Source organism: Dipodomys spectabilis, unplaced genomic scaffold (genome assembly GCF_019054845.1).
Source record: "Dipodomys spectabilis isolate Male_0828 unplaced genomic scaffold, ASM1905484v1 ptg000297l, whole genome shotgun sequence".
NCBI lineage: Eukaryota > Metazoa > Chordata > Mammalia > Rodentia > Heteromyidae > Dipodomys > Dipodomys spectabilis.
This window is the reverse complement of record NW_024870974.1, coordinates 19,466,598-19,610,776: the sequence shown is the minus strand read 5'-3', so window position 1 is coordinate 19,610,776 and position 144,179 is coordinate 19,466,598. Positions and strand designations below refer to the sequence as shown.

General features: G+C 38.6%; 3 protein-coding genes across 7 annotated transcripts; 1 reads left to right on the top strand and 2 right to left on the bottom strand.

The window, feature by feature from the left end:
- Positions 1 to 37,427: 37,427 nt before the first annotated feature.
- On the bottom strand, positions 37,428 to 74,185 carry Anapc10 (anaphase promoting complex subunit 10). 2 transcript variants are annotated; one of them, XM_042701715.1, is made up of 5 exons: positions 74,081 to 74,185; positions 73,040 to 73,166; positions 69,559 to 69,649; positions 61,756 to 61,876; positions 37,428 to 37,813 (listed from the first exon to the last, which is right to left on the bottom strand). In XM_042701715.1, the coding sequence occupies exons 2-5, from the start codon at positions 73,152 to 73,154 to the stop codon at positions 37,583 to 37,585; spliced, it is 558 nt and encodes a 185-aa protein (XP_042557649.1). In that variant the 5' UTR covers positions 73,155 to 73,166; positions 74,081 to 74,185; the 3' UTR covers positions 37,428 to 37,582. The 2 variants fall into 2 exon arrangements, with proteins under 2 accessions (XP_042557649.1, XP_042557650.1); XM_042701716.1 differs by having other exon boundaries at positions 74,089 to 74,173.
- Positions 74,186 to 74,314: 129 nt separating this feature from the next.
- Abce1 (ATP binding cassette subfamily E member 1) lies at positions 74,315 to 96,689 on the top strand. The gene is made up of 18 exons (XM_042701667.1): positions 74,315 to 74,433; positions 78,110 to 78,243; positions 78,800 to 78,885; positions 80,720 to 80,817; positions 81,833 to 81,950; positions 82,285 to 82,422; positions 82,765 to 82,834; positions 83,154 to 83,250; positions 83,576 to 83,665; positions 86,447 to 86,568; positions 88,552 to 88,773; positions 89,888 to 89,947; positions 90,040 to 90,098; positions 91,722 to 91,832; positions 91,927 to 92,069; positions 92,192 to 92,314; positions 94,122 to 94,233; positions 95,411 to 96,689. The coding sequence occupies exons 2-18, from the start codon at positions 78,141 to 78,143 to the stop codon at positions 95,456 to 95,458; spliced, it is 1,800 nt and encodes a 599-aa protein (XP_042557601.1). The 5' UTR covers positions 74,315 to 74,433; positions 78,110 to 78,140; the 3' UTR covers positions 95,459 to 96,689.
- Positions 96,690 to 102,128: 5,439 nt separating this feature from the next.
- On the bottom strand, positions 102,129 to 132,727 carry Otud4 (OTU deubiquitinase 4). 4 transcript variants are annotated; one of them, XM_042701777.1, is made up of 21 exons: positions 132,556 to 132,727; positions 128,223 to 128,306; positions 126,194 to 126,244; positions 122,748 to 122,794; positions 121,596 to 121,668; positions 120,006 to 120,087; positions 118,101 to 118,233; positions 117,520 to 117,577; positions 116,957 to 117,074; positions 116,795 to 116,859; positions 114,013 to 114,110; positions 112,947 to 113,050; positions 112,654 to 112,840; positions 111,871 to 112,033; positions 109,605 to 109,728; positions 108,701 to 108,756; positions 108,164 to 108,244; positions 106,691 to 106,829; positions 105,632 to 105,892; positions 104,879 to 104,919; positions 102,129 to 103,728 (listed from the first exon to the last, which is right to left on the bottom strand). In XM_042701777.1, the coding sequence occupies exons 1-21, from the start codon at positions 132,712 to 132,714 to the stop codon at positions 102,511 to 102,513; spliced, it is 3,342 nt and encodes a 1,113-aa protein (XP_042557711.1). In that variant the 5' UTR covers positions 132,715 to 132,727; the 3' UTR covers positions 102,129 to 102,510. The 4 variants fall into 4 exon arrangements, with proteins under 4 accessions (XP_042557711.1, XP_042557713.1, XP_042557712.1 ...); XM_042701779.1 differs by having other exon boundaries at positions 106,691 to 106,826; XM_042701778.1 differs by having other exon boundaries at positions 114,013 to 114,107.
- Between the last annotated feature and the right edge of the window lie 11,452 nt (positions 132,728 to 144,179).

The following is a 144,179-nucleotide window of genomic DNA, read 5'->3' as shown; positions in this document are numbered from 1 at the left end:
CCATATCCTCTTCTAAAATTCCTGATGAGACAAACATTAGAACTCCTGTTTTATACATTGGGATTTTTTCCCCACTTGTGCTACATCTGTCTCTTCAGACTCAGATCTCTGCTTCAGTTCACTCTTTCTTCCCCAGCAGTTATCCTTCAAATCAACAGAGATGGGGCTGGGAAGGTGGCTCAGTGGTAGAGCACTTGCCTTGCATGCATGAGGCCCTGGGTTCAATTCCTCAGTACCACATAACCAGAAAAAAAAAAAGCCGGAAGTGGCACTGTGGTTCAAGTGGTAGAGTGCTAGCCTTGAGCTGAAGAGCTGAGGGATAGCACCCAGGCCCAGAGTTCAGGCCCATGACTGGACCCAAATAAAATAAAATAAAATAAAATCAACAGAGACTAAAGATAAGCACAAAGTGAAGCAATTCATAAACAGTAGGCCAGCACTCAGAAGACACAGCAAGGAAACCTCCATATGAATGAGGAAGAAAGGTGGACAAACAACTCAGAAGAATATAAACTAAACACAAGAGTTCAAAACAAGCCAAACACGTTCACTTCAATAAACAAACTCTAAGATGAATGAGGGAGAAAGAAGGAAACAAATAGTATTCAAATCAACCACAAAAACAACAATAACAAAATCACAGAATCAGAAAATAGCTCTCAATAATAACCCCTAACTGTTGATCAAGACCTAAACGTCCTTGAGCTGGAGAGATGCTTACGTGGTCCACAAACAAGAAGCTCTGGGTTAAATCCCCAGTACCATACACTCATACATATACACGTGCACACAGTCACACATACACACTCATTCACACACTGTTCCACACACACACACACACACACACACACACACACAAGATTTGGCGGATTGGATAAAAAGGTAAGATCAGGGCTGGAAAGGTGGCTCAGTGGTAGAGTGCTTGCCTTGCATGCATGAGGCCCTGGGTTCGATTCCTCAGCACCACATAAGCCAAAAAAGCCAGAAATGGCGCTGTGACTCAAGTGGTGAGGGTGCTAGCCTTGAGCTGAAGAGCTGAGGGACAGGGCCCAGGCCCAGAGTTCAGCCCCTACAACCACCACCACCACCACCACCACCACCACCACCAACAACAACAACAACTAAAGTAAGATCCAGCCAGGTACTGGTAACTCAAACCTACAATCCTAACTATTCAGGAAGCCAAGACCTAGAAGACTGGAAAATCTAGAAGCAACTCATAAATTTCTAGACACATATGACTTACAGAAGTTGAACTAAAAGGATGTAGAAAAGAATACAGATCTAAAATGAACAATTAGATTAACACAGTACTGAACGGTCACTCAACAGAAAATACTGAACTAGCAAGATTCACCACTGAATTCTAACACCCATGCTTCTCACATTATTCTGAGGGAAAAGGGAGAGGAGGAGAGGGAAAGGGACAGGAAAGGAGGTGTGGAGAGGAAAGTGGGGGAGTAGAGAGGGAAGAAGAGGGAGGGGACCCTCAACATTCAGAGGACAGGGTCCTCATTATACACCCTGTCTCTCACAAACTGTATACAAGCTGTTCAAGGACTGCATGCAAGGTGTTTAATCATGGAACTGTGGTGGGTAGTGGAATATGGTACTGAACTAAGAGCCAATATCTGCTGAAACGAACTGCAATTTGCCATCCAAGTATTCTTCAGGACGTTCCCAGCCTTCTCGAGACTCCAATGGTGATTTCACACACAGGTTGCCAGTGGGGTGGGATTGGGTAAGCAAGAAGATGGAGCTCCAGTACCTCCTGCTCTCTGACCCCTCCCTGTGGCTAAACATGGCAAAGGAATATGGCCCCAAATTCCAACACCTCTGTGAACTAAGGGGTTTTCTTTCTTTCTTTCAAAATGAGGAAAAAAAGGATTAACATTACCACCTGTTTCTACTTGGAAGAAATTCCAGCGTATGGAATATTGCTTCATGACATCACCAGAAAATACTGGTTGACCTTACATCATAACCGTGTCACACAAATATTATTCCTAATGAGGCCAAGATCGTGTGATTCAAGCTGTGGGGGAGAGGGAAAGGACGTGATCCTGAAGTAGAAGGAAGTTCAATGCACGAGAAGTCTGCATTCCCACAGACTGGGAGCCCCTATTAACCCAAGCAATGCAAATGGGATATAATTACTACTCCATCCCTCATCCATCCATTCAGCCCATAAACATTCATTGTGTGTGCCACTGTGTGCCAAGCACTGTCCTAGACAAGGAATATGCACTGAGAAGAGAAAGACAATGTCTTTCTAATGAAGGTTACATGCAGGTAGACATATATATATATATATATATATATATATATGACAGAACAAATAAACTTTAGTCAAAGGTTTATACTAGAAGAAAATATAAAGCAAGGAAATACAATCATGAGTGATTGGACGGGGAACATGCTATTTCTTTGTTTTAGTGTAATTTTATTGTTGTTATTAAGACATTGTACAGAGGGATTACCATTTTTTAAGTCAGGTATGACTACATTTCTTTTCTTGGACGATGTTCCCTTACTTTGCTTCCCCCAGTTTCTCCATCTCATCCCCGCCATCAAGTTGGAAAGGGCTACTTCTTATTGTGATCAGGAAAGACCAATCTTACTGACATAAAAGGTATATATTTCAATCGGAGTGGATTCATTCAGTAGTCCAGCCTTCTATCAGTAAATGTGCAAAACTTAAATTAGCCTAGCTTTCTTCACCTAGAGATTCTTTTGATCGTTTTTTTCTCATTAAATTAAAATGTGCTCCCCAAATCCCATGTCTGTTGCATAGTGGATCAGCTACTCCAATGTACAAAAATCTGAATAAATTCCCCCCTCAACACTTCCCTCAAAGCTGAATGTAATTATTAGACTGATTCTTTAAAGGACTTGTTAAAATGCCAAAACAGTGCCACAGAAAACACGTCAAATAAAGATTTGAGTTTTCTTTGTGAAAAAAAAAAGTGTTTAATGAGGGTTTATGGGGTTTTATAAAAACACCTTAACACCTTACAGACCTAAGGGAGAAAAGGCTCCATTTAAGTCTCATGCACCCAAAGCAGACCACCCAATACTAGTGACTGGAAGCCTCAAACAGCCCCATCCTTAGGAGCCTATGTGGAGACCCTTAATTTTATGGGCATTTTAATTGTATTTGGGTTATTACCTCATGCCCCAGCAAACACCTACAGTATTTCATAAAAAATGACTGCAGAACACTGCTCCAGTTCAAGTATGTATTAACCAAAATCATAAATTAAGTATGTTTCACCATAAATTAACTGGGTGTTTAGTGTTTTGCCTTTAAGTTATATTTATTTTCTTATAGCATGGTATGCTTTGGTATGTATCAAATCAAAGTCAATTAGCTTAGACTCTACTATCTCTAGCTCAGACACTCAAATACACCTGTCCTGCCTGTTATAAAGTGTTAAGTCAGCTAATCAACTCTACTGATACTCAGAATTACCAAAGATCAATGCAGTGGAAAGGCAAGCAAGTCTTAAAAAAAAATTTTAAAGTTGGGGGTGTGGCTTAGGTGGTAGAACACCTGCCTAGCAAACACAAGGCCCTTGCTCAGTTCAAACTTCAGTAGAAAATAAAGAAAAGAAAAGAAAGGGAAGGAAAAAAAAAACTTTGCAATCAATTTTACAATCACTTAGAATCCAGGGCTGGGAATGTGGCTTATTGGTAGAATGCTTGCCTAGCACGTATAAAGCCCTGGGTTGTATTCCTCACTACCACATAACCAGAAAAAGTCAGAAGTGCCGCTGTGGCTCAAGTGGTAGAGTGCTAGCCTTGAGCAAGAAAGAAGTTTAGGAACAGTGCCAGGCCCTGAGTTCAAGCCCCAGGATTGGCAAAAAAAAAAAAATCACTTAGGATCAACTTAAGTGCTTGTACTTACACTAATGCTGGTTTCCTCACAAAAGTCTGTCTTGTGTAGCAAACAAAAAGAAAATGTTTGAATAAATCCTCTTTCATTCTGTATTTGTCCCTAGATTCTAAACAATGGAGTCTTCATTTTTTGCTTCAGTGTTCTGCTGAAAAAAATAATAGCTAAGGGCAACATATGGAATTCAGAATTGATATTTGCTGTCTCCATTCTCTGCTGGGAGTTTCTGTCACAACTCCCTTAATTTCCAGACTTGGAGCTGCTTCTATTGCCTTGTTATGCCATTCAATTTCACACCCAAACATCTCCTCTCCCAGTCACTTTACACCAAAATAGTTTTTGTTTAGATCTTCCAAAAATCTTCTAATTGCCAAATGGCTGACATTTCTCCAGTTCTCAATGAATCTCAACTTTCTGTAACTTCTGCATTGTCCAATCCCCCATTGTCTAGGACTCTCTCACCGCCCAGGCGTCTGTGCCAGCCCGGGCCGGTTTCCCTCCCACCCAGTTGGCACCCCTTCTCATTCTCCTCTTAATGACCGATGACCTTGTATCATCCTACACAGACTTCTCTTCACGCTCTGAAGACACTGAGTGATCCTACAAATCTTCATCCACCAGTTTAAACTGGATGTGTAATGCTCTTCTGCTCTGAGACAAATCTTTTCTTCTGCCAGGCTTTTCTATCTCAGTAAAGAGATCTAACACACAAGGTCAATTTCACCAGTGATCCTTCCCTTCCTTTACCTCCTTGTAGGCTTGCCACACCAAATAGACAGGACACTCACTGAATTTCACATACTTTGGTATTTGTGAAATATTTCAGTGTAACTTAGTATATTGCATTTTAGTTAATATCCAGTTCCTGAAATATTTCTCGTCTTTATCACATTGTTTTATTTCCTGTTGCTTCTATCCTATAATGGCCTGGATCGCTACACCAGCCTCCCACCCAGACTTGGGAAGCTCCATGGCTGCCCTCGGCCCTCCACAAGGCAAGCAGAACAATCCTGCTCTGGCTATGGATGGGATCCTATTATTTCCTCTGCTTGCTTCCTCCAACATTACCTACAATCAACACCTCGATTCTGGCCCCAGTCTATCTTTCCAGACTAATTTTTGAGTGACGTTATTGAGTTTGTTATGTTGTAGCCACAATGACCATACTTCTATTCTTCAAACCCATTAATCTGCCTGCTTACTGCCACAAACTTGGTACATAACTTAAAACAGAATGTTTCAAGTCATTTACTATGGTAAAAAAAAATACATAAAATGAAATTAACCTTAGGGCTGGGAAAGTGGCTCAGTGGTAGAGCGCTTGCCTTGCATGCCTGAGGCCCTGGGTTCGATTCCTCAGCACCACATAAGCAAAAAGAAAAAAGCCGGAAGTGGCGCTGTGGCTCAAGTGGTAGAGCGCTATCCTTGAGCTAAAGAGCTGAGGGACAGCGCCCAGGTCCAGAGTTCAGGCCCCACGACCGAACCCCCCCCCCCAAAAAAAGAAACTAACCATTCAATGTGAACAATTACTAGTATTATACTTATGCACAATATTGTGCAACAACTGCCTTTGTAATGACCCAGAACATCTGCACAACTCACAGGGCGGTCTCTCCCCGTTCAGCCCTTGCATCTATCAAAGCCCCTGCTCACATGCTTGCTTATTTTAGATATTCCTTTCGCAGGGGAATCACACACCCATGCAGCCATTTATGGCTGGCTGCTCTCACTCATAGCACACTGGTTTGGGTTCATTTCGTGGATGCATAGTACTCCACTGCAAGCTGCTGTCATGGTTTGTTCAGCCATGCAGGTTTGATGGCTGACGGGGCTGTTTCCTGTTGTGCTAGACTACTGTGCACAGTGCTCCTGTGGACATGCCTGTGTGCGTATACTTGTTCCAAAGCTTCTCTCCGTGAGGGGAAATGAAACACAAGTAGTTCTACATTGAACGTTTTGAGGAACCACAAACTTTTTTGCACAGTAACAGCTTTTTTACATTCCCATTGCAAGACATGGAGAACCTTCCTCTCCACATTCTCCCTGGTGCTCAGCTATCAGGCATGGTAGAACACACCTGCAGCCCCAGCTCCTCAGGAGGCATAGTGGGAAGATGAGAGTCTGAGGCTGGCCCAGGGAAAGTGTGAAGAACAAACTAAAAACAAAAGGACTGGTGGAACAGCTCAAGTGAGAGGTTGCCTAGCAAAGTACAAACCCTGAGTTCAACCTCCAGTACAACACACACACACACACACACACACACACACGCAGAGCTAACATGTGACTCCAGAGTAATATATATATATATACATATATGTATATATATATATAACATATACATACACAATACACATATTTCCTATACTGAAACTATTAGACACAGGATACTCTGGTAGCAATGAGCATGCCTAGCACCCAAATGTTGGTTTCTAAATGCTATTTCTCTCAAGAAATGTATCAGAATGCAGGAGAAGTATGTTACTCCATTTTTCATTACTATAACAAAATACCTGAGATAATCAATCAAGGAAGGGTTTATTGGCTCCCAGTTTGGAAGGTGTCAGTACAGAAATTATTGCTCTGAACTTGTAATAAGGTGACTACCATGGTAGGAAACACATGACAAACAAAACTCCTTCCTTCATGGCTAGCAAAAAGTCAAAGAGGAAGAGACCTGAGACAGAAATCTCCCTCAAAGGCATGGCTCCAGTAACCAACCTCCCCGACCCTAGCCCAGCCCTTTCAAAGCTCTCCCACCTCCCAACAGTGCCAGCCTGGCAGTCATACCTGTCACACGAGCACTCCGGGAAAAGTCCAGATTCAGGCCATAAGAAGCAGGTCCCAAAGACTTCAGTAGGGCAGATGGTACAATTTCAAAAGGTCTGTGGATTTTTATCAATGTTAATTCACTAATTTTCATTATTATACTATGAGTACGATGAACTATATTTGAGAACTACTATTTGGAAATGTTTTTTAAAAACCCAAATTTATTCCAAAATAAATTCTGGATTAAATTGAATTAAAATGTTAATAGGTTAATGGTTATACTATTATATATCACCATCTGTGCCGCCTAACTTCTTCTTTCTGTCAAGATGCTCTATCTCAGATGATAGCTAAGCATCTGTGGCTCCTTTCTTTATGAAAACACATGCTAACAGATTTGGACAGTTATATCATAAAATATTTATAGGAAAAAATTCAATACCTTTTAAGTTCATCATTGACAACGGAGATCCCTGAATTACCAGTGTTATGTTAGCATATCAACCTCAGCTATCTATCTAGCTAGCTAGCTAGCTAGATACATACATACAGATACATACACACATACATACATACATACGTACGTACGTATATAGCTATACATACATACATAGGTAGACAGATATATACATGCATAGATATAAATGTTCTGCAATGTCGTGGAATATTTTCTGAGATGGGCCAAGGGATGATAGAATTGGTATAAAGGAAGCCCTGGCAAGCAATGATATGACAGGAGGTTTGGAGGGCAGAGGGTCATGGCCAGGCAACAGCCCATGGACATCTAAATGGGAGAAGATGGAGAAATAGAGACTTGAACTCTGGCAGGCAGTTAGGAGCGACAGGAGATATTAAAGAAAATTTCCATTTTAAAGTTCGGAACTTGGTGTTTGCATTTGAAATGGAGTCGCAGATGCTTAGCTATCATTGGAGACAGGAGCATCTCCACAGAAATGCACAAGTTGGGAGGGACAGATGATGAACCCAATTTTGGCCAAGCTGAACTTTAAGTAATGACTGAACATTTGGAGATATGAGGCAGGAACTCAGAAAAGAGATTCAAGCTGGAAGTACATGTGTCACCAGCAAAATGTTAAATTGCTAAAATCATTAGCATGGATGAACTCTTGGATGAAAAAAAAAAACTGCAACAAAGAAAATCACAGGCACCAGGCTGCAGAAGAAAGAGGCACTGAAGCTTTCTATGCCCATTTATTAACATAAGCTAAGATCATTTTAGTTTAAAATCTATCAGGCAACTTTTAGGATGGTACCCACCTAAAGATGATTTGGGACTGCCTTAAGCCTAGACATGAAGCTGGAGCGCCCATGTCTGTTATGCGACCCTGAACTTGACTCTGGGTGGTTACAGGGATGAGAGCTAACCAAAGCTAGATCTCTGTGTCTGTCTCTGTCTTTGTCTGTGACTGCCTCTCTTTCTCTCTCCCCCTCCTTCAAATAGTTTAACAGGGTATCACATGGATGGCCAATCTTTATAGAAAAATCCAACTAAAATGAATTTCTATTATCACTGAAGCTTAATCCTGAAGTTTCGGTAATCAGTTCAACCTAGTACACCTGAACCCAGGTCCAGGACACACAGTCTGGAGACCCTGAGACTGGCAAGGCAACAGCCCAGGTCCCTTGAGTCTCCACCTCAGTGCAGAACTCAGTGTCTTTGCTTCCCTAGCTCTTCGATGCACTGGAAAGACACGCCTCAGCTTGGATGTTTGTTGCCCCCGAGGTGTCTTAGGGGATGTGAGAACTACAAAGCTCATTGGGGCCAGCAATGGTTCCTAGGTATGTTTAAAAAAAAAAAAGTAAGTTTCTAAACCAAGCATGTTGGCAGATGCCTGTAACCCTAGGACTCAAGTGGCTGAGACAGGAAGACTGAGAATTCCAGGCCGGTCCAGTTTACATAGGGAATTTCAGGCCAGCCTGGGCTAGGGCTACATATCAAGACTCGGCTTCAAAACTAACTAAATAAATAAATAAAAAGGGAGCTTCTAAAATGAATGCAAGCCATGCCTGTAATTCTAGCTACCTGGAGACTGTGCTACAAAGACCATGTTTTGGAGCCAGCCTGGTCTGAAAAGTCCATCAGACTTTCATCTTCAGTTAATTTTTTTCATTAAAAATTTTTGCAAGTTTATTGCTATTTTATGGTGATAAAAGAGCAAAATATTTTTGCATGCTAAATAAATATGTAATACATATAATATTACATGTACAACATATATAAGCCTTGAAAAAATAGGAATAGAAGAAATCATACCTCAACATTGTATTAGATACAGGAAAACTGAAACTGTTTGCTTAAAATTCAGGAACAAGACAAGGATGCCCACTCTCCTCAATATAGTAGTTGAAATCTAAGCCAGAGCAGTAAGACAAAAGAAATAAATAAAAGGAAAAGCAATAGGAGAGGAAGAAGTCAAGTTATTCCTATTTGTAGACCATGTGAGCCTATATACAAAATACCCTAAAGAAAACTTAGATCTAATAAACTTTTTAGGAAAGTAGTAGGAGACAAAATCAACGTACAAAAACCAGTACCCTTTTTGTGTACCAATAAAGACATGCTGAGAAAGAAATTGGGAAATGATTTTTACTCACTAGTAAAAATCCATGGAAGACTCCCAGGATTGGTCAACAGTGGCTCGGTTTCAACCTTCATTTGGTCAGATGTGCATTACTGCAGCCAGCTGAACCTCAGCTCCTTCATTTGTTAAATGGCATTTGGCAGGATGACTTATCAAGTCTCCCACAACTCCTAAGTTCTGTCTGTAAGGATGATTAGAATTAATGGTATAAATCGGGTGAGAACTACTTGGACAATCACTTACATATTAAGTAATTATTACCAATAAAATGTACATTTGAATAAGATTTTTGGGTGCACATACGGCTGGGCACCGGTGGCTCACGCCTGTAATCCTAGCTACTCAGGAGGCTGAAATCGAAGGATCACAGTTCAAAGCCAGCTCAGGTAGGAAAGTCTGTGAGACTCTTATCTCCAATTAATCACCAGAAAACCAGAAGTGGTGCTGTGGGACTGAAGTGGTAGAGTGCTCACATTGAGTTGAAGAGCTCAGGGGCAGTACCCAGGTCCAGCATTCAAGCCCCACAACCAACCAAAACCAAACAAACAAAAAGTACATATGAACAGTTTAAGACCACATTTCAAAAGTATTTTAACTTAAAACTTAAAATACTTAAAACACTTTAACTTAAACACATACAGAGAGCCAGAAGCCAGGGATTCACACCTGCAATCCTAGCTACTCAGGAGGCTGAGATTTGAGGATTATGTTTCAAAGCCAGTCAGGGTAGGAAAGCCCAAAGATTCTCATTTCCAATAAACCACCAAAAAGCCAGAAATGGAACTCTGGCTCAAGTGGTATAGCACTAACCCTGAGCACAAAAACTCAGAGACAGTGACCAGGCCCTGAGTTCAAACCCTAGAACTGGCACAAAATAAAATAAAAAAAAAAAATATATATATATATATATAACAAAACACAGAGAAAGAAAGCTTGACCATCTTTGAATTTATAATCACAGTATTTCCTCTATCCTTTCCTGTATTGACTACTACCAACAAGTATATTGTTCTAAAGAAATCCAAACCTCAAAAGGATAGTATCCATCCTCTGCTGACTCCCTGAATCTTACCAACTGCTCCCTCCTGGGAAACTTATCTATGATGGATGTATTTCCTTCTCATGTGTAAGCAAAACCCAGTAGTTGGTCCAGGGTTCCCTCAGGTAAATTGAACCCCCTGGGAATGGAGCTGTCACTGGCCTTCTGCCCAGCTTTCTGGTTTTCATCCTAGCTCCTGGCTGGGATAGGAGCCCAGTTATAAACCCAAGCCAAAAAAACTGTAGACCTTGTACCACTTAATTCTTGCCAGTCCAAGGCATAAACTCCAAAGTGATACCAGCACCGCTACCATCCTGCACACCCATACCACCACCCAGATGCCTATCTACCAGCCCAAGGAGAGCCCTGAGACCACGTCTGATCGGTGGAGTAACCCGCCACATTGAGGGGCATCTTCCCAGGCATGGCATCAGCTGCCAAAGGCCATTGGCAGGTAGGTGCCTTTTCATTCACTACTTAACCAGGAACGTGGCAGCATATGGTGAAGGAAATTTCCTGTACTAAAAAATAGCAGCCGTAAGTTTAGGAAGTGAGATGAATCTGTTTCCCAATCGCTGTGCAACCACACACACAGACATGCTCACATGCATACATTAAGGATGGATGGTGTTCACAAAACATCTTTACGATCAACTTTCCTCACCTGGAAAGGGATGAGACAACTGTCAATGAAATTGCAGGTAAACTTCCTCACCAAGGAACAGCTCACTTTTGGGACCCACCACCAGGGCTTGCTCCTGCCAGGTGTACCACAGCTAGAGAAGGCTAGGACCGCATTTGATTTTATGATCAGCTGTCATCTGAGCTTTTCTCTAGTTCTTTGAAGACAAAATTGTGTTCCTCCTGATATCTATAAGCACTGACTGAACTGCAGACATTCATGGCAAACGTACAACACAAATTTCTAGAGTACTTCACTTGCTATGTGAGTTTTGTTATAGTTCTTAACTATTCTAGACATCCTGAAAAGGTCATTTTTAGATAGAAATCAGGTATAGTTGAATTCACTGGAACCTTGAGCTCTTTTGGCTATGTGATGATAGGAAAAAATTATTTCATAGAATAATAAAGTCCACCTTCTAAAGAAGGGAAGGCCATTCTGCAGCATACCAGGGGTGAGAACTATTCTCTTTTTTGCCACTACTTCTCCGGGGTGGGAGGGCGAAAGAGAATGAGGTGGGGGAGGAAGAAGGGGAGGAGGAGAAGGAGGTGAGTGAAAGAAGAGGAGGTGAAGGAGAAGAAAAATAACAACAATAATTTGGGCAAAAGCAGAGGCAGCAGAGAAAACATCAGAAGCCCAAGGAAAGGAAGGGTGTCGGGCTGGTGGTAGAACTTGAGCTAAAGTGGAATCATTCTTTGTCCTGAAAATTTTACTTCACAGGTTCCTTGGATCTTCTGAAGATGATTTTGTACACTGTAGAAATAATTTTAGTTTCTTTTGTTAACCCAGGAGAAAAAGAATGCTTGAGAGCCCACAAGAAGAGAGAATTGTTGAAAAGACATTTAGACAAAGGCAAATTCATGCTTCTGTTCAAGTACAAAAAGCAACACATGCTGAAGATTTATTTCTCACATAGGCCTATGGCATAACCAGTTCCAGAAAAAAAAGTGAAAACTGTATAAATTTATAAAAGAATGTCTTCGTGAGTTGTCTACAAGGAGAGAAGCCATTTTTCCCATGTGGGGGAAGAGGTAAACAAAAAGCACAGCTCAGTCAGAATGTACATATCTGTCAGTCACCTACAGATGAGAGTCCACACGTTGCTCAGAGACACTGCACAGGCGAGGATCTGGCCCATCAGCAAATGCTGGAGGATGCAGTGTTTGCTATGGAGCCCACAATCTCTTTCTACAGTTTACCGGACCCTCCGTCCCACCAGACCCAGTCCTGCCAGCCTGCAGGCTCCAGCCACCCTTGGGCAAGAAAACTGGTATTAGTTCATACGTGAGTTCTGGCCTCTGAGATGCCAATATTCTACGCTGCCCATTAAAAACACCCACAGTTTTGACACTTGAGAGCTGTGTGTGGCAGAGTTGAGCTAATGCGTTAAAAATGCCTAGGCACCTGATATTTCTTGACTTAGGTTCAGAATGAGGAGCCAGGTGCGTGACGTACAAAGCAAGGCCAGATTATTTTCACATACAGTGATGCTGACTATGTCAAATGCTCAGGTGAGTACTGTGATAAGGCTCCTGGGTTGAGTGTCCTTCCGTGGAAAGGCTCACTTGGGCCCGAACCTGGAAATGTGATCCAAAGCAGTAGGGCCTGCTGGCAGGACCCGTGCTTCTGTTGCTTCAGAACCACTCTTGGTGGGCTCTTCTATTCCTCCAAAAAGGAGAGCAAAGTCTGCCTCTGCGTGAGAAGGCCTGCATGCAGGTGCACAAAGGAGGGCGAGCAGCTGCACCCTTCTCGCCGGCGTCACCCTCAACCACACACCGTGACCCTGTCCCTTGGCCACTCTCCTCAGGCACCACTGTGGTGGTCTTGCCAGGCCCTAAGGAGGCTTTGTTCACCCATCTGAACTCGCTTTGTGGGTGCATCTATTCTTCCTGCTCTCTCCAGGAGCTCCACTCCACACCCTGCTACCCCAGCCACTCCCTCTCTTTTCCTGTTCGCGGCAGCTGACAGCTTTATTCAGAATCTAAAGAATCCTGAAATCGTGCACAAGCAGACTGGGGGAAGGGATGGACCAGGAGGAGGGGTGGGTTCTGAAAGCCAAGTACTCGAAAAACGACCAATTGGCTGACTACACCATAAAAGCTGTGCAGTCTGGCCTTTGGTAAATGTCTGATTTTTTTTTAATAGAATTGCATACTCATGGACCCACAAAGTAAGTTAGATGCAAACTATACATTCAAATAGCTGAATGAGTTGACCTGCTGTATGGGGTTACTTAGTATTGTTCATTTAAATACTAGAGAATGTCTGTCAAATACAATGGTTTTCGTTGTAGCTTGGTTGATGTTAAACTGTTCTGACAGTAAGTAGGCAACAGGTTCAGTAGCTTTGAAAAGAAAATCCTGGTTTGTGTTAATAAAACCATGTCATCAGCACAGAGAAAGGCACATACTCTACTATTCGTTACGTCTTAAATCATTCTCTCTGTTGCTTGAACATCATCATCACGATATATATGAGTAAGCTATGATGACAAATTAGGACACTATCCTGTTTTTCCATTTAGAATTAGTATTTTATCATCTCTGTAAGAAGCTGACAATGTACTTCAGGAGTGTAGAACTTTATTTATACATCAAAGATATTACAGATACTCATCATTGCTGAATGGACTAGAGAAACAAGCGAGTAAGAGATGGTTTCTGTTCTGGAAGAATATAAGATCTGGGGAACAAGATGTCACAAACAAGTGTTACAGCCTTTTCCAAAAATAACACATGATTGATTGCCAATCACTGCTGCATTCCTGGTGCCTAAGAGTTCTGGACTTTTATTAACTTGAACTTGAAGAGAAACATTATACATGGTTTATGCGCATATTAACCAAGGGATAAGTTCACACAATACTATCAATATAAAAGGTTATATGATTTTGTTTTCACTCTTGATATTTCTTAATTGAAATGAAAAGCAACACTTGCTTACTGTAAAAAAGAAAAAAAAAATCACCCACAAGCTGATGACTTCATTACCCTTAACTAGATTTTTCCTAAAGAAAATAATCATTAGGTTAGATCTGCCTTACAGATAATTTAATTTGGTACTGTTTGTTTTAAGCTGTAAGCTGTAAGAAGTTAGCAGGTCCCATTTTAGTACAAGCCTTGCACCCTTTGGACACAGAGCTGCCCACGGGAGCCTGGCCGCGTGACTCCAGTATGTGAGCAGTGTCTCTCTTCCTTCCCAGGTGTCCTCCTCGAGAAGCCTGCCACAGGCTGCATGTTTCCTGTGTTCATCCTGAACATCCAACCCACTGCCTTGCACTGTATTGTTATAATCATCCCCTTGACCAAAAATGGTATGTATATTATGAAATGATTCAAACTGAATACATCCATGTGTCTAGCCAGGCAAACCATTTGAAGGGTTGTTCTACAAAACAGTATTTGATTTCTTTGAAATCCTTGGACATGAAAAAATACGTAACATCTGTGAAAAATTCTGACTTTAATTGTTCTTTTCTTCAATATCAAAAGAAACAATTGAAATTCATTTTCCTTTTCCTTTTTTAAAAGAGTTTTTCCTTGGAACTCATACATCAAAGTTCAAATGAGATTTGCCTTCCTTTACCTCCATCTCTGCCTTTGGGTAAGTCATCTCTTCATATCTAAGTTTTCTCACACAAAATATCCTATCAATTACACTTAATTATGAAATAGCAAAGTGGAAATAGCAGCAGGCATTACTCTAGGCCACTCATATCTCCTAGGGTGGTGAAAGGCCCTCAACTTCCAGGACATTTGAGGTACATATTAAGGGCTTAGTACAGCAAAGTCTCTAAATGGCATCTTTACTGAAGCACTTAATCTACTTTTGAGGGGGTGAAGAGATCAAGTGTATCCCTGCTGAAGCTCAGGCTGGCTGCAGACAGTACACGGCTGCCATGTGGCAGCGTTCATATACTCAACTGTCTCTCAGATAACTTCAACATGTCAAATGAGAATTTATCACCAGGCAGTCTGAATTGGAAGCTTAGACATTTCATCAATACCTGTCAATCTATACCTGACAAAGAAAGCAACACAGTGTTAAGCAAAAGATTAAAGTCAAAAAGCTGTCCATAAAACTACCATGAGTTTTTTTCTTGGCTTCTCTCTCTCACCATTTTTCAAGTCAAATCCAGTCAAATACACAGGGATCAACCAAGTCACTCTGACTTGAGACAGATCTCGATTCCCCTACCACTCATATCTGTGTGATCTGCTAGATCCTGGCTGCCTAACAGGGCTTCTGTTTACTTGTTTGTTAAATAGAGAGATTGACCTGAATAGTTTTCTGAGCTAATATGTGTCATTTTTCCCCCTTTGCATAAACAGAATTTGAAGAACATCAAATTAAGCTAAGTTGCCAATTTGGGCCCCAAATTAATTTTGTGTTTTAAACCTCCTCCACTCTCCTCTCCCACCAAAAAAAAAAGTATCTATGGCATAACAAAAGCTGCAGTTATACATTTTAGCATTACTTAGGATGGAATTTAAAGACTGAAACCCAGAGTGTCTGCTACCTAGAGACAGTCATAAAGAAAAGGTAAAATCAGAATTTAGAATGGAATTGCTCTTCAAGGAAATAATGTCACATATAAGTGCAGCTTCTTTTAATCCATCTGTACAGATATAAATATCATGCAGGCTCCTAGGCTCCTTTAAATGAGCTGTTTTGGTTGCAGTTAGCACAATGGGAAAAAGAAAAGGACCTATTATCTTAGTAAAAATGTATAAAAAATAAGAACTTTTATAAGCATTACTTTCAACATGGCAGAGTTGGAGATATAAACCTTTCTTTCATCATGTGCCTACGTATGTGTACACACACACACACACACACACACACACACACACACACACACACACATACAGTACATACATATATTTGGGAAGAGAGAGAGAGAGAGAGAGAGACGGGTAAGGGAAGAAAAATCACAGCTTTGGGACAGGCTCATTTAAGAACCTGCTGCAACATAGAAAAACAAGGGAGCAGAAAATAACTGTATAGAAAGGACCACTGGAGAGATGAAGATGCCTAAGCTATTTGGAGGTGGCCAGGAACAAAGAAGAAAAGCAGGCAATCATTAGCTACCATGTGGCAGGTGCTACTGTGTTTCTCAGAAGCCCACTCCACAGAGCACACTAGCAATTTTCTGCAAGGAGCTAATCAGTATCCATCTCCTTGCAGAAGCTCTGAAGAGGACCATGTGCATGACACCACTGACCAAAGACCCATGACCACCACGGCCCCAACTACAAATGTATCCCCAATTCCCGACTGGACCTCAGGTCACACCACACGTATTTATGGTTACATTAAACATCTCCACTCTTGTTAGGATGGATAGCATCAGAAGTACAAAAGATAATACAGGTTGGCAAAGACATGGAGAAAAATGAATCCTTTTACTTTTGTAATGCAATGGACCATTTTGGAAAACAGTATGGAGGTTCCCAGAAACCTCAAAATAGAACTGCTATATGACCCAGTAATCCTTACTTCTGGATATATATGCAAAGGAAATAAAATTAGTATGTCAAAGAACCAAGATATCAAATCAATCTAAGTTTTCATTGTGAGATACATAGATAAAGTGTAATAAATACTTAAATACTTGAAAATTACAGACAGTAGATTTTCAGTTGTCTCACCAGAAGGAAATGGTAAGGATGTAAAGTGATGCTAATTAATTTTATCATTGCACAGTAATATGCATATGCTAAACATGACATTGTAAACAACTGTAAATAGTTGCAACAAAATTGACAATTTTGTTAATGAAAACCCTTCAAAAACTGAAAAAGTAATCTATATTTAACCTACGATACAAATAGCAAACATGTAATTAGGATTTTTTGGTGTAAACAACTGAAAGTAAATTTCTGGGATTTTTTAAAAGAAAAATTAGAAATTAAGTTTCTTAAATGCTGGTATATGAAGCTATGATAAAATACAACACAAAATCCAAATGTTCAATCTGGCTTTTTTAACATTAATACTACAAAGGACAATATATTCAGTCAATAATTTCTGAGTCAGGCAAAGCAAAGTATACAAAGAAATTCGGGGTCTAATGGAGAATGACTGGTTGATCTGCAAAGATCAAATAGTTTCAGTTATACATCTCCATCATGTGGGCTGCTCTTACACTGAAGGAGAGATTTAACTAGCTGTTTTTATTTATTCTTTTGGCTGTGGGGCTGGAACTCAGGGCCTGGGCGCTGTCCCTGAGCTCTTTTGCTCAAGGCTAACGCTTTACCACTTTGAGCCACAGGACCACTTCTGGTTTTTGAGCGGTCAGTAGAGATAAGATTGTCTCAGGGACTTTGCTACCTGGGCCAGCTTTGAACTGTGATCCTCAGATCTCAGCCTCCTGAGCAGCTAGGATTACAGGCATGAGCCACCGGTGCCCAGCATAATTAGCTATTTCTAAGTTCTTTCAAGTCCCTCCTTTTGATTCCTGGAGTTTTCAAGGATTTATCCAAATGAAACACATGCCGGGTTTGACAGCACACCCACTCCAGGTTCCACTGAAGCCAAAGGAGCCAAATCCAGGCTCCATTCCTGCTGAGTTCCATCTAGCCTTCCTCAGTTTATCCAAGATTCTGGCCCCTCTAGGCTCCTGAACCCATACTTTCATTTCAAATACTTCATCATTTAGGAGTACCTAATGGACTATTAAAAAATTGGCAGGCAAAGAATAAAAGAAATATTTCATAAGTAGTATTTTTTATTTTGGTGAAAAAAAAATTCCCAGCATATTTCACCTCACCACCGTGGTTCTCAGCATACTTTGGAACAGCAGTTGGAGCTGGAATTTTTGTTGTTGTTTAGCTTTTCTCTGGGCTACCTGCAAGTCATTAAAAATGTGTCCCCAGTTGGGCTCAGATTAATTAACTGTTCTTTGCAAAATGCACCTGAAAGGGCTAAGTATAAAACACCTTTTATTTGCCATTCAGTTTGTCATCTTAAGTTATTTGGTGCTTGCGCTTAAGGCTAATCCTGACCTAATTCTCATAAAAATAAACACAGTGGTGTTAGGGTTCCCAACCTTTAGGTACCACAATTGCCCATGTGGTGCTAACAGGGCCCTTGAGCCACAGCAAGTAGAGTGCACCAAAGTCCTAAGAGGAAGTGACTTGTGTGTGTAGCCCCATAGGTTCCCATTAGTGAAAAGGGTGTTTAATTAAATCTTGTAAGCCCAAATTACCACTCTTAATTCCATATCATGTTGGAATGTTCTCTGAGGCTGCTATTTATTGTATGCTTACTATCTGCACCAGCAAGTGAGATAAGGGCGTGACTTTTACCATTCACACTTGAATTTGCACTCTGAGACCCAGAACAAACACAGGAAGTTAACATAGGCAGACAGTGAACCAACTATCAATTGTGGTCTCCCCTCCTGTGAACTTCACAGTCTTAATGAATCTACAAGGTTTCAAAAAGGCAATGTCAGGAGGGAGAGTTCTCAAGATGGCGACGGGGCAGTAGGGAAACGCCACAGCTCTCTCCAACCAAAAAGAGAGTTCGAGTTCCAACCTTTAATCTCCCCAAGAGACCGACAACAACAAAAAGACGAACACTCAGAGAAAAACCAGAGGTGGAAAATAACAAAAAAAGAAAGAGAGGAAAAGAAGAATTTCAGAACAGAGAAGAGCGAAGACCCCTCCCCCAACCTTTACTGGCCGCGCGGCAGTGCGCCAAGCCGCCGGCCAGCCGGCCCGGCGGGGGCTGCCGGAGCCACAGAGACACAGGGGGCTGCTTGCAGATCACCAGGTACCGGATTGCAGAACAGCGGATCGCCAGGAACAGAGAAACCTACCAGCCGGGAGTCTCCAGGAGGATCCCACCCCACCCATCACTCTCCACCGGAGCGGAGAGGCTCCATCCCGCCAAAGCCGCCCCGGCACCAGCAGCGCCACAAAGGGACCTGTCGCGATAGCAACGACCCGGCGGGGGGCCGCCCAACCCAGCCCGCAACCACCCCAACTGAACTCGGACTGCAACAACAACTGACGGACTGCAACAACAACTGACGACCTACAGGGTGAGTACCCATCAGGGGACAGGGAATCCATCAAGGGAGACCAGAGCTGGAGGGAATCCCCAGACCCTGACCTAGACTCCCTACCCCAACACCCGGACCACAGGACCCACTAAAACTGGGAACTGTTCGAGAGCCCCACCAGCCGGTGGAGCACACTCTGCTGGCCAGGCCAGAGCAAGAGCGCCCCGGGAAGGGAGCTTAAATGCTCAAGCCAGGAACAGTGCCCCTGGGTCAAGACTACCAACAGTAGAAGAAATTTGAACTGTGTCCTCCAGGCTGCATAACCAAGGTGGTATACACATTAGCACAGGCCTAACGAGCGCGCTCCAGGCTGGGGCCGGAACCAGGCCAGGGGACCGGCGCCTGAACAAAGCAAAAAGGGTCAGAAGTGGGGCTGTGGCTCAAATGGTAGGGTGCCAGCCCTGAGCTGAAGAGCTGAGGGACAGCACCCAAACCTAGAGTTCAAGCCCACAACCAGCCCAAAACAAACAAAAACACATCAGGAGCCCATAGCAGACTCCAGTATTTGGGAGAGTGCATCCAGAGCATCTGATCTTCCCAAGAGCACCCGCAGGAGCAAACACAAGCAGTCTAGGCTGCTCAACCCTTCCAAAGGCGGGAATTGCTACAGCAGAGAGCTGAGAATCCTAAGTGAATAGCAGCTGGAAATAGGCTCCCAACAGAATCCAGATCAGACACAGACTCTCTCTACCAATAGAGAATCAGCAACCAAGCAAAGACAGACACACCAAAACAAGATTGAAGAGCAGTCTCCTGAACCCCCATGCGAAAATCACAGAGAAAAATCACAAGGTTTACCACTACCCAGGACAGCAAGCTCACCTCAAAAGCCAGCAGCCACGCAGGGGAGAGCCCCAGTGGGAGCAAAGCAGGAATGGAAGACAAAAACTACATCCAAGGGTTGCTGGAGGCAATGACTCAAGAAATAAAGCGAGAAATGGATCAGAAATTGAAAGAGCACAAGGATGAACTATCAAAAGATATACAGGATATCAAACAAAAATTGGATGCAAAAATAGAAGCTGCACAAACCTCAGTAAGAAGTGAGATAAACGCCAAATTAGAGGTAATGCATACTGATATCACCTCATTGAGAGGTGAGATCAGTACTCTGAGAACCAACATTGAATCCATAAAGGGATCCATTTCCATCATGCAAACCACAATAGAAGCCACGGTCAACAGAGTGAATGAAATGGAAGGTAGAGTGTCAGATACAGAAGACAGAATACACCAACTGGACCAAAAAGTGACAGATATGGAAAAATCACTCAAATTAAACCAAAGGGAAATTCAAGAGCAAGCAGATAATGCTAAAAAATTTAACCTTCGCATAATCGGAGTGGACGAAGGTGAGGAATTCCAGAGCAAGGGAATGCAACACCTATTTAACAAGATAGTCAATGAAAATTTTCCCCACCTCAAAAACGACCATCTTAACTACATCACAAAAGCTTATCGAACACCCAACAAGCAAGATCCCAGGAGAAACACTTCTAGGCACATAATAGTAACAATGATGGATCTGAATAATAAGGAAACAATCCTGCATGCAGCAAAAATGAAGAAGGAGCTATACTACAACGGGAAAAAAATTAGAATCACTGCAGATCTCTCCACACAAACAATGAATGCAAGAAAAGCCTGGGAAAGCACCATACGAGCCCTGAGAGCCAATAACTGCCAACCCAGACTGATATACCCGGCAAAGCTAGCATTCACATTCGATGGAGAACTGAAAACTTTTAATAGCAAAGAAAAACTAAATGAATACATAAACATTAAGCCAGCATTACAAAGAATTCTAAGAGGGGGGACACAACCTGAAGAAAGCAACCAGGAACTGGGACCTGCCCCAAACAGGCATTACTCAAAGTCTAACTGAGCAAGCACAGGAGGAAAGGAAAGAAGAAAAACTTAGGAAAACGGAATGGCAGGGACAACAATGCATCTCTCTATACTTTCTCTTAATATAAATGGGCTGAATTCGCCAATTAAAAGAAAACGAACTGAGGACTGGATCAGAAAACAAGACCCATCCATCTGTTGCCTTCAGGAGACCCACCTCTCAGCCAAACATACAAACAAACTCAGAGTGAAGGGGTGGAAAAGGATCTACCAATCAAATTCCCCCAATAAGAAAGCAGGTGTAGCTATCCTGATATCTGACAAAATAAACTTTTCATTAAAATCAGTACAGAAAGACAAGGACGGACATTACATATTAATAAAGGGAACAATCCAAGAGGAGGATATAACCATCATCAACTTATATGCCCCAAATATCGGTGCACCCAGATATGTTAAACAAATGCTCTCAAACTTACAGAATAAAATAGATCCCAATACGATAATACTAGGAGACTTTAACACGCCACTCTCACCAAAGGACAGGTCTACCAACCAGAGGATTGGCAAAGAAGCTACCGAATTAAGTGAGGCCATACTTCAAGCGGAATTAACTGACATCTACCGAGTATTTCACCCTAAAACAACACAGTACACATTCTTCTCAGCAGCTCATGGAACTTTCTCCAAAATAGACCATATCATAGTTCATTCAAGGAACTTAAGCAAATACAAAGGGATCGACATAATCCCCTGTATCCTATCTGACCACAGTGGAATCAAGCTAGCTCTCAATAACAAAGCATACCGCAGAAATTTCTCTAATACATGGAAATTGAACAGCACACTCCTTAACAAGGCCTGGGTAACAGAAGAGATCAGAGAAGAAATAAAGCATTTCCTAGAACTCAATGAAAATGAAAACACCTCACAAAGAAACTTGTGGGACACAGCAAAAGCAGTCCTGAGGGGCAAATTTATTGCCCTCAGTGCCCACATCAAGAGAATGGAGACAGACCAAGTAAATAATCTCATGTTGCAACTAAAACAGCTAGAAAAACAAGAAAAAATGGGACCTAAAGCTACTAGACGAAGCCAGATAACCAAATTGAGAGCAGAGATTAACCAATTAGAAAATCAGAAAACCATAACCAAAATAAACCAAACAAAAAGCTGGTTCTTTGAAAAAATAAACAAAATTGATGGCCCGTTGGCAAGATTAATTAAAAAAAGAAGAGAGGAAACCCATATTAATAGGATTAGGGATGCCACGGGAAACATCACAACACGTACCCAAGATATCCAAACAATTCTAACAGACTACTTTCAAAAGCTATACTCTCTAAAGGAAGAAAATCTGGCGGAAATGGATGCATTTTTAGAGAAATACAAGCTACCCAAACTGAGCAAAGAAGAAGTTAACCAATTAAATAAGCCAATATCCTATAATGAGATACAGGAAGCTATCAAAAGTCTTCCAACAAAAAAAAGCCCAGGACCAGATGGATTCACAGCAGAATTCTATAAGACCTTTAAAGAAGAACTAATACCCATACTCCTCAAGCTCTTCAGAGAAACAGAGAAGGAGGGAGCTATCCCAAACTCATTCTACGAAGCCAATATCACACTCATCCCCAAACCAGGCAAAGACCCAACCAAAAAGGAGAATTACAGGCCAATCTCCTTGATGAACACAGATGCAAAGATCCTTAACAAGATTCTAGCTAACAGAATCCAGAAACACATAAAAAAAATAATACACTATGATCAGGTAGGCTTCATCCCAGAGACACAGGGATGGTTTAACATACGTAAGTCAATAAATGTAATCCAGCATATCAACAGAGCCAAGGTCAAGAATCACATGATTATCGCCACAGATGCAGAAAAGGCCTTTGATAAAATTCAACATTCATTCATGCTAAAAGCTCTGGAGAAAATAGGAATAGAAGGAACATTTCTAAAAACAATAAAAGCCATTTATGACAGACCAATAGCCAATATTATACTTAATGGGGAAAAGCTACAACCAATCCTCCTAAAAACAGGAACAAGGCAAGGATGTCCACTGTCTCCACTCCTCTTCAACATAGTCCTAGAACCCTTAGCCAGGGCAATAAGGCAAGAAAAAGACATTAAAGGGATCCGCATAGGGAAAGAAGAAGTGAAACTATCCCTTTTTGCAGACGACATGATACTATACCTCCACGATCCCAAAAACTCCATCCCCAAACTTTTAGAAATCATAAGTCACTTCGGCAAAATAGCAGGATACAAAATAAACCCACAAAAATCAGTTGCCTTCCTATACACTGATAACGCACAGGAAGAGAGGGAAATAAAGGGAGCAACCCCATTCACAATAACCTCCCAAAAAATAAAATATTTAGGAATTAACCTAACCAAAGATGTAAAAGAACTATTTAATGAGAACTATAAAAAGTTAAAGAAAGAAATTGCAGAAGACACTAGGAAATGGAAAGACCTCCCATGCTCCTGGATAGGCCGACTTAATATAGTAAAGATGGTGATACTTCCAAAATTAATATACAAATTCAATGCAATTCCTATTAAAATCCCAATGACGTACATCACTGAAATACAGAAAACAGTCCAAAAATTTATATGGAACAACAAAAGACCTAGAATAGCCAAAACAATTCTAGGGGATAAAGACAATATGGGAGGGCTATCCATGCCGAACTTCAAACTCTACTACAGAGCTATAATCACAAAGACAGCATGGTACTGGCACAAAAACAGACCCGAAGACCAATGGAACAGAATAGAAGATCCAGATATAAATCCACAGGCCTACAGCCAGCTGATATTCGACAAAGGAGCCAAAGACATACAATGGAAGAAACACAGCCTCTTCAACCGCTGGTGCTGGGAAAACTGGGCAGCCACATGCAGAAAACTAAAAGTGGACCCCAGCCTATCACCATGCACCAACATCAACTCAAAATGGATTAAAGACCTTAACATTAAACCTGAATCTCTGAAACTACTGCAGGACAGAGTAGGAGAGACACTTGAACTAATAGGCACAGGAAGGAACTTCCTGAACAGAGTCCCAGGGTCACAACAAGTTGGAGAGAGACTCGACAAATGGGACTACCTTAAAATAAAAAGCTTCTGCACAGCTAAATCTATCGCAACTAAGCTAGAAAGACAACCAACTAATTGGGAAAAAATATTTACCAGCAATATATCAGACAAGGGGTTAACATCCTGTATATACAGGGAACTCAAGAAACTAATCCCTCCCAAACCTAACAAACCAATTACTAAATGGGCAAGGGAACTAAAGAGGGACTTCTCAAATGAAGAAATAAAAATGGCAAAGAAACACATGAGGAAATGTTCATCATCCCTGGTGGTGAAGGAAATGCAAATAAAGACAACCCTGAGATACCACCTTACCCCAGTCAGAATGTCCCACATCCACAAATCAGCCAACGACAAATGCTGGAGGGGATGTGGAGAAAGAGGAACCCTATTACACTGCTGGTGGGAATGTACACTTATACAACCACTTTGGAAAGCAGTCTGGAGGGTCCTTAGAAAGCTAAAGATTGACCTCCCTTACGACCCAGTCATACCACTTCTAGGCATCTACCCTGAACAACAGGAACCAATATACAAGGACACGTGCACCTCCATGTTTATTGCAGCACTGTTCGCAATAGCTAGGATATGGAAACAACCTAGGTGCCCCACCACAGATGAATGGATCCAAAAATTGTGGTATCTATACACAATGGAATATTATGCAGCCATTAGAAATGACAAAATAATGGCATTTGCAGGGAAATGGATGGAGCTAGAAGGAATCATGTTGAGCGAGGTAAGCCAAGAACGAAGAGACAAACGGTACATGGTCTCCCTCATAAGTGGATGCTAAATCCAAAAGGTTAGTGATACGACAAAACTAACAGGACTTAAGAAACAAAGAACTCCCGCTCATCTGGTTGAACCACTACTAAATATCCTCATGCTGCTGATCACAAATATGGTATATAACATGTGAACACTGTTATATATTACAGACTGTGGTAGACAATTTGCTCCAGGGAAGTTAGAATGAACTTGTGACTTTGAAATTATGTAATCATTTAATCACAATCAAAAAAAAAAAAAAAAAAAAAAAGAACCTCGGGGAAGGGGAGGGAGGGAGGGGATGGTAGGGGGAAAACAATGGAGGGGGTAACAATGTTCAAGAGGAAGTGTACTCATAACCTCACTCATGTAACTGTGACCCTCTGTATAGTAGCTTTACAATAAAAAAAAAAAAAAAAAAAAAAAAAAAAAGGCAATGTCAGGAAAGCCAAAAATGCAAAATAAAATCAAAGCCTTTTCCTACCAGACTTGGGACAAGGTGACACATGGGAAGAACACTAGGAGTCAAAATACCTGGGTCACAAATTACTTGTAGACTCAGTATCATGGAGATGAAACCTGCTTTATCTGCCTGGGGTGGTTGACTGATGAATCAATCAGACAATAGACATGAACATTCTTCATAAACAATAAAGTTCTTCACAAAATATTTATATCATTTAAATAATTCACTTTCCCCTTGTGTGTATATGGAAAATGGAATTTATTCTGAAGAAAATGTCAGTAAAACTTCCAACCAACTCCTGACAGCAGCTGCCTCAAGAAGAAGAAAACAGAAAAATCAATGTCTGACACCAAGGGACAGCAAGAAATCCTTGAGTCTTTCCAAGTTTGCAAACAAGGTAATTCCCAGTGTTCCACATGACTTGATTTAAATTTAATTACTGATTTTTAAACTACAAAGCAGCAAAATCTTCACGCGCAAGCATAAGTATTTATGGGCCACCCCAGAGCACGTGTCCTTCCACTGGCCCCGTCTTGCATCTTTACAATGTTTATGGACACCTGTGAAATTCTGATGGCAAAAGAAAACATCTGCTCACATTCATGCCTCTGGGTCTTATGAGCTAGTTTTCTTATTAAAGGTGTTACCATAGCAGGACTGGGACCAGACCACATATAGATAGCAATAGTAAATTGGAGAGATGGAAGTATTACTTTAAATGATATTATGTGAATTCACATATCGTTTTTACCATGAAGAATCAATCCCTAAATGTCTAAATGTCTTAGGCCCCAAATTGCTTAGAAGAAGGCGGAGTATGTAAGTTAGAGTACAAAGAAGAAACGACAGTTCAAGAAAGTCTGGAGACATGAATTTCTCTAAGACTGAGAGAGCTACATCTGTTTAGAAGGCTCAGGTTAAATTATGTCCAATTGGCTTAATTTAAATCAAAACGATGGCAAATAAAGTTACAAAACTGTGAAATAGTCATGTATCTAATTTACTTAAGACAACACAAAACAAAATTTTTCTGTATTGTTTCAGTCATTCCTCCCTTAGGCTCTTACTCTATCTTTTTCTTCCTGAGAAGCACCTAGCTTCTCTACACATAAAGAGAACACAAGTTTTCATATTTCTGTCCCTATCCTGCACCAACCCCTTCCCTCACAGTAGAGATGTGGGGAATAAAGTTTTTATTTGATTGGGTCAAAGGTGAGGATCCCAGGAGAAAATTCTTTTACTAGTCTTTGGTATGACAGAAAACATAAAACCAGAGGCCACATACCTAACTTATCCACACATGCCATCGCAGCAATAGTGTTCCACACAGCTGCCTGGGGCTGCTGCTTCTCACACACATCGTGCAGTCTAGCCACCCAAGTCCTCACATCCCTGGGTTGGTGTTTGGTTTTGGTATGGGGGGAGAGAGAGAGAGAGAGAGAGAGAGAGAGAGAGAGAGAGAGCGAGAGAGCGAGAGAGAGAGAGAGTGTGTTGGCTGCTAATCCATTCCTCTTAGTTTTGTCTTACCTCCAATTGTAAATAGAAATCAGCTAAAATCTTACATCTCCTCAGAGATGTAAGATTTAAATCTTTTTTATGTCCAGAAGTATACAGAAAATTATAGGGAGAAGACAATTGTGTATAAATATAATGTATATGTAGAAAGGTGGAGAAAGTCAGATTTACTTAGAAGTGAATGCTCTATAGGTTAGCAATTTACTAGCTACATGGTCCAATCTGATTACTCAAATCTATATTTCCTCCATTCTAGAAAGGAATGTTGTAGGGAGTAAGTAAGATAGTACAGGAGGAATAATTTTTTGTATGGCTGGTACAAAGAAAGCAGTTGATAAATGTGAACTACTTCTGCTGTGCAGGGATGAGATGGTCTACGAAAGGATGCAAGGACTCCAACAGATACCTACCAGGCCCCAGCACCCAGGTCTCTCTAAATGCCATCATCCTTCCCCACTCATCATCATAAGTGAATGAGATCACTAAAGAGCAACTTTTAATTTCCAAAGAAAAACAAAAGAGAACTTTGTGGTTTAAACACTTAGGAGATTTTTTGGTTTTGCTTTTAATTGTGAAGATACTGTACAGAGGGGTTACAATTACATGGGTAAGATAATGAGTACATTTCTTATCAAGCATTGTAGCTTCCTCCTTTGTTTCCCCTTCCCATCCCTTCTCATCCTCCCACCCCCCGCCCCCCCATCCAATCCTCCTCCCCTCCCCTGCCACCAAAGTTGTCATTTTCGACATAACGACTTGTACATCTCATTGTTGCAATGGGTCAACCTGTATCCCTATTTAAATGATTTGTTTTTTCCCTTCCCCTCCACAAATTATACCAACATCAAATACAGTGAAAGCAGGGGTTATACCATGGGGGAGGGACATACAAAGCAACAAAGAAATCATCTTATAAATGTGTTAGAACAATCGCATGAAAGAAAAAACATTTGAATACATATCTTAGGGTTCATTTCCCTAACATCACCTTATCTGACCTTTTCTGCTTGACTCAGACATATACTAGTTATTGCAAATAAGGGAAACCATGGGACCTATGTTTCTTTGGGCCTGGCTTACTTCATTTGTTTTTGTGTTTGTTTTTTTGCCATAGAAGCTGGCTCAGAATCAACTCATTGCTGGATACAATGCTGGACTTTCTCCCCATGTGTGAAAGCATACTCTTGGTCAGTGGTTTAATATTTTCAACCATGGAAAAAGTAAATTCTAAGCTGGAATAAAACTAAATCCCTATAGTAGCCTCACTTTGAGATAGAAAAGTACTCTTACACTTGTCAAAGATACATGACATGCAAGCAATACACTGCGCATCCTGTTATAGGAAATTAAAGATCTAGTACTATTTGCATTGTAGTGATCATTTAGTACTTGTTTTCATTATAAAGTATTTTTCACTTTTTAAAATGTAGATCATATAATGAACCCATGGTGTACACTATTAGCTGAAGAAATAAAGCATTACAAATATAATCAGAGTTTCACTAATGATCTCATTTCTTCATTCCCTTTTCCCCTTGACCTGGCATTTCATGTTATTTATTTACATGGGATGCATTCTTCAAGGTTACCTTCTTAAGCCAAGTTAAAAGGGCTAAGCTTCTATCAATCTTTGGAGTTAATTATTCCCTTTGTGCTATGAGTAGAATTTGTGATGTGATAAAGCTTCATGATATCAAAATTAGGTACTTTTATTTAATCAAAAGAAGAAGAAAATGCCATTCTTAAAATGTAAAATCAACAGATTGTAAAACCAAATTTTAAATGTCTTTTAAAGAAGCACATTTTTAAAAAAGGATATTTAGATGAAAAATAAATAAAAGTTTTTTTATAGATGTGGGAAGAATTTGAGAATTACCTTTCAGCAATATGAAGAATTATACATAAAAAATGAAATGGGTGACATGGATCAAGATGCACTGTACTCATAAACTGACTTGTTGAATTATAAACTTTTTGCACAACTACCTAAAGATAATAAAATTGTAATGCAAATTCATAAAAACCTTCCCATCAGAGCAACTTGAAATACTGGGGAGGGGGACAATGTAGAACCTGAAAACGAGGAGGCAAGTGAGTTGACCTCCTTTAAACCAAGAATTTGGTTTTAAAGAAAAAACAAAGTTGAGGTGAACTTGGTTCTCAGATCAGAAAAGCTGACCTTAACTAGCAGAGAAAATCTGCTAAGCAATCAAAGAGGATAATAGACAGTAGGGAAACTGGTTGTCTCTACCTTTGGTGGGGAAAAGGAATTCCTTAAGAATCTATAGCATGTGTGTAGACAACATGTAGGACTGAATTTATGTCATGTGTGGTCTCGGAAGGCACAGGTAAAGAAATGACAAAGGAACAAATCCCCTCAAAGGCATGTATAGTTTTACAAACAGCCTTACTGAATATAATCACAATCCAAGGTTAAACAAGAAGAAGAAAACATACAAGGAGGATTCAGATGGAAACATCTAAAGAATTCACATAATAAAAATAATTATGACTAAGGAAATCACCACACATTTTAACAAAGTAGTCTAAAATCTTCTAAGATTTTAGTAAGTACTATAAATTTGCATTTCTTAATACATATAAACATTGACAATTGATGAACAGCTATTAAGATAGCATACAAAGGGCTGGGAAGGTGGCTCAGTGGTAGAGCACTTGCCTTGCATGCTTGAGGTCCTGGGTTCGATTCCTCAGCACCACATAAGCAGAAAAAAAAAGCCAGAAGTGGCGCTGTGGCTCAAGTGGTAGAGCGCTAGCCTTGAGCTGAAGAGCTGAGGGACAGTGCCCAGGTCCAGAGTTCAGGCCCACGACCGGACCGGACCCCCCTCCAAAAAAAAGGAATGTATACAAAAATACTGATAGAACAAGTTACTACTTATATAGGATCTAGAGGGTGTTGGTATTACTCACCAAAGAAAACATGGTAGCAGGGTGCTGTAGCTCATACCTATCTATAATCCTAGCTTCTTGGGAGGTAGAAAGCACTATAAAAACAAGGATACATACTTCAAAATAAATCCAATTCAGAAGTACACCTCATAAACACATTTTATAATTTCTATTCTGATTCTAAACGTAGATATAACTAACAATGTCTCAAAATACATAAAGAGATCGTTGATAGACTTACCCAGGAACCAGCTAAGTCCATAATAATATGCAAGATTTCTCACACAACTTAAGCACAGACAATGAAAATCAGTATTGGATGATACCCTTAATAAACAAATACCTAGTTGACATACATATAAAAAATTGTACCTCAATTCAATGGGGTAAACACTAATTTGATTAGTTTTCTTCAAACTACCTAAATAAACATTATATATAATGGTTAAATCTTAAGAAGTGTTCTCATAGAGATAAAAAAAACAAGAATGACTGCTCTCAGAGTTCTATTATCATATCTCAGGCATCTATACCTATGGAAGGGCCTACCTAGTACAATAAGGAAATAAAATAGACAAATGACATGAGAAGGAACAAAATAGCTATTATGCATAGATTTCAAAAATAAAAAAGAATCTGAAATAAAATCTGCAAAGATAAAAAACTAATTGTCTTTCAACTTACTAAACCAAATATTTTTTAAAGTGTTATGTATAATATCACTGCAAATACCTAATTCCTACTGGAGATATAATCTCAGAAAACCATAAAACACACTGAACCTATTAATGATCCAAATACAGAATTTTCTGTGAATTAAAGGCTCAATATTGTATCAGTTCTACTCAAATTCAATACTGAATTAGTGTAAACCCAATGAAAATTCTATCAGCATGTGTGTGTAAAACTTGTTAAGCTGAACTTAAATACATATAGTCATGAAAAAGGTAAAAGAAAAATCACATTGCCAATCACAGTAATTAACACAAAATATTTTGTACATCTGTGTGTAGACACACACACACACACACACACACACACACACACACACACACACACACACACACACACACACACAAATAGCCAAGGATTATGGTAGAAAGGACTCCAGTTCTCACATAATTCCTATAGCACTAAGTTGCATCCTTTCATGTTGCAAATAAATTATAAATAGAAAATTATTCAATATAAAACATTTCCAATATTATATTACCTTTTTTCTTTTTTGGGGGGGGAGAGGGGCTCTGAACTCAGGCCTAGGTGCTGTCTTTGAGCTTCTTTTGCTCAAGGCTAGCACTCTACCACTTGTGCCACAGCATTTCTGGCCTTTTCGAGTAGTTTATTGGAAATAAGTCTCACAGATTTTCCTGCCTGGGCTGGCTTTGAATCGTGATCCTCAAATCTCAGCTACCCAAGTAGTTAGGATTATAGGAGTGAAGCACCAGGTGCCCAGATAATGTTATCTTCTTATCACATTTACTAGCCAAACTATGTTTCAGATGTAAATGATTACTATTTCTTAAAATAAGAAACTATTTTCACTATATTTTTGTTTCTCTCATGTCACTGGTTTATTTCATGCTTTTAGTTGATGTACCATGAAAAAGGAGTATGGTACAAATCACACTGTTTCAAAGACTTCAGTTTTAAAAGAATACTTTCTTACTTGGAATCCAAAAAACTCAACTTGAGAGATGCACAAATTGTATTCAAAGGACCAAGTTGTATTCCTACCACTGCTGACAATATACAATGTGCCATATTCTTTTTTTGGGGGGTCCGGTCGTGGGGCCTGAACTCTGGGCCTGGGCGCTGTCCCTCAGCTCTTCAGCTCAAGGCTAGTGCTCTTCCACTTGAGCCACGGTGCCACTTCCGGCTTTTTTCTTTTTGCTTATGTGGTGCTGAGGAATCGAACCCAGGGCCTCAGGCATGCAAGGCAAGCGCTCTACCACTGAGCCACCTTCCCAGCCCCAACAATGTGCCATATTCTAAGGAGTCAAATATTCTGTGATAATCACTAGAGGGCTTTAGTTGGAGCTCTAGAGGGCTTCTGATGATGCTCCTCACAGGTGAATTCTTCAAAAAAAATCCCATTTATTATCTACACCTTTGGGGTAGAAAGAGAAAACCTGAAACAATGGGTCAGAGCTCAGTGGGCAGCCCTAACAGTACCTGGTCTTGACTGCTACCTACCATTTCTCAGGCCCAGCACTAAGTGCCTGCGTGTATTATGCCACTCGGAGGACAGCAGGCTGCAGAGACATGTGCCAAGAGATTTTCCCTTTTCTATCTGATCCCCATGCCTCTTCCTCTTCCTCTGCATGACAGATACTTATGTGATTTTTCAGAGAGGCAATGCATCCAGTGCTGTAAAGAGTGATTTGCCTATGTCAACAATGTCAATGAGTGACCTCTGCTGTTCATGACACACTTCCCTGGTGAGGGTGGGTGTGTAAACCCCAGGAAGTTATGCTGGATTTCTGGTGTGGAACTTTTTCCTTCCTATCAAGACTGATGTGACCGCAGACCCTCCTCTTTGTGATTGCTGAACTTGGAAAAAAAATTAAAAAGCTATCTTTTCATCATGAGAGAATGATATAAAAGTTCTAAGAAAACTCCTGTGTTAGGCATCAGGGGTAATGAAGTGACCATGGACAGTCCAACTTCAATACACAAGAAATACAAACAATTATTTATGTTTCTACAATAGGGATTTCTGTTATTCACAGTCAGATATAATCCTGACACAGCAACATTGTAAGAATGAAATAAAAGATGTGAAATATTTTTAAGTACTCATTTTTATCAGCAATAAGTATATACAACATACCTATGAGATGCTGAGAATTGTAAGAAAACAGACATAAAAGATAAATAGGGCTGCTTCCTTGCCTTCAGGAGTTAGTATTGTACATAGGGAAATGTTCATCAATTAATAGAGTACTGTCATATACAAATATTGAATAAAAGAATGAACTAAAGTTGGAGGTATGGTTCAGTTGGTAGAATGCTAGCCAATGAGCGAAAGCATCAGGTACTGAATCTGAGTCCTGATCTCAGATCAAAACAAAAATATACAGCCTCAAAATCAGACAAGTAAAGCCTTGTTAGGACTGGCTTCTAAGTAATATAAATTGGTAAAAGAGAGACAACATTACAGGCTGTTCGATGTTACATATTAAAATAGTACAAGTGTGAACAAGGGAGCGATATGCTTAACACAGACTAGTGCATTTATTTATTTGCTTGGCTAGAACAGTCTGACAATAATTTTTAAACAGTTAGAAAAGGGTCAGGGAAGAGGGAAGCAGAGCCTTCTTAAAGGGACACTAGAGGACTTTGGTTTATTTATATAGATAAATGTGGAGTTACTGTATTTATTTTAACATATTTTTTAACATAAGTTAAAACTAATGAATGGCCTAGCTGGGAGCTTCCTACAGTTGACATAGAAGGTTGAAACAATTTATTGCTAAGAGAACAAGTTATCACTAAAAGTGATCATGTGAAGAAAGAATCTGCAGGACTCAGGCTTACTGAATATAGAAAAAAAAATAAAAGATAACATCCAATTACCTCATAACTGAAAATTTCAAGAAAGAGATGAATTTTGTACTAAGCTGGCTGGTGGCTAAGGAAAAGAAGACAAAGAAAATGTCTGAAGAATAGATGACTGGAATCTGTTCATGCCTGAGTGCCACCCTACAAAATAGGCACTACTTTTTAAATAATCTGAAGTCCCTGCTGTCCTTCGTATAAACACTTGACTCCCTTACAACTTACTCCCTGAATGGTTTATTATCCTCTTTTACCAAGACTACTCTCATTTCATCTTCAAGTCCATTTAACATGTGATTCTTACAAATTTTCACAGTTGAAAAACAAACAGCTGGCTGAACTCTCTGCTTCAGTCTTTTGGATATTTCATTCTTGGTAAGTGATCAGTATTTTGATACTGCTATAATAACAGGAAATGATCTGTTAAAATCTGGATCTACTGCTACCAGTGAGTGCCAGTGTAAAGAGGAGAGCTACTCTGAGAACAGTCTATTAAAAAACAGTTTGCATAATTATTCCTAGGACCACAGGGAGGGAACAGTAATTTGCTTTTCAACACTGGAAAAGTGAACATCATAAAAAAGGGTATCTTATGGGGTAGACTGAAAGCTAATGAGTAGAAAGCAATGGTCACCCTCACAGTAATGTTGACTAAGTAAATGCTAGAAATTCCATTATAATAGTGCTCAATAGCATTTCCTGGAATAACAGTTGGCTCAGAAAGGCTACTTACAGGTAGAATAATTCTAAGTTAAGACATTTAAGTTTGCTGCTTTGCAAAATAACAAGCTGGTTCTAGTCACCAGAACAGGCAGAAGACAAAGCAAGATCATAAAGACAGTTGTGGAGTACGGCAAGGGTGCTTTTACACAAAACTGAAAAATAGACTGGTTAATAGTATTAAAAATAACACTGACTTATATAAATACAAAGTCATCATGAATGGCAAGTATTGTCTTAGAAATATAACGTTAAGTTTTCCAATTAAATTAGGCTAAAGATTTCTCCTGTTAGAACAAAATATTACCATAGACAATAAACTAATCCCCTGTTATAAACTCTTTCCTATCTTCCTCTGCCCAGGGCTTTCTGGATAAAACTGAACATAGATCCAGCTACATGGCAGATCATGAAATGCAGTTTTCTTGAAGCCTTACACAGCAAAAAATTCCCAAAGTCATTCCAGAGAGTCAGATGTCAGGACAGCCAAAACAATGCAGATAGACCTTGGTCTACAAGATCTACAAAGTAACAATGTCCAATACAACCATAGCTACATCAACTATATTTCCTAAAACATTGATGCACTTTGAAAATTATTTTAAAGGCTAATTGATCAATTAAAACAAATAACTGACAATTCAACTAAAAATAATTAAAATATTACTTAAGTTAGGAATATGTTAGGCAGCAATAACTTTCTGAAACACTAGGTGCATAACTTATCAAACAAAACATGTCTGTGTGCATAATTCTGTATTAGGGAGGCATAGTATCTAAATTACTTTTCAAGATTGGACACTTCTAGCAAATGTATAAAACATCACTTGGTTCTGAATGCAAAAATCACCTGTTTCCAATTAATTGCTGATGCCAGTACAAAAAAAAGGCTAGTCTAGATTCAAGAATGGGATTAAAAGTGTAAATCTAGCTACTATTACAAATCATGTTTCTTTCCAAAAGTCTACCTCCTCTGAAATGTCTTCCTCAGCTTCACCTCATTTCCTGAACAGAATGTAAACTCCACTTTCTGTTTTACAGCTCATGCACCAATCAGATCTTACCACCTGCTAGTTTCTGATTTGGCTGGTTAGGCTTAATAGTTCCCTAACAGACTATAAACAGTCAGACAGCATTAGACTTCTCTTGGTTTCCTTATGTCTAATTCAACACCCAAAATCTTACAGTGGAATGACTTAATTCCTTTTAGAGTTGTGCACTTATTAATATTTTGTGACATATGTGAAACTCTGCAACTTTTATAGTTTTTTGTGAAAATATTTCCTTAAATGATTTTCAAAGTGTCATACCTTAGTTACATATGAGATTATATTAATCCTGTAATCATATTTCATCCAATACTAAAAGTATTTAATTACAAATGAATCAGTGGATTTTCTGCCACTGCTATAACTGTTAGAATATGGCTTTTCCAATCTCAGTTTTCTATAGAAGCTGTATCTACTGAAGATATTCTTAAGCTAGGTGCCAGTAGCTCATGCCTGTAATCCTAGTTACTCAAGAGGCTGAGATCTGAGGATTGCAGTGCAAAGCCAACCCAGGCAGGAAAGTCCAAGAGATGCTAACCTCCCATTAAACCACCAGAAAACCAGAAGTAGGGACTGTGGCTTAAAGTGGTAGAGAGCTAGCTTTGAGCAGACACCCAGGCCCCAAGTTAAAACCCCATGATAGACACCACACACACACACACACACACACACACACACACACACACACACACACACACACACACACACACACACACACACACACACACGATTATTCCAATACTAGCATCTTTTAGGTGATTCCTATTGAAACAGAGTAAGTGATTTTTACTATTTTTATTGAGATATTATTCACATGCAGTAAATGCACAAATTTCAAGTATGTAATTTGAAGAATTTGGACATAAGAACATACTTGTATAACCAGTTTTACACACAAAATATGAATATTGTCTTACTTGCCTTCCCTGTCCTACAGAACAACTTCCATACTTCCTGTTACTTTAGATGTTTGCATTTCCTATCATTTATATGTTCTCTTTTGTACAGCTCTCTTGCTCTCCAGCTCTCTCTTTTTCTCTCTCTCCTAGAGGTATTGGGGTTTGAACTCAGTACTTTGTGCTTCCTAGGGGGTCACTCTACCACCTGAGCCAAGCTCCTTTGAATTACTTTTCAGAGACTTGAGTTTATGACCAAAACAGCCTGAAAAACAGTATTCCTGTTAACGCTTCACATGTTTATGCGATGACAGGCACGCTCCACCACTCTCAGCTCCTTTTTTAATTGGTTGAGATGGAGTCTCACGAACTTTTGCCAAGGCTGGCCTCTATTCATGATCTGATTGCTGCCTCTTGAATAGATAGTACTATGCCTATGAGCTATCATGTTCAGTTCAGCTTCTTTCCCTTTAGAGGTTTACCAATGTTATTTCATATGTAAATAGTTCATTCATGTTTAATACTGAATAATATTTCATTATATAGCATATCACAATTTCTCTACATTTTCCTGTTGATCGGATTTGGGTTGTTTCCAGAATCTTTTGAAGTATAGATTGACCAACTCTATTCCAAAAATCCAAAATCCAAAAAACTCCAAAACCTGAACCTCTTGAGTGCTAACATGACCTCACAAGCAGACAATTCCACATCTGATTTCACATCACAAGTCATGGTCAAAATGCAGGTACACTATAAACATAGCATAAAAACTACACCCCCTGCCCCGCCCCATAGATACAGTGCAAAAACAAGTATATGGAATCTAGTATTCATTTTAAACACATTCTTAGTAAGACTAATTTCTTATGTTTTCACAGGACATATTAACCTCGGGGAATGCTCCAACATTACATGCAAATTTGAAAGTCTACTATTAAGTATATTATCAGAAGTTATTGCTAGAAATAGCAGTAAGTTATCATGGCAATCTTCTACATAACATTGGGATATAAACAACACTGGGGTTTTAAGTATTTGATGGAAGTAAATGTGAGACAACCTGCGTATCCTTTGCATCTCTTGAATTATCTCCTTACTTTTCAAATTTACTTTCTTTGAAACAGTGTTATTATGTAGTTCAGGTTGGCCTGGAATTTGTGCTCTTCCTGCCACACCCTTCCAAGTGCTGTGTTACAGGAGTGCCCCACCACTCTTGGCCACATTGGTTTTTATCAGACATCTAATAATAAGTCCATTCTGATATTAAAAAAAGAAAAAAGATACAGTAATTAAAAAGTAAAATTCTAATATGTAAAGAAAATTAACCGTGTCATATTAAAGATGATATACATTGGTGGAACGTAGTTTTGCTCCTAAGTATTCAACAACGTGCCTGATGAAAACATGTGTACATCTTGAAACTTTCAAGATGTTCTACTAGTTTCCCTTCAATATAAGAGAAAATATAATGATTAAGTAAAAGATGTGAGCTTTCTTAGATGTGAAAGAAAACAGAAACCATTCATACAAAAGTTATTTATTCAAATTCAAATACTCTTAAATGTATACAAAACTACAAAATAACTGATACCTTTTTCCCACAAAGTTATTTGATACGATATGTAAAGTAAGGATAAAACAAAGACCTGCTTACTCTCATTTCTTCTTTTTCACAGTCACCTTATTGAACGATACATCATGAAATCAATAGTTGTGCACCTAGGAAATTTACCAATTGAACTTTCTTCCACTGGTGTGTATATTTTAATCTGTCTCATGTGGGTGTCTCTTCCATTTTGGTGATTGGCTAGGACAGCAATCTGTATCATGAATGTTCGAGTTGGCTTCTTAAGATTGTCAGTTAGGGGAACATGAATCCAGCCACTTGGTTCCACCAATTCAAGTTGCTGACAAGAAAAAAATACATGGGATTATGCTTTCATCCAGTGAATAGAACTTACAGTGGTGAACCTATCTGAAATTAAGTTATAAGTAACACTTTGCTCACTGAGAAAATGACAATATGTTAACAGCCATTACCAGTTATGGGCAACTTTACCTGGTTTACTTTCACAATTGCTAATCACTTAATTTAGACAAAAGAAGAACAGACACATCAAGTCTTGGTGTGTACAAAAACCTATGTAATTTATACAACATTAGAAAGCACATATCTCAGTAGTCTTGACAAACAGGTGACACATTTTGTATAGGTCAAAATATAATTTTATAAATAACACACTCATATAGATTGTTTATACATCAAAAGTAGCCAGTGCAGAAAATAACAGTGAATACTGCTCTTACAACTGACAAAAGCATCATCTATTTCTCAACTTTCTATGTTCAAAAATACAAAATGTGAATCTGAGTATAGTAGCACACATTTGTAATCCCAGCTATACATGAGGTATAGGCAGGAAAATTGCAGTCCAAGACTGAACATATTTAAGAACATAAGGCTCTATCTGAAAAATAACCGAAGCTACAAAAGGATGGGGGCGTGGCTCAAAAAGTGCCTACCTAAAAAAAATAAAATGGCATTAAAAAAAAAACAGTACCTTCCTAGCTAGAGGGTGAATCTTAGTTCAAACCCAATTAATATAAAAAAGTCATTGTTAAAAATGCTATTAGCTGGATGCTGGCAGCTCATACCTGTAATCCTAGCTACTCAGGAGGCTGAGATCTGAAGATCATAAACCGGGCAGGCAAGTCTGTGAGAATCTTATTTCCAATTAACCACTAAAAAGCCAGAATTGAAGCTGGGGCTTAAGTGGTAGAGCACCAGCCTGGAATGAAAAACCTAATGGGCAATGCCCAGGCCATAAGTTCAAGCCCCAGTTCACTTTCTAAAATAATTTACAACCTCAAAGGACCATGATAAAAGGAAACCACGGACTGGATCACATGAACAGCAATAATCTTGAAAGGTCTGTCGTTCTTCAAACAGTACTTCTCCATTTTGCTGGGGTGGCTGTCCAGGAAGTCATCTTGAGGGAGGAGCTGGGTCAAGCCTCATGCTCACTGATCCTACAGGACACTGGTGTATACTAAGTGCTATGCTTGAGAGCTCTGGGCTCTTTCACTGTGGCAGATCCTTTCACAGCCTGGGATGATGCCCCAACCAAGTTTGTTATCCTGTCCAAAGTCTTAAAGCCCAGCACTGACTTGGCCTCCTTATAGAAGACAGTCCTTTCAGCTGTTTTCAAAAGAGGTGGTTTCATTGAAGACTGCATTGAAGATTTGCTCTACAAGCAATCTCACACACACGCACGCGCACATGCGCACGCACACACTTCTCCCAATCAGCTTATCTAGTTTCTAATAAATTCTTCATCTGCCTCATACCAGCACCTAGGGACTCACTAATTACACTAAACTACTAGAAGAAATAAATTCAGTGCCACCGTAGGCTCCAGTCTTTGCTTTCAATCACAAGCAAATTTTGCTTTGGCTGTGATCATTGTGGTGCTGAGGATATGGTTCTATGCTCAGTCTTCAATGCAGGTCACCAAAGCTCCTTCATGTCTCATATCAGACCTCACTTGCAGAATTTTTGTTAACGTTCCTAAAGAAGATCCTTTAAAGCCTTCTTTTGCTCTTGTTCTTCAAAGCCACAGTGTATAGTATATGCCTAATGAACAGTAACCATCACTGATTTCCCCACCAACTTAATCCATATGGCCTCTATAGGCAATGTCAACAGTAAATTTTGTGTGCTTAGGAGCAATGGTAAACAAAACAAGTCAAAGGTAAATTAAGGACAAGAGAAAAACAATACAATGCAGAGACATGGTAAATGGGCTGGGACTGTAGCCAAGTGGTAGATTGCTTGCCTAGCATCAAGTTCAATCCTCAGCACTGGAGAAAGAGAGGAAAGGGATGGAGGGAGGGAAAACAAGGAGGGAGGGACACAAAAAGAGAGAGAACAAGTATTATTAATATCCTCAGTGACCTGATATATTGTATCCATGAAACAAGAATAGAATCTACCTTTTAAAGACCAAGGAATAAAAAGGTCTTAGAAATTTAAAAACACACCAATAAAAATTGCTTAGTGTAATAGAAGCTAAATTAATGTCGTACCCCCCCAAAAAAGAGAAAAACAATCACAAAATTAATGGCTCAATATAAGAGGTGAGCTAACAATGTCAATTCAGAAGGAGCAAACGGAAGAAACAGGAAAAGTATCAAATCTAAGTGTCTTCCCAGAACAGAGGTGGTGCTGCCAAACTGAGGAAGCACAAAGCCAACATAAAGAAAGAACAGATATAAGGTATAGCACCAGGAAACTTCAGTGTTGAGGACTGAGAGATTATCAAAGCTACTAGAGATAAAATCAGATCACAGGCAAAACATGTGATATGAAAAGTAGCGTATATTTTTCAACATTTACTAAAACAATGAGGCAACAGAGAATGTGTTTAAAATTGTGAGGGAAAATGATTTCCAAACTAGAATTCCATACCCAGCCAAATCATGCCTCCAGGGCGAGATTAAAATAGTTTTCGGTCATACAAGTTTTCAACTATTTACCTCCCATGTGGAGGATGAATTCCACCCAAAAAGACAGAATGAACAAGAAAGATGAGCTGGGATTCAGAAACCAGGGTTCTACCAAACCAAGAGATAATTCCCTGGATGATGCGGAAAGATAGCTTAAAAAAGAAGATAGCTATGCCAGTCTGAGAAACAGACACCAAGAAAAGCTTAGAAACAGAAGCAATGTATGGAGAGGTCTGAGAGAGAAGACAAGGAGGGAGGTTGAGGAGGCTAAAGAGCTCCCAGTAGATGACAAAGGTCTAACCCTAGGGGAAGGAGGCAGGGAAGAAAGGAGGGCTGGCTGAGTGGATACATGGTAGACTGTCATGCATGATGGCCTAGCCAAAGTTGGACAATGCTACTTACTGGCAGATTCAGAAAAGAGACGCCTTTTGGTGTCCCTGTTGTGCTCAGTCAGTGGCTAGAAGCAAAATGGGGGAGGCATGGCCCTTAGAACAAATATGTTGATGGCAGCATTATTCACCATAGCTAAGATATGGAACCAACCCAGACACCCCATAGTAGATGAATGGATCAAGAAAATGTGGTATATATACACAATGGAATTTTATGCTTCCATCAGAAAGAAATCCATCACCCCATTCGTAAGGAAATGGAAAAAATCATATTAAGTGAAGTAAGCCAGACCCAAAGAAACATAGGCTCCATGGTTTCCCTCATTTGTAATAATTAGTATATATCTAAGATAGTCCTAGAAGAGGATCACAATAGCTCAATAGCTATGTACATATGGCCATATAAGACGATGCTAAGCGAAATGAACTCCAAGATGTGGAAACAAGAGATTTTTCTTTGTTGTTTTTAATGTACTGTGGGAAGTTACTTCTTTATCTTTTGTGGGTTTTTTTCCACCTTTGGTTTAGCCCCTATTACTACTGTGTTTGATTCTGGCCCACTTGGTATTATATGTATGTTTATCTGAATTGGGGAAGGGAAGGGAAACAACAAAATGGTGAGACAGGGCTGGGAAGGTGGCTCAGTGGTAGAGCGCTTGCCTTGTATGCATGAGGCCCTGGGTTCGATTCCTCAGTACCACATATGCAGAAAAAGCCAGAAGTGGCACTGTGGCTCAAGTGGTAGAGTGGCAGCTTTGAGCTGAAGAGCTTAGGGACAGCACCTAGGCTGAGTTCAGGCCCCATGACTGACAAAAAAAAAAATGGTGAGACAAAGGACAAAGCGTGAGCCAATGCACTTAGCAATGTGATACAAGACATTATGTTGGAAATGAACTTGACAACTGAGGGAGGTAGCTGGGGGTGGGGAAGGAAAGTAGGAGAAAAAGTGGGAGAAAAATGAGGGAGGGGGGTAACACTGTTCAACAAGAAATATACTCACTACCTTACTTATTAAACTATAACCCTTCTGTACATCACCTTTACAATAAAATCAAATTTAAAATAATAAATTTTTAAAAGGAGGAGGAAGAATGCTGTCAACATTTTGAGAACTGTACCAGACACATGCTCTAGAGAAAAGCTAGCCTCTTCAACAAATGATGTTAGAAAAACTGGATTTCATACACATACAAGACGGAAATTAGATCTCTATCACTTGACTTATACAAAAATCAATTCCGAATGAGTCAAAGACCACAACATAATACTTGAAACTTTGAAATAACTAGAGGAAAACATAAGGAAAATAGTTGAAGATATATACATAAGCAACCACTTTCTATATAGATGTCCAATTAGCTCAGGAAATAAAAGCAAGAACCTGACACATGAAATTACAGCAAACAAAAAAGCTTATGCACATTAAGGCAATCAATTACCAAAATGAAGAGAACCTACAGGCAGAGAATCTTTGATGAGTATTCACCAGATAAGGGATTCATATCCAGAATACATAAAAAGAAAAAAGAAAGAGAAAAAAAAGAAAAAAAAAGAAAAAGCACCAAATAGATGATCCAATCAACAAGTGGAACAGATGAACTGAATAGACAGTTCTCAGAAGATGTACAAATGACTAATAAAGAAATATTCAATATCCATAGCAATCAAGGAAATACAAATTAAAAATACACAAGATTCTATTCCCCACCTCACCCAGTCAGAATGGCAATCATCAAGAAAACAACAGATGCTGGCAAAGATGCAAGAGAAAATGGAACTCTTACAAACTGTTGGTGATAATGTAAATTGGTTCATCCAGTGTAGAAATCAGTATAGAACTTCTTCAAAAAGCTAAAAACAGGGCTACTATACATGGTCTGGCTATTCTCCTATGTATATACCCAAAGGAGTCAAAGTCAGCATACAGTAGAGTACTCGCACATCCATCGTTACTGAATCACTATTCACAACAGTCATTGAATCGGCCTACATGATCCTCAATGCATGAATGGATAAGTAAAATACTCATATATAATAACTGAATAGTAATATGAAATTATGTCACTTGCTGGAAATTGCATGGAAGTTGAGATCATCATACTAAGTCAAATAAACCAGATTGAAGGAGACAGATATGCCTCTCTCATGAGAGAAAACCAGATCACATGTGAGCATCAGAACATTAAAACAGGTATTGTATTTCTCAACATTTACAGAATGTGTTTAAAATTATGAGAAAAAATTATTTCCAAACTAGAATTCCAAACTCAGCCATGTAAGAGGCTCTTAGTGCAAGGTATCAGAAACCCTCTGAAATAATGGCTAAGAAGCCAATTGCTAATTTGGCACTTCGTGGAAATGCAGATCTCTCCAAGGTAGGGATAAAGGTAGCCAGCATTGTTTAGGATTGGATGAAAAGACATCCATTCATGAAGACTGACTCCACTAATGTTTTCTTGCCTTATGATATTTCCTTTTCTATGGAATATTAATAGTTAACAGTAGCTAAAGCATCACTGGAGCACTTAGGTCTTACCAGGCATTGTTTTAAGCATTTACATATATAGTTTTATCTCAGTCTTGCAAAAGCCCTAGAGAAGTACACTATTTTAACCTTCATTTTAAATGTAAGAAATATAAGGCACAGAGAGGCTGACTGTGCAAGGGTCACGTTATGTAGCACAACTGGAATTCAAACCCCAGAGGGATGACTCCAAAACTGGTGCTCTTAGATCCTTATCAACTTAAAGAAACATTTGTATGTCCAACCATTTTACCTAATTAAAACTGTCAATTTCCTGAGATTAGATAGCAAGGCATACTACTACATGTTATAATAACATAATCAGTTTTCTAGGCTTGGTTTCCCTTGACTACCATGTGCCATGTTCTTACCAGACATGGATTCCAACATCTTAACACCACATCTCTAATTTGCAGCAGAGGTTCACAGAGGTTATATAATTAGCCTATGGGCCACCTAGCTGGTAGCCCATGTCTAGTATCTCTGACTGATTATCTCTGATTATCACAAAGGTAATAAAGTAGTCTTCAAATAAATCTATCTGGAGTAAGTATAAGATAATAACATATTCGGAATGAGCACAAGTGAATATACACTATCAAACTCAAAAAGCCATAATCCTCTAAAGTAAACCTTAGAGGCAGAACAATGTTGTAGAAGACCGGGAAGAAAAGAAATTATTTCAATTACTATACATAGGCTAAAGCAAGCATGACAAAGAAAACAAAAATTCTTACAGATCTAGGCAGAGATGAAAAACTGATACACATCTTCAGTTTTAAATATGTGAATGTAAACAAAACAGTCCCAATAGGTTTTCAAAACAAGTAAAGTAACTCCTAAGACATACAAACTCATTTTGTTTAAAAATTCTATGATCTGCACTAGTTCCATAATTCATATGTAACAGGTCTTGATTATAAAATACAAAAGGCCAAAACAATTCACTTCATAATTTACTTTCACAAGTTTTCAGCCAAATCCAGATTTAAGAATAATGTGAAAGTATACAAAATAAATATTTTGGAGTGAGACATAACTCATTTATTAGATGGAATATTAAAAACATTAAATTAACTCTACTACTTCTGGCATATATAACATGAAGTTCAACTATATCTTGATGTGAATACTATCATTTTGAGGGGAAAAAAAGTTAACTTCTTCCTAAAACTGCAATCAGTAACAAGTAAGTAGAAAAAGCAAAGGCATTTTTTTTTTTTTGTTCTATTCCATAGTACCAACAAACAGCCCAGTGGAGACATGGCAGTGTGCCAGGTTGCCCTGTGAGCAATTAGGCTTCCTGGCAATCAAGAAGCAGGTCTCCTCAGAACACCCCTCCCCCACCCTTTAGAAAACTAACATGTTAAGGGCTTGACGGTTTCATTTCCCCTTCCAAAAGCCATATGTGAGATACATTTTGTTTAAATGGCAATCTTTCTATCCTCTAGACTGAAAAAAGGGTACAACAACAAATAAGAATTATATCAAGCAGAATAAATGAAGGACTAGTAAGCATCATTGTCTATCAGACTACTAACTAGAACTTAATAACTGCCCCCCATATACAGTAATCTCACTGGAATAATCAGAAGAATCAAAGATTCATAAAACAACTATGAAATATAAAGGTATGCTTTAATTGATCAAGAAACTCAAAAGCAAACTGAAATAGTAAAATGCTGGTTTCAGTGAAGATGTCTAAATTTACTCTATTACATCTAAGGGGAAAAAAAAAAAAAACCAGCATTGAGTGATCCCAACAAATCTTTATGGGAGATTAAAGGTAATTAATTTCACACTTAAATGTTTCATGGATCTAAATGGAAGGTAAGACCATCAACACATTGGACTACATTTTGCAAGTGCCTGCAACCAATTTGAAACTCTAAGTTAATACTTTTTTTTTTTTAAAGCAGATGATTTTTTTAAAAAGGAAAACCTCTGAGGGCCATACTTCCTAATATATTTCCTTATTAGGAGGTTAGTTGAAAAAAATATGACTCAAAAACAGTATTACCAAAGGCCAAGATATTTATGAATCTCAATTTTAAAAGTGAAACCCATGACACATGACATTTCTGTGTGCAAGAAGCTAAGACATACTTCACCTACAAATAAAACAGATTTTGGAATAGATTTTAAAATTAATATTGTATTATCTATTATTATACATATCCTCAACAAATGCTCATTATTTCTTTTAACGTTTTTCATTTAAATGTTTCATTATTTATAGTGTGTACATGCAAACCATTCTTCTAGTTTTTGATGTGCCAATGACAAGAGTACAATAATGTAATCCCATGACACCTTATCCTATATACAGAAATCTTCACAGATTGAAAATATCAGTATCAATAAACATTTCCCTACAGTCAGAAAACGGTCTTTAACCAGGAAAAACTAAGTCTATGAACAGCAGACACTGATGGTTTCATAAGACACTGCAGACAGTACAGCAGGCGATTTTCTGGGTGTTTTGGATTATGCTCTAGAGGTGCTGGCACAATGGAATTTCAATATCCAACTGCTTATTTCTGTGTGTATCTTTAAAATAACAGGTAGAGAAAGAAAAATTAAGTACAAAATAGCAAAATAAAGTGCTTTTAATTCTTCTTTCCAAACGATGTAATTTATAACCATTACACAAATAGAGAAGAAGCACAAAGGGGAGGGGGTAAAGTAATGTTCCAAAGGTTCAGTTTACAAGGACCTCACACAAAGTTTTTTTTTCTCTGTAATTCTTACTAGAAACAGTATTATTTGCTAAAAATGCACTAGCTGCCAAGAGCTATGGTCCATCTAAAGCAAAATGCTTAGGACAGAAATAGAGTGTTAACACACAAAAAAGGGCAGGGTTTAGTATACAAATTTCTGTAAAACCTATTAAAAATAAGATGAAAATTTGATTTTGATCTCTTTATCACTAAAAGCGATAATAAAGAAAATGCTAAAATACGCAGTACTGTCTTAAAACAATAAGAAGTAATGAAATTTCAAACTTCTAATTAAGCCTCTTCCTTCTTTCTTTCTTTCTTTTTTTTTTTTTTGTTAAGTTATTGGGAATTCAACACTAGTCTCGGTTCACATGATAGAACAATGGGAAAATTTTCCGAATGGTTGAACACTAACCCTGACAAGTGTGGAGAGCCAACTACAATACATTACATGGTAGCATAACCTGCCACCCACGTTGCTGAGAACGGCTTTCAAGCACACGCACTGCACTGGAAAACCACAAAATCCCTCACTACACATTGTCTTTCTTATTCTAGGTGAAATACACCATCAATTCTTTCCTTTATAAATCATGTTTTATCACTATTTTTGAAGCTCATTTACAACTTGCCATTTTCTGACAATGCAAAAGATGTCTTTTTTAAAAAAAGAAAATGAAACAGGAAAGTTATCTACCTCCTGGAAGATTACAATTTCTCATAAATTATTAGAGGGCAGGGAGAGAGTCCAGATGATCTAAAACAAGTTTTAAAATAAAATTTTAATTTCTTTCTTACTTTTCAGAAAATATTCATTGCAATAATAATTTCCAATGACTACCAACTACAAAAGGCTGAGTGACACAAAATAAGGGTAGAAAATACAAATTGAACATCTTTTTCAGACATTCAAAGATACTAATTTTGAAGATCAAGATGGTTTAAATCATTTCCCTGTAGCATTTTGTCAGATAAATCCTTCTGCACACTCTTCTAGCCTTCATATTTCCTTCCCTCCAATGCCAGCCCACCATGACCCACCTCCATCCACAGCTGGCTAACCGATTCATAGAACCCCAAAAGAGAAACAGGATAAAACAGTTTCCTCTGAAGTTTTCATTTGCAATGTTATTTGTAAAGAGAATTTTATTTCTAAGTGTTTCTACTGAAAGCACCAGGTCAATTAATTCTATGAACTATTGGTCTTCGTGCCTGACAGTTCGGTGGATTTCCAAAGTTGGACCTCTTATAATGGATAACTGAATGCAATCAGTTATCCCCAAAATTATAATTCCACTTGTCATCCAATGAAATTTTAAGGTTCTTTTAATAACTTACTAGTTTACATAATTTTCCCCAAATCAGTAGTATTTTATGATAGAAAGCCTATATTTATCCCAAATTGATTTATAAATTAAGATACATAAATTTCATAGAGTAATATTTATTTCATACAAGTTTATTACAAAAATAAAGCTTTCTGAAAGTAATTATCAGCTATTAGGCCTTTATTTTCTTACATGTTTACACAACTAAATAAGCCACATATTACATAGTACCCAGTGGTCTATACAGATTTCTCCTCATGGTGTAGAAAGCACAAGTAGTTTCCTGGAAGCTAATAGAAAAACAAATTTGTATTTTACCTCAAATATTGAAAAAAACTTTAATCTGTAATACTATTTATTTTTGCTGGGCGCTGGTGGCTCACACCTGTAATCCTAGCTACTCAGGAGGCTGAGATCTGAGGATCGCGGTTCAAAGCCAACCCAGGCAGGAAAGTCCTTGAGACTCTTATCTCCAATAAACCACTAGAAAACTGGAAGTGGCACTGTGGCTCAAGCAGTAGAGCGCTCGCCTTGAGCTGAAGAGCACAGGGACAGCGCCCAAGCCCAGAGTTCAAGCCCCACGACCGACCAAAAAAAATAAATACTATTTATTTTTTAAAAGCATATAAGAAATCCAGGTACCGGTGGCTCATACCTGTTATCTTAGGCTGAGATACGAGACTTGAGGTTCAAAGCCAGCCTGGGCAGGAAAGCCCATGAGACTATTTCCAATTAAACAGCAAAAAGCCGGAAGTAGAGTGCCAGCCTTGAGCAAAGAAGCCTGGCATTCAAGCTTCAGTACCAGTAAGCACATGCATGCTCGCAACATTTACACACGCATGCACATACACACGCATATAAAAAAAGAAAATTTGTATTAATTGAATGTTTATTGTGACAGGCAATACGGACAAGTCTTTCTACTTTTACTTTACTTAATCATCTCAGGAATCCAGCAAGATCAAATATGAGAACAGTGAGGCTTCAGAGGACCCACAGCTAACCTAACTAGATCTGTCTAGTTCACCAAACAGAGTGAACTTGGTCGGTTCACCTCTTACCACATAACTTGGTCATCTCTCAGTGTCACTGTACATCAGTAGGTATGAGGGTGTCAATTGCTTTGTGAAATATGACATTTCATGTCCATAATTTTTAACTGATTTTAATAAGCTAAGCCAACATATATCCTAGCAAAAATTTTATTATGCTTACCTCTGCCTTTGTTTATAAAATTTTAATTTGTTCATTTGCTATGCCACACTGACACCTAAAACCAAATTACTACCATAGGGGCACACTGAGCATTTCCAGAAACTGTTACTACTTCCCCACCCTGACTTGACTTCACTCACTGCTTTGTATGACATCTGGAAAAATACTTGTGCAATTAGGATTGATAGGCAGACCTTTTTTTAAACTACTGGCTTGGCTAAAAGTCTTGGCAGTGAATTTTAATGTGAATAAGAACTTTTTTAAATGCTCAATTATACCCCCTTAGTCTATAAATTTGTTACTGTAGATATTTACTTTAAAATAATGCATTCTTCAGAAAAAAGGCTTAGAAGTGAAATCCAAAGTTATCTATATTGTCAGCTTTGCTTGTTTCTAAAATAAGTCAAATGAAAATAAATTGCATAGCATAAAACATTTCAAGTACAAAGTATCCAAAAGGGGTAAACAATCACCTTAGTAAAGATCTGACATTCTGATGAGCCAGACATGAGTCAGAATATGCTCTAGTATATTTTATACATTAGATTATAACAGAATGTTTAAAATTGCCAAATTACCCCTTTATGCAAAACAATGCTGCAAAACAATAATGCCATTAACACTAAAGAGTCAAAAGATTAGATCTATATTATCTAATCCAACACCTATGAAAAATTCATTAACTTAAAAAGAAACATACAAGCCATAGATGTAGTATTCTCTGTTCAACTGTGGACACTTCATCTTGAAACACCAAATATCCACATTAAGAAAGGTCAGTGACAGCAACATTTCATAGTTAGATCTACTAGTAAGGAACTGAATCCTACGCTCCTTCACTAAAGCATTCTTGAATATACACAGGGCACATGTACTCTAACAGTGGTCACCTTGCATAGTCATGTACTAGTAGAAAGCATTCAATACCAAGAAAAGGAGAAAGTGTGAAAATCTACTCTGTATTGCTATATGGAGATAGTTTTACACAGCTTATTTCATTTAATCATTGAAACTACCCTAACAAGATAGGAAATATGATACTCTTAGGGGTGGGGGGGGGGAGGAGGGTACCAGTCCTGGGACTTAAACTCAAGGCCTGGGTGCTGTTCCTGAGCAATTCTGGCTCAAGGCTAGTGCTCTGTCACTTGATCCACAACTTCACTTCAGCTTTTTTTAGTGGTTAACTGGAGATAACAGTTCCATGGACTTTCTTTCCCCAGCTGGTTTTGAACTCGGATCCTCCTGAGTAGCTTAGGCGTGAACCACCGGCACCTGGCTTGTGATACTCCATTTAAAGTAAATAGAGGCTTGGAAAAGACAGAAATTATCATGTATCACAAAATACGAAGGGATAATACCAATATCTTAACTCTGACAGAGTTTGACAGAGTCCAAACCCCTTGATTAAAGCTGCATGTGGCAAAGACAGTCTAGAAACACAGGGTCCCTTCTTGAGCTTGGGTCTAATCCTTCACTCCTACTCTACAAACAGTATTTAAAACCCAGATTGCTGATTATGAAACAGACAAGGTTTTCCCCCAGTAAGCCAAGGCTAGGGAACTTTGTGTTCAATGGTGAGTACAAATAAGACTCCTGGGGAATATCAGCAAGTTTTAGATGACTACAAGCTCAGGTTAAATGGAGTTCAGTGAGTGATGGCAATTCCATGCTACTGATAATCCTGATTTTAGTCAACAGAAAACTCTTCAATTGGAATTCCATATTTGTCATAGGCAATTTCCTCTCAACATAACTCTAAAAAACAAGAAGTACTTAAAAGCCAGGAGCACCTCTCAATGCCTTCTACTGATCTTCCTTAGCAAAATAAAATGGTAATTTTAAATTTACAAAGCTAACATTTAACAACTAGACATTACAAACTCAGTAATTTTGATTTGCTTTTCACTCTTTCATGATTTTAAGTGTGATGTAGCACCTAAGTACTAGGGCACAGAGTGAAGGTAAAGAGAGCTATCTTCTTATTTCTCATCTTGTATTTATCCCCTAAATTGTCTTTCTTAACCTGCTGAGCCCGTTTACTACCTGAGGGCTATAAGAGGCAAATTAAGAAGCTACTCAATTCTCCAATCCACTGCATTGCCTTTAGTCTTTATCTTCTCTAAGATCATAAGTATATCATAAAGTAGTGCCAAGAGAGGAGAATCATTTAAGACTAATCAGTCTTGCATCCTTTTCTTCAGTTAATCCAAAACAAATGCCACTCCATGACTTCCCCACTTTTAAGGTAACTACCATGGGTCACTTCAGGAGAGAATAATTGCACATGATATTAACTAAACACCATGTGCCAGCTACTTAGCCTTGAGTATGATCAAAAGAGATATCTTGATACTAATGGAAGCTATCGAAGATCTCTCTGTCTCTCCCCCCCCCCACCGTCTTTCATACACAGACACACACACACACACACACACACATACACACACACACACACACAAAATTTGTTATTAGGCAGGACACAAATTTGGCTCCAGGGATGCTGACAGTTGAAGCAAAATAGGTAACATTCATTATTGGTTTTGACACAGAACAGAGACCCTTTGGCTTATAAACAGATTAGCTTCCAAAGGGCCATCATTAAGTCTACTTAATCATATGTGTAAATTTAAACTACAGAAGTAACTACTAATATCATTGGCTGATGGCTGGCAGAGTTAAAATACTTAACCCTCTCATGCACATTCTTGTAGGCATATGGATTAACACTAACAAGAAATTTTACAAAGCCCAGACATCCCTGGCTCACGCCTGTAATCCTAGCTACTCAGAAGGTTGAGATCTGAGGATTATGGTTCAAAGCCAGCCTGGGCAGGAAAGTCTGTGAGACTCTTATCTCCAATAAACCACCAGAAAACCAGAAGTAGTGCTGTGGCTCAAGTGGCAGAGTACTAGCCTTGAGCTGAAGAGCTCAGGGGCAGTGCCCAGGCCTAGAGTTCAAGCCTACGACCAACAAAAAAAGAAAAAAAAAGAAAAAGAAAAAAAATATATTTTTACGAACTGATGTAGCCAATGAACTGTATTATAGCTAAAGAATATGTATGTTTTTCAAGCAATTCTTAATTATTGAAAAAGAATAGAAAACTCAACTTTTGAGGGAACATTCTAAAGATCTAAGAATAAGCTTTAAGACTGTTAGCATTACTGTACTTCCTTGAAGTAATTTATAAAACAAGTAAAATAAAGCTCTGTGATCATTCTTTAAATCTTAGCAGTTATTTCCAAAATAAGTATAAGAGTAGATAATGGAAAATGGATGTCATATAATTAAAAGAATATTCATTCTTCTCATCAAAGAAGTTATAATTAGAGGAAGAAGTCAAGAGTTAATATTGTATATGATTATTATTTTAAAAGATATAACTTTAAGTGTACAATATATGTTATTTGGCCAAGTTCACTATAATTGAGAAAAAAAGCAAAATAGGAAATATATTCTTCTCTCCCTGAAACAGTGTAAAGACATTCTGCTACTAAATATCATTGATCACTTTCCCTCCATTTCAGAGGCATCTACCCAGCCGGAATACTGGGGTAAATTCATATAAAACTGAACAATTGTTCAAGAATGTAAGATTACTTTAACAGGGACTTTAAAAAGTTAAAAGTGATATAATACCACATGATCTCAAATGTGGATGGAATCTAAGAGTCAAATGTGTAACAGCAGATGAGTTGTCTTAATTCCTATGAGGGAGAAAAACGGCCACAAAAAACTCTCCACTCCCCTGTATTCCTAGTTTCTACTCCAATATTCTCACTTCATCACTCTCAGGATGCTTCAATGGTTCTTCCATTTATCACATGTAAAATACAAAGATGAGAAAAAATGGAGTTCCTGAGTGAGCTCACTTTCATTACATAAACTTCCAATGCTTCAACAAGGTAGGTTTCAGCAATAATTCTGATAGCACTTTCTGATACTACTAGCCTAATCAGAAATAAGTTTGTTGCTAGAATTAGGGACTCTGTTACCACAAGATAAAAAAGCTAGTCTACTTTGGATCTGGAATGCTCCACAAGGCCCTTAAGTTAAAAGCTTAATCCCTAGTGTGGTACTATTGGAAAGTGGGAGACACTTTTAAGTAGGGTCTAGTGGGAAATTTTCTAGACAATGAGAGTATCAGAATCTTTCTTTCTCTTTCTCTTTCCAGCCATGAGATAAGGAGTTCTGTTCCACCACATTCTAGTTAGTGCTCTTGTGGCTCAAGTAGTAGAGGGCTCACCTCGAGCTAAAGAGCTCAGGGACAGTACACAGGCCCAGAGCTTAAGCCCCAAGACTGACCAAAAAAAAAGGAAGGAAATTCATCATACTGAAGCATCGATAGGATATAATCTTAAGGACATGGGTTAAGTGAAATGAGTCAGTCTCTAAACACAAATATTGTATTACTCCACTAATATGAGGTATTTAGATAGGCAAAGCTATAGAAACATGAAGTAGGATGGTAGTCACCAGAGGCTGGAGGTAGAGAAAGGGAAAGCTTTAAATTTAATGCATAGAGAATTTCACTTTTTTTTCATTCATTTTTGTTGTTTTGTTTTGTTAATTGTGGGGCTTGGATTCAGGGCCTGAGCACTGTCCCTGAACTCTTTCTGCTCAAAGCTAGTGCTCTACCACTTTGAACCAAAGTACCACTTCTGGTTTTCTGGTGGTTAACTGGAGATAAGAGTCTCGTGGACTTTCCTGCCCAGGCTGGCTTTGAACCATGATTCTCATATCTGAGCCTCCTAAGTAGCTAAGATTACAGGTGTGAGCCACCAGCAACTAGCAAAAATTTCACTTTTGAAAGATAAAAAAGTTCTGGAGATGTGTTGTACAGCCATGTATATAGACGACTGAACTGAATGGTTAAAAACAAGGACGATCATAAATTTTGAGATTTTTTTTTCAATTTAAAAGCAAAATTTCTGAGAAAGGTAATATGATTTGCCCAGAAAATCTTCTTATAGCAAACTAAGCAAGCATGGATCACCTGGCTCCTGGTAGATTTATGTGGTAACTTTTTGTCCTACGTTCTCAGCCACATTATCTTTTATGTTCTCCTTAGAAGAGGATTTGGTGATCTGTAGCTCAAAATCCACATCATTTTCACTTTTATAAGTAAGACAGAAATTTCTGCTGAAATATACAGAGCCAGAGGTTAAAGTAAAGAGCTTTTTAGTTTTGTAATCTGCTCCTGACTATGACTATTGCTACTTTGCCTAAAAGCAACAAAGCAGTTCTATTAATTACTGCAAAACAACTGACTACAAAAAATGGCCTTGTGGCACTCTTGCTACATCTATGTTTGCCTGAAGTATGTATGCCCTGGCATGTTATGAAACAAGACTCTCCTTCAGAATCATCTTACAAATACAGGCTGAGAATTTCTAATCTGAAAACCTGAAATCCAAACTACTCCAAAACTGGCAACTTTTTGAGTACCAACACAATCTTACAAGAAAAGTACACAATGACACTGATTCATGAGCATTATTACTAATAACTACATAAAATTACCTTCAGACTGTGTAACTGATAAATATCAAACAAATCAGTGTCATGCTTTGACTTACGTATCATCTCCAAGGTCTCTTATTACCTACATGTAAATATTTCAACATTTTCTTTAAAAAACAGCAATGAATTCTGTGTACTTCTGGCCCCAAGAATTTTGAATAAGAATTTGAATAATCTGTACTGGCAGTCCCATGGTTCCTGCTCTAGCACACTTCTTACCTGCTATACACACCTCCTATGTGAATTAACATGCCACCTAAGGTTCTACTTACACACTGATGATTCTCAAAGCTATACCTCTAACCTAGTCCTCTTTCTTAGATTCAGACCCACATACCTGACTATTTTAAAGACACACAAGCAACCAAAGCTCCTGTCATCTCGTCACGTACCTCTCCCACCCCCAGAGGATGCTCTGCGTACTATATTTGGCAAATAGCAACCTTCAAACCAGCTGCCTAAGCCTAAGAAGAATTGCAGATACTCCTGCCTGTTCACACTTCAATCGCCTCACTCAGGTTCCCAACATATCCCAGGTGTCAAGCAGTCCTAAGTCTACTGCAGATTCATCCATCCCTTCCTCATGTGCTGAGCCAATCAAGCCTCAGCTAAATCCTAATAATGCTCACCTGGATACTACACAGCGGCTCGTCATGTTGCCTTGGCCCCATCACTTCCACGATTAAGCTTAGCAGTTCTTCATTTAAAATCTAACCTCCTAGGAAGCTCAACTGTAACCAAACCTGACTTTCGCCTACACATTCTCACAGAACATTTATACACTGTATTTATTTCCCTGTAAGAACATAAACTCACAGGAACCCTGTAACATCACGATAAATGTACTGAATAATGAATGAGTATTACTTACTCCCTCACGCCCACCCAGCGTGCAGGCACTGTCACTACACTATACCTTCCCAGACCCTTCCTAGCAGCCTGCCTTTACTGTGCACCTCAGTAGGCTGCCATTTGTCCTTCAGAGTTAGCAAAACCAATATCTACTGTAGAAACCTTTCTAGGCCATTGCCCGTAATAGCCCCTTGTGCCCCCATAGCACTTCATGTGTTTACTTTCAAAATTCATTCTGATTCTTAAAAACACAACAATTATTCATATTGATGGGGTAGCACATGCTTTCTCACTCCCACATGCACTGTGAAGTGATTAATCAGTTAAACATGGTCTATCCTCTTCAACACTTACTGTTTGTTCCCTTGTCATCAAAATCCATCCTAGTTTTTTGAGATATAAGATATGCAACCGTTATCTTCTGTCATCCTTCCGTGCAACATTTTGCTCCTATCTAACTGTAACTTAGCACCCACTGATCAAACTTTCTCGAATTACCACCTCCCCCTCCTCTCTCTGGCCTATGATAACCATTCTACCCTTAACCTCTATGAAATCAGTCCTTTCAGACCCCACGTGAGTGAGATCACATGGTACTTGTGTTCCTGGGCCTGGCTAGCTTCACTCAGTATAAACAAGTACAAGGCTGAGTTCAAACCCCAGTACTATCTCACTCACATTCACTCACTCACACACTCACACACACACACACACACACACACACACACACAGAGTTTCTCTATTAAAAATATATATGGGGCTCTACTGTACAACATATCTGACTTTCAAAAAGAAATATATCCTAAATACAAAATGACATTTGGGAAATAACACATATAACATCATGAATAGAAAAATTTTAAACTTTTAAACTGTTGCTTTGAGAGAGAAATAAGACAATATTTCTGAACTAAAAATTACATATAGTCCACCAAAATGTTATATTCCAACTTAATTTTTTTTGGAGGGTTGGTTATTTGGTTCTCCATTGAGACACAAACATGCTTTGTAGCCCCAACTGGCCCTGAACTCACTCTGTAACACTGCTAGCCTTGAATTATGATCCTCCTGCTTCTAACTCCCAAGTGCTGGTAATACACAAGTGTGTTTCCACACTCAGCCTCTACTTCTCACTGTGTACAGAAATAGTAGTCTCTTCTGTAGAAACTATAATACTCTGCCAACAGCAATAGTGGGGCGTGAACCCAAAGCCTTCTGTTTGCTAGGCAGATACTCTTATCAAATGATCCGTATTGCCAGCCCTTTCTTGCTTTAGTTATTTTTTGGGTAAGGTCTCAGCTGGCATCAAGACTGGGCAATTCTGGTACCTACAAATACTCAAGATTACCAGTAACATGCCACCATACCCAGCTTTTTTGTTGAGATGGAACTTTGCTAACTTTTTGCTGGTGCAAATTGCAATTCTATCTATCTGTCTCCTGAGATTATGAGCATGAGCCAAAGCACCTAGCCCCTAAATGTTTTAAAATCTCAATTTGTATGGCATGAAAATTTTGTAATATCAGAAACTAGAATGACTGGCATACATACAATCAGTTTGAGGAACAAAAATATTCTCTTTGGTTGGGTAACTACAGTTTTATATCTTCAAATCATTTGACAGAAAGTCCATTTTAAGTCCCTGTTCAGATACAGATATTAAAATTCACTCCAGCCAGGTGCCAGTGGCTCACAAGTGTAATCCAAGCTACTCAGGAGGCTGAGACCTGAGGGTCACATTTCAAAGCCACCCCAATCAACCACCAAAAAGCCAGACATGGAGCCATGACTTGGATGGTAGAGCCTTGGCCTTGAGCAAAAAGCTCAGGGACAGCACCCAGGCCTTGAGTTCAAGTCCTAGGACTGGTGCATGCACATACATGCACGCACATACACATAAAATACACTCCACACTATTAAAGAAAGGGCCCGACGCCTTTACAGAGATTTTAATACAGGCAACAAAGATCTAGAAACAATATGTAAGTAAACAATATGAAGTAAAAGGAATATGAAAAAGAAATCACAATTTTAAGATAAATAACCTAGCATTCACTTTTCAAACCTTTAACCTTTTTAAGATACTTCAAAACAAAAATAAAATTATAGAAAATAAACATTTAGAATATTTAAAGCAAACAAACTCAAAATTTTTAACACAAAGAAAAACTGTTAAAATTTCAATGCATACTCTCCTTTCAGTGAGCAACAATCTGTGGAAAATGTAAAAAGATCTAGGTGCATTTCCCTCTCAATCAATTCTGTAACTACTGAAATAACTGCTCCAAAATCTCAGAAAAGTCCACAGTATTTTAATCACTTGACTTAGTATCTGAATTAGACAAAGAAATAATGCTGATTTTATGGTAGATTAAGGCTAAAAAAAGTCCTGATCTGCTTCATCTTTTCCTTTAAAAATACTACCTGTTATTTATTTAACTTACAAAAAAAGAATAAATTACATACACAGATCTATAATAATCCTTCATGTTATTAACAACAAAGGGTAAGGCACCATTATTTTAAAACAACGTTCAAAACAGATGGTTCCTCAATGAAAACAGAAAATCAGTATGCTCATCAAGTTCTTCACAAAAACAATCCACATTATCACCAGATAATATACAGGATTACTGGTCTCATCAGGCCATGTGGTCACTATACAGAAATATAAATATTCTAAGAACTATAACTACCAATAAGATCCCTTTTCCAACCAGTTAATGATTCAACATTTACATGATATTATAGAAGCAAAGACTAGATTAAAGGTATTTCCTATGGGGCAGTGGTAGCTCATGGCTGTAGTACTAGCTACTCAGGATGCTTAGATCACAGGATTGCAGTTCGAAGTCAGCTAGGGAAAGAAAGTATGTGAGACTCATCTCTAATTAGTCACCTGAAAAGCTCCATAGCTCTGTAGAAGTAGAACTGTGGCTCAACATGGTAGAGTGCTAGCTTTGAGGGAAAACAACAACAACAACAACAAAAAACCTTCAAGGACAGTGGCCAGGCCTGGAGTTCAAGCCCCATGACTGAACAAAAAAAAGTGTTCAAATATCAGTTTGTCATAACCTCTCAAAACTCTTTTGTAGTGTAAGTAAGACTTAGAATGTAAAACATTTTAATACATAAATATAGAAATCTTACTGGAAGACATAGATTTCCCAGAATGTATCAAATTTTTCTAAATATATGTACTCCAGGAAAAACTAATACAAGAGTATTTGAAGCACTGAAAGTTCTAACTGGAAAGTGAGAATAGAAAGTTAAAGCCAATAGTGACCTCTAGTGGGTATTTTAATATACCATACATATAAAACCAAGGACAGAAGCACCAAAGGGAAAAAGTAAACCAACAATATCTGACCCTAAAGAAATGGAGATCTATGAACTATGTAAAAAAGAGTTCAAAAACCTTTTTATGAAAAATCAAAGAGCATTATAAAAATATCGAGAAACCATTGACACAATCAGAAAAACAATTTGGGAACCAATGATTCATTCTTACAATCCTGCTACTCAGGATCCAAAGGATCACAATTCAAGGGCAGAAAAGTCCAAGAGACTCCACCTCAAAATAACCAGCAAAAAGCTGGTTTGGAGTCATAGTTCTAGTGGTACAGTGCCATTCTAGCAAGCCAGCTGAGCAAGCACAATGTCCTTAGTTCAAGACCCAGGATGACCAGAAAAAGAGAAAAAATTAAAAAACAATAAATAAGATTTTCAGAGGTTGAAATTATTTTTCAAAAAGAAATTCTACAACTGAAAAATACACTTAAAATTTTTAAATCTACACAGCAGATCACCAACATCAGAATTGATCAAGCAGAAGAATCTGTGAACTCAATGACAGGCTATTCAAAAACATATAGCAGAGAAAAAAAATAAAGATAAAATATCAACAGAGTGAAGACACAACCTACGGAATCAGAAAGAAAGTATTTGCAACTCTGGTAAGAAGTTAATATCCAAGATAAACAAGGAATTAAAACTACTCAAAGGCAAAAACACAAACAACACGATTCAGAAAGAAGCAAAGTACCTGAATAGGGAGTCTTCAAAAGAAGATTAAAAAGTATCTAACAGGCATAGGAAAAATATTTAATATCATTAATCAAGTTAAAACCCCAAGGAGCTGTATCATATTTCGCATTTGTCAGAAGGGCTGTGATCAAAAAAAGATGAGAGATAAGTAAGGGTGTGGAGAAAAGAGACCCTCACACATTGTGAGGGAGAATATATAAGTAGGTCAGCCATTAAAGAAAACAGGATAAGCCAGGCACTGGCGGCCAAATACCAAATGTTTTCACTTGTTTTTGGAATCTAGACTTAAATCTAGACTTTGGGAATCTAGAATTAAAGATATATATATATACATTCATACATACATAAAACCTGATTGTTAACTATGGTATTGTTTGATTGGCTAAACAGGAGGGCAGAGCAGGAAAGAGAATGAGTGGTTAATACCAAAATACATTTCATGCATGTAGGAAGATGGACTAAGAAATCTCACTGATTACAGAATGAATTATGGGCAGTACTCTATGTACATGTCTGAAAACGGAACAACCTGTTGAAATTGTTTTAAAAGGGAGAAAAGGATTGAGGAAAACTATAGGCACGTATGGAAGTGTCACATCGGAATTCCCCCTCCCCCTTGTACAACTAATGTATGTTAACTAAGGCTTTTAAAAGACTTTAAAAGTCTTTAAAAAGACCTGTGGAGGGCTGGGAAGGTGGCTCAGTGGTAGAGCACTTGCCTTGCATACATGAGGCCCTGGGTTCGATTTCTTAGTACCACATAAGCAAAAAGAAAAAAGCCGGAAGTGGCGCTGTGGCTCAAGTGGTAGAGTGCCAGCCTCGAGCTGAAGAACTGAGGGACAGCGCCCAGGCCCAGAGTTCAGGCCCCACGACCGGACCCAAAAAAATAAAAAAGACCTGTGGATAATGTCCTTACTCTATCAATATATAAGCCAATTTCAGAACAAAACACTTCATTTAATTTAAAAAAAAGGGAAATATTGTTGTTTTTTTTTTGTCAGTCGTGGGGCTTGAACTCTGGGCCTGGGCGCTGTCCCTCAGCTCTTCAGCTCAAGGCGAGCGCTCTACCACTTGAGCTATAGCGCCACTTCCGGTTTTCTGGTGGTTTATTGGAGATAAGAGTCTCACAGTCTCTCCTGCCAGGGCTGGCTTTGAACCGTGATCCTCAGATCTCAGCCTCCTGAGTAGCTAGGATTACAGGCGTGAGCCACCAGCGCCCGGCTAAATATTGTGTTTTTAATGAGGATGAATTTCAAAAAAATTCACACTGAAAGATGCCTTAAAAACATAAGGCTACTTATCTGAGGATAAGACAGAGATGGAAACTGACTGGAAAGAATTTAAGGGAATTTTCTAGGGTGAGAGAAATGTTCTCTATCTTAAAAGAGTTAAGAGTTACACAGATGTATGCATTTGTCAAACTTACCAAATAATCTAAGATTTGAGCAAAACTGTAATAAATTTTACCTCAAAAATGAGCAGTAGGTAAACACTGGTAACACTAACACATTATGTGCAAGTATTGGGATAAAATACAGAGACATCTGTTAACTGTAAGGTCCGCCCCTGGACGGCGAGCAGACTCCACCTTCCTCACAGCAAAGTCTCCACCCAGTACCTGTGCTACCTAGGCAACTGGGACACCTGGAAGAGGTCACATCTGCATCTGCTGAGGTCACATCCGAATTTGATGTGGCCACACCTTTCCCCGCCCATACCCTAGATAAGGGCTAGCCCAGGCCCAGATTCTCTCTTTTCTCTCTCTGTTCCTCTCTGTCTCTCTTGCTGCTCTTTTCTAGCTCTCTCTGCTCCCTCTCTCTTTCCTCTTTCCCAGCTCTTTCTCTTTCCTCTCTCTTTCCCAGCCACGTGGAGTGCCAACCTTGCCTGGTCCCAGCAGGTCTACTGAATAAACCTACCCCTTACCTGAATACCACGTGAGTGCTACTGTTCTCACCCCTCTCTCTGCTCTTTTCTAGCTCTTTCCTCTCTTTCCCAGCTCTCTCTCATTCCCAGGCCTTTCCCAGCCACGTGGAGTGCCAACCTTGCCTGGTCCCAGCAGGTCTACTGAATAAACCTACCCCTTACCTGAATACCACGTGCGTACTGGTGCTGTTCTTACTCGGCTACCTGTTTAAAAACCTAACATTAACTTATTTTGAAATGTATAATATTAGAATGCTAAGATGGAGGAGATGGCTCAATCCTGCAGCCCTAGATATGGATTGTGGACGGGGGCCAGTCCAAGCACGAAAGGTCATGAGAGTCCATCTGAACCAAAGGCTGGTGTAGTGGCATATGCTTGTCATCTCAACAACAAGGGGAAGCACAAGTCCAGATGGGCCCATGCATAAAGCAAGACCCAGGGCAAACAGGGCTGGAGGCATAGCTCAATTAGTAGAGTACTTGCCTGGCAAGCATGAGACCTTGAGTACTCGAGACCCCAGTACTGTCAAAAAAAACTGAGAGGCAGATTTCAATATAAATATAGCAAAATATTAACAATTAATCTAGAAGTTAGGCATATTGAGGTTCACTATCAAATTATTTCTCCTTTTCTACAGACTGAAAATTCCCATAATACTGAAGAAAGATGACAATAAGAATCCAAAAGAATACAAAAAACATTATCCCCAAACGTTGGCTTCAATATTAGCAATTTTCCTTTGACATGTTAACATTTATAACTATGATCATTCCAACAAGAATTAAAGGAAGACACATTTTTAAAAATCTGAATGACATACCCGAATTTCTTGAAGGTTGTGAAAATTATTTCCTACTCTGACTGAGATTTTGCTTGGAGTGTAGCTTTCATCAGATTTATAGTCTGCATAAATACATAACGTCTTCACTGTTGTTTTTCTTCTAAAACAAAAAGTAAAAACAAGTACTTTATCATGCTAAAAGATTAATGCCAAAACATCTTCTTCTCTTTATCATAGGATAAATATGGAAAGCAAATAATTTTAATTTTCTTTCATTTCAACCATGAAATAAAATAAAGGTATACATATAACATTTTATTTATACACATCTCTTATGTAAAACATGGCTAGAACTAAATAGAAATTTAGATCTCTTAATAGGGAAACAATATTGATTACCATCCCTTTTATTTGTACATTAGATAAGGAAAGTTTTCTAGTAAGTGTTCTACCGAAATTCGGTGACCCCCAGAAGACCACCAGAGAACACGATCAATGTAAGCAACAAAGAGCCAGTTTATTGCAAGCTCGAGCTTGGTCCTCCACGCACACAGTAACCGGTGATGCTAAGAGGCCCTGAGCATAGAAACAGCGCAGTTTTTATAGTACTGAACAAACAACTTTAAGGAACTTTTACGTAAGGAATTAAATGATTGGTTAACATTTACCTTTAAAGCAAGCTAAACTGGGCAAATAATGATTGGTTGACCTTTACAGAAAAATGTCCTTGGTCCATAGCTTGACTGAAAAAGGTTAGGAGTCACACCCAAGGTTACCAGTCACACCCAAGGTTACCAGTCACACCTGGACCAACAGAATGCATGGCATGTCTCGCCCCGGGCTCTGAAGAACTGGTTGGTTAGAAACTCTTAACCAGTCCTAGGTGGCTAAGGGGGACTATCACCTGCCTTAAACAAACACCATCTAAGGCTCCAAGAATTGTGCATGGCTTTCTGTCATAAATTCCTAGCACTGGGGGCTAAAGTGGATCACGAGTCAAGTCGCAGAACTGAGATGGAGTGTTAAACAAAAATGGAGTTGCTTAGGTTTCTTAAAACATTATATTTCTTCCCTAGGGCCTTACTGCCCCAGCCTCTGGGAAGGGCATTGCAGCTTTGGGGATGATTCTGAGGACTTTGCGCCCTTGGTCAAGGCTGTAAAGCCTTTGAAGTCTTTTACTAAGCAACTCTAGGCTCCCAGGCTGACATTCCACTACTGAGTAACTAAAACCAGTCACAGTCAAAATCATACAAAAACCATACAATCATCTAACACAAAGCAATTCGCACAGAAGCAAAAATGGCTGTTAGGTGCTGTCATATATTTATATATATATATATATATATATATATATATATATATATATATACACACACACACACATATATATGATTATTTTTTTACATTCTTCAGAAGTTTGTTTTTTCTTTACTAGATGATTTATTCTCTACATAAATACATTAAAATAAATAGCTAAGTGATAAACTGAGCCCAGCAAAGAATGAACGTTTTTTAAAAAATAGCAAGCATAACCTGTTATTTAATACAAGAAGTAAAATGTTGCCTATTTTATATAAATATACTAGGGAATAATCAGAAAAACATACAATAAAAAATTAACCTCAGGGAGGCTGAAAATCATGAAAAAATGTTCAATTTATAATAAAGAAAAAAATTAAACCGAATTAGTTTTAGCATATTGAAATAATTAGAGTTACAGATAATAGCCAAATTTGATTAGAAAAAGACACTTTCAAAGTCAGTTCACAGGTATACAACTTTTGACCCACTAATTCAACTCTAAGTACACTAAAAATTACTACCACAATTACTGAAAAATAAATGTCCAGTGATTACTAAAAATTTTAAAACAACATAAATATCCATCACAATAGGGAATCAGCTGACTTTCCATTCGATGTAATAATACATCTAACACTACACAAAGTAAAGAAAAATCTTGACTTAGAATGGTTAGAAACATGTTCAATTTAACATTGGTGTGAGAGCCATGCACACTGAGTAGCAACTATGCTTCAAATTTGAAGTCCTCCGCCCAAAAGTCAGCCTATTAAAACAGTAGGGAGTCTATAGCTCTTCTTAAGGAAACCAAATCTGATCTCCTGCCTTAGCCCCTCTGGCCTTAAATGATGCCATGGGTCTCTCTCAATGTTAAGAGGAAGCAGCTCCCAGCTGGCCATGAAACCAGGAGGGGACACAACTATACAGTACAGTGTACTACATTGCTAAGCTAGGAGGAGATAGAGTAGGTTAATTGTATTCAATACATTCCTATTTAAAATAATTTCAATTTGTAATGTGCTTATCAGTACAGAACCACAATGTGAAGCCACGTAACTACATAGAAAAGCAGCAAAATACAAAACAGCAGTACTTCATTCCAGGGGGGAAAAAATTAAAGGCATATAAATCTATATTTGAGAAAAAGGCCTTGATGAAACTATACAAAAGTAGGAGCCAGTCGCCAGTGGCTCACATCTATAATCCTAACAACTCAGGAGGCTGAGATCTTAGGATTATGGTTTGAAGCCAGACCCAACAGAAAAGTCCATGAGACTCTAAACTCAAAAAAAAACACCAAAAAGCACAAAGTGAAGCTGTGGCTCAACTGGCAGAGTTGTAGTCCTGAGCAAAAATAAGCTCAGGACAGTACCCAACTCCTCAGTTCAAGCCCCAACACTGGTTAAAAAAAAACAAAAAAACTAAAATGACTACTTCAGTGGATGAAACCAAGGGAGCTCTTTATTTTCTTTTTTATGAGTTCTATATTTATTAAATAATTCTAAAAGATGATCATGTGCCATTTTGCCTTCAAAAAAAATAAGTAATTTTTAAAACTGGGAAAATCATTTGATTTCTACTGAAATGTGCTTTAAAAAAAATAAGTTCTAATGTAAACTTGGCACTGGCTCAATAACAATGAACTCCTTCAACAGAAGTAATCTGTGTCAAAAGTCAGCCTTAAAAACAGTAGGGGGTCTATAGTTCTTCTTAAGTAAAACCAAATTTGCTAGATTGGGCTACTCATCAGAAAGGAAGGAGAAAAGTTAAGGACTTTTCCTGGGATCAAGATGTGAAACATTAAATATGCCAGAACTGCTGACAGGACAAATACCATTAAGGGGTTTTCAAAAGAGGCCACAAATATCAGACTAGCTTCTCTCTTTTTGCTGGGTCAGCCAGAAGACAAGAAAGGAAGTAAGGGAGAAAGACAAAAATTTTAAGAGCATACTGAAGACTTTCTCCTTGATGAGCCATAAGCAGAAAGGAAAAGAGATCAAAGGTGTCTCTGTTAATATTTTTAAAAAATAGCAATTTCAAAGAATCAAGCTTTTGATCAGAATAACTTTACTTCTAAGCTACAAAAATTCAAGAAACATAATCACAGAAACCTACAAGATGATATCAATTTAGAAAGGCAAAGAATAATGACAATTAAAAAAAAGAAAAACAGCAGAAACCGGGCACTGGTGGCTCACACCTGTAATCCTAGCTACTCAGGAGACTGAGATCTGAGGATCACTGTTCAAAGCCAGCCCGGGCAGAAAAGTCTGTGAGTTTTCTCTCCAGTAAACCACTCAGAAAACTGGAAGTGGCACTATGGCTCAAGAGGTAGAGCGCTAGCCTTGAGCTGAAGAACTCAAGGACAGTGCCCAGGCCCAGAGTTCAAGCCCCAGGACCAACAAAAACAAAACAAAATAAACAAAAAACCACAGTAGTACATAGCTAGTGAATGATTACTTTATATCTGGCCTCCAGGTAATGCTCTGTATGTATTATCTCATTGATTCCTCAATCTTGTGATATAGGAGCTACTACTACCATTTAAAAACATAACAGACAGTAATAACTGGCTTAAGTCAAAACACTAAGCAGGTGAGCACAATCAGAGTTCAAAAATGTGTTTGCTTCACATGATCTTAACCATTATTACCTCCTTTTAACTAACTGAACTTGTTTAAATTATTGATTCCAGTTTACAGTAATATTTATTTCAATTTTATCTAAACCAGAGATTTTTTCCCCATTATGGTTCATGCATCCCCAGAAATTATATACAAAATTTATGCTACATAGTTATATTAGATTTACAAAAGAAAATGTGATTTCATGAAGTTTAAAACTGCTATTAAAGATATCATAAAATCTTTTAATTTTTTGTCAACTTTATTTCTCAATGAGTCAATAAGTCATAGCATATAGAAAATCATACTTTCTCAAAAAGCAGCTACATGGGAAGATTAAATATGAGTCATCGTGAAATCTATTCAAATTTCTCAAGTCATCTTTCTAACAATAGTCACTATATTTAATGCTTACTACATACAAAACATCTTGTTAAACACAGGTATTTCAGGAAGGAAGAAGGAAGAAGGTAGTACTTCTATTTCTGATAACATAAGAAACACTCCTGATCTCCCCTTTCTTCCCTCACCCACTATACCCTTTTCTCCAGACAAAGAGTTGCTGGCAGGCAACAAACATTTACTTTTGTTTCTTCATGCCACATATTTAATAAAGGCAGGCATACCTGATCTAGCAGTTTCACAACTGGATGAGTAAGTGTCTAATTCTAGGGTCTGATATTACAAGACACGCTTGACTAAAGAGGTAGTGCAGCTATGATGCTGTCAGCATAAGCTTCTCAGTTTTACAAAGGTGACATGTCATCTTCTACCTGCTGACTTGAATAATTTCTCTTCTGGTTGGGACCCACTACATTCCAACAGAATCATCAGTGGCAGGGATTTTTAGGTTGCCTACCACAATCCACTTATCCCTTCCTTCCTCACAGCATCCAGCTAAAGATGCAACTTTACTTAAAGCTAAGTATGACCATGTGGCTAAGTTATAGCCAGGAAAATTTAAATAAAATGATTGCATGTTATAATACAGCTTTGTTATCCTGCATCTTAACACATATCCCTTTCAACTTTCCCACCGACTCCTTTCTGTTGCCAGGAGTACGGATGTGAAGTAGAGATGCCACTAGGCATGAAAGGATGAAAGAGCAGAAAGAGAATGAATGTTGGGTCCACAAATACACTATGGAGCTACCATATCACTTCTGAACTGCCAAGTTTTTCTTTACATTGAGAGAAGTGTCCACCTTGTGGCAAGCATAGTTATAAAATCTGTGTACTACAATTCCATATTCCTGATAAAAACAGCATTTTTATACTGTTTAAAGAGTAGTCTTTAAAGAGTAGTCCTTAAGCAGTCCTTATTTCTACATCTAATAAAGCCTAAAACCAGACTTTAACAGAGGGCTATATAACTGCACTCCATAAAAGTAGTAAATCTTTTTAAGCACTGAGACTGAGACATAAAAGAAACATATTCTAGATACTTGTCTTTAAGCAGCAAACAAAAGATTCACATTCTTTGTTCCTGACATAATGGCTGAGAAGGGTAAGCTGACAGACAAGTGAACAGAAGCAGAGAGAGGGAAATGGGCACAGCACAAGAAGTTCAGCACCTTAGTAGAGCAGGGAGGAATCTGCATGAGAGGAAACCAAAAGAATACACAAGGGTATTAATAAAATAATATATTAAGGATAAGAGAACTGGATTTTCACTAGAAGTCAGCACTTACAAAAACACAATGGAAGAAAAGTAGAGCAAATCCTGTTTATTTTGGATTAGATTTGTAACTGGATGTGTCCATATAAATTTATGGTTTTCAATATATTGGTACATAGATAAATGTAGATATAGGTATGCATTTATATGTGTATTTTTGTGTATATTGCATAAATATATCCCCTCTGCACACTGAGAAGCTCAAAAACAGTAAGGAGTACACCCAATACCAGATCTCTCTGTGTTAAAAAAAAAAAAAAGCCAGATCTTCTTGGGGCAAAGGCTGATTTCTAGGAACCGGCACAAAATCTTTTGCTAGATAGTTACTCCAATACTCAAAGTACCTCCTCACAAAATACTCAACAAGCACAAAGACTTGAATTCAAACACCAATACCACAGGGAAGGAAGAAAAGAGAAGAAAATTGAGTATTAAATTCAACATTTGATTCAACTTAACTTGGTGTAAACTTGGAACCAGTAGTAATGTATCCCTTGTGAGACAAGCACTCTGCCATACTACCTCTAGTTACTTTTTTGCACTATTTATTTTTGAGGTTTAGAGCTTACTTTATGCAAATCAGACCTGGATGTTAATAGTATATATGCTTCATCTTATCGCTGGGGATGACAGGAACTCCCCAGCCATTAACTGAGAGTTGATCTCCCATCTCTACTCCTAAGTAGCTAGGATTATAGGATTGAGCCAACATGTCCAGCTTAAAATCTTTCATGAGTTTGCAGCTACTTGTTTAAAAATGTTTTCCTCAAAGCCTTGAGCTTTCTAATGAGAAAAAGGACTGAGTTAAGCGAGAACTTCGAGATTTTGGAGAGACTAACTACATCTTCATTGAGAAGCAGCTCACTCTGGGTATTCATTCCAGCCAGCCTTTTAAGTCAGCTCCACTGAAATCAAATCCAACCTCCATAACGCATACTGTAGGATCTGAGTAAATTATTTAATCTAAATTTCACTTTCTTCACATATAAAACAAGAAAAAAATTGTGGAACCTGTATCTTAGAAGGTTGTCTTGTGAATTATAAAATATGCTATGTTTATAACTCTATTACATATTAAATTTAAGCCTTAAAAGAGATATCTGATAATAAATACAATAAATCTGAACTATTTTATTAATTGTCCAGTATTATTTGTTCAGTACATTGTCATTCTACACAGAATTTTATTTACAAAGAAAAATATCCACTGCTATTATACTATTAAATCAGTATGAGTATTCAACTTTTAAGCTATAGCTTTTGCCTTCATGCAGTAGCAATTTACCTTAGGTTTACATTATCAGGGCTAAAAGCTGTGAAATCAGAGAGCTTGGGTTCAAACTAGTTATACCACTGACTTGCTGTGTGACTAGGCAAGTTAATTTGTCTAAGTCTCTGCTTCTGAGAAAATTAATTAACTAATTAATTTAAAAGTAAGATATTAAGGATAAAGTTTATGTGAGATAAATGGGTCTTTTAGAACCAAGCATTGTCATATCATGTGGATCAAGTCTTGCCTACTATCTGCTTTTTTAAGGAAGAGTTTAACTAGGAGAGCTAATATCAGTCATTTATACATTGAATATGGCTGCTTCAGTACTGTAATAGCAGAACTACATAGGTGCAACAAAAACTACATGGCCACAAGTTTAACACAGTTATTATCCGGCTGCTTCAAAAGAAGTTTGCTGATTTCTACCCTAGAATAACAATAACAAACAACTAAAAACGCAATGCTATCCAAAGCTTAAACAGATATTAATGAAACAAGATAATCAAGTTAACTGGTTTCCATTTATGTCAATAAACTCAAAGCCTGAAAATGGCCTTCGAGTTTCTTAGTTAATACAATTTTCTATCCGAGATGGAAGTTCAAATGTGAGTAGTTATATAAATACTCCATATTAAATGCACTTAGTATCATCACTTTGGGTTTCCTTAGTACAAAAATGAGGGCATTTTGGGTCACAAGCAAAATGTACAAATCCAAAATATTTTCTGAAATGAAATCATGTTGAAAAGTATATTTGAGAAACCTGTTCATACAAGTACCATAAGGTCATAAAGGATAAAGCAGAGTAAACTCAAGTTGCTTGCAATCAAGTTGAACAGAAAAATAGCCTCTAACACGTAAAGAATTTGAAAGTATATTTATATTTCTTTAAGCTTTCTGTAAATAAAGTAGATTTCCTTAGCAACTTATAACCTACGCTTATCGAAACATTCAAAATGCATTACCTGAATTGGATGTTCACTAAATGTGGCTGGGAGCCATCAGATTGCCAGTACGTTTCTAGATTGTCGTCTCGTAATTGATCCACTCCAAAACCTATAATCAAAAAATTCCCATGAGAAAGAGAACTGTATATTTAAAACATAAAGTCACCATATACATTTATCCAGAAATTTTGATTATAAAGATGACTAGAAATGTGAAAATTGACCAAAATTCTTCTACTCTTGTGTCCAGATTTTGACTGTTAAGAAATAGAAGATGCATGCAAAGCTTATAATATGACAAATTGGAGGGTTGGGGGTTGTTGGTTTTTAAAAAAAACATCCTCTGGTACTTACTATGTATGTATTCACATTCAGTTTCTTACACTTTTTACAAGTGATAACAAGAATGATCCCTATGTCCTACAAAATCCTGGAAGACAAGCAGATTCTAGTATACTGCATATGTCTTACTATGACACGAAAAAGGACAAATCAGAAATATTTCCATAAGAAATACACATTTTGGGGCTGGGAAGGTGGCTCAGTGGTAGAATGCTTACCTTGCATGCATGAGACCCTGAGTTTGATTCCTCAATACCACATCAACAGAAAAAGCCAGAAGTGGAGCTGTGGCTCAAGTGGTAGAGCCCTAGCCTTGAGCTCAAGAGCTGAGGGACAATGCCCAGGCCCCACCACCAAAAAAAAAAAAAAATATATATATATATATATATATATATAAGCATATATATATATATATATATACACATAATAAAGAAATACACATTTTGAACCAAGTGCTTCTATTAACTAAAATTAAATTTATCCAGAATTCTATATCCTCGAGCCATTCTACAAAACTAAAATTGAGTTATATATTGTGTCTTTTCCTGATTAAAGCCACAATAATTCATACACATAGAGCATAATATAATGGTAAATCAAATTTTTTATAGTTAAAAACAATTTACAGGGCTGGGAAGGTGGCTCAGTGGTAGAGCGCTTGCCTTGCATGCCTGAGGCTCTGGGTTCGATTCCCCAGCACCACATAAGCAAGAAGAAAAAAGCCGGAAGTGGCGCTATGGCTCAAGTGGTAGAGCGCTAGCCTTGAGCTGAAGAGCTGAGGGACAGCTCCCAGGCCCAGAGTTCAGGCCCCACGACCGGACCTCCAAAAAAAAAAAACCAAAAAAACAATCTACATTTACATTTCATTTTTTAATTAGTAATGTTTTCACTGTGGATCAAATAAAGAGGTTCATAAATGGTAAAAAGTCACTTCATCCACTTGTTCTCTGCACCAAATATCACCCATGTTAATTTCTTGCCTCATCTTTCAAAGACGCCACATGTACATTTGAAGAAGCACATGCATTTTCTTTCTCTCCTCTCTAGCACAAATGATGGCATACTACATATTTATGTATTTTAATGGACTTTTTTCCATTAGACATATCTGGGAGTTTATTCCATAATACTGAAATTACATTCTGTTTTATATATGTTAACCCATCTAATATTCATCAATTCATATACTATCTCAACATAAACAACCTCTACTTTTTTTTTTTTAGTCAGTTGTGGAGCCTGGACTTTGGGCCTGGGCACTGTCCCTCAGCTCTTCAGCTCAAGGCTAGTGCTCTACCACTTGAGCCACAGTGCCACTTCCAACTTTTTCTGCTTATGTGGTGTTGAGGAATGGAACCCAGGGCCTCATGCATGCAAGGCAAGCACTCTACCACAGAGCCACCTTCCCCGCCTAGATTTTTAAAGTCTATAATATATCTCTGTCTGGAAATATCAGTATTACATCACTAAACCTCTAATTGGCATGTAGTTCGTTTTCAATGTTTTGCTTTTATAAAAATGTTGTTTTACCTATAATAATAAATGCCTATTTACCTATAATCTTTAAGTCCATGTTCCTATTTCTGGAAGATGAATTCGTAGGTATAGAATTCAGTTACTATAATTTTTGATATTCTAATTTTCCTCCAAAATACTTGCTCACCAATAACATACAAGAACACATATCTGCATCCCAGTAGTAAAGCTGTTAATGTTCTGAAATTTATGCAACAGATTTTGAAAGGCTGAGTATGAAAAAAATCAAATCACTTCTTAATAACTTTTCACATTGGTTATAAGATACTTGAACTTTTTTCAATGGCTTTTTTTCCTATAAAATACAATATGAACTGTTTAAGAAATCATGCTATGCTCAAGTCTCTAGCTATCTAGTTTCACTTTGCCATTTCCCTAGATTCTGGTCTTACTGACTAGTTCTTGCGGTTCTTAAAATAAGCCATGTTTTTCTAAGCTGCAAACCTTTGCAAACATTGTGTATAGGAATAGCAGCAGGAAAAGAATGAACAAAATGAAGAAAATTTGAAGTAAAAATGGCTGGAAACTTTTCAAAATTGATGACATCAACCACAGATATAGAGACCACCAAGCAAGTTAAATAGCTAAATATTTACATCTAGACACATTATGACAAACTGCAGAAAATGAAAAAACAAAGAAAAAAATTTGAAGGAAAAAGCAACAGTACATAAATATGGCTACATGCTGTACAATTATGTTTATAATGAAATTCTTGGAAAGGTAAAACCATTTGTAAGACCCAAAACAGATGAGACTTGGTGAGGAACTTAGAGAAAGTAGAATAATGATTACAAGGAGCATGAGAATGCTTTTCTTTTACTTGCAGGACAGAGCAATGACCCCAGGACAACATATACACTACAAAATCATTCTACCACTGAACTACATCCCCAGCCCAATGAGGCAAGTTTCTGGAATAACAGAGAACACAGTACACACATGTCCTGCCCTGCCATGTTCTAGCAAAATTCTTGAAGTCCAGGAATAAAAGAGTCTTAGATGCTCTCAAAAAGAATAATTAGAAGAGACATAATGTGTGTGTGTGTGTGGGGGGGGGGGGGGGGGGGAGGGGGGTGGAATTGGTAATGAAATAGCCTTGACATGATTTTGAGAAAAATGAACTACACTGCTACCCAAATCAAAAATAAAGGAATTATTATGGGATACATATCACCAATACAAAATGCTGATCATTTAACAATTGAATCACAGCAGACATAATGGAGGATCAAGAAGAGACCTCATGCCGGGCGCTGGTGGCTCACGCCTGTAATCCTAGCAACTCAGGAGGCTGAGGTCTGAGGATCATGGTTCAAAGCCAGCCCGGGCAGGAGAGACCGTGAGACTCCTATCTCCAATAAACCACCAGAAAACCGGAAGTGGCGCTGTAGCTCAAGTGGTAGAGCGCTCGCTTTGAGCTGAAGAGCTGAGGGACAGTGCCCAGGCCCAGAGTTCAAGCCTCACGACCGACAAAAAAAAGACCTCATGAGATAAGTAATTAAGTCTTAGGGAGCTATTAGTGAAACAGTTGGTCAGATACATGCACTAACTGAAAATAAATGAAGTTATGTCAGTGTACAAGGAAACTGTATTAGCAGCAGGTTTGGTTTTGCTTTACCTGGTTTGCAAGATGAGAGTGACCAAACAGCTTGTGACCCAATTTCCCTTACTGTTCCAGTCCTTTCCAACTGCTTAGGATCAGCTCCAGGAGGAGTCTTGTTTGGTGTGGTCATTTTTTAATTGTTCTATGTAGAAAGAACACACACATTATGTCAGGATCTCAAAATCTTTCCCCAAAAGGTAAAAACAAAACTTTCAGAGAAACATAAATCACAAATATCCCCTTCATCATTCTTGTATTAATCTTAGTAAATTGACACGAACATGAAGAAATACTTATCCAGCAGCGAAGAGTGCATTAAACTGATTCAGTTGCGCAGTTACTACTGTTGAATATTATCACAAATACTAAACATAGCGGTGCACCGGTGGCTGACGCCTGTAACCCCAGCTACTCAGGAGGCTGAGGTCTGAGGACCGAGCTTCAAAGCCAGCCCGGATAGAAAGTCCATGACACTCTTACCTCCAATGAGCAACCAGCGCCCGGCTCCTCTGTACAACATCAACCATAAAAGCTGTGGCTTAAGTGGTACAGAGCTACAGTCTTGAGCGACTGGTAAAGCTAGTGGGTAGCGCAAGGGCCCTGCGTTCAAGTCTCACTACCGGCACAAAAATAACTACTACACGAGTCCATCCCCTTGACGCCTCCGGTTGGATCCCAAGGTGTTCCCAAGGCCGCCGCACAAATACTTACTACCCACGAAATACCGGCACGGGCAGCGTACCGTAGGCTTGCGGGAAGGTCCGAACGGCCTGGCCCCTCAAAACCCCTCTCTACGTGGGGCAGAAGTCAACCGCCGGACCTGGGACCGGATGCCACCAAGTACATATAAAACAAGGGGCGAGGGGAAGGAGGACTCGAGTTCACGGACCCCACAGACGGAGGGAGCGGAGGCCGCCGGGACCCCGGCCGGGGCCACAGTTGGCCCCGCTGGACGCGCGGCGAACCCGAATGACCGAGGCAGCGACGCCTGACGCTCCGAACGCTGAGGAGGCCGCGAATGGGAAGCGAAGAATGAGACCGAGGAGGAGAGCGCACCCGCTTACGTCGGCCCGTTCTCTGGGTCGAGGAAGAACCCACGGCTCACAGCTCAGGTTCTCGGCACCAGCGGAAGCGCGACACTCCCACTCGGCTGGCTGGGGACTGCCAGGCTTCCCCGATGACGTCGAAGTGTGGTCGCCGAGCAATGACGTCAACACACGCCGCTCACCTTACCTACCGCTAGAGCTCCGCCCCGCGCTCCGTCCGCGCAGGCGCGCTGCGCCCGTGTGGCTCGCGCGAGACGGCGGCTGGGCACCGCCATTTTGGCCGGTGGCTGTAAGAACACGCCGTGTGGTTGAGGGACGCGCCGGCCTTCCCCGTCCCCGCCGCGGGGGGATTGTTTACTCCAGGTACGTGGATGGCTGGGAACGGGGGTCGGCCCCTGGCTGAGGACCTGGTCCCGGAGCCCGTGGCTCGGCCGCTGGGGGTGGCGGCGGCGGCGCGTGGCAGCCGGCTCCGGCCGCACAGCTGGAAGCGCCGGGGCGCCTCGCGCGGGGCCGCTGCGGCCCGGCCCCCCCCGCGGCCCGGCCCCCCCCGCGGCCCGGCCGCCGCCGCAGCGGTGCTGGGAGCCATCACCCAGCCCGCGGGCGCGGGCGCCGGCGTCCCCGCTCCCCCCGGGGCACCCGCGGGCTTCCGACACGCTCGCGGTGGCCCCGCGGCCACGCACGCCGATCCGAGGACGGGCATTCCTGGCTTTTCTTCGGCCCTCGTGGTGACTGCGGGGTGAATCATAGCCTCTTGCCGCCATCAACACCCCAAGTCCGCCGCCAGACTTGACGGGGAACGGTGGACTAACGCCCTGCTGCTCTGGCGGAGCTTCGTCCGCCCCCCCGCCCCCGAGGCATTTCCCAGCGGAAGGGCCCCACGTCTGGGTTACATCTTAAACCCACCCCCCCACCCCCGAGATCAAGGATGATGCCTTGATCGGAAACAGCTTTAGATGTGCTTTGCAGGGCTTCATATTGCCACAGCTGGGTTCCCACATCCCATGTAGCACGTAAATGGCTTCTCTTTTCTGATGGTAAAATCGATGACTAAGGAGTAACAGTCAAAACAACTTGGTTTATCCTGTTTATTCTTTCTTCCACGAGACTGCTAACTAGGATCAGGGAATAAGGGATAGTGTTTTCCCTGTCACCCAAGTCTCTTTAACTGTGTTTAAACAAAGTTTGATCTGCTTAGTTTTCATTACAAACCTTGTCCTTCCGCACCTAAAAACTTGAGAACATTTACCAGTTGTTCAAGGGAAGGGACCCATTGAAGTCAGAGGTGTGCGTGTCTCCCACCTTGCTTGGGTACAGTAATCTACGGTAAGCATAAATTACAATGTTGGTGTAATACCAGACCTCATCGGGTAACAGCAATCTTATACGTTCTTTTATACTGCTTTATAAATATGATTTTAATCTTAGGCCATGAATGCTGTCCTTGTAGGAATCTATATTCATGTTTCTTGAATGATTGTCACTGTTGTGTAAATCAGCTAATTTGCCACCTCTGGTACAGTTGTATACTAAGGCAATCTTTTTTAAGACAGTTGAAAAATTAGATGAAACGTAATTCCCAGTTTAATAGTTACCTAAATTAACTTCTTGTCTTTTTCTTGCTGATTTTTATTTGTTGGTATTGTTTTGTTTTTGATAATGAAGGTTCTTTAGGGTTATAATTCAAGTCATTTAAATTTTAAATCTTCCAGATACCTAGATCAGTTTTTAAAGAATTGATTTTGTTTGTCAGCCTGACTCAGTTTATTATAGAACTGTTTGGTTCATTGTGGATGACTTTTTTCCCCCAGTTGATAATTTAGTGAATATTTGTATCACATTGGTAATGTGCAAGATCTGGAGTTAATGTAACTTATGAAAAAATTATTTACCATTTAAATCTGCTTTCTCAATTCAGCAGGTATGTTGGAGCTCCCAGTGTGTTAGGGACTGGGCAAGCCTCCTGAAGGAACACAAATCCTCTTGTATCATACAAATGGAGTACATTCTACTTGGGAAGAGAAAAAATTATGTAGAGTGCATGCATATATATATATATATATATATATATATATATATATACATATAAACACACCCATAAATCTATACACGTAAAGCATGAACATATGAAAAATGTATATAACTGGGGCTGGGAAGATGGCTCAGTGGTAGAGCGCTTGCCTTGCATGCATGAGGCCCTGGGTTTGATTCCTTAGCACCACATAAGCAAAAAGGAAAAAAGCCGGAAGTGGTGCTGTGGCTCCAGTGGTAGAGCGCCAGCCTTGAGCTGAAGAGCTGAGGGACAGCGCCCAGGCCCAGCGTTCAGGCCCCATGACCGGACCCAAAAACAAACAAAGAAAATATATATAACTATAGAAGTTTCCCTAAGGAATAGTTTTAAAAAGAAAAAGAAAAACTGAGCCATGTAATTATGAATAGCACCACCAGCAGTAGGAGCAAAAAGTGTCAAACCTTGAAAGGAGAACCTAATGTGTACTATACTAGGAACAACAAAGAGCAGATGGAGTTAAACAAGAGTCAGAATAGTTGGAGATCAAATCAGAAAGTTAACAGATGTTGACTGGTAACTTATGGTTAGTCTTAATGCTGGCTTTTACTTAGAAGGAAATAAATGACTAGCAGTAGCTAGTGAAGAGTGAGAGGAACCAAAAGTTTATTATTGCATTCTCATGTACTAGACAAGTAATCTTGAAGGGGTAGTGGTTGGAGAAAGTGCTATTCAAAATTGGAGTTAAGGAAGGATTGCAATTTTTGGAAGTAACAAGATCAATGAATATGAGGCTGTGGTAGAGTACATAAGGCTGGAAGAGAGTAATTAATGAACTGAGAGGGCAAGCTGCTAATATACTGATCATCTATGAGCACATTGGAATATCAAAATGTCAGGAGTAATAAAAGGATATTAGTAAACTACCAAATAAATGACTGAAGCAATTGGATGGTCTGAGAGGCATAACTTCAAGGAGGAAGGAAAGGTAATCATCTGAGGCAAAATAAAGAGAAAAGATTTGTCCTAGTCTGGCACTGGTGGCTCAAGCCTATAATACTAGCTACTCCAGATGCTGAGATCTGCAGATCATGGTTTAAAGCCATCTCAGACTGAAATGCTCGAGACACCTCTTTCTCTCCAATAAAACTACTCAGAAAAGGCCAGAGTGGCATTGTGGCTCAAGTGGTAGACCCCTAGCCTTGAGCGTAAAGAGGCTCAGGGAAAACACCCAGGCCCCAGAAATAGCTTTAAAAAAGAAAAAAAAATTGTCCTGTTCCATTGATGGCTTTGGAAAAAGACTTTGAGAGGTCACAGGAAAGTAGTCTATCAAAATAGATGAGAGTTGAGGATCACAGGAAAAGCAAATGGGAAGTGAGGTCTGTAAATTAATAGTCATTTGGCTTCAGATTGGCTCGTTGTATATGAGGGTAAATTGGCGTGGAAGGCACTTTGTAGTATTACTTAACCACCATTCTAATGAAATTAACATCTGCACCAGTGTCAGTATTACAGAAGAGTATTAAGTCTGCTTTGATCTGCATGCCATGACACTATTTATATCAAGACTTATAAAACTTTGAAATTGAGCACAGTCAAATTCTTGTTTTGCTGGTTCTCAACTATTCTTTATGGTAAATACCTGAAGTATCATACCATTTAATTTGTTAGATCTTTTTTTGTCACTGTTTAGAAAGTTTCCTGTGTATATATGTATTGTTTTAGATCTTTTTTTGTCACTGTTTAGAAAGTTTCCTGTGTATATATGTATTGCTAAATATATTCCTACGTGTTTTCTGTTGTTATTATTTTAAGTGACAAGGTTGTCTTTCCTACATCTTAAGATTATATTAAGTTTTGTTTCTCTATCCTTACTACATTATTTTAACTATTTTTTAAAAAAGCTCTTGTTTTTTACTAATCATAACATCTCCATATGAGGAATACTTACATCATCCATTGTAACTTTTATGGATTATTTTTCTGAAGTAATTGCATTGAATTTACCATAATCTTTAAATTTTTCTTTAATAGAAGAACTGGATATTCTTACTTTCTTGCAATTATGGCAGACAAATTAACAAGAATTGCTATTGTCAACCATGACAAATGTAAACCTAAGAAATGTCGACAGGAATGCAAAAAGAGTTGCCCTGTGGTTCGAATGGGTAAGTTATTCTGTGGATTATCTAAGGATAAAAGAAGGTTTGAAGCTAGGTGCTGGTGGCTCATACCTATAATCCTAGCTACTCAGCAAAATGAAATATGAGGATCGTGGTTTGAAGCAGCCCAGACAGAAAAACCTGTGAGACTCTTATCTCCTATTAGTGATCAGAAAAACTGAATTAGAACTGTGGCTCAAGTGGTGGAGATTTGACCACAAAAGCTCAGGAACAGTGCCCAGGCCCTGTGTTTTCAAGCATCAGGACCAGCAGAAAAAATGTGTGCATGTGTCTGTGTTTTAAGCTTTGTTGTGTTTTTACTAAACTATGTTCTTCCCCATTAGTAAGTTAAACAAAGCAATATTCATCTGCCTATAGCTATCAGGATTTTTATTTCTATAAACTCAAAAATTTAAGTCAGAAGTTTACCCCCACATAGCACAAATTAAGGCATTGTCTCAGATGTATTTTTGTTGTACTCTATTTTGTAGATCTATTCTGTGCAATGTTTAGAAAATCCTAAAAGATCAAGGGAAATTAAATTGTATCTTTTCTTTACCAGGAAAACTATGCATAGAGGTTACACCTCAGAGCAAAATAGCATGGATTTCTGAAACTCTATGTATTGGTTGTGGTATTTGTATTAAGGTGAGTGAAAATATTTCATTTAGGATCAAATATGTAATCCAAAAGTCAAATCTTAAAATTTTGAATACTTATTTTTAAAGTTAACAAAGTATAGGGCAGATGTGTTACATATATTTAGGAAAGTGGCATTTTTATGGCAATGCTGTTGCTTTTTTAATTCAGTAAGCCATGCTTTTAGGAATTTATTCTTGTCATAGTTATCTTTTAATATGCTTCAGCATGGCTTTGCCAAAATGTTTTAGATATGTATATATATATGTACATAAGCATGAATACCATATTTCATGTTTTTCATGTCTTTAAACTACTTTTAAGCAGAAATGAACACATAATCAAAATTTTAAAATTTAATTCTTAAGTGCCACTTCTGCTCTACCAAGGCATGCTTCTGCACATTTATCCCAATAAGGAAATTTTTAAAGAGCTTAGTTCATTTCTGATTCACTAAATATTTTGACTTATGACTGCTTAAATTTCCATCTTTAGTTCATAAGAAAAATAGAGGAAACATTGTATAAAATTCTTAATTTAGATATTTTTATTTGTAGGTAATATAAAAAGGAACTTCACCAGAGTATGGATACCATCCTATAAATTGTTCAAATAAACCATAGGTATATTCTACTTCAGTTTCTGAATCCTTGGTTAAGTATCCAGAAAAAATTACATGGATACCTGAGAGTATTTTCTTCCTTTGTTTTGAAAATAAACTGGAAATACTTCTTAAGTGAATATTTGCTAATCTATTATTACATATGCCTGCATATACCCTAAGTGCTGGCTTGAACTGTAGAGTGTCATCTGTGTGGTATTTTTTTTCTTACTATGAAAAAAATGATATTCCAAATATTTGGATATGCCTTTTTGTAACTAAACACATACTGATGTTGTGAATCCTATTTGAAGATAGGAAGGTAACATGAATAATTTCTGGGCATTAAGGTAATTCACCTTATTTATAAGCAGTGTGAGTATATTTTTTTCAATGTGGAATTAGAGAAGTTTAAAATCAGTTTATAGCCTGTAAGTGTTTTATGTACAATGATGAAAAAGAAATTGTAGCTATTTTAGTTCTTTATATTAGAAAGGGGAATATGGGGTTTAAGCTCACACTTCCCAAGTTGATGATCTACCTGAGCCACCTCAACCCTAGGAATATAAATTGTAGCAAAATTAATTACTGTTTTGGTTAGAAGGTGGTGAATATTAGAAGACAAAAGAGGTTTTGTTTCAGTTCTTTATTCTTACAGTTTATAAATAGATCAGTCTTTTGAGTTCAGTGGACATGTTCACTAACAAATCTAGAATACAAGATTATACTTTTTGGATGTGCCTATATCATTATTATTGTCTATACTTCTGAGATATTTCTCTACCTACAATACCACTTTAGTGACTTTGGTTCCGTGGACATTCGTCTGATGATTAAATGTTTTGGATATGATTTTCTATGAATGTTTTCTTTTCAAATATGAATTAACGTTGAAACTTGTAAGTCACACACGAAGGCATTGATCTTGGCCTCTACATAAACTCTAATTATTGGTAAGATGGAAACAAACCCATAACAATCTAGAATGTAAGAGATTTTACCTAAGGTAGGAAAGGAAGCATACCGGGACAGGAATAATTAAAGGAAGTAAAAAAGTACCTGCTACAGACATGAGTATTAAACTTATTTAAATCATTTAAACTCATTAAATGAGTTTACACTAAATGAGTATTTTATATCTCTTCATGAAACTCCCATGTTTGGAAGATTGCATATAAAAATCTTAATCCTTTTTAGTAATGTATGCTTCTAAAAATTAATACAGTATTCTTTACATAACAGAAATGCCCCTTTGGCGCTTTATCAATTGTCAATTTACCAAGCAACTTGGAAAAGGAAACAACACATCGATATTGTGCCAATGCCTTCAAACTTCACAGGTATGTTTTCCAGTCAGTGTCCTTCTATTCAGTATTAGGTCAAGTTAAATACACTTGGAATTTTCAGAGAAATGAAAAGAACAAATTAACATTGGCCATATACCAAAGGTAAATTGAATGTTAGGGCATCATGCAGAGTTACAGATATATGCTGTGTACATTTTATATGTGTGTATACTATCTGTGTATAGATATGTATATGCTAGTGATTCATTCTGTTCTTTTTAGTCCTGGTCTTTTAAACAACTATGAATGCCGTGTTTTAGTCCATTTTAATTACAACTTCTGGGTTTAGGAACTCAGTTTAAGCAGGTGGAAAGTTACAAGCTCTTTTCAGACTGAAAATCAATATTGTTCACAGAACCCTATGACCCTCTGCCCCCTCCTAAGTAGCTTTTAAGGCAATTTACCTTTGATTCTTTTTTTTAATCCATTAATCTTATGACCTACAAAGAATAGCATTCTGAATTTGGACATATTAAATCACAAAGTCCTTAGTTCTTTGAGGTTTTTATCTGCTGATTAGTAGTATTTTGAATCTGGGAATCTAGACTTTACTAATGAAAAGGTATTTTTCAACCTGCCAGCTTTAAGGGCCAACTGCATCAGAAAGAAAAAAAATGATATTTCTGGTTGATGTGGCACTTCTCTCCTTGTAAGTAAAAGGCAGGCTAGGAATTTTTTTAAATGTAAGTGTGAGGTTGCACCTGCTATGAAGTTTTTTACCAAAGCATTTTGTTGAGCATTAAAATGAACCTTAAATATAAAGAAGAAATGTTAATGTTTTAAATAAGAATTAGGTAAACAAAATTTGAAGTAATGGATGCATTTCTAACACTTAACAGTTTTATCGTGGCTGTTTATTTCCTAATAGGCAATAATATCTGGCATATTTTTTAGCTTATTAATGGATGTGTGTGATGTGCAAATGCATCATTTTATTGTTGGGTAGGTTGTTGTTGTTTTGCTATCTATATAAGTCTGAGTTGTGTTTTGTTTTTGTATATTTTAACAGGTTGCCAATCCCTCGTCCAGGTGAAGTTTTGGGATTAGTTGGAACTAACGGTATTGGAAAGTCTACTGCATTAAAGATTTTAGCAGGAAAGCAAAAGCCAAACCTTGGCAAATATGATGTATGTATTAACAGAAATTTTATGTTTTGGGATGCTTTTATTAGAGTATGAAGAAAGAAATACTGGGTTCTTATTTTGAAGATAAATTGTGACTTTAATTCTGAGGAACTATTAACAATGCTCTTTCATTTTTTAACTGAAATACTTTACTACCAGTTAATTGAAAATATTTTATTTCCTCAAATTTCCTTGAAATTAAATCTTTCCCCCACCTCTTCGTAAAATTAACTTGGAAGCCTCAAGTATTGTATATGTTTTGTTTTACATAGTACTCATCCTTGTTTTCGGTTGTAGTATTAATGTAAATTTAGGTCACTGTTATCTATATTTTTAGGATCCTCCTGACTGGCAGGAAATTCTGACTTACTTCCGTGGATCAGAATTACAAAATTACTTTACCAAGATTCTAGAAGATGATCTAAAAGCCATTATCAAACCTCAATATGTAGACCAGATTCCCAAAGCTGCTAAGGTCAGTTACTTGTTAAAAACAATGGATACAGGGCTGGGAACGTGGCTCAGTTGTAGAGTGCTTGCCTTGCATGCTTGAGGCCTTGGGTTCGATCACTCAGCACCACAAAAGCAGAAAAAGCTGGAAGTGGTACTTTGGCTCAAGTGGTAGAGTGCTAGCCTTGAGCTGAAGGGCTAAGGGACAGCGCCCAGGCCAAGAGTTCATGCCCCACGACCGGCAAAAAAATAAAAGAATTGGATACATTATAGAATTTATATCAAAGGACACTGACTAGTTTTGCTTTGTTCCTTTTACTACTAGTGAAGGAAAATAACAGCAGTTATATCTTATATATTATGACAGGGAACGGTAGGGTCTATTTTAGACCGAAAGGATGAAACAAAAACACAAGCAATTGTATGTCAACAGCTTGGTAAGTGCTTATTTTGTATGTGTTGTGTTTTCTGGGTTTTTTGTTTGTTTTCAAGATGTACAAAAAGGCATTTCAGTTCAACAAGTTAGATTATAAGTACGGTGTGTCTTGAACAATGTACATATGTTTTAATAGACTATACTTAGGAACCACAAAGCATACATCTTTGTATATACATTATAAGTGGGCAATTCCTATTGTTATATATTGTTGTTGTACACAACTTCTAAGTAAAACTCGGTGATGACATTCAGTCTACATTTTGCCAGAAGAGGTAAAGTGGAGTTTGAATGCAATGCCTCTTACTTGTTTTTTCTAGATTTAACGCACTTAAAAGAGCGAAATGTTGAAGATCTCTCAGGAGGAGAGTTGCAGAGATTTGCTTGTGCTGTTGTTTGCATACAGAAAGCTGATATGTAGGTTACTTTTCAAGTCTTATACATTGTAAGAGAAATGCTCTTTGAACTACTTGAGATAAAGAATTTTTTAAGTCAATTTATAAGTAACCCTTATCTGAGAGGTTCTCAAACTGTCTATCCATTTCCCTTTTTGTAATTGTTTTCTTCTACTTCTGAACAAAATGTAGAAAATTCTACCACTAAAGATAGCCTCTCTTCATTAGTATTTGAGGAGATCTTTGTTAACTCAGAAGCTATTGGTGCTACACTGCTTTAAAACACCACGTAAGACACAATTATATCAGATGTGTCTCAATGTAGTAATTGCTGTTTGTTTTCTTAGTTTCATGTTCGATGAGCCTTCTAGTTATCTAGATGTCAAGCAACGTTTAAAGGCTGCCATTACCATCCGATCACTAATAAATCCAGACAGGTAAGTATAGCTCTGGAGTATTTCTGTATTAAAATTTTCTTTTTTTCTTTTTTTTTTTTTAGATTTAGATGTTGTGAACATATATATGTTGTTCATCTCTGTTACTTAGAGCTATTACCAGAATTTATTTTTCTCTACACTGGGCTACTTGGGAAGCAGAGATCAGAGTGTGGCAGCCGAGCCCAGTCCAAGCATAAAGGAAAGCAATTTGTAGACAGCTGACTTTTATTTCCTTTTGCACATGTTTAGGCAGCTCATGAGAAAATAAGACATCATGTACTTTTAGTGAATAAATTTAAAACTAAACAAGACTTTCAGAAGAATTAGTGGGGGGGGAGATGTATGGAACAACCTCAGAATGAATGCAATAGTGAGAGAAAGTCATACCATAAAAGAGATGACAGTAGCTCTCTTTAGAGAGTTGTAATAGGGCAAGACAAATTAGATTCTCAGATACATAAGAATATGTTACATGTTTGTCCCATTTTCCGACATGAGCTGATCGTATAGATTAATCCATATATAGTGATACATTGGTGAAAAAGAGCCACAGGATTTTGGAGATGATTAGATAAACATCTCAGCAGGTAGAGAAGTAGAAAAAGGAAATACGATAGGGTTTTAGAGTTCAAATTGAACCTTACAAGGTTTCCTGATGTTAATAGTAGAGGGTAAATTGTTTACAATACAGATTTCTTACTATGCTATAGAATTGTGTTCCACATTCTCACAAAATAGTGGCAGACTGCAATCAAACTTTGGACTTCTGTCTTTATGAATATTTGTCAGGGATAGAAAGAGAAGGATTGACAAGTATCCTTTCACATATTTACAAAAGAGGTCCAAGAGTAAGAAACTATTTGCATAACAACAAAAGTATTAAAGTGGATAGCGTGTGAGATGGGCCTTGAATAAAACTTGAGTATAAATACACAGCTTAAGATCTTGGCAGGAAGTAGCCAGAGAGAATCCGCGCCCTATTTCAGGATTATTAAAAGGCTGGAATGTTAGGTCTGCTCCTGGATGGTGAGCGGACTCCACCCTCCTCGCAGCAAAGTCTCCACCCAGTATCTGCATTACCTAGGCAACTGGGACACCTGGAAGAGGTCACATCTGCATCTGCCGCGGTCACATCTGAATTTGATGTAGCCACACCTTTCTCCGCCCATGCCCTAGATAAGGCCTAGCCCAGGCCCAGATGCTCTCTCTGCTCTCTCTGCTCTTTTCTAGCTCTTTCCTTTTCTTCTCTTTCCCAGCTCTTCTCTTTTCTAGCTCTCTCTCTGCTCTCTTCTTGCTCTTTCTCAGCTCTTTCCTTCTCTTCTCTTTACCAGCTCCCTTATCTTTCTAGCTCTCTCTCTCTCTCTCTCTGCTCCCTGCTCTCTTCTTGCTCTTTCTCAGCTCTTTCCTTCTCTTCTCTTTACCAGCTCTTTTTCCCAGGCCTTTCCCCACCACGTAGAGGACCAAGATGGCCTGGTGCCAGCTGGAACAATGAATAAACCTACTCCTTACCTGAAAAAAAAAAAAAAAGATCTTGGCACGAGACTGTTTAGGAAGAAGAGTAGCCCATACAGCATATGAAACATGAAAAACAAGAGGGAAAAAAATCTAGTTATTGTAAGTTGGTAGAATACATCCTCAAGGCCCTCGGTTTGATACTCAGCACTGCTGGAGGGAAAGTTTAAAAAAGCTCGTATTCCCTATATATAAACAAAGTAATAGCTAAATTTAAGGAAAGTCTTGGAAGGCCATGTTTCTTGTGTAATTGAGATACACATCAGAGAACCTAGATATGTCAGGACTAGCAAAAGTTTTAAATAGGAGAGCCTGAACTAGAACTCAGGAGAGATGAAAAGGTTGAAACTGATATATTCAGAGTTAACAATATAATTAAGGAAGATAAGCCAGTCATTTTTTGTGGAAGTGACTGCTTTATTAAAGATTTGGACTCAGTATCGAAATAACTTCAACTGATTTGAAGTAGTAATAAAGTACTAGTTCCTTAAGTAGCTTTTGTGCTATCAGTACTTTATCACTTAACTCACACTAGCCTACCTGGTTCAAAAAGTGTTTTGGTACACACTGACCTGCTTCTGACCTTCACTAGGTCTCATGTGAAGAACATATTTTGCCATATTGTCTTTTGTTGCTGATACTATTTGATAGCTCCCATCTTGCCTTGTAAATTCAAGGTTCTTGGGTAAAGAATTCTGTTCTTTAGGCATCTCCTACTACAAGCTTGCACAAGGCAGGAAAATGAGAGGGCTAAATGCATACCTTGAGTAGCAGAAAATCCATCTGAATGCAGTGTAAATTGTTACACTTTGTAACATTTACATTTCATATGTAAATTTTTATGTTAGCTGGTAATTTAATTGATAAAAATGAATAAATACCATTAATGAGCCTTAAAATCTTTTCATTCTTTTTTTTTTCCCCTTGGTCATGGGGCTGAACTCGGCCTGGGCGCTGTCCCTCAGCTCTTCAGCTAACACCCTACCACTTGAGCCACAGCACCACTTCAGCCTTTTCTGCTTATTTGTTGCTGAGGAATCGAACCCAAGGCCTCATGCATGCGAGGCAAGCACTCTACCACTGAGCCACCTTTCCAGCTCCCCTTAAAGTCTTTCTTAGTATTAATGATTTCTTATACTTTTAAGTTTTTAAAAATAAAACTTCCTAAAATTTAGAATTGATGTAGTTGTTAAGAAATAGGTATATGAAAGATTTAGCTAATTATACATGTCATGTTAAATTTAAAAGTGACAGTCTTTTGATTTTCAGATACATCATTGTGGTGGAGCATGACCTCAGTGTGTTAGACTATCTCTCTGACTTCATCTGCTGTTTGTATGGTGTGCCAAGTGCTTATGGTGTTGTAACCATGCCTTTCAGTGTAAGAGAAGGTAACTGAAAAAACTATTTTAGCCATATGCTGTATTCTCCTTTATTCCAATGCTTAGAAAAAGTGTTCTCATGAAGTCATTTTATCTTGCTCTAATATTTATGCAAAGGAGTGATTTCTTGGAATTAATCTCTGGGGAAATTTAATATATTTAATAATACATTTTAAAGATGATATATATCAGTTGCTCTAGAAAAAGTATTTCCTTTTTTGAAGCATTTTCCATTGGGTGTGTGTAATAATTTCCCAGCCCGACACTGGTGGCTCATGTCTGTAATCCTACCTGCTCAGGAGGCTGAGATCTGAGGATAGCAGTTCAAAGCCAGCGAGTGCAATTCCAGAAAACTGGAAGTGGCGCTGTGGCTCAAGTGATAGAGCACTAGCCTTGAGCTGAAGAGTTGAGGGACACCGCCTAGGCCCAGAGTTCAAGCCCCTCAATCAACCGAATAAAACAAATTTCCCTGTTTTTGCTATGTTGTAAATATTGTATATTTTGGCTTCTATGGTATTTGTTATCTTGAAATTTGGCTTTGACAGACCAGCACTTTAACAAACTCTTAAAATGCATTCAGTGCTCATATTATTTTCACATTTCAAATTTATCTCCAATCTACCATAAATTCATGGCAGAAAAATGTCTAGGCCTGAGAAGATGGCTCAGTGGTAGAGTGCTTACCTAGCATGCTTGAAGCCCTGGGTTCGATTCCTCAGCCCCACAGAAGCAGAAAAAGCCAGAAGTGGTGCTGTGGATCAAGTGGTAGAGCACTAGCCTTGAGCTGAAGAGCTGAGGGACAGCGCTCAGGCCCTGAGTTCAGGCCCCACGACCAACCAAAAATAAGAAAAAAGTCTAGATGGTTTAAAAAGTATACTAAAGCTTATATTTACTTCCTCTTTTTCAGAAAAGTGGGACTTCCTGATTTCTTCCTTTGTTTTCTTGCCTGTGCAGATTAACAAAGAGTAGAAACTAGAGGCCAGTGAGGGCCCTGAAACAGATAGTATATTCCACACCTTGCATATCTTTGCTTTGCCTTTCTTTTTGTCCCTTGGCTGCTCCTGTCTTACTGCGTATTCCCTTAATTCATAGATTGAGCACTTAGACTAAATCACTATAATTTCTTCACTTTTAACTTTACATTAATAATTAAGGTAAAAATGTTAGTTTTGTTTGTTGTGTCAGCTGTTTTGAAGACACAAGCCCCCTACTGTAGTTCTGAATGCCAACATGAAAGAACATCTTTTCAAGACTTTCCAAACTAAAACTACTATCTTTTTCTTCACCGTTATATAGGAAACACTGAAAAACAGATCTTTCTTTATTTCTGAGTAAATTCGCTTTTTCTCTTCTGTATGCCTGCAATTGTTGATCTTACAAGTTTAGTAAGGAGGAAATTTTCACCTATAATGATATTTCACTGTTATTTATTATAATCTTTCAAAATAATCATGAATATATCTTTAAGCAAAAAAAGTTACCTCATTTTCTTGTGAAACTACAAAATGAATCTGAAAAAATACAGTGAAATTCATTGTTATCTTCTATATACAGTTGAATACTTAATAGTGTTTAAAAAATTACTCCCAAACTATTTTAGTGTTAAATAAGTTTGTGAAAATAACTGTATTCTTACATGGTATTCATTTAAGGAAAAATGAGTTCTTATGTAAGCAATATAGCAAAAATTACATTTGTGCTGGGGTTTTTTGCATAAAATTTGGTATAAACAAGTAGTAAGTAATCTTAAGTTACCTAATTAAGTGACTCATATGAGTGTGTGAGTTGAGGTTCTTTTAGGTATATACAGAGATGTATGTAAACTTCTTAAACTTAATATTAAGCTTACATTGCTTAAACATAAAAAAACCATACATAGATCTGAAGATTATCAAAAAGTCCATAGAAATTTAAAATCTGTATCTAGATTGTTCCCAGGAACTAGTCTTTAAGTTATCTTTGCTAACATCATGGCAATTTTCTTCTCAACAGGTATAAACATTTTTCTGGATGGCTATGTTCCAACAGAAAACTTGAGGTTTCGAGATGCATCACTTGTTTTCAAAGTGGCTGAGACAGCCAATGAAGAAGAAGTTAAGAAGATGTGTATGTATAAATATCCAGGGATGAAGAAAAAGATGGGAGAATTTGAGCTAGCAATTGTGGCTGGAGAGTTCACGGATTCTGAAATCATGGTGATGCTGGGGGAAAATGGTAAGTTTTGATCACATAACATTGGTTCTGTTCCTCCAGTTATTTCACCTATTCCGTGGTAAACACTGACTAAGTTAGAGGTTAGCCTATGTGTTTACAAGGTACTTCTATTGTACACATATATTTGGAACCTACTCTGTCTGTAAACACAATACCAACTTTTTTTCTTGGAGCTGGTCCTAGGGCTTAAACTCAGCACCTGGGTAATATCCCTGAGGTTTTGTGCTCATAGTTAACACTCTACCACTTGAGCTATAGCTTCACTTTAGACATTTTGATAGTTAATTGGAGATAAGACTGCCTTGGTCTTACCCTGGCCGGGCTGGCTTCAAACATGATCGTCCTGAGTTAGTAGGGCTACAGGTAGAATGAACACTGGTGCTCAGCAATACCAACACTTTTCATACTGTGGTCATAACTAAACTGTAATGTGAATTGGACTGCTATATATCAGGTGTTGCTTTATGATTTAAAAAAAATTGTATTATAATTGTTCAGCTTACAAAACTGAAAGGAAACTTTTACACATGATTTGCTATACTGAATCAGAATTTTAAATGTGCAGTTTAGCTATTATATGTGAATAAATGTTAATAGTGTGCATGCAACAAAATAAGATTGTACTACTCTAATAAATTGTGAAGTTTGATAATGCAGCTAAGTAAAACTATCATAAGGCAAACTATAAACTTTGTTCTTACTGTCAAATGGTCATGATAAGATTGGACAAGACCAGGCTATGCTGATTCCTACCTACTTGGGAGGCTCAGATTTGGAGGAGCTTGGTTCAAAGAAAACCGCATGCCGCAGAAAAGCGCAAGACTCTTAACCAACAAAGTATGCTGGAATGTGGCTCATGGTAGAGTTGCAGATGCAAGCAAGAAAACTGAGCTGATATGAAGCTCTGTTTTCAAGCCTTGGTACAGTCCCTATCCCCACACACACACCCCCAAAGAAATCAAACAAAAGCCTTATTCCTCCTAATAAGTTTGATACAGAGATTTAGTTTTCTATAAAATCTTGAGAATTTCTTAGTTTCAGTTACATACAAGTGGAACATCATGCTTTACTTTGGATATGAAACATCTTTCTGATCAGTTTGTTTTGTTTCCAGGTACTGGTAAGACGACATTTATCAGAATGCTTGCTGGAAGACTTAAACCTGATGAAGGAGGTACTGTCATCCTTTTATTCTGTTCCACAGACTGGAACTTTAAAATAAACTCTGGGCAATTTTGTGTCTTACGGACCTGTATTGTATTGTAGGAGAAGTGCCGGTTCTCAATGTCAGTTACAAGCCACAGAAGATTAGTCCCAAATCAACTGTAAGTTGTTGATTTATTTAGTTATGTATTATATGTATGTGTGTATATACACCCACACACATTAAGGACTGAAGTGCACCTAAATTCATTCTCCCACCAATTTACTGTATTATACTCTTCCAAATAAAAATTTTTACAGTCTCAGGCTGGCTTAGAATTCACTGTGTAGCCCAAGTTGGTCTTGTTGACTTCCTCATTTGCTAGAATTATAGGCACCACCACTTCCTCCTTGGAGAATACTTTTAAAATATTTGTCATCTTTTTCCAGAGTGAATCCTTAAATACCAAATATGAGGATCCTCCCCTCCAAAAAAGAAATACAGATAGACAATAAGCACAATGATGAGAATCATTAGTTATTAGGGAAATACACATCAAAACCAATGAGATAGTACTTCATACCCCACTATGATGATGAAACTCCAAGACAGTAACAAGTGTTGATGACATGAAGAACCTGGAACCTTACGTTTCTGGAAATGTGAAATGCTGTAGAGCACCTTTGAAAACAAACTGGCCATTCTGCAGAATAGAAGTTCTGCTCATAGCTATACATTCCAAAACAATGAGCACATAACTTGACAAAACTTGACACCAATTGTCCATCAGCTGTCATAGATCCATAGAATGTAAAGTTTTTCAGCCATAAAGAAATAAATACTGATAAGTAGCAGTGTGGATAAAACATGAAATTGTCCTCCTAAAATTAACTTCCTTTGATTTCTGTAGGTGTTTTAATGAGCGCGCGCGCGCGTGTGTGTGTGTGTGTGTGTGTGTGTGTGTGTGTGTGTGTGTGTGTGTGTGTGTTCAATACCTCAACAATAACTACATTATATTTACTTGGAATGGTTTATCTTGCAATAAGTTATCTTTTAAGTTCTCCCTTCCTTCCAAACAGCAGATTCCCATGTGAGCATCAAGCAGAAGCTAATGATTCATTTCCCAAAAACTGTACATAATGCCCAATTTTTCCCTAGGTTCCTGGAAACAAGGTTGTTAATATGTGAATTTTGCACTATGAATCTTTGTACTAGATAGAGGAAGGGAAATTCTTCTTGCGGGGTGAGAAACAGTATTGGTATTTGAACTCAGAATCTTGAGCTTAATCAGTTGGTGCTCTGCCACTTGTATCACGCCCCCAAACTGTTCTTTCACGGCTTACTTTAGACAAAGTCTAGCAAGTTTTTTGCTTGGGCTGGCCCAATATGAGATCCTTCAAATCTCAGCCTCTTGAGGAGCTAGTATTACAGGCATGAGCCATTCCTGCAAACATTGTGTGACTTTTGAAAGGATGTCTGGCTTGAAGCTCAGGCTGTCCTGCAACTTGCTATGTACCTCATAGTGTATACCTAGTGCTCAAGCTATGAACACAAACCACCGTACCTGGCATTGCTTATTAAATATTTTATAGTTTTAGAATTATTGCTACCTTTTTCCTTGCTAGACGTAATAGAACAATCTCAAAACACGCCATAAATGATGGGTAAGCATTAAAAGTCAAATTGGTGTCTGTTAGCTACATATTGAGAGTTTTTTGTTCTATATTCTAGCTTTAGTAATAAGGTTCATTAGTAGAGAGTATTCTGCTGACTATCATTTAAATACTTTTTCCATGAAAACCAGGGAAGTGTTCGCCAGTTACTACATGAAAAGATAAGAGACGCATACACTCACCCACAATTTGTGACTGACGTGATGAAGCCCCTGCAGATTGAAAACATCATTGATCAGGAGGTACGCTGGCAGAATTCATTTTCATTATTTCTTCTATCTCAGCATTTTAGAATTTGGTTATTTTTAAGTGTTTTTGACAAATGTCTTGAATTAGGTGCAGACCTTATCTGGTGGTGAACTGCAGCGAGTAGCTTTAGCTCTTTGTTTGGGCAAACCTGCTGATGTTTATTTGATTGATGAACCATCTGCGTATTTGGACTCTGAGCAGAGATTGATGGCAGCTCGGGTTGTCAAACGGTAAATATCTTGCTCATAATTGCCTTACCTTAGGGTGCATAAAGGGGCATACATTTGTTTTCAATATAACATTCGAATGTCTTGTGATGCGAGGAATAGAGATTGTCAAACTTGTGTTCTAGCTTCATTCTCCATGCGAAGAAGACAGCCTTTGTTGTGGAGCACGACTTCATCATGGCCACCTATCTAGCAGATCGGGTCATCGTGTTTGATGGTGTGCCATCTAAGAACACAGTGGCAAACAGGTAAAACTGTTACTGCACTTTAATTTACAGTCCACTAGTAAACATAGTCATGAGCAGTGTATATATGTATCTTTTTAATTTAATGACCCAACCAGAAACTTACTATCTTAGTTTGTGTCTCCCAAGATTAGCGATTGACCCAGTGGCACATTGTAGAAGAGTTTTCACTATGAAATAGAATTGTTAGGCCACCCCTCTTTTTTTCAGCTTTTGTCAAATCTGGTTTTCAAAAAAAAGATTTCCCATTTTGTAAATCATCCCTTACAAATTCAGTTTTGGTACATATCAGAAAAGAGATCCAGGCAGGTAATACTCAAGTGGTTGAGCTCACAGTAGATCCCAAGTACCCCATACTAATGTACTACAGGTAAAATGAGTGGTTTTGCCATCCCCTCCTCTCTGTTAACCAGCTGGAGGAGCGCTTGCACAGAACCCTAACGTGAATCAGTTCATGAGGAATTTCATTACCACTGCGCCAGACGTGTATTAGTTGATCCTGACAAAATTATTGATCTTTGACGCATAAGATGGCAGTTTCAAGTGTGGTGGCCAACACCTGGAGTCTTATCCTCCAGTGAGCCTAAGGTCCCGGGAGAGTCATAGTTCAAGGCCAGCCTAGGTGGCAAAAAAATAATGTTTGCAAGACCAACACAGTCAATAGCTGGGCTTAGGGCACATGGCCGTCATTCATGTGAGGCTGAGATCAGGAAGATTGTAGTTCTAGACCAGCATGGGTAAAAAATTCACCAAACTCCATCTTAACAGAAGGTGGACATGGCACACACCTACCATCCTGCCTATGGCAGGAAGCATAACAGGAGGATCCAGGCAAAAAGCTAGATAGAGCAATAATAACCAGCGCCAAGAAAGGCAGGAGGAGGTAGTAGACTTTGTGCCTAACAAGCTTGAAGACTTGAGTTCAAACCCTAGTATACCACCCCTCAAAAAAAGAAAAGCATTTTCATGTTGCAGCATAATGTTTTCTGGTATTAGGGAGGAATGGAAGTCGCTATTTGAATATTCTCCCAAAAAGTACTGTTTCCCAGAATATTTTTGTTTTCAACTTCAACTTTCATATTATTGAGAATTAGTGTTTTTTAAAGAAGAAATTTCTTATATATAAAATTTGCTTACCCATAGAATCTGTGTGTATGTGGAATAGTACTTAAAATGGTCCACCTCCGTAATAAGTTGGTGTAATGACTAGATTGAAGCAAAGCACACTGGCTCACTGACTTGTAATCCAAGCTACTTGAGAGGCAGAGATCAGAAGGATCATGATTCAAAACCAGCCGAGGCAATAAGTTCACAAGATCCATCTCTAACAAAGGCTGCATATGGTGGCACATGTCTGTCAACCCATCTACATAGGAAGCTTAAATAAGAAAAGGGTACAGGCTGTCCCAGATACAAGCTAGATACTGTTCAAAAACTGACTAAAGGCTGGAGTATGGTTCTGGTACTATTTCCTCCCCTGTAAATCTCAACATAGCTTTTTTTAAATTCCTTCTCCACTAAGTGTCAGTTTGAGATTATGAAAATATCCTTCCTGTAGTGATCTTTGTTTTTGAAAGTACTGCTTATAGGGCTAGATGTGTGTCTTAGAGGAAATGGGCTTTGAGAACTGCCAAAAATAAATACTTCAGTTGTTTCTTAGTATATTATACAGGTTAGGTTTATTTTCCATAAAAATATCACCCCTGACAAGCTAATACATCATGATTAGGATTAGAGACAGCAATGTTAGTAGTTTTCATTGCAAGAGATTAAAATTTTATCAAGTTTGATTTTTATTTTCTCCTCTCAGTCCTCAAACACTTTTGGCTGGTATGAACAAGTTTTTATCTCAGCTGGAAATTACCTTCAGAAGAGACCCAAACAACTATAGACCACGAATAAATAAACTAAATTCAATTAAGGTATGTGGGAAAACTGTCTTAAAGTCACAGGTAACTTCTGCCAGTGTAAATTGTGATACCCAGGATTCAAGGGCTTTTGTCACATTTGTCACTGATGGCATCCTTCAGGCCCTCAGGACAGCAGCACCTGCTGGGATGTTTTTTGTTTGTGCATGGACTCGGGCCCAGCTCCTGTCTCTGAATTGCGTCTGTTGAACCATGTGAATTGACATGAAAGCTATACGAATTCACAATTAAAACACAATTTAAGCTGGACACTGGTGGCTCATACCTGTAATCCTAGCTACTCAGGAGGCTGAGATCTGAGGATCACGGTTTGAAGTCAGCCCAGGCAGGAAAGTCCTTGAGACTTATCTCCAGTAAACAATCAGAAAACCAGAAGTGGCGCTATGGCTCAAGTAGTACTAGCCTCAAGCTGAAGAGCTGAGAGGGACAGCACCCAGGCCCAGAGTTCAAGTTCAATTCCAACAACAACAAAAATAGTGTGAGGGACTTTTTTTACATAGTTTTAAGAAAATTATTTTTTTTCTAGACATGATTAAATCCTTCAATGAGCATAAAACTTTAAACAGGTAAACCAGGTTAATCAGTATTGATTTTTTTTTCTGTCTGTAGAACTAAAATATTTTCTCTTGCAATTGTTTGTCAGCGAAATGTGGCATTGTTTAGATGCCAAAAGTCAACTGTCATACTGAAATTTAAGAATGTGTTATGTATTTCTCTACTACAGCATTTGTTTTATTGGTAGTCCTCACATTGCTTCTATACCATGAGGGCTTAGACAGCCTTTAGCAAAGTTCTCTTGCACATAAATGTATTGAGCACCTAACACAATTCTAGGTCCCTTCACCTACTCTTCATAGCCAGCATAAAGAAATGACAAGTCCTATCATAAAATTGGAGCATAATGAGAGGCATAATGAGAAAAAAGATTAAGAATTCTTTTTTATGTATCTAAGCATCTTAGGACTTGCTTGAATTACTAGTATTAGGGGTAAAATATTCTAGTTAATAAGAGCAGTGATCTTGCTTTTGAATAGTGAGCCCTAGAGTAGAGGCATAGATGAGGCTGCAGACATTGTTACAGACAGGAGTGATTTCTTGGATGAAATTCTACCTCTGCATGTAAGAGGCATGCTGTTACTGATTTTTGCTGCTTCTCTATTTTATCTTTCAGGATGTAGAACAGAAGAAGAGTGGAAACTACTTTTTCTTGGATGATTAAACTGAATCTGAGAATATCGATAAGCCATTTATTAAAAGAACATTTTCTGGGATTTTTGTTGTATAAAACTTTAATCAGGTTTTATGGCCCCACATACTCTGGAGCTTTGAAGTATGATTTACCTAACATCAAAAGCCAGTTAGACTGTAAATTGTACACAGAAAATGGCTCTTTTCTGTTCTTAATGATAAGGCCCTTTTGTGTGTAATACGCTAAAATGAAGACTATACAAATTACCTCCAGGTTTTCATGATATATGGCAATATTTTCAGTAGGTGTATTATATTTGTGTACCACACACTGACTGGTGTTGCCACATTTAAAAAATCTTGAAAAAGATTTCTATTCTTACCTGGTTGCCAAGTACACCAGTATAATGGAACCTGCCCTATTTTCAAAGCTGGTCAAAGACTACACTGGTAACATTTGATAAATAAACATCACAATTATATTTGTTATTTGTATGCAGTCTTTGCACTACGCTATCAGTGTGTGATTTCCCAGGAAGATTGTCTACTACAAGTAACACCATTATTAGAAAATGGTATTTGTTACCAACTTATACATTGCTTTCAATGTTTTTTGGTGCTTTCAAACATCTTCATGAGAAAATATTTCAGCACCTCCTCCACTGGGTAGGGGGAACCCTAACTTTTCAGTTTTTGCATTCTGTAAGATTCTATAATTATTTTCAGTCATTTTTTTAAAACATGTATATAATCACTGATCAAGATGTAGGAGAAATTATTTCTAAAGAATATTTGTTTCCCTTAAAATTATAGACTAACAGTCCCCTAAGCTGGTGCCTATTATCTGTATTTTTAGACTAGTTATCTGAGGGACAGCCAAGGACTGTAAACCACCTGCCCTGTAGCAACATTAATACAGGAAAGCAATGCAAAGTACCCTTTTTGTGTACCAAACATACTCATTTCTAAATTTGCATACAGAAGACATTAAACCTTACTAATGCACTGAATTGCAATTAACCTATGAATGAGCAAGAGGGTTTACCTTACTATATAAGTTTAATGGTCCAGGCAAAGTAGAAAAATTGGAGATTTGACAAGATTTTTAGATCTTAAACCTTGATCATGCAAACAAGGGATAGAAAGTTTGGTTTATCTTGACCCAGTAGAACGAAAAATAAAGTTATGTGAGTAATCTACAAATGTTTGTTGTGAAAATGCATATATACAGAAGTATATGGAATAAAATATGATCTCCCTTATTCCTACCCTCTCAGATTACCAGTATTTATTTCATCCTTTGTTCTAGTGCACATACCTAGGTGTAAGTAGTTTGTTTTGTACATAATAAGGTTACACTGAGGTAATTCCTATTTTTAAGGACAAGTTAAATTATTTCAGATATTGAATAGTTTCACTGCTTAAAGTCACACTTCTATTCCATAAAGTCACAGGTCTATTGATGACAGGATGTTTTAACCATAAGGAAAATTTATACATGTTGCAGTAAAGACATGTTGACCAGATACATTCATATATTCCTGGATAAGCTGGGAATGTAGCTTAGTGGTAGTGAGCTTGCCTAGCATACATGAAGCCCTGGGTTCAATTTCTTAGTACTGTAGAAACAATAAAAGCCAAAAGTGGCGCTGTGGCTGAAGTGGTAGAGTGCTAGCTTTGAGCAAAAGTGGTTCAAGGACAGCCCAGGCAGGCCCTGAGTTCAAGCCCCAGGAATGGCCACAAAAAAAAAAGTGATGTAGAACCATCTTGAAACTTGCCAGGGATACAGATGCTACTTCTGAAACCAAACACTGCATACCTGCCAGTAGTCACTTAACATATTCTTGTGAATTGTTGTCAAGTACCTGTTTCTCCACTTGCCTTAAGTTTGTGATACCGTCAGTTGAATGGGAGGATTGGTAAACGTTGGAAGCCCATAGGATCTACCTAAAAAGCTCTACATGTATACGTAGCATCTGCATATACATAGCATCTGCAGTTCCTCTTACAACACTCAGCCTAAACTAAGTGTCTGGTATAGGCCTTTCATAAGAGCCTGTACATTAAGATGGCACAGGGCTATAGAGGAAAACCCATTATCAACTTGCTATTATTTACATCCTCAGTGCTTGACCTTTTCAGGCACCCCATGAGGAGTGCTAGCTCATCTTTTATCTATCCACTTGTGGAATGACCAATTCTGTAAGGGCTGTAACCAGTAAAGTCCCTTGACTTCCCTTCCTTTAGCTTGGTAAAGTCCCTTGACTTCCCTTCCTTTAGCTTGGTAAACACTAGCTCAGCCAGATTTGTTTTAATCCCTTTTCCTCTATTTCCCCCTGTGCCCCATGGTTGAGATGCTTCACTTAAGTCTCAAGAGGACAGCAGCTTGGCCTTGTGGCTTATCCACCACCCCGTGCCAAAACCAGTTTTCCACCAAGCTTTTTGATTCTGCTTCCTGAAAGTTCCTATTGTGTTAAGGCATTCATTTGACAATATCTCTGGTGGCTTAAGATGTGACATAGGCTTCAGTTCACACTGGGATCAGCTATTATAGGGGCTGAGATCCGTCCGAGTGGGTTCAAAACCAGGCTCCACTCTCAAATTTGATCACCAAAACAAGTAGAGCTCTAGTGTTAAACGAAAATGCAGGACCAAAACCTTGATTTTAAAACGTCGTGTATGCATCCTCATTCTTCTGAAAGCAGCTGAAAATTATGTAGGAAGTTTTATCTGTAATACCACTCAGAACAAGGTTCAAGTCAAGTCCAAATTCTACCACTTAGTGACAGGACCTTAGGAACTTAGTCTGAGTTTCATCTGTATGCATGTGTGTGAGAATAGGCTATAAAATTCAGTTTTAATTATACTTACGTTCTCTTACAGATGGAAAAATACCATTTCTTCATCTTAGAAGTGTACTGATTAAGATTTACATACTGACCTAGCTGGGTGTGGGTGGCTCATGCCTGTAATCCTAGTTACTTGGAGGCTGAGATTTGCAGATTGTGGTTCAAAGCTAACGAGGGCAGGGAAGTCCATGAGACTCCAAGAAACTACTCAGAAAATGTCTGAAGTGGTGTTGTGGATAAAGTAAGTGGTAGAGCAAGGCTTGCCTTGAGTTAAAGAACTCAAGGAGAGTGCCCAGGCTCAGAGTTTAAGTCCCAGGACAGGGGAAAAAAACAAATTTACATGCTGTATTTTGGTTACCCTGGGACGAAAGAATCAGAAGCAGAATCAGCAGACAAAATTTAATATACACACAGTTTTATATAGAATGCAGCATCACACCATGTAGGGCATTTACTCATTTTATACATTCAGAATATGTTCAAAACACTTCTTAAGGCTACAAAACAGAACATAGAAAAATAAACAGGAATATATTCAACACTTACAAAAAGTGATATGATAAAGAATATAAAGTACTATTTCTTTAAACACTTCAAAAGATATGTATATTTTTTTACAAGTAACATCACAAATGATCACATCTTCACATGCTTATAAGTATTTGTACTCAGTGTAAGGCTAGTATTTTTCATACATAAATTTTTTCTAGCTCTGTAACAATGCAATTTTAATCCATTCAAGTAAATTCAACCCCAAAATTGCTGCCTCCCAGCATTAAGACATGCACCCACCCCGAAAAAGATCTTCCTAAAAATGCATGGGGAGAGAAGGGGATATCTTTTTTAAAAGTCCCAATCAGTAGGAGTAAATAAAACTTTGAAACTGACATACTGGAAGTGAGGCATTATTAAGATTTTTAAAACAGGATTGAGACATAAAATAGCAAAACACAGTAAACAGAAATAGTGTAGCCAGATCTGCATTTTCTCCAGCTATACACTAGGATGGACCTTGCTTAGTACCCATAAGTGAAAGACTGAAGGTAAAACAAATGAGGCAAAAATAAATATTGCTAGTATCTAGGATGGCTGAGTATTTTCTAAACCAGAAATGTTTAGAAAGGAACTTTATTGCACCAAGTCAATCAGACGCAAGTTTGCAGTTCACAGGCATTTTTAATTCACCCTCGAGTCACAAAGGAAACAACACACTGCAACCAAGAGTTTGCATCAAATAGGCTGAATCTGCATGGTGATCTGAGGAAACCTACTCCTGTCAGATGGAGGCAGGGTCTGAGCTCAGGTCGGCCGTGAACAATGGACGTGTAAGTGGTCGGGAAGCATCGTGAGGACAACTCAGCTGCCAGTATCCTGCTGCCAAGGAGCACATGGGCAAGGACTGCAGACAGACTTGACAGGAAACAAACCTGAAGAGATCTAAAGCTAAAAGAAAAGAGCTGGACAGAAGTTCAGCAAAAGCACCTAACTAAAACAAGTAAGCTTTGGTTAAATATTTATTCTTCAAAATGTTATCTGATAATATTAATTTCAAATCTAAATAATGATCCTCAGTATTCCCCTTTTGCCTTTTTTCTCTGGGAAGATGTCAACACACAGTGACATAGCTACTATGAAGGAGGACAAAAGCTTGTTTGGCCCTAGTCTGACCTCAGCATAAGGCTAAATTGAAAAACAGAAAACAAATCTGACCTTCATGTAATGATTGATGATGTGACATCTCCCACATGTCAATGTTCTTTCTTTCGCTGCAGAAAGTTCCACCTGCTGGAGTTCTCTGAGCACTGCTTCCACCATTCTGGCTAGACCCCAAAAAAGCAAGTCTGTGCCTCCCTCCAGAGCCAGCTATTCAGTTCTTTAAGGTCCAACACAGTGACAGTAAAGAGCAGTATACTTTCTTATCAAATTTTTAAACACTTCCAGAAACAGATCCAACTCAAGCAAGAAAATGAAGGACAGTGGAAAAGCAATTTCTTTCGGACTCCTGAGATAAAATTTAGGTCAAACTTTTAAATCTGCTATCTATATCAAAATGTGATTTCCATAGTAAAAGTTGTCAAGCAAGCTCTCCTACATCTAAAAGAAAAAGTGTGGCCTAAAGAGGACCCTCTACACGTCTAATGCCATAATTTAACCATGTGTATTAGCAAAAAAAACTGGCTTCAGCAGGCAGCGCCCTCAACAACTGCTTGTTCTAGCTTCGATGGTGGCAAAAGAGAAATTCCTCTCCACAAGGTCTCCATCAGAGTTTTTCTTTGCCACACAACCATCCCAAATTTTTACCTAGCACCATCATAAAAAAATGCCATCTTTCAAAGTGCTCTCTAAAATTCTGTTACAAAACATCTAAATGCTAATCAATATTCATATCAGCAGTTACACAGACCATTAGGGAATTAAAACAGCACAGAGGTAAATAACCATTATTACAGTACAGTGGAGAGCTCAGAGCATTGCTGACATCCAAACATCCATACAGGTTATCAGAGAATCCAGAAAAACTTAAAAGTTTTAGTTTGTCAAATTCAAGTGAATTATATTTGCATTTACAGAATCTGTTATTTAAAAGAATGAAAAGAGCCATCACATCTATTTTTGAACATATTATTCAGGCCATGCAAAGAAAAATACTAGTATATTATTGCATAGCATACCTGATCAGAAGGTATCTCAACATATTTCAAAAAAAAAAAAAAGGGTAGGAGCCAGGCACCAGTAGCTCACACCTGTAATCCTAGCTACTCAGGAGGCTGAGATCTGAGGATCCACAGTTTAAAGCCAGCCCAGGCAGGAAAGTCAGTGAGACTCTTATCTATAATAAATTACAAACAACAACAAACAAAAAAAGCTGGAAGTGGAGCTGTGGCTCAAGAGATAGAGCCCTAGTCTTGAGCAAAAACAGCTCAGGGACCGTTCCCAGGCCGAGTTCAAGCCCCAGGATGGAGGTGTGGGGAAGGGTAAGGATGCGTTTTCACATTAGTATGTACAAACAAACACATTTTTACAAAGCAACACAGATGAATGAATACTGTGTTAATTCAGAATTCAATCTCCCAAATGAAAACAAGAGTGCAACATGCAAAGGGAACTTTGTGAATACTGCAAAACCTGGAAGCAGGATCAGAAACACATTACCCCCAAGAACAGCAAACTATCCAATGCAAAGCAAAATCATCATCTAGCAGCGTCCTCTACAAAAGAACTAGAAATCACAATCATATTTTGTACAGTAATTCCAGCCATGACAAGTAGAACATGCAAACGTAAAGTGATAAACACAACCAATGGTGCAAGGAGAAAATAAAACAGTAATCTTTCTATAGAAACTTGTCAAGCTAAAAACTTTTAACATTTCTTCTCAAAATATTTAGAATCTGTCAGTGCATTAGTGTCAAAGTGGCATTAAAAAAACCTCTGCAGTTTTAACAGATGCAGATTATTTCCAAAATGCATAGCATCTACATTTCTTTCGAGTAGGCACCATGATATTTACACCAGTGCTAGGAATTCTTGGTGGAAACAGCCATTTCACTGGATTTCCTACTGTTTCTTAAACATCTATTCTTGTATGCAATCTCAAGTTCAACAGATACTCACCAAAATTCAAAAATATACCCTATGGATATTAAAAGAACTATATACAACATTTCTAAGACACAGGTTAATAGGCTGCCTTATTCAAGTCTGACAGATATTGAGATGAAAGGCCTTTGGGCTGGAAGCATCTTAAAGACAGTGTTTGAGGCTGAGAACTGTTTGAGCCAGTTTATGACTAAGGCATTGCATAATAAAATATACATTTCTATTTGGTGCAATGTTATGTTTTGGAATCTATAGTGTTGTCAAATGGTTTTCTTGTCACTATAAAGCACACATTTCCAACATTTGACATCAAATTTATACAAGGAAAAAAACCAAACACTAAATCTATGTTTTATATTAAGTCGTTTATAAAAAATACTTTAACAAACTTAGGTTCTACTTTTTATGGGGGCAATCACCCGATAAAGATTTTGAATAAGAAATATGGCAATGCCAGAAATTCACCTGCCCCTTGAACTCATGTCCAAAATCTTGTCCAGAATGGGAATGAGGGTAAAGGGAGGGGAGGAGAGCGTTCCAATTTGGGTTTTTCTTTTCGTATGTTTTCTTTTAAAGCCTTCAGAAATATTCTCCCCAAGAACAGGCTTCTGCTCTAAAATACAAGGAGCCATCATCAAGTATGTTGGCCCCTGTGGCCATCTCCCATGCCTGATCTCCTCCTATCTCCCCTATAGGGCCGTCCTCTGACATTTCGATGGTACTGATAACCTTCCTCTCGGCTTCTGCTTGGCTGCCCTTTCCAGGACTCCTCACCTCTCACGTGTTGATATCCACCCCTACCAGAAGAGCCCCAATCACTTTTGTACTTCCTGCCTCCGTAGGTTTGGTTATAGAACTGCTTGGATCTGCCACTTCTCAGAATGTTAGACACTTCATTTTCATCTTCTGAGCTCTCTTCTTTTGGTCTTTGCACTCTGCTATCCATAGAGTTGGCCCCAGAGCTAACCACATTAGCAGCAGCAGTCTTAGTATCTTTTACTTTTTCTGGTTTTTCTTTCAGACTTTGAATGGTCCTCTTAGGCTCAAGGTCGACAGGCACAGTTTCTCTCTCTCTGTTTAGAATTTGAGTGGGAAGATGAGCTTTGCCCTCAGCTCCAGGAGGAAGGGAAGCCAGCGCCAGATCTGCCTTTCGTGTCTGGGATGACTGCTCTGCTCGGCCTTCATGCTTGGTACTCACACTTACTTCAGGCAAAGAGTGAGCACCTTCACCCTGGGCTTCTGAGAACTCATTTACTGCAGAGCTGGAAGCACATTCTTTTGACAGATCCAGATTTTCCAGGGGCAGATCCAATTCTTTTTCATCAGAAGGCAGGACAATATTCTGCCTCATGACAGGATTTTCTATAAATCCCTGAAAAGGGTACCCATACCAAACATGAGGAAAGAAAGGAGGTGCAATGGGAACCGGGCCCAAGAATGGACTGGGTCCAAAGGATGGCTGTGGATACATGTTCTTGCCGCTTAGTGATTCTTCATATTCTGCATGAAGCAGCTGCCCAGGGTTCTCAGATTCAAGATCAGCCTGGTAAGACAATTGCCCATGACTTTCAGACACCTGAGATGGAGGGATAACCAGAGGGGAAGAAAATGGCGGCGGCCCAATTTCTGCCTGTGGCATCTGACCATTAACACTGGCCTCAGTCTGCATAGGGAAGTGTGCATCAGCACAAGTACATTCGCTTTCATTCTGAGCAGGAGGTGCTTCTTGGAACCAAGGGTTATGAGGATACACAGGGACAGGGACCTTTGGGTACATCCTGCAGGCTGCCAGATAGGCCTGGTGCAGAGGGTACAGGTAAGAATGTGGAGCCCACATAGGACAACTATATGCCTGAAAGAGACAAAAGAAAATAAAACAAACATTTGAAAGAGAGACACATTAGGCTCAAGCTAAGTTTCCCAAGCCTGTAAAATACAGACATAGACTGCAGTCCAAATAGGAGATCAGTTCCAATATAAAAAGAACTGGAAAATTAAGTCATTTCCAGACTCCATTTGTCGCCCCTGTCTGAAAACACATACAGAGGCTGACAGGAAAAAGTATTTCAATTACTGGCAGTTTAGACCTAGACCCACATCCTAGCTCTCCCACAGGCTGTATGACCCACTAAATTAACTTGCCTAAGTCTAATCTATAGGAAAAGGCTACAAAAAATACATCATCTTCAGTGGTAGAGGTTCCACAATTCCAGGACCCTGAGAGCATTCCAAAGGCAAGGATTAATTTAGACTTCTGACTAACTTCAAAGGTTAACTTCAAAAGTGAAATTCTCCAATTCCTTATATGGAGTTCAGTGAAAAACCAAAATATGAAGAAAATATGACCAGCCAATTGGCTAATTAATTAAACCCAGCACTAACTAGAAAAACATAAAACTAGCCAATGAATAACAACACAAAAACTTATGAAACTGGTCGCTAGACCAGGAGAGGACACTTCATTTCATATTCTAAGTGCCCAGAACCCACAGAAACTCATTCAAGATCGAAAGAGAACAGACCTCCAACTCTCTTCCTAGGAAAAACTAATTTTACACTGACAATTTCCGAAAGGACTGCTCTGCTCATCCATGTGACTTCGATCCCTTCAACAGTTAAGGCTGGTAGAAAAACAGGAGCCCATTCCATTAAAAGAAAAAAAAAGCAAGCTAGGCTTGTATATACTAAATGGCTTTCCCAGGGCTACATACCTGAAAAGCAAGCACCACTTTAACCTAGCTCTTCACCCAATTCTTTAGTGAGGACCCTTCCTTGGGCTACTTGCAAAGGCAGCATTTACTGAAGGAATGTCCTCCCAAGGTTAAAGCACCATCAGATTAAGAGGGAAAGTAAGCAAACTGAAAATTCTACCACACAAAAATGTGAATAGTACTGAAATGCTACTTCATAAAATAGTGATATTTAGTAAATCTCAGATTAACAGTTAACACTAAATAGTAATAAAAGTTAAAAGTAACTTTGAAGTGATAAAATATAAATACCTTCACACCAAGATTGAAGAAGAATCGGAGAATGTTCTTATCTGAAAACAAAATAATCACTCACTGAAACTGTACATTCATCATCTTCAATCCATATGTACACATGTCTAACTAAAACAGGCTGTTTCCTCTAGCCTGTTACAAACAACCCAAAAGTTGCAGTAAAGCTAAACATCAGATTTTTCCTATAGACTTAAGTCCAGGTTTGCTACAGCTTTTCTCTACATTAACATCTAAATCCCAAAATAATTTAAACTGTCTTCTCATTAAAAATAAACCTGGGAGAAGGAAATTCAGGTGCCATTGTATTTCTTTTTCAACTTTGTGTAGCTTTTAAAAAACATTATGAAGTAAAAATGTTGGTAAATGTTAAGATTAATGACAACTAAATCAAATAATAGCTATGCCTATAACATCTGGACTTCTACTAAAGGCAAAAGGAGCTCAGAACTTAAAACCAGCCTGAGCTACATATCAAAATTCTATCTCAAAAATTAATAAAAATTAATAAAAATGGCAATGTAATTTTTTAAAAGTTTCAACACTGCTTAATGAAAAGAATGCCATATTCAACACACATAGAAAAGCATTTTCTAACAAAACCAATCTGAAAAAGGAGTGAAAGACCAAATGGCTAGGAGTGAAAACCAAACCCCTGCTATCTTCCCAAGTAAGTCCTTCCTGTGGCTTAATATACCTTTCCATTCCACACTAAATCAATTTGTCAAATAGATAAACAGAGGAAGATCTCACCTTTAGGCAGGTCCTCACCAGACTGACACAGTGAATAAGGTGGTGCAATGGCTCGATCTCCCTTTTCATTACAAGGAAACCCAGGATAGAGTGGGTCTTGGTAAAGGCTCAGTGTCTGAGGCAAAGGCATCAAGGGCTGGTTCACTGCCTGTATCGACACAGGAACTGGAGAAGGTGTTAAATGAGCTTGGGACACAGCAGAATCAGGTCCAGTAGTCAGAGTCTGTGTCACTGACAAAACTGGAATTTGAGCAGGAACACCTACAAAAGAGAAAGAAAGGAGTCAAAAACAATGAGAGAGTAAAAATACTTCTACTCTAGAAACATGGAATTTCTAGAATGCTATAAACAATAATGTTTCCATTTATAATGGATAGATAATATGGAGGCTAAGGATTCAAAGGATTTCTTATCAATGAAGGTCCCTTAGAAACACAGGAACTAAGCCTATCCATGTCTTCTAACTACAATTCTCAAAACCATGTGTAAGCTGGACACTCTTGTAATCCTAGCTACTTAGGAGGCTGAAATCTTGAGGACTGGGGTTCAAAAGCCAGCCCAGGCAGGAAATTCTGTGAGATTCTTATCTCCAATTAACCACTAGAAAACTGGAAGTGGCGCTGTGGCTCAAGTGGTAAAGCTCTAGCTTTGAGCTGAAGAGCTCAGGAACACAGCGCATGACCAACCAAAAAAAAAAAAAAAACATATGCAAGACACAGGTCCTACAAATAGTCCAATTGGGAGTCACAACGGATGTGACCATGGTAAAGGCATAAAATCTTGCTGCCACTTGGTGCTGAGCAAACAAATCCAACAATGGAGATAACTAGCTCAAGCACTCATCTAGGATATGTTGTGTGCTCAATGCCCACCACCCACATGAACTGAGACTTCTAACACTAAAGCTCAGCCAAACAGAAGACCAATGAGAAACTAGGATTCCACACACTGAACCCTCCCTATGGTCAAGCTTCTTGGGTCATGCAGAGATGCTCAATCAAGAATTTGTAGACAAAAGGCTTGTATTGACTGGTAGGATTTTCTAAATTTTTGTCTTACCTGTTGGTCCAAAAGTTGTAGGTTCACTTGGCCAGGCGGGCACAGTGGCTGGTAAAGAAGGCACCGCAGGAGTTAGATGTACCTCCGGAGAAACTAGGAGGGGAGCTGGATTTGATAAAGACACATGTTCTGCTGGCTTCTTCAAAAAATAGGGTAGCAGAAAAGGACAAAAAGATATTTTGATCAGCTATTGATCTTTTTTGTGCTGGTACTTGGAGCTCTGTACTCCTGCTAGACTTTTTCACTTAAAGCTAGAGTTCTACCACTTGAGCCACAAGTCTACTTCCAATTTTTTGTTCAAAGCCATCCTGGGCTTTGAACTGCGAGCCTGAGAGCTCAAGACTCTTGAACAGTTAAGAGTACAAGCAACAGACACCAGCACCTGGTGGTGGTATTGTTTCTATTAATGTGTGTGAAATAAAAGTTAATGATAGACAAGTAAAAGCTGAAAAAAAAACACCACACAACCACAAATACAGTTTTCTTCCCAAACTCTCATTTTCAACTTAACTCAAAGCACCATAAAAAGGTAAAGAAATAAAAATTTATCCAAGTCTGGGCACCAGTGACTCATACCCATAATCCTAGGAGGATAAGATCTCAGAATCAAGCCAGACCCAGCAGGGAAAGTCTGTCGTCTCCAATTAATAAGACTGCTATTTCCAATTAACCACCAAAAAGCCAGAAGTACAGGTGTGGCTCTAGTGGAGCAAAAAGCTCAGGGACAGTGTCTAACCCCCAAGTTCAAGCCACAATACTGGCACAAAACAACTCACTCAAATGTTAACCAAATAGGTATGTAATAGTTATAACATCAATGCCGACAACAATTGAGACTGGCTATTCAGAATAAAAATACAGAAAATAGCCGGGCGCTGGTGGCTCAAGCCTGTAATCCTAACTACTCAGGAGGCTGAGATCTGAGGATAACGGTTCAAAGCCAGTCAGGGCAGGAAAGTCCATGAGACTCTTATCTCCAATAAACTACTAGAAAACTGGAAGTGGTGCTATAGCTCAAGTGGTAGAGCACTCGCCTTGAGCTGAAGAGCGCAGGTATAGCACCCAAGCCCAGAGTTCAAGCCCTACAACCGACCAAAATAAATAAATAAATAAATACAGAAAATAATAACCACTCAAATTGTTAATTCTCTCAGTCCTCTTATATGCATTTTAAAATGATAGCATATATTTAAAAACTCACAGGGTGCCAGTGGCCCATGCCTGTAATCCTACTCAGGAGACTGAGATCTGAGGATTGTGGTTCAAAAGCCAGCCTGGACAGGAAAGTCCATGAGATTCTTACCTCCAATTAACCACCAGAAGTGGCACTTTGGCTCAAGGGGTAGAACGTTCACCTTGAGCTAAGAGCTCAGGGCCAGAGCCCAGCCCAGAGATCAAGTGCCACAACCAACAAACCAAAAAAAAAAAAAAAAAAGCTAGAACACTCCATGTCAAATACAACAAATTACTTACTTGTTCTGTGGGAGGCGAGCACTCTAACTTCTTTGACTTTGATGGTGAAGAAACTCTTGTACATTTATCATCACTAACATTCTTTGGGAGTAAAAGAAAAAAGTAATTCTGTATCTCAAAGATTTGGGGTAACTGTGGGTTAACTTGGGGTAACTGGTTGCTTCTATAATTCATTTCACATTCTGACCACATTACATTTTGATGACATTTTCGTGATTTTTCTAATTTTATGTTTTCACAAGTAACCTAGCTTTGTTAGGGTATATCTTTATCAAACCTCCATTAACTTGAGTCATGGCTTCCAACAATATAACCTCCCCCATTTAAAAGTATCAGTCTATTGTGTATTGTGAATTAGAGGGAAAAGCTACTTTGCAATGGCTTCAGAAACAGCAACTTAAGATGGTAGTACAATTGGTGAGTAATTTCTCCTTTTCCTCTACTTTCTCACTTTAGTAGAACTGTAAAACAGTGAAATCTTTCCTTCACTTCTCCCTAATACTAAAGAAAAGATGAAATTATATTTTAAACCTTTACCTCCAATGTGCTTGACTCAAGTTTTTTATCCAAGTGAGTATGTCCATGAGTAGACTCTGTAACATGTAACAGATCAAGATAAAAACAGATTTTTTAAAAAGCAGAAGCAATTAACAGGTTTGAATGCAGAAGACCAAATATGAAGATAAAGTCAAAAGTACTATTTGAATTATGTTGTCAGTGAAAAAGTTCTTTAAACAGTATTTAACATTCCACTCAAATCAATATTTCTTTCCAACAGTCAGGTATGTAACATTAGATAAATTACCTAGTAAATTTTTAAAGTTTGTTTTCTCAATCTATAATACAGTTGTTCACTCGCCCACCTTTGGGATACATTCCATAGAACCTTAGTCAAAAGCCCACAAATACCTTTCCCTCATATATATATATATATATATATATATATATATATATATATGTATATATATATATATATGTAATATATATATATATACTTATATTTATAAAGCAGGCACAAAAGACAATAACAACAGCAGAATAAATCAACTCTTAATAATACAGTGAAAAACAAGTCAAAACAATTTGATCCATCTCTCAAAATAGCTCCGTGTTTTTTTTTCACCTGTTTACTTGAAGCACTCTGGCTTCTAAACTTTGGCAAGAGGGCTATCACACTCCTCTTGCACTTTGGGATGGAACACTACTATCTACACCTGGATTATTTACCTACAGATAATAAAACAGCTAATGGATATACAGGCCAAAGGAATGAGGCACATCAGAACAGCAAGAAGCAAGATTCTGTAACATGAATACTAAGAACAAAGCTCAATTTAAAACCTTTACTTCTGTTGACTTTGGATTGCTCAAACTGCAGGGGAGTAATGTTTGCTAAAAGCAAAGGACACAGATGAGTAAGGGGAAACAATGAAATGCATACCTTTATCTTTTCGCTCTTCGGCATCCATTCTCCGCCTGCTTCCTTTCCTATCACTTGTATGTGAAGATTTTCTCTGGACACATGGGTTGCTACTCTGAGAAGCTGGCTGACTGACAGATGAGCTCTGTAAAATGAACAAAACACAACATTCTGTGTTGAAAATTACTCTAGATTATATGAACAAAAGTTTTATCTTATTCAGATCTCTAACTAAAAATCACAAATCTCAGCCCTATATTTTTATACTTCTGAAACAGTATGACCTAGAATCATATCTGTGTTCTATATGAATAATCTGATTACTGAATCAAAGCATTAGGCAATCAGACCTTCAGTCCAGTAAGTAGTTAAGACGTCTTGCTATCCCCCTTTCAGAAGCTACCTTGACAAATCTTTACCCTGCAACTTACATTTATTTGCAAATATTAACACCCCATCTACCCACCTTTGAAGAATACACTGAAGCAGCAACAATCATACAGAGAAAAACTAGGGGTAGATTAGCAGCCACAGTACACCAGTACATTATGTTAATTAAAAACCTTTTGAATAATAACATTCTGCTTAAATCAAACCACTAAATGCTACTGTCGAGAGAAAAGTCACATAAGCTCTGTGTGAACTCCAACCTTCTAACTGGTCAAACAAGCAAACTGATCAGTCAGCTTTTTAAACTTAACTACCACTGAAAATCCCATTAATGTTATATCACTCTTAGTAAACTTTTCACAGTGAGAAGAGGATTTCCATCCTATTTTCTAGGGAAAAAAAGCCTAAGCCAATATTCAATCAATTTTACTAAGACTAAAAATAAGTACAAAAAACATCTATCATACACGGATTTGGGCATTTCTAGTCATTAATTCCTAAGGACTAACCCCTACACTAAGGACTAACCCCCTACACTGCATCTTTTCAGATGAGCAACTCCAAGGAATTCCACAAGCAGAAGGCCAAGAACTAAATATATGGAGTTGAACATTCGTCCTGGTATCACGGGTAGCCTCCCATGACATTGCACTGTATCTGTAGGACACCAAAACATGAACCAGTTAGTTATCACTCTACCATCCTGCCAATAATTCATACACTTATGTGGTACTGGACTCTCCCCTCTGACAGAGGCCTGACACAAAGTTAAAAAGCCTGAAAGCTCACACACACATCTTTGATTAGAAAAGATAATGTCTAACACACAGAGGAAAGACAAAACAACAGGGTACTTCCATCTCCAGTCCCCAAACACTATGAAAAACAACTTTCACTAGTCCCACTAGTAAAGTGCAAAGTGACTTTCCTGATTATATGCATATACTCTGGAAAGTGTTAACTAAATAATGAACCTCCAAGTTGTATGCTTAACATACTTGATTCAAAAAAAAACAAAAAACAAAAAAAACTACTAGCCAATCAGGGCATGGTGGTACATACTTGTAATACTAGTTCTAGGAGGTGTAAATAATAGTCCAGGGCTGGCCCTGATAAAAAGCACAAGCCCCTATCTGAAAAATAAGTGAAGCAAAAATGGCTGGCATAGTGGCTCAGGTGTTAAGAGTCCCTGCCTACCAAGTGTGAAGCCCTGAGTTCAAAGCCCAGTACCACCAAAAAAAAAAAAAAACCCAGAATGAGCAAGTAAAAGTACTTCCTTTTTGTTCTGAAACTCGCTATGTATCCTATGACTGATCTTAAATCATGAACCTCCTGACTCAGCCTCACAAGTACCTGTAATACAGGAATGTAGCAGCATGGTCGGCTCTACTCATCTTTAAGGGACTTTCAATTTAAAAATTACTAGGCTCACTATCAGGATCTATGGCTAAACACAGAAATCATACTAAGACTTCCAGGATTTGAGGCATGGCTGAAATGGCACAGTACATGCCTATCAAGTGCTAAGGTCCTGAATCTAAACTCTAGAAATCCAGAAGAAAAAAAATAACCTTTAAAATTCCCAACCTGACAACCAGTGAATCACACTTGCACTCTAGCTACTTGGGAGACAGTCTAAACTCCAAACCTCTAAGAAGACAGTTGGACACAGTAGTGCACACCTGTCATGCCAGCTAAAGAATGGAGTTTACATATTAGGATTATCATCAAGGCAAACCAGGGCAAAGACGACAAACCCTACCTTTTAAATAAAAATTTTTAAAATGGAACAAGAAGGGCTGAAAACATGGCTCAGTCAGAACACCTGCCTTGCAAGTGTGAAGCTATGAGTTCAAACACCACTACTGCCAGAAAAAGAAAATCTGTTTATACATACAGAAAGGGCTGGGAAAGCCTGTTCATCTCTGTTCTGAATCTCATAGAGTAAACGAGACTCTTCAATAGCTTGCTTTTCTCTGCGTTCCTCTGGGGAGAGGCCAAAATAATGAGATTCTCGATTCATGTGATCAAAATCCTCAGCTCTCTCACGATCAGGTTTTCTGTCAAATGAAACATCCTTGTCAGTAATAACAAAAATCCAGAATACCTAAAATACAATTATCTATTATTCTACTACATAACTATTTGACATCCGACATTTTAGAATTTGTTGTAGGGCTTTATTCAGTAATACATATTACCACAAATAATTATAATACAATTATCTATTATTTTGCTACATAACTGTTTGACATCCGACATTTTAGAATTTGTTGTAGAGCTGTATTCAGTAACACATATTACCACAAATACTTATAACTTACTAGAACAAAGTAAACCAACACTGTTAGTTGCCTTAATTTCCTGAACAAATGCGAGCACCCTTCTACTCTAAGAACTTAAGAATAAAATTCGGAATTCACTATTTACCGCATTCTAGAGAATATTATTAAGTAACAGAATAAGGTTTTGCTAAAATACAACTTCCTACATTGTATGAAAAAAAACTTGTTTAAAAAAAGTCTCTTTTCTACATTAGTTAATACTTTGCTTTAGAGAGAATTACAAAGAACTGAAAGCCTCAGAATTTTGTCAACATTTTAAAAACTTCATATGAACAAACAAGTGTATGTAATATGGCAAATATATCAAAAACATCTCAGTTGATTTCCAGAATTACCTCATGATCTGAGAAGGTGTCCTGCTGAGATTTTTGTGCTCAATGGAAGATTTCTGAGTCTGGGACCCTGAAGAGTAACTAGAGAATGCATGCTGTTTGACTCCCGAAGGATGCTGCAGTCGAGGAGGTAGTGCAGACGGGGCTTTTATTGGCTTGCTTGGGTTCTTTGGCCCTCTGTAATCCATGTCTATGGCAAAAATCCAGAAGTCACTCATAATATCCCTATTATAAACAAAGCCAATGCCACTATGCCTATCTCAAAGAAATGACAATTGGATTGGATATGCTCTTACCAGAATGCAAATTCTGTCCAGGAGCGGGAGGTTTTTTCATCTTCTTTCCTGACACTGTGTTCCAGCTTTCTGGGGGAGGTGGTTTGAGGTTCTTCGGTACATGTCTTCACAAGGACAAAAAGACACAGTATCTTACAATACTCCCAGTGAGAACACTAAGACAAATATTCTACATAAGTAGTCTATTGTTTACTTACCAAAAAATTTTCATCGTTCTCACATTAGAACAATCAAAACTAAAAAAATTCTAATAAAATGACGTAAGTCAAAAGTTCATTTTCTAACTCAGAAAACAGAAGCCTAGCCTTAAATACAATCTAAAGGAAAGACTAAAGAAGGGATGTTATTCTGCTTCTACCTAATGCTACTATAGTTGAAGTGGCTAGGGAGGTTTACTATGCTAGATATACATGTAAACATCAGAAAAAAAGTACAATGTCTAGCTTTGCTTTCAAATAATCCAATGTCATTCCCATTTGCAAAAGTAAAAATATTGGATGGATTTTAAAATATTGCCAAATACTATGCATTGCTAATACTGGGTATTAGTCATTATATATTGAATCTCCTGTACTGTATTCCTTACATTTATGTATGTGTGTAAATTTCTCTTAGTAAAGCTCAATGTGTGATTACCATTTTCTCAATAAAGGGACCAATTGAACTAAACTAACTCTGTATTAACAAGTCAATAACCATCTAACAAGCACTTAGAGTATTAACTGCATGAACTCAAAGCTCTAGATGACAACAGAAATGGTATATTATCTGTTCTCCAAAGCTCTTGTACGTTACACTCTACTCAATTTCTCAAATTGCTTTTGTGAACTACAGTGCATTTTAAACAATGTGAATACAGCAAGAATTCTTTAAAATTTGCAAACATGGCAAATACTCAATTTGTGAAGTCGAACTATTTCTCTAAAGATCTGACCAAATTAATTTTATCAGGGAAAATACTTTTCATTGAATTTGCAAATACATAGGACTGTTGAGAAATGCTCATGACTATAAAACAGGTTAAAAGTAAGAGGTAGTGAATGACTTAGCTGAGGACAGTACATACTTTTTTCCCATTTCTTCAACCAAAACTGGTCCATTTTCAGAATGACCCCCTTGGGTGTCTGTGCTAGGAAATTTCCCATTGTGATCCAACTTAACCTGCTTGAACAATGCAAGAAATAAAAACCAGTTACTTGACTCCTTTGCACCAATGATCAGTTACTAAATCTTACTGTCTTCAGATTAAAGTAAAACGTTAAGAAAAATAGAAGCTCAAAAAGGTACAATAAATAAGTCTGTATCCCTAAGCTCCCACATCTCCCTATCTCTACCTAAAAGAAAAACTTTTTTAAATCCTTTCAATATTTTTTCTAACCTGTTTTTCTAAATAACTCAAGAAACAGACAAGCTATTGAATCTCTAAATAAGAGACCAAAATCAACTAGCTAGTCTTGAATCTGAGCCTTCAGAACTGGCTTTTCTTCTTACCACCTACATTATAACCTTGGGAAAACAGAGGTGTGGCTTAATTGGTAGAGTGCCAGTCTTGAATGAAAAAGCCAAGCAAGAGAAGCTGAGTTCAACCCCCCCCACCCCCACCCCCCCCACACACACCTGCACGCCCACATACATGCATGCATGCACACAGGATACTGGATAAAAACTCCAGTTTTTATCCAATTTTTAACATTGTGTCCCCGTGACCATTTTCCTCCTTAAACTGATCAACTTATCCTAACACAGAGTAAATCTTAACACTTCTATAGTCATTGTGTACTGACCAATTAGAGCCCCAGGAAACAAACTTCACTTAATGACTTTTCTGTTTAGTCATCCTAACACTTATTAGTACACCCTAGTCCCAAAGCAGCTACTTCATTTCTTATTAAAAAGACACTTGTCTTTTTACTCTGAGTTCTATAAAAAGTTTGAACTAGCCAGGAACCATACCTAAAATCCTAGCTACTCAAGAGGCTGAGATCTCTGAGGATTGTGGTTTAAAGCCAAACAAGACAGGAAAGACTATGAGATGCTTTTATTCAAAAAGCCAGAAATAGTAGAGCACTTGCATTGAGCAAATAAAGCTCAAAGACAGCACCCAAGTTCGAGCCACAGGATAGAGACAGAGACAGACAGACAGACAGACAGACAGACAGACAGACAGACACACACACACACACACACACACACACACACACACACGATATTTAGACAGATAGACAGACAGACAGATAGATATAAAAATTTTTTTTTTGCTTTGGCCGTGGAGCCTGAACTCGGCCTGGGCACTGTCCCTGAGCTCAAGGCTAGCACTCTACCAATTGAGCCACAGCACCACTTCCGGCTTTTCTGCTTATGTGGTACTTAGGAATCAAACCCAGGATCTCATTCATGCAAGGCAAGCACTCCACCACTGAGCCACCATCCCAGCCCCCGATTACTATATTTTATGCAATAAATGGTCAAATAGTAGTAGAAACATTTTGTAAAAACTGTTTAATCATCTGCTCTATGAATAACATCTACTTTGCCAAAAGCAATTACAACTTCAAAGGAACTATGTTTGATTTAAAATAACAAGCAAGTCAAAATATAAGATAAGCAATCTTCTTTCCTTGTTAAGATGGTTGGGTAGTGAGACTTCTAAGCCCTGAATTCATTCTTCTGTTTTGTTTTCATTCAAGTTTTCCAAATTGGTGTACTGAAAGTTTCCACAATTGACATACTGAAAGCTTCCACAAATGATCCCACTTCTGATAACCCCAAAAGCAAGCAGTATGTCCTGTGTTTTTTTCTCACTTTTCAAGCACCCCAAATCAGAATGCTATGCAAAGCCTGTAATGTCTGTACTAACACCCAGAACAGAATCCCAGACAATCTGATACCTTTCAGATGAACTAACTTACCATAAAGACCATTTCCTCCACAATTCAACAAGAAATGATTTTTGTCAGCTGTTTTAATTTTAAAGGAATACATTTTTGGTTTGGGTTTTTATATTTTCCCATAAAAACAACTTTGTAAATTATCTTTCCATCTTAGCATTATTAAAATTTTGGATCAGATAATTCATTATTGTTTTCCCTATCATTTACCTCTACCAAATAAAATTGCGTCTTCTGTTCATTCAAAAAAAAAAAAACACAAAACTTTGTTGTGGAGGAGGCTGTCTTGTGCACTGTGGGAGGTACAATACTCTATTTTGTATTAGTCTTAAAGAAAAAAGTCCTCCTCTAACATGCCATTCTACTTTAAATATCGGAGGTAAGCTGGGCACTGGTGGCTCATACCTGCATTTCTACCTACTAAGGAGGAGGCTAAGAGCTGAGCATCATGGTTCAAACCCAGAGCCTTCAGAAAAGTAGTGAGACACTTAATTCCAATTAACCAGCACAAAGCTGGAGAGGAAGTGTGGCTCAAGTACCAACTTCAAGTGAAAAAAATCAAGCAAGAGTTCAAGATTCTAAGGTTCAAGCCCTTGTGTTGGCACTTAAAAATAAATAAACCCATTATATATAGTGGTTCATGCCTATAATCTCAGCTATGCCAGAGGTTGAGATTTTAAGCCAGCCCAGGCAGAAAAGTCTGTTGAAACTATCTACAATTAAATAGCACAATGCTGGATTAGAGGTATAGCTCAAATGGTAGAGCCTTAGACATGAGCAAGAAAAACCAGAGAGGGAGGCCACAAGTTCAAAGCTGTACAGTACCACCATGCACACTCAAAAATATACACAACAAAAGATACATACACTCTGAAATACAAATTTACAAAACATTCAGACCTCAACTATTCTCTTGGTCTTAACATATAGTCCTTCATTCAATTAATAAAAATTACTTACTTGGTATTTATCTCCAACTTCATACTGTAAGCCCGCAGCAATGGAATAGTCACGTTTTTGTTGGGCTGTTAAAAAAAAAGTGTAAAATTTACTTCATTATTTTCAAGTACCATAAAACCACCTTAAGGGAAATGTAGATTTTTTTTTTCTTTTTTAACATACCCTGTTTAGACTTGAGCCAAATTTCATACTCCACATTTCGATAGACTGTTGGGTTGAGTGACTTCAGAACCTTTCTGGAAAGATGAAGGCTACCAGAGTTCCCACTGTTCTTTGGGTCCTTAGCCAAGAAAGTGAGGAAGTCCAATTAACACTGGAATGCTTTATAAACATTTTTGTTTCAGATAAATACAAAAATCAAATCAAATTTTTTAAAAAACTCAAAACATCAAGGTGCCACTTATAAACTTATAACTAGTAAAATGATCCTGATACTAATGAAAATATACCCCAGAAGACCATAAAGCCCTGTGAGTTTATGTTAAAAGAATTAATGGCTCATGCTTCTAATTCTAGCTACCAGAAGGCTGACATCTGAAGATCATGGTTTGAAGCCAGCCTAAGAAGATATCTCCAATTAACAACTCAAAAACAGGAAGTGGCACTGTGGTTCACGTGGTTCAAGAGTCCCTTGAGCACAAAGAGGCTCAGGGACAGCACCAAGGCCCTGAGTTCAAGACCCACAACAGACAAAAAAAGAAAAAGAATTACAATTTTTTAAATACCTCATCGCTTGATGAAGGCTTAAATCCATTCACATCAGCAGCAGTGGTGGTTTTGCTCCTAAACAGGAAGAAATGTAATGATAAAATTTGTAATAAAAAAGCTTATTTGCATGTAACCTCTAAAAACCTAATCAAATAAAATCCAAATAGAGCTATACTCCAGTAAACTCAGTCAAGTTTTAGTGTATATATACACATGTAACTGAAAGTCAAAGACTTCAACTAATTAATACTAGCTACTATTTAACAAGAAAAAATATATAGAATTTTTAAGATAGAGTAATTTAATTTACAAAAGTTCAATATAAGCTTTCAAGAGTTGTGCAGTATTGTATATGCATGTAATCCTAGCTACTGAGAAGACCAAGATCCAGAGAATCGAGATTCAAGACCAGGCCAGGAAGAAAAATCCAAGAACTTATAAGCTTCAAATATAATAAAAACTAGGTAAAATTAACGGCAAGGTAAGAAGTTTCAGATTATTGTTTTATGAATACCAACAAAGATTGTTACTTTATAAACACTAACAATATATGAGACAAAAGTAAAATGTTTTTTAAATGGTTTAAATTCACTCTTACTTGCAACTATCATCCTCTGAATCTGATATTTCACTGTTGTTTTCATCAATTACTTCAGAGGTTTCAAGTCCCATCATGATTTTACTCACATCAGTTTTAAATACCTTCTCATACAACAATTCATAAAGTAGAGCTGAAATAAATAAGAAAGATTTTATACAATATTAATTGCAAGCATTTACAAAAAATGTAGGAATAGGATGAAAGTGATTATACTGCTCAGTCTTTTAAAATCCAAAGTGAACATCTGTGCTATCTTATGGCCAGTAACATAATCAAAAATGATCCTGAAAGCAACAAGAACTTCTGTCTATGCATCATAGGTTAAAATTTTTAGAAAAATGTGATTTTTTTTAAACAAAAACATAAAAAAGTGTAACAGAACTGTGAATCAAGTGTAACAACAGGGAAAGCTAAAACATGCATACTGAGCAATTATTACACTCCACTTACTGTGCTTAAGCTTTTCGCATCTTCTCATGTAATCTCAGCACACAAAATACAATAGGATGTACACATTTAGGGATGTCACATGCCTCATCAAAAGATTTGGTTTAACTACACTAAGCAGCATTAAGATGGAGTGAAAGAGAAATACAAAACAGCACAGTATGCTAGCTTTCCCATAACCTTGGACAAGTCACTTCTCACATTTCCATAAAATGAAAACATGAGCAGCGTAATGGTGACTCATGCCTATAATCCTATTCAGGAGGCTGAGATGTGAGGATCTCATGGTTTGAATTGGCACAAAGTTACCAAAAACACTGGAATTGGAAATGTGGTTTAAGTGGTAGAGCACTAGCCTTGAGAAAAAGCTCAGGGACAGCAAGGACCTGAGTTCAAGCTCCAGTACTGGCACACAAAAAATAAATGTTTCTGTCTTATCACCTGGCTTCAGATATTAATTTTACATAAAAAAATACGCTCTTAGAAAACAGATTCTCAGTAAATAAGGAAAAATTAATTACTTTATCAAAAACTGAAAACCACATGGATTTGACAACTCCTGTTTATTAGCTTAATTACAGTGAGCTTTATGGAAACAAAGTGCACTAAGAATTCATGCACAGTGGTGCTCACCATCTAAACGAATCCCCCAGAGTCCTGCTTGTCACAGACCATCTTTCTTCCAGATTCTGGTAAAAGGAGATGCACCCCTTATCACCACACTTTCAAATACAGGAGGGTGGCAGGCTACACAGACTTTTTCCCCCACAGGTTAAATACAGACTATGACAAATAGGGAACATTGGGGAAGACACAGCCCAAGACAAGCAGGGTAGACTTTTATTTGGGGCCTTCTCAAAATCTAACAAGCCTTTTAAACTTTTTATCACTTTCAGTACAAGTATCTTTACTGGTTACTGCTACCTTAAGAACAGAAGTAAATCTGTTGCTCGACTGGCCCATTGCACAGCTTTGGATGAGAAACCTGTTGTTTCTCACAGGTTAACAATGGACCTAACAATTGAAAGATCCCTTTGTCTTCTCCACAAGGAAAGAAGTTTCTTTTTTTTTTTTTTTGGTACTTTTTTATTGTAAAAATAAGGAAAGAAATTTCTTGAAGGAAAGATTTAAGAAAATGTGGAGATAATTTGGTTGTCACATGGTACACTAGTCTTAAAGGCATCTTCTGGTAGAGGCTAGTGATGTTACTAGACGCCCTATAGGGCACCACAGGGCACCCACAGGGGAGGACTGAGGACTGTCTGACTCAAAATGTCAACAGTGCTGAGATTAAGTGCTGAGATTAGCCCCTACCTTTCAAATGCTTGAGCTGCTCAGTCATTTGGATATTCACAGTACGTATTACTTAAAAAGAAAATTCTTAATCTACAAATCCTCATTAAGCCCATATAATTCAGGAATATAATTTCTTTCCTAAACACAGTGATAACTTACATTGACACACAGCAGAACTTTCTTTATACTTTATGGGATAGACAATATCATAATGATTTCCATTTGAAAAACACAGTAACACCTGAAAGGAAACAAGACATCTTTCAGTCTGGCTCATATCCATATATACGTTTACAAAACAATTTAAGTGACCCATGTCTCTAAATATTAGATGATTTTCAAAAAACAAAAGCAAACAAAAAGTATTTTAGAAGCAACCTTAACATAAATGTTGTCAAACTATGGTTTACTTCAAAACTCTACAGCCTGTAAATCAGCATTTTCTTAAAGACTTACAGAAATGTTTACAGAATCTCAAAAGTCACATTCATTTCAACTAAAAGAACAATAAAATCAAAAAATTGTAAGAAAATGTTCACACACAATCCCAAAAGTCAGGAGACTAAGGTAGGAGAATGTTGAGTTCAAGTCCTACCTAGGCTACAGACACTGTCTCCAAAAAGGGAGAGCGTGAGAACAAGCCTAGAGTGAGAGAACCAAGCATGAAATCTTATGAATGCTACTTCTCTAGAGGCAAAACTCAAAAGATAAATTTTCTTGCTTTAAAATTTTAAGTATTTTCTTAATCGTTGATTACTTAAAGAGAAATTTACTTACATTTATCTTGTTTAGAATGTCATATCCCCAAAACTATAGTTGGAAAGGTAACTGCCAAGTTCATTTCCCTTCCTCCTTAGCATTTTTAGTATGGTGACATCCAAGTCTCTTTAACTTAGCCTATATGATTCTAAAATCGCTAACTAAAACAAAACTTAATGAAGCAGTTGGTGTTTTCCCTCTAGGATTCACAAAACTTTTTATTGTTTCCACTTATGACCAAATGATACACCACCACACATTACCATTAAAACTACATATAAATATCAAGAATATGCATGACTATCAAAAATTACTTCTGGTGGTTCAAGCCTATAACAGTTAGCTACTCCAGAAGCTGAGATCTGACAACTGCAGTTCCAAGCCAGCCAAGGCAGTCTTCTCTCCACTAAACTACATTTAAAAGATAGCTTGAAGTAGAGCTATGGCTCAAGTGGTACAGTGCTAGCCTTGAGCAAAAGCAGCTCAGGGACAGTGCCCAGGCTGAGTTAAAGCCCAGTATGAACACCAGAACAAAACAAAAAGATCTTTTGAATGCAAATCTTAGAACCTACATTCACAACTTTCTTCAACTCAACAGTGGCAAGGAGATACAAAGTTACACAACTCAATGCTAATTGCTCATCATTAAAAAATTCACAATTCCTGGGGCTGGGAAGGTGGCTCAGTGGTAGAGTGCTTGCCTTGCATGCATGAGGCCCTGGGTTCGATTCCTCAGCACCACGTAAGCAAAAAGAAAAAAGCCGGAAGTAGCACTGTGGCTTAAGTGGTAGAGCGCTAGCCTTGAGCTGAAGAGCTGAGAGACAAAGCCCAGGCCCAGAGTTCAGGCCCCACGACACCAGACAAAAAAAAAAAAATAATTCACAATTCCATAGCTTCTTCAGTATTTCAAAAACTAGGTTAAGAGGTCAAGGTGGCAAATAGCTGGTTATTTTACTTAAATCTTTTACAAACACTTAGAAAAGGTCTTACCTTTTCAGGAAAATTATTTTCAGTTACTTGTGAAGGAGAAACATTTGGCTCCCGATATATCACAAAATCTTTCCTGAAAATAACAAGAAATTACTTAAGGATACCTCATGACTGTAATCATTCATCCATTCATTAATTTAACAAGGCTCTTGATCCAGAGTTATGTTCCAGGCACTTGACATATAGCAGTAAGAAAGCAAACAATGAAAGATAAGTCATAAACCCATTGTAAGATATTTTCTAAAATATAAAATTTCAAATAATTTGTATATAAATAACTTCATACACAATTCTAAAAGGAGATCTCAAAAAAATAAAATCACAGAACTTTTGACTGAAATTTTGATATTTTGGAAAGAAAAAATACTAATCCGTTGATGTTATTTTAGTTTTGTTCCAATGGCCATTCACTGTCACAGGCCCAGGGAAAAGTAGGTCATCTCTCTGATAAAGGATAGTTGGATAGGACATAGCTCAGAAAAATTTCTATATCCTTATCCAAATATATTTTGAGATATTAAAAATCCTGAAGATTAATATCTGAGTATCAAAATCTAACTGATGCAATTTAAAAACAAAATAAAATATAACCCGTTTTCACTACATTTGATTCCGGTGCCCTGCATCTTGTATATATATTTTTCTAATTTGGGAAGGGGAAGGGAAATAACAAAATTCTGAAATAAGGATACAGGTTGACCCACTGTAACAATGAGATGTACAAGACACTATGTTGAAAATGAACTTTACAGATTCTGGGTGCGGGGAAGAGGGAGAAGTTGGAGAGGTGGGAGGGAAGGGATAGTAGGGGAAAAACAAAGGAGGGGGTAACAATGCTTGATAGGAAATGGACTCATTACCTTACTCCTATACCTGTAACCCCTTTGTACAGTATCTTTACTATTAAAAATATGTATTTTAAAAAATAAAATAAAGCCAGGCATAGTGCCACACATTTATAATCCAGAACTTTTTCAGGAGATGTGCAGACAGAAAGGGGTTAGCCTAACTAAACCAATAGAAAAATTAAACCAACAGAAAACAAAAAAATGTTTAATACCCAAAGTATAAAATGACCTTGCTAGTCTAACTTTTTATTTAAGTGTAGCCTTCCCCCGGAGGTGTTTTGTGTTTACTTATATTTCTCTTTACCTGTACATAAGGGAGAGGGCACTTATTTCCACTTGTCCCACCCATTCCTGCATCAACGGAGAAGAAAGTTAGCACATGTATATCACACACCTTTATAATATACTTTAAACATTGCGCATACTTTATACACACTCTTTATGTAGAATACCTAATGAGCTTAGTCTGTAATATCACTAATATTGTGACTATTAGAAAATCATTTAATAGAATAGATCATAACATATTGGACTAAAAAGCAGTCTATTAAATCTTTGGCCAATTATCTTTTACTTCTGTAAGGTGAGAAGAATTTATTGAAGAAAAGGTTTATCCTCCAACCCAGTTCCTAGAACAGAACAGCCCATTTCAAAATACCAAAATGTTGAATACAAGAAGAAGATCAGGAAGCATTAAAAAGGCGGGTTTTTTCAGGATACCAGTGGCTCAAGCCTATAATCTCAACTATTCAGGAGGATGAAATCTGAGGTTTGAGGTTTGAAGCCAGACTGAGCAGAAAAATCTGAGACATTTTTAAATTCTAGACTAAACTCTACTTTTGTCTGGTTAAGTAAACAATGGCTATCATAAATTATTCTCTTCAGCACTAACCAGGATTAGTTGAAAATTACTTTTTTTGGTCGGTCTAGGGCTTGAACTCTGGGCCTGGGTACTGTCCCTCAGCGATTCAGCTCAAGGCGAGCGCTCTACCACTTGAGCCACAGTGCCACTTCCGGTTTTCAAGTGGTTTATTGGAGATAAGAGTCTCAGGGAGTTTCCTGCCCAGGTTGGCTTTGAACCGCGATCCTCAGATCTCAGCCTCCTGAGTAGCTAGGATTGCAGGCGTGAACCATCAGCGCCCGGCAAAAATTACTTTTTAAAAAATAATTTTAATCAATGTTCTACTACCAATGCCTTCTACTATGGGCTGTAACTTAACACTTTTTCTGTAATGTACATCTTAAAGATAAAAAGGTTCAGAGAAGCTGGGTACTGATAGCTCACGCCTGTAACCCTAGCTACTCAGAGAAGGCTGAGATCTGAGGATAGCAGTTCAAAGCCAGCCTGGGCAGAAAAGTCCCCAAGACCTCTTATCTCCAATTAACCACTCAAGTACCAGAAGTAGAGTTGTGGCTCAAAGTGGTAGAGATATAGCCTTGAGCAAAAGAGCTCAGGGACAGCACCCAGGCCCTGAGTTAAAGCCCCAGGATCAACAAAAAAAAAAGGAGAGAAAAAAATTTCTGCAAAATTTGTTAATGACTATATAGTATTCAAAACTACATCAACTGCTGAGTACTGGTAGCTCACTTCTATAATCCTAGCTACTCAGGAGACTGAGATCTGAGGACTGAGGTTCAAAGCCAACCTAGGGAGAGAGACCAGCTTACTGATTTGTAACTGCAGACTGTAATCTCCAATTAACCAGCAAAAAAGCTAAAATGAAAGGGGTGACTCAAGTGGTAAAGCACCAGCTGTGAACACAAAAGCTGAGCAAGAATGTAAGGCCCAAAGTTCAAGCCCCAGTACTGACACTTAGAAAAAAAGATTCAGTATCATTAGGAAATGAAAATCACAAAGAACTTTGTCAAAATTGTGGAACAATTTCAATTCTCATATATTGCTCATGATAAAGTAAAATTATATTGAACCACTTTTGAAAACATAGAGACCACCTCTGTGTTCACAGAGTTTAATCCTAGTAGACAGAATATATAGTATGTCTTGTTTTCCCAGTATCAAATACTCAAAATGAGAACCCAAAAACTGATTTAGGTCTGGAATAAGAGCCAGAGAATCGACACCTTTATGCACACACGGGTGATTTTTATGTGAATAATCAAAACCGGTCCCATTTCAAGTCTTAATTAAGTATAACCTCCACTCCAGGCCATCAAACTACCTGGCCCAACGACACAGCCCTGATTTATGTCTCACTACTTCTTACCTGTACATGCTCATGCTCCACACTAACTTCCTGTCCTCTGAATCTGCCTTAGTTTTCACTTCTAGAATACCCTTCAGCAAAGGCCCTGCTTATTTAGGATTTATCCAGACTTCTAATGTGAATTCATTCCCTGTCAAGTTAGTTGGAAATAAAACTATGGTGCATGTAACACTGTATGGTACAAGTACTTTCCTTACTTAAATCTGACTTTCTTGCCTATTACAGAAAATTTCTTTGGTCATCTCAGATATCGATCCCCATGTGACCATCAAGTCTTAGACATAACTCAAGCACTCAAATTAGTGCTAGACTATTATCAAAACAATACACCAAAATTATTCACCAAACATCCTTCTTCCTATGTTATATTTCATGAATTGAGATTTTTGCTTTCTTTTTTGGAATTCTAGGGACCAATTAATACTAGGGCCTAGAATACACTAAGTACACACTATATTTGGATATTTATTTCCGGCTTTTTGTTTATGTGGTATTGAGAAATCAAACCCAGGGCTTCATTCATGCTAAGCAAGCACTCTACCACTAAGCCATATTACCAGTCCTATTTGGATATTTATTGTGAGAGCATTAATTTTGTAAGCAGGAAAAAATAACAAAAAAATTAACTTCAACATGACTGAGGCAAGTGTGGTAACAGGTAGACACTCTTCTCAGTATCTCCACTCCATTCACAAGCTGATCACAGGAAATGGAACCTCGAAAACAAATTTGCCTTCTTGCCAGCCTGACCAGAAGTTTTCTGAGACTCCTCCAAATTAGCCAGCAAAAAATGGTAGAGGAAGTATGGTTCAAGTAGCAGAGGGCCAGCTGTGAGTAAGAAAGCTGAGCAAGAATGAGGACCTGAGGACAAGCCCCATTACCAGGTCTGGCATGCAAGCACACACTGCACACATACATACACATACACATTCAGCCTTCTCAATTACCCAAGGAAGAAATCAAATCTCACCTTAACAAATCCCACAAACTCTCCAACACAGTACTATGAAAATCACCAGTATTAAGATTTTGTATGCTACATTCACAAGCCATTGTGACAAAAATAAAGATAGTAGATCTCTATCTTTAGTGAGGAAGCCTCTGGTAAATCATGCCTATTACTCCCAATTAAATGTTCCACAAAGTGCTTACCTAGGAGATAGAGAATGTTTATAAGCAATCACAGTATTGTCATATGTAACCCCATACTCCACTTCAGAGTGTGTATGTACGTGCATGCATGCATGCCAGTCCTGGGACTTGAATTCAGGACCTGGGCACTGTCCCTGAACTTTTTTAACTCAAGATCACAACTCTGACACTTGAGCCACAGCATTTTTTAACTTTTGATAGTTAATTGGAAATAAGCATCTCATGGACTTTCCTGCCTAGGCTGGCTTTGAACTGTGATCCTCATATCCGAGACTCCCAAGTAGCCAGGATTACAGAAACCCAGCTTTCCACTTCAATAAAGCTTAAATACTATTATACAACTAAAAAATCAATGTATTAAATTAACAAATACCTGTGGATTTTCTAGACGTTTTAAATATTCTTCAAATGACCCCTCTATAAACTGCAAAAAAAAAAATTATATTAGAAATATACTTAAGAAATACAAAAAAACAATGTTAACTGCTACAACTGTTAAGGTTCACTTTGAATTACTAAGTTGTTTGGGGTTTTTTTTGGCCAAACCTAGGTCTTGAATCCAGAGCCTGGGCACTGTGCCTGAGTTGCTTTTGCTTAAGGCTAGCACTCTTCACTTGAGCCACAGTGCCACTTCTGGCTTTTTCTGTTTATGTGGTACTGAGGAATCGAACCCAGGGCTTCAGGCATGCTAGGCAAGCATTCTACTGCTAAGCCACATTCCCAGGCCAATTACTGAATTCTTACTGATCTGAGATACATCAGTATTAAAATATATACATAACCTAACCATGACAATATACACAAATCATTAAAACTATAAACTTAAAGAGTATTATATACATGTGTGTGAGACAATCAGTAAAAAGCAAAAATATACAGAAGAATTGAAAGAATAAGTATTGCCAGGAATCCTCTCCACAAAGAATAACTCAAGATGAAGACTAGAATGTGAACTGACACAAGGAGTAGATACTCCAAAGATCGTTACTGTGGCATACCGGGGAGACAGGAGCAACCTGACCAGATGAGCAAGTTGGCAGACAGTTGAGAGAGACAAATCAAATGGGGGTCAATAGAGGACTTCTAGCCCAGGTGGATTTTTACATTACAGAGAAAGGGTAATATATAAAATCACTGCACACAACATTCTAAACTAGAAATATAACAAAAGCATAAGATTAATGTGGTAAGCTCAGTGATAGTAGATCATACTTGTAATCCTATACAAGAAGCTGGGATCTGGATGATCAAGGTTCCCACAATACCCCCTTCCCAATTCTTGCCAAAAGAAACTCCTAGAAAGCTATTATTATTACAGTGAAACTTTTCCCTTTATTTTCACATGACCATACCTCATAAGATTATATGGACTAAACAAATATATGAAAAGCAATTAAAATAATAGTATGTAACCAAAGTTAGCAATGTCTACCATTATCAATAGTTTTACACTCTAGTCAATAATTGATTTGAAGTATTTATAATAGGCCTTCCCCAACCCTCTTTACCACCACCACAATCGTATCCTAGTCTTCCACATTAACAATGTTTTAATATAGTATCAAGAGGTAAGTATTCATATGATTATATTAATATATTTAAGTATTATAATGAAGCAAGCAGATAACTCTCCCTGTACAATATATTACCATCCATCCTAAATCACAGAACCCAAATTTGCTTCAATATAGGGACTGCCTCAACATCTTTCCTATTGAGTCTTATATTTTGATTCTGCAAAGTTTCAGTATTCTTTACTAATCCACGAGGGAAATGTCACTACAAGTTGTCAAGTTATATAATTCTCAATAATAAAACCAATAACAAGTAGCTACTATAAGGCTTTAAATGCAAAATGAAAATAGGTCACTGTCATCTTATTACATAGTTTACTATATACTAGAGAAAATTATACTAGTTGTTATACAACATTTTAACTATTAATCACCATTTACACAATTACAGTGTTCTGATGTGATTTCACAATGAATCCTGCAAAGTAAAAATCTGTAAATGCCTTCTGACAAAATTAAAGGTTCAATATAATTTTAAAACACCAGTCTGAATGTTTTAATTCATGCAGAATTACCAATCATGAAGACCACTATGAATCAATACTTAATTCCCTGATCATGTCAAAGCAGCTGAGCTTGCAAGAAGCTTGTATACAGGTCATCATTCCACCCAATACAGTTTACTGTCTTATTCAGCTCTCAAAATGTATGAACAAATGAGTATAATACAAAACACCCTAGAAAATATCACAACTAAACCAATTTTTACAAGGGTCATTTTCATAGGCTGAATTTATATCTAGACTATAAAATTTCCCTTAAAACATTTCCAAAGGCCAAAATGTAAATACAAGTCAAGACACCATCACATATGACATTTTAAATTACCGCTTCAAATTTCTCTCTGTTTTCCCGAAGATAATGAATGCAGGCCATTCTAACTTCAACATGTCGAGACTGAGAGTGCAATACCTAAAAGGAAAAAACAATACATTATTGTTTTGTTAAAAGTTGGTTTAAGTTCCAATGCTTTCTCTCACACTCAAAAGCAATCCAGCAGCATCCACTCTCCATTTCCCTTTCTATAATTCCAAGATGTCTTCAGCTTTTTCTCTATACATGGTGACAATATGACATAGAATAACAACAGTATTACTGTGCCAAATGTCACTCTATAAAGATCTCATTACCATTTCTCCTTTAGGTCACTAAAATCAACCCTTTGAGGACTTCTTTGTAATCCTAATTATACAAATCCTTGCTAGGCAGTACTGTGCCCCATCCTTTAGTTACCAAAAAGCAAAGAGGCAACTTGGTCAATAGTTTTTCTCTTCAGCACCTTAAGGCTATAATAGATGTTTTCCCCCTAAAATCTTGAGTATACTTGGTGTCTTTCTATGGATATTGAAGTGCACCATGGTTTCAGCAAAATTAAAGCATTCATGAGGCTGGGAAGGTTGCTCAGAAGTAGAGTGCCTGCCTTGCATGCACGAGAAGCCCTTGGTTTGATTCCTCAGCATCATATAAGCAGAAAAAGCCGCAAGTGACACTGTGGCTCAAGTGGTACAGCATTAGCAGCTGAGGGACAGTGCCCAGGCCCTAGGACGAGAAAGAAAGAAAGAAAGAAAGAAAGAAAGAAAGAAAGAAAGAAAGAAAGAAAGAAAGAAAGAAAGAAAGAAAGAAAGAAAGAAAGAAAGAAAGAAAGAAAGAAAGAAAGAAAGAAAGAAAGAAAAAAAAGAAAGAAAGAAAGAAAGAAAGAAAGAGAAAGAAAGAAAGAAAGAAAGAAAGAGAGGGGGGAGGGAGGGAGAGAGGGAGGAACGAGAGGGAGGAAGGAGAGAGAGAGAGAGGAAGGAAGGAAGGAAGGAAGGAAGGAAGGAAGGAAGGAAGGAAGGAAGGAAGGAAGGAAGGAAGGAAGGAAGGAAGGAAGGCAGGCAAAAATTAAAGCATTCAAACAAAAATTTACTTATCCAAGTGAGTAGTCTGAAGGATGCAAAGATGGTGTCATCCAACTGAATTAAGAGCTGTTCTTATGTCCAAAACCATAAAGCATCAACCTAAAAAGTCTGTTCAAGTTCTTCCCAGTACTTTACCATGCTTATAGAAGACACTGAAATTCTTTTCCATTACTAGGTACCCCAAATGGTAATACTGCTTGTATCACACTCAAACTGCCCTCTGGACAATTTATATTAACTGGAACTAGCTTTAAGGTTACAGCTCCAACTGAATGAGTCTCCCTAGTATTTCAGTTGAGAACTGAAGAAACGGAAGTCCCAGCTGCCCATTTTACAGCCAAAGCCCACAGGACCACTGGAACAACTGCCTGGACAGCCAGTGCTGTGGTGCTGAAACAAACGCTATCTCCAATTAAGCAGCTAACTGCTTGGAAGTAGAGGCATCTCAAGTGGTACAGTGCCAGTCTTGAGCAGAAAAAGCCAACCAAAAATACAAAGTTCCAGGTACCAAAAAAAAAAAAAGTAACCTAATATAGTATATGTTTTCTGCACTAGATTGTCCAACTATTTTATAAATTATCAAATTGTTTGCCACTTCAACGAACGACAATTAGCATCATAACTTTTACAAAGATTACCATCAGGCTCTTGTTATGATCAAGGAATTAATAGCATGAATAAGCCTCAATATCATCTGGTAGGGTTTTTTCTACCATTATCAAGTGAGCTAGTATTAAAACCATTCACCTAGCAACAGATGGCAGATATTAAGTTAGGAAAGCTTATTTCTTATCCAAAAAAAAGCAAGCAGAGCTAATGGTTCTCCAGATTTTAGCACAGAGAACCAATCTGATCCTGTTGCTGGAAGCAACACACAGCAATTTCCATAAAGTGTAAGGCACTGATAATCTAACCAAATACTACAGGAAAAGATGAAATTATATTTTTTAAAGCAAATTACTTTGCAAGTCCAAGGACAGTGAGGTCAGGAAGAATTCAAAAGATATGATAAATATATTTGCAAACCATTACATACATAAAAATAAGCTAAAAGTAGACTTTCTCTTGGTTACTTAGGACAAAAAAGTGATAAACATTATGAAGGCTGAGACATCCTGCTTTAATAAGTCCTCTAAAAGGACCCTATTTTTAGCTTCACAGCTAGGAGCTGACTCAAGTCAGGCTTCTTGTAGGCCCAAATCCACAAGTGTTAAAAAATAAACCAGAGGTCCCATCTACAGATAAAAGGGAAGGGAAAGAAGTCTACTCTTACTTGAAGTCTCCTCCCCTCTGTGAAGATTGCCAGTGAGATTACTCATTCACTCCTTGGAAATAGTTGATTTGCAAGAACTTCCCCAAAAAATAAACCATTAGGACATACTTTTTTTCTTTTCTTGGGGGGGGGGGGAGGGTACATTCTGGGGTTGAACTCAGGGCCTGAGCGTCCCTGAGCTTTTCTGCTCAGAGCTAGCACTCTACCACCTTGAGCTACAGTGCCACTGGGTTTTCTGGTGGTTAATTGTAGATAACAGTCTCATGGACTTTCCTGCCCCAGCTGGCTTCGAAAATGTGATCCTCAGATCTCAGCCTCCTGAGTAGTTATAAGATTACAGGCACGAGCCTCTAGCAGCCTGGTTGTACATACTTTTTGGAAGGTTGGTACTACTTACTTTCCTTTTCCATATATACACTTTGCCTTTGGCCATTATGTTACACTTGTGTCTACTATAACCAAGCTTCTCCCAAAGTTCAGTCTTGGAGTAAGCTCAATATACTCAAAATGAACTGCATGGGTGATGTTAAGAAGTCCTTAGTGTAACTAGTCCTGGAATGTTCAACATACTTAAAATCAAGACCCCATTGCAACATGAAGAGACTTCTATGTGATCAAATGCACGAAGACCATGTATCTATGGTATATAATGCTGACAGACCCGTCTTTCTGCTTCAACACAACTAAACCTGGATATTTCATCTCCAACTGCATTTTCTTCCTCCTTTCTAGCCAAACTTGAGTCAAAATAGGGGCTGACTTTACCATAAGTTAAATCTCAGAACCATAGAAAAAGAAATGGAGAGAAGGCTGCTATCTGCTGGTGCATAGTGGTGGTGGATGAAAGAGAGAGGAGGAAGAAGTAGGAGGCTGCAGCAGAACAGGGCAATTTACAGAAAGGGTAGAGGGTAGACTACCTATCCAGTAAGCGTTGAAGTGGGTGTGTGAACATAACCTAACACTGGAATATCCTGAATTTATGAAAATTTATGAAAGAAGACTAAGTAACTGAAAAGGGGCCTTTGGTGCCTCAGGAAAAAATGTCTTACTGGTTTGGCTGTTCCTTTAACACAATGCACACTTGAGCTTTAATTTATGCTAATAAGGATGTAAAAAGAATGGTCTCTGAAAAAATAGCTAGCCAACCAATGTTTTATTAACTGGGCACTTAACTCCTGTGTAGACGGAAATACTGGGTTTTTTTTTTCTTTTTGTATACTTTTTATTTTTATATTTTTTACAAATTAGAAAAGCCATTTTAAAATGGGGGGGGGGGGGATCATAAACCCTTCAGGGTGCAGACGGGCAGTTCTTAAAAAAAAAAAAAAAAAAGCAAGCCAAACGGGGAAAGGTATGACGTTCACTCGCAGACCAGTCACGTTCAAACTTTTATACAACTTCTCTGGCGGGGGGATTGGTTTTGGTAACTGCACACCTACCACAGGGTCTTATATAACCGGGAACAAGCTTGCTCTCAAAACAAATAAGTAAAGAAATGAATCAGACGCAGCCCGAGGCAATGGTGTGGACTGCCGAAATTTTCCTCCGGCCGATTTTAAAGAAAGAAAAACACTAAAGTTCTTTTTTTTTTCTTTTCTTGACGGCTCCACGGTCCCGCAAGGCGTCAGCTGGAGTGGGCGGCATCGACGCTCATCCCCGATCGGCAATGGCCAAGTCGGCCCCGGGCTTCTGGTGACGCGGGTGAAGCCCGTCCAGCGCGCATGCCGGAGTCCGGCCGCGGGGAAAGGCGCGACGGGAGGCGAACGCGGAACCCAACCGAAAAGCAGCCGTCGCCGGGGCCCGGCCGTCCCGCCGCGCGCGCGCAGGCCGCCCGAGCTGCCCCCCCCCCCCGGCTCGCACGCCCCATTCCGGCGTGACAATGGGCCAGTGTGACGCCGCCGGGGGCCACGCGCGGCCCCCCGGACGGGGGCGAGCGCGGACGGCGGCCCCGGCCCGCCGCCCTCACCCCCCCCCCCCCACACACACCCTTTACCTGCTCCGCCACAGCCCGGAACAAGCACGACCCGTCCTTGGCCACCAGTTTCCGATACAAGCCCAGTTTCCGCAGATAGGCGTCCATGGGCGTCGTGTCCTCGCGGGGCCCCTCGCCGCCCAGGTCCCCGCCGTCGGGCGCACCGGCCGCCGCCTCCATGTTGCCGGTGCGCTGCAGCAGGCGTGCGACGCGGGTCAGCCCCACATGGCCGCGCCGCCGGCGGCTCGACGCCCGGGCCTGGGGCAGGCGGCGGCTCGGGCTCGGGCGCTACGGGCCGCGGCGACAGGAAGAGGCGGCGACGGCCCGAGGCGACGGCCCGCGCTCCCCCGGAGCATAAGGGAGCCCGGGCTTAGTGCATGGCCGACCGCACGCGGCCGCCCCGCGGAGGGACCACGCGCCCCGGGAGGACGGGGAGGAGGGAATGAAAGAAACGCCGGGGCCGAGGAGCCGCTTCCCGACGGCCGCGCTGCCCGGCTCGGGAAGTTCCCTGGCTGCCCCGACTGGCGTGAGGCGAAGGCGCGGTGCGCGCCGGGCCGGCTCGGGCGAAGCGAGGCCTGCGTCCGCCCCGTGCGCGCCCCACGTCGGGAACCGAGGGAACTAAGAAAGACGCAGCCTTCCGGCTCCCCGCCGCTCGAGAGGGCGCCGGAGGGGCAGGAAGCAGGAGGGGCGCCCGGCACCCTCCAGGCCCCGAATTTGTTTTCGCTTTCGGCCCTACAGCGGAGAGGATGGTGGGAGATGTAGTCTGGGACGGCGGCAGGAAGTCAGCGTGCGGCGGGCGGAGACGTCCGGGCCGGGAAGGGGGCACCCCCAGGGAAGGGCAGACCCACGGACTACAAATCCCGACAAGCTTCACGTCACCGCCCTCCCGGAGCCGGCTGGGCGCTTCCCAGGTCGCGTCCGAGAGCTGGCCGAGGGGTCGCCGCCGCCGACGCGGGCGACCCGCGCGCGCCGCCCCGCCCTCCCGCCCTCCGGCCTGCCAGCCTCCCTCGGCGCCGCGCGGCCGCCGAAGTGCGCGTGCGCGCCGCGTGTGTGGCGTTGCCAGGGCCACGGCGCGTCCCGCCGGCCCTTTGTGTATTTCCAAACAGAGGGCGCACCTGTCTGCACGCGGGGCGCGTCCCGGAGGCCCCGGGGCGGCCCCGGCGGTGGGAACCCGCCTCGGGTGGGACGAGGCCCGCGCACCTTCCCGGGACGCCCTGAGGCCCGGGGAGGCCTGCACCTGTCCCCGCAGCCCGCCGGCGACGCAGGGCCACGTCGGGGCCGTCGGCGCGCCGGCCTTTGTATTACGTACTGTGCTTACGATCGATCGAGCTGGGCGCGTGGCGCACTCCGGAGGCTCGGATCTGAGGATCGCGGTTCGAAGCCAGCCCGGACCGGAAAGCCGTGGGACTCATCTCCAGTTCAGCACCGAACACCCGAGGAGCTGTGGCTTGAGTGGTAGAGCGCTCGCCTTGAGCAAAAGAAGAAATAAGAGAAAAACGACGAAGGGATCGCTCTGGACCCTGAGACCAAGGCCCAGAAGTGGCCTTGTCTGTCTGTCTGTCTGTCTCTCTCACACACACACACACTGACACATCATGTAACTTTTTTATATTTTATCTTTAGCTGCATATAGGAGTTACCATTGAACAAATCAATTTACCTAAGTCACCCTCTTCATCATCCTTCCCCCCCTCCCAACCCCACCCCTCCCCGCACGCCAGAATTGCCAGGAGGTCTGGCGGAGCTCAAGTTTTCGATTCATCTCCTACCCTCCGAAGTTACCAGGCAGGAAACCGGCAAAGCCAAATTAGGCTTTAGAATTTTGTGTTTGTCAAACATGCTTCAGTAACACCAGAATTTTATTTTACTTTAAAAAACAACATTTGGTGTCTTTTTTTTAAATATATAATCAAATCTACTGCGGTCTTGAAGTAGATTACTGTAGGTGTAGATGTCTGATCAAGCATTCTTTCAAACGAGGACAAGGCAGGCCAAATGGTGAGAATCCTACAGAAATTAATAATAAAAAAAAAAATACTGCTCAATGGAGTTTTCAATATTTTCAATGCAAACAGTTGTGTGTACATTTCCATCAGATCTAGATTAAACTATTGTTTAAATATTTTATCTCCAATTATGCAGTTTTTAGAGAATATAAAACATTGTGGCCATTAAAAAAAATCCTTGTCCCAATTTAATTTTTTTATATGTTGTAGAGAGGAAATGCTGAAACTTTTTTTTTAATCTAGTTGCAACTGGATAAACCTGTTGCTGTATGTATGTGTGTAAGTATATATTCATTTTATATACTTCATTTTCTGCTCAAAAATATAGAGAATTACCACAACTTAAAACAGCCTTTTAAACTTGTAAAAATTCAAAATAACCTGTGGAAATTTAATTACCAAATTTCTAAAATGAGTGAATTCTATATCACCAATTTTATAAGCAAGCTTTCTAGCATGCCAAGAGAAAGTAAGCTTTCTAACATGCTTTTCCTAACACTTAATAGATCTTCAATGAGAATTTTTTTGGGGGGGTGGGGGGGAGGGGTCCAGTCGTGGGGCCTGAACTCTGGGCCTGGACACTGTCCCTCAGCTCTTCAGCTCAAGGCTAGCGCCCTACCACTTGAGCCACAGCACCACTTTCGGCTTTTTTTCTTTTTGCTTATGTGGTGCTGAGGAATCGAACCCAGGGCCTCATGCATGCAAGGCAAGCACTCTACCACTGAGCCACCTTCCCAGCCTTCAATGAGAATTTCTGAAGCAGATTTCATGTTCAATATATACTTAAGGGAAAATCTGTCTATACACATTAAGACTTCATTGTGCAATATCTTGGAGAAATAACACATTTGCAGGGATTTCACATCAAAAAACTCTATTAGTCCTTGTTTTGTAATTGAAAATTTCAAGATTACATCACAGTAATTCTTTTAAACCATTCAAATAAAAAAACTTTGCTGAATTTTAAATACACAACCATTTTATTTCTTAGTAGCTGGTAGCATTTGGAGCATATTTTCCATTTTGAACATAGTCATTTAAATCATTTAAATGCATTTACATATTTCCTTAGTGAAGTAATATCACCATCTTCTAAAACCCCAGGATTTCTCTGAAATACTTAAAAGAAGCCAAATACATCTTTTTATCATATTACTGTCATAACAAAACTTTTAATTCAATGGGGATAGTATCTGAATAATGGTGGACAAGATTATTGGTGTAAGAATTCTAATACAGAGTCTAGAATGTATTTTTGTGAATTGTTAACTCCTAAGAAAATAGAGACTTATCAGAAATAATAAAAATGATGTTTTCTTGTATACATTGTGATTTGGTATTAGAAGCAGTAAATAATAACATCTGGTATTTTCTACACTGGATATTATGGCAAATTTGCTTATCCTGGTTCTTGCTGAATGAATGCAAAGCAGCCTTAGTTCCAAAATTAGAAGTGTTGCACCTGTTCTGTCTTACCCTGGGCCTGCATTAAGAAATGTTTTAGGTATTTTGAGACCTGATCCAAGACAGACCCTCTGTATGCCAACTCACCAAATATTGCTCTGTGTTCAGGAACATTAGAAGATCTTGTGTTTTTAAACAGAAACATAAGGTAAAGAAACTTATTTTCGAAGGGTCTTGTTAACATTAACTTTCAAAGTTTTTAAAACAAACTAGAAATACTTGAAAATGTTCATTCTGAGGGAGCCATTTCTGACCCAAAACAATGTGAAGAACTCTAAAAAGACATCTTTTTCCAAATAAACCTGAAAAAAACACCTGAGAACCTAATAAAAATCATATGCAAATGTGTTAACTACATTTTGTACAGTTAATCCCTCAGTTGTTTACTCTGAAAAACATCAGTGCTAATAATTATGGTAGATGGAATTATGAATTTTTGCAAGTGCGTGTGTGTGTGTGTGTGTGTGTGTGTGTGTGTGTGTGCACATGCTGGGGATGAACCCAGGACAAGGCGTGTGCTCTCTGAGTTACACCTCTAACCCCTGATACTTTTTAAATTTTAATTGTTTTCATTTTTAAATAGTTATTATAGTTTTACATTGATCTTATTTTTAATCTATCAATAAATTGATTTGTCAATTATAGATTTATGGAGATTTTGGTTGGGAGAATTAGGCATTGTGGTAGGCAGCTTTTAAAAGGCCCCTCAGTGATATTCCTAATAGTCACATGGTTTGTACAATGGTTCCCACTTTGTGCCAAAGTTAGTTTACCTGGACAATAGAGTCGACCAAAAATTACATCTCTTCTGAGATTAGATTGTGAGAGACATATAAGCGTTCAGGTATCTGTCTTTTACTTCTCTTGTGAGTTACTCTGTGTCAGACATAGAAAGGTTCACTAAGGTCCTGGAACCTCTTTCCAATAGAGATGTGTGACTTCTGCAGCCAAATCAAGCATTTGGACAAGAACTACCAACTAAGCCCTAAAATTCCAACCAAGCCCTAAAATTCTAACATAACAAAAACTGGGCTTATGAGGGGCTGGGAAGGTGGCTCAGTGGTAGAGCGCTTGCCTTGCATGCTTGAGGCCCTGGGTTCAATTCCTCAGCACCACATAAGCAAAAAGAAAAAAGCCGGAAGTGGCGCTGTGGCTCAAGTGATAGAGTGCTAGTGGTAGAGTGCTAGCCTTGAGCTGAAGAGCTGAGGGACAGCACCCAGGCCCAGAGTTCAGGCCCCATGACCAGACCCAAAAAAAAACAAAACAAAAAAAAAAAAAGTTGTCTTATGAGAAAAGACCTGTTCTAGATCCTACGTATTAAAGGCTGCTAATTGTTATCTTCCCATTTTAGTTCTCCTAAGTACTAACTGGACATGTGACCTCTCACCTTTAGACCGCATTCCCCAGCTTGACCAGGTGATTAGGTTTAGGACAATGGGATAAAAGCAAAACTGGTTAACTTCCAGTTCATCTTAAAGAAGGAAGCCCTGGCCCTCCACTCCCTCCTATGTCCTATGACTAAACTAGTCAGCTTTGATCATACAAACACAATACCCTAAGAGATTACAGAGCACTGATTATGATTTAATTTCATATTTTAAATGCTACTTGCTTGTGAGGTAATCACATTGACATGTCCAAGCTCAGTGTTGCTAATAAACTTCACAGTTGACTAGAGCTCTTCAACAAGCAGCTAATCATCATCTCTCATACTACTTGGTAGTTCCACAAACTCACAAAGTCTCATGGCAAAGTATGTATGTGAACTCTCCAATGGGATTGTATACTCCCTTTTATGCTTGTAGAAGTTAAAATGGTCTAATATATTTGCTTTGCCACTCAGATGAATGATTCAATCAATATTCATTCATTGTCTCGTGTTCCCAAGGAAACTGGGGGAAATATTCAGAGCAAAAAAAAAAAAAAAAATGTATCATTATGGAAATATAACTGAGGCCTAAATAATAGATAGAACTCACTGGACTGAGATTATGCATTAATAGAAGATAATCTAGTAAATTGTTGGAGAATGGTTTTGTCCATAAAATTAGAATATTATTGGAAATGGTGCTGGAACTCAAACAGTAGAATGCTTGTCTTGAGCTGAAGAGCACAGGGAGGGACAGGACCCAAGCCCAGAGTTCAAGCCCCAGGACTGACAACAAACAAACAAAAAACACAATTAAAATATTATTCAGCTTTTATAATGCATGTGAGTGTGAGAGATCACTATCATTCAGAAAACTTAAAACCATGGATAACTGAAATTGAAGGTAGAGTGGTGATAAATGAAGAATTGGTTATGAGTTATTGATCATAGAAATTAAGTAATAAGTACATGGAAATTAATTGTTCTGTTCTTGGGATTTTATATTTGAAATATTCTGTAATAAAGCTTAAAAGCAAAGTTTTTAAAAACTGTTGCAAGTTTCCTGAATCAGAGAAACAAAAGACAGGGCACAGTAATACATGATACAGCAATCCTACATGATATAGAATCTTTAGGTGATTCTAAAGATCTGTCAATGTTTGAAAATATCAAAAAATTAGGAAGGGGGAGACACCAACTTAAGAAAAGGACATTACAGATATTGAAATTGATTTAAGAGTAGAAAATGGATGCTGGACTGTATTCTGGGTACATAGGTTCCTGTTCTGAATTACCAGAAAAAGTTCTTAAAGACTTTTGAAATGGTTAATAAATAAAATATTGATATCCAGCTTTTCCATTACAGTAACAAATACCTGAGATAAGCAGCTTATAAAAAGAAAACTGTGGACACTGGTAGCTCACATCTGTAATTCTAGTACTCAGCAGGCTGAGATTTGAGAATCAAGGTTCCAAGCCAGCCTTAGCAGGAAAGTTTTGGAGACTCTTCAATTAACCACCATAAAGGTGAAAGTGGATCTGTGGCTCAAGTGCAAACCTTGAACAAAAATGCTCAAGGACAGGTCCCAAGCTCTGAGTTTAAGCTCCAGGATCAGTACACACACACACACACACACACACACACACACACAAATCCAAAGCAATACAAATGTGGGACATGCTATTCTTCAAGAAAATTGAAAAATTATATGAATTTTTAACATCTTTGAAATATAAATGACACACAATAAGCTATACATATTTAAACTATACATTGGGTAACCATACACCCAAGGAGCCATCACCACAAGATAATGATCTATCTTATTGATAGATATTTGACTTGCTTTCAGTTTGGGATTGTTAAAACAAATAGGAACAACTCAAATACCTATCCATCCAATGAAATATTATTAGCAACAGAAATAAAAGAAGCACTAAGATGTGCTACAAAGTTGATGAACTCTGGAAATATTATTCAAAACGAAACAAGCCTGGGGCTGGGAAGGTGGCTCAGTGGTAGAGTGCTTGCCTTACATGCATGAGGCCCTGAGTTCGATTCCTCAGTACAACATAAGCAGAAAAAGCCGGAAGTGGCGCTGTGGCTCAAGTGGTAGAGTGCTGGCCTTGAGCTAAAGAGCCCAGGGACAGTGCCCAGGCCCAGAGTTCAGGTCCCACAACCAGCAAAAAAGAAAAGAAAGAAACAAGCCTAGCACAACAGGCCCGTTTATAAGAAATGTCTAGAAGAGGCAAGTCTATTTAGACAGAAAGTAAAGGGCCTGGGAGGAATGAGGAGTTGATTGCTAATTAGTAAGATTGTGGGTGTGCCCACCCTAGGCCTTGAACTAAGGGCCTAGATGCTGGCCCTGAGCTTTTTGGCCAAAGGCTGGCACTCTACCACTTGAACCACAGCTCCACTTCTAGCATTTTGCTGGTTAATGGAGATAAGAGTCTCATGGAGTTTCCTGCTCAGGTTGACTCCCAACTATGATCCTCAGATCTCAAGCCTCCTGAGCAGCTAAGACTACAGGCATAAGCCACCAGCACCCAGCAAATTGGCAGGATTTTTTAAAAAGAGATGAAAATGATCTAAAATTAGATCATTGTACAATATGAATATACTGAAACTATGAAGTTGTACATAGGTCTATGGAATTGAAATTATTCCCCAATAAAGCAAAAGTATGTAAAATAAAAGCCAAAAATAAATAGATATTATTTTTCTCCAGATCTACTACAAAGCTCAGCTTCATAAAATAATTTTCTTGTGCCAAAATCTACCATCTCCAATTAATTCTAATAGCATTAGTTTCAATTTCCTCCATTAACAAAAATAAGCTGTTTGGTTTGGTAATATAATCTGTGTCTGGAATTATCTTCTAGGTTAAATAACCCATAAGTTTACACCTAGGTATCATTTTTATGAAAAAACTTAACCATAGATAATTTTGGATGTAAAAGTAGACAAAGTCCCAAGAAAAAAAAAGCCAATAATATGAGCAGAAGCTGAACTTTATCCTTATTTTAATATTTTCTTTCCAGTTCTTTGCAACAAACACATTGTATTGCTATTGCTACTCCCGAGAACTTAATGAACAAGATATTTCTGAGAGTGATAGTAGGGGTGTGATCCACTGGAGTGTATTGTAAACACGTGTGCAAAGATAACAATGAAACCTCTGTGTAGCTAATGTAAGCTAATAAAAAGCGATTTCTTCCTTTTACCTTCTCAAAAGCTGATATAAAATACAGGATTAGTTGCTGTTAGCTGAGCATGTATTAATGGGCTATCAAGATCTGTCCTGAAAGAAATTCAAGAACAGGCACATGGCCGGGCGCTGGTGGTTTACACCTGTAATCCTAGCTACTCAGGAGGCTGACATCTGAGGATTGTGGTCAAAGCCAGCCCGGACAGGAAAGCCCATGAGACTCCTATCTCCAATTAACCACCAGAAAACCTGAAGTAGAGCTGTGGCTCAAAGTTACAGAGCACCAGCCTTGAACAAAAGAGCTCAGGGATAGCACTCAGGTCCTGGGTTCAAGCCCCATAACCAGAAAAAAAAATAGGCATGTGATTTGTGCTACTATACTCTTACAGGTGGAAAGTAGAAAGTAAGGCTAGTGCTTGCAGCATAAAGCTAGGAATGCCATAGACAGTGGTGGCCTAGGGCCCACCAAACACCAGGTGAGTATGCGAAGGCCTCCTGGCCTGCTGGGAACCAGCTCCCAGCATGCCCCAACCAGCTACACCCTCCCTGCAATGGCTTAGGAGGTCTCGCTACTTCTGCTCATGAAATGACTACTGAAGTCAGCCAGACCTATGCTCCCTCCTCCAGCAGTGCTGGGACTAGAAATCCTTCCCTCACTGGAAAACTGGGAAACAAAATAAAACAGAAGGAAACAATTGGTAAGTCATACTCCTCACTTTACTTAGCTGATTTTTTTTAACCTATCAGCTCTCAACCCCAAATCATCCCTGCTAAAACATCTGGTATTTTACCACGCCTAGGACTGTACAGATCTCTTTGCCAGAGTTGTTTTGGGATTTCAGTTGGTGATCTATTAAATTCTGCAATTAGGCATTTGAGGAAGAGAGGAAGGAAGGGAGTAGGCCCTTCTATCCCAGGGTTAACACAGCTGTTTTCACTATCTCCAGATAGGCCTTGTTACCCCCAGAGAAGTCAGTAGATGCAGGCACCTGACCCTTTCCAGAGGCCTTATCCCCAGTTCTAGAGTCCTTCCTCCAAGCAGAGGAAGAGTAAATCCCAAGTCCTTCCTTCACTACTGCAGCACTTGAGTAACCCATTTTCCATGTCAAATTTCCTATCAAAATACTTCAATTTTGTAGGTGTTTGTTTCTCTCTCCCTGTTGGCTGTTTCTCCTGGTCAATAATGGCTGCCCATGTTTTTAGTACTGTTTAGGAAGGGGCTTCAGATTAGTAGTATTCATGGTGATCATTTGTCAGGATAGCCAAGTCTTCATGGCCAGGTGGGTGGTGTGTCTTGAGGTGGTGCTATTGTTCTTTGGGGTACTTTCAGCCCTTTATCATAAAGATGTTATCACTCGGCCCTGTCCTTCCCAGACCCCAAGGTGATTGTCTGGAACTACAGAGAGAGTGGCATTAATATACATTAATAATAAAAATTGCTTTCAGAGACACTTCAATGTTTATCTAAAATTAAATTTAGTATATAGTGATTAAGAAAAAACACATCTGTGCATTTTCTCAGTAATCACTGCACCTTGAAAAGTAAGGTTATTCAATGTAGGATATGTCAATCTTACGTTTTGATTATTTTGGTTAGTGAAACCAAGTTCCGAAATTCCCTTTTGTCCTAAGGTACATTGAACAATTATCCATGAAAATATATTTGCTGGAGTCTTTGTTGCTAGTTGTTTTGTAAATGATAATGGTTCGCAGTTGACTCCATAAAGAGTCTAGAGAGAACCTTAAAGAGATGGATAGGGCTGTATTGACTACTTAGTCAGAAAATGTTCCTGTGTTGTGCTTATGGTAAAACAGGTGAAAAGCAGTCTTTGTTCTATCAGTCAAGTTTTTGTTCTCAATGTAGCAAATAATTTTTTTGAGTTACTGTCACACAATAGGCTAGTTTTGCTTTTATGCTTTCTCTGTCTTTGAATCTTACAAGTTATCAGCAATTCAAGGATGAATTGTATGTACTAAAGAAACTAAAGATGAAATCCTTTAGTCTGGAAAGCATTATACAGCAGAATCAACTAAACCAGACCTCATTTAACTCTGGATGTGAGTTTAGAATCCATCTATGAAAGAAAGCAATTCTGGAAAAGTTTTAACTCGGAAAGAAGCTTTTCTTCTTTGAATACTTTATTGTTGGGCTCACATGTAGAATACAGGTCATCTGTAGAGGGCCCTGTAGCTACAAAGGCACTGTTTGGCACTGGTCAACAAACATTTCCAAAGCAGTGTCATCATTTCTGAAAATGTACATGTTCACACATGGCTTCTGAGGCTTTTTTTCCCTATCACCAGGTTTTGAACTCAGGATCTTATACTAGCTTGGTTTTGCTTGCTTGGCTTCCTGGCTTGCTTTTTGCTAGTTATTTTGGAGATAGGATATTTTGGACTTTTCTGCCTAGGGTGACTTTGAAACACAATCCTCCAGATCTCAGCCTGGCCAGAAGTTAAAATGACAGGCATAACCTACTGGTGCCTGGCTCATCTCCAATATTTTTATTGTTATTATTAAGTAGCTGTAGAGAGCGGTTACAATTCCCTAAGTCAGATTATGAGTACAATGCTTCTCAACAATTTTACCCCTTCCTTTGTTCTTCCCCATTTTCTCCCTCCTGTCTCTACTCATAAGTTACATAGTTTGCTTTTGACACAGTGTACATTGAATACAATGACTGTATTTGCTCACAGAATGACCCCTGTCCTGTGAGATTTTTCCAATAGCTCAGTCGGATTCAGGTTTGCCTTACTAATGATGTGAAAAAGAAAATTGGACAAGTCAGACCACATTGTTTTGTCTTTGGAAATAGTTTGTTACAATTGAAGTCTTGGTAGTAAAATACATTCAAATGCACTTAAGTCACAAGCAGCCATAGCAAAAAAATTAATAACAGAAATTCTTCACATAGAAGAAGAGCTAAAATCTAAAGACAAACTCTAATACTGTCACAACACCACCACCCTCTTCATTCTGCCACTGAAGAAAACAAAGTAGTCTCTTTCTCAAGAGGCAACGGACAAAACTGAAGAAAGACTCAGGTAGCAGAAAAATAAACCTCAAATACACCCTATCAGCTGGCTACATCCTGTTACAGTCCCACAAGCACTAGTGTGTGTACCACTGGTTTCTTACATGAAGTTTTCTCGTCTCTTTCCTATTTAAAACACAGAGTGGGTAGAGTGTTTGAATCCAGAGTTTTTACTGTGGTAACCAAGGAACAATGACTTGAGGCTTCTAAGTAGGTAAGTGTTGCTATGGAGACCAAAAATAAATAAATAAAAGAAATCTGAGATTTCCTTCTACCTGGAGCTTATCACCTAAAAAATAAGGAAGGGGTAACATTGGCCAAGAAGCATTGTACTCACAACCTTTAAAAAAATGTATAGCTAAAATGTATGTATGAATAGACTTAGAACATTGGGCTTGCTGTACCTTTGGTCTCCTAGCTAATCCTGAAAAGCTTGTTTTAAATGTCCAGATATATTACTTATTGGTCTAAAAGATGGTATCACTTCTATTGAGTACGATTCACAAATCATCATTCAAATGACAATTGGCTGGTCTTTAACCCAATAGGCACTCATTCCTCT

Excerpts from the sequence above, each read along its gene's own strand:
- Anapc10 (XM_042701715.1), bottom strand. The coding sequence starts at position 73,154 with ATGACCACACCAAACAAGACTCCTCCTGGAGCTGATCCTAAGCAGTTG. Across the intron at positions 69,650-73,039 it reads ACTCTCATCTTGCAAACCAG|GTTTTGGAGTGGATCAATTA; the intron begins GTAAAGCAAAAC and ends TTTTGATTATAG. Across the intron at positions 37,814-61,755 it reads ACAACCTTCAAGAAATTCGG|CAACTTGAATTGGTGGAACC; the intron begins GTATGTCATTCA and ends TTTTCTTGTCAG.
- Abce1 (XM_042701667.1), top strand. The coding sequence starts at position 78,141 with ATGGCAGACAAATTAACAAGAATTGCTATTGTCAACCATGACAAATGT. Across the intron at positions 78,244-78,799 it reads TTGCCCTGTGGTTCGAATGG|GAAAACTATGCATAGAGGTT; the intron begins GTAAGTTATTCT and ends TTTCTTTACCAG. Across the intron at positions 82,835-83,153 it reads AATTGTATGTCAACAGCTTG|ATTTAACGCACTTAAAAGAG; the intron begins GTAAGTGCTTAT and ends TGTTTTTTCTAG.
- Otud4 (XM_042701777.1), bottom strand. The coding sequence starts at position 132,714 with ATGGAGGCGGCGGCCGGTGCGCCCGACGGCGGGGACCTGGGCGGCGAG. Across the intron at positions 112,034-112,653 it reads ACACCTTCTCAGATCATGAG|AAAACCTGATCGTGAGAGAG; the intron begins GTAATTCTGGAA and ends TTCATTTGACAG. Across the intron at positions 105,893-106,690 it reads TACAACTTTTGGACCAACAG|GTGTTCCTGCTCAAATTCCA; the intron begins GTAAGACAAAAA and ends TCTCTTTTGTAG.